Source organism: Cynocephalus volans, chromosome 2 (genome assembly GCF_027409185.1).
Source record: "Cynocephalus volans isolate mCynVol1 chromosome 2, mCynVol1.pri, whole genome shotgun sequence".
Lineage (NCBI taxonomy): Eukaryota > Metazoa > Chordata > Mammalia > Dermoptera > Cynocephalidae > Cynocephalus > Cynocephalus volans.
The window spans coordinates 109,739,202-109,883,380 of NC_084461.1; positions in this window are offsets into that span (position 1 = coordinate 109,739,202).

Below are 144,179 nucleotides of genomic sequence, written 5' to 3' on the forward strand. Positions count from 1 at the left end.
AGGCAAGCAAGTGTGTTTGGTAACATAGTGTAGATTCAGAAAAATCCTGACAAATTAGAATGAAGAGCCAGAAACTGAAGAGAAAACTGAACAAGGACAAAGCTTACAATACATAAGCTTGTGATATTTTAAAATTATGTTTAGTGATCATTTTGGGATGGGATAAGATTAAGATCTGGATTAAGAGTAGTTTGGAGGAGAAAATCTTAAGAGTTTTAGTTGCCTACAGTTCCATATGAACCAACAAATTCCATCTTGGCCTGCATCAATAAAAGCAAAGTAACCAGGTCAAGAGATACCTCTATCCTTCTCTAATTGTCATCAAATATACCAGGAGGATTGTGCACAGTATTAGAGGACACTGAGGACTACGAGATATCATGTACCTAGCTATGGCTAAGTGCAGTGAAAAGTCTGGAAGCCATACTATAGGAGGAATTTTGAAGTGACTTGGACTGCATTCAGTCATGCAGAAAGTGTTTCTTGACTCAGACATATCTCTATGTGCTGGGGACAGAGTGGGAAACCAAAGTCCTTGTTCTGTCTCACTGTTTCTAATCTAGTGGGTAAAAATGTATCATAAACAAGAAAATGAATAAAGGAAGCAGATAATTTTAATAGTGATAATTACAGTGAAGGCAATAAAACAAGATAATGAGAGAGGGACAGAGAGGGAGCAGGGCAGGAAACATTTGATCAGAGAACATGAGGGGTCAGAGAACAGCTTTCTAAGGATGGGGCATTGAAGCTAAAACTGGAAGGGCTAGAAGTTAGCAGCATCACAATCTGGAGCCAAAGCGTTCTTTGAGAAGAAACTGCACATGCAAAGGCCACAAGGCAGGAATGAGCTAAGGCCACAGAAGTACAAAGGGTGAGGGGAGCAAATCTGCCAGAGACGTGGGCAGGGGTGGGATCAATTAGGCTCTTTCAGGTCACGTTTGCGAGTTTACATTTCATTTTAAGTGAAAAGAAAAACCGATGTAAAGTACTAAGAAGGAAGTGCTAGGATCTGAGTTATGTATGAGTCGGGCTTTTATGGAGAGAATGGGTTGTTGAGGAGATGGAGGACGAGACAGTATGAGGAGGTGAGGTAGGAGGTCACAGCCATGACCCGAGGGAGGGCGGATGGTGGCCTGGACTGTGGTGGCGCTGGTTAGGACCTATAGAAACAACCACGCTCCAGGTTGTGAGCTGGTCAGCCACTCTACCAACAGAACCCGCAGACCCTACAATTACCACCATCATGGGAAAAAACGTTGGATATAAGGAAAAGGAAAGAAACCCACTTCAGGACAGTAAGGCCAATAAGCACATGGGGGGGATGACTTTATCAATGCCTTTCACTATGACAAAAAAATCTTAAACCTGGATGGGGGGAAATTATCAAGTCACATACACCTTAGAAAAACAAACAAACAAACAAAAACAACTCTCTGAAAAAGGATCTTACAAAATAAAACATCATTGCCCTGATAAGAAATCAATCCTATACTGAATCTAAAAAATGGGATTTGCTACAACCAAGTCTAAAATCTTTTCGAATGTCAACACTTTGGACTCTTTCACAGAGGGGCTTCATTGAGGTCTCAGGATCTCCTTGGCACCTCCACACCATGCCTCATCCCCCTACCAAACAAGCATCTCTTTTTTTTTTTTTTAATTTTATTTTGTCGATATACAATGTGGTTGATTATTGTGGCCCATTACCGAAACCTCCCTCCCTCCTCCCTCTCCTCCCTCCCTCCCAACAATGATCTTTCTGTTCACTTGTCGTATCAACTTCAAGGAATTGTAGTTGTTATGTCTTCTTCCCCCCCCCCCCCCCCGGTTTTTTTGTGTGTGTGTGTATGTGAATTTATTTATTTATTTTTAGCTCCCACCAATAAGTGAGAACATGTGGTATTTCTCTTTCTGTGCCTGACTTGTTTCACTTAATATAATTCTCTCTAGGTCCATCCATGTCGTTGCAAATGGCGTATTTCATTCTTTTTTATAGCTGAGTAGTATTCCATTGTGTAGATGTACCACATTTTCCGTATCCACTCATCCAATGATGGACATTTGGGCTGGTTCCAACTCTTGGCTATTGTAAAGAGTGCTGCGATGAACATTGGGGAACAGGTATACCTTTGACTTGATGATTTCCATTCTTCTGGGTATATTCCCAGCAGTGGGATAGCTGGGTCGTATGGTAGATCTATCTGCAATTGTTTGAGGAACCTCCATACCATTTTCCATAGAGGCTGCACCATTTTGCAGTCCCACCAACAATGTATGAGAGTTCCTTTTTCTCTGCAACCTCGCCAGCATTTATTGTTCACAGTCTTTTGGATTTTAGCCATCCTAACTGGGGTGAGATGGTATCTTAGTGTGCTTTTGATTTGCATTTCCCGAACAAGCATCTCTTATGCCAATTGCTTTTCTGCTTATGGGACCACTAGTGTCTTAGGCACCAGGGGTGGAGACACAGAGGTTACCCCTCACTCTTCCCTTGTCCTCATCCTAAACTGAGTGCATCAGTAACTAGTCTTTGTTCAACTTACTGTCCCCGATATTTTCTCCCACAAACCCTGTCCATTTTCTTCCTTGCAGCCATCCTGGTTATCCTTGATTTATCCCACTCCTGGTCTCCAATCTTCCTAAACATACCAGCAGGAATAGTTCCCTAAACAAATTCAGATCATGTCACTCAGCCTGTACATGATGCATCATTAAGTCCCCATTGCTGCCTGAGATGAGTATGAATGCTTCCATTGAGTATTCAGGACCTTTAGTCATGAGATTTGAATCCACCTTAGCCTACACTCTTTCCATTTCTATGCCCAAGTGATCTAACCAACAGAGCAGGGGGGGATTAGTTTCATGTTTACAATAAAGTTATATTCCATATATTATTATCATCCCTATTTCATAGAGAAAGAACGGAGTTTGTTTGCAAGATGGCTGCAATAATTCCTCTCATTACTACACTCATGCCTTTTCGCAATGTGACTTTGCCGGTCCTCTCTTCAAGAGGTACAGTTTCTATCTCCACCCTTTGAATCTGGGCTTTGCCGTGAGACTTGTTTTGGCCAGTGGGACATTAGCAAACATGATGCAAGCACAGGTTTAAAAAGTGTATGCACAGAGGTTTGCACTCTTTTACTTGTAGTTGCAACCCTGAGACCATTCATTGTGTGAACAAGCCCAAACTAGCCTGCTGGTTTTGGGGAGGAGAACAGAGGTGCTGTGGATGGACATGTGTGTGAGACCATCTTAAATCAGGCAATCCCCAGTCAAACCACTGTCTTCTGACTGTATCATGACGCCTCACCCCAAGAGAGATAAAAAAAAAAAAAAAACCCATGGAGCATAGCTCAAATCGCCGACCCACACAACTGTAAACAAATAAAATGGTATTGTTTTAAGCCTCCTAAATTTTGGGCTGCTTTGTCACACAGCAATAGATAAACAACTGCTAGAGGGAGATTCAGAGATTTGCTTACAGTGTTACAGAAAGCAAAGTGTTGGAGCTGGGATTCCAACCCGGGTCTGCTTACTGCACTATCTGCTGTCTTGTCAGGACATGCATTACTTCCCCCAAAGTGTCCACAAAGAGTCATCCACGAGGTTAAACTAAATGTGAGTGGAGAATCGTGATTGCATATTTACCAGATTTTGGGAAACACTTCTCAGAACTGGATATGTGGCAATGTTGTTTGCCTGTTAAATTGAGCAATGTCTTGTAAAGTTCTTGACCAAAAAATAGGTTTGCCCTAGATTTGGAAAAAGCTTTTGACCTACTTTTCTCTGCCTCTAGAAAACAAAATATGATTTTTGCCAGCAATCTTTCTCATTCTTTTTTGAAGCCTCCAAACAACCACATAGGCTTTGAGCTAGGAAATGGTCCTAGTCCTTTTGCTCTCAGAGCTGCTGGGCAGGGCTCCTTCTGGGTAACTAAAATGGTTTCACAGAAGAGCAGGAAGAATATTGACTTCTGTAATATGATAAGCATCTAAAAAATGACCAGTGGTTTTGCATTGATGTATTTTTAATTGTATAAGAAGAAGGGATTGGAGAAGGCAAGAAGGGCAGAGGCAAACATCTTTTCCCTATAATTTCCACTGATCCCATAGATTTTTGAGGGTGGTCATGGAAGTTCATCACTGTTCATTTCTGAAGAAAACTAGAGCCTTTCTGAGAAGCCAAGGATACTGTGTATTCAAGTTTATTTAGCATTTTGTGTGTGCAAAGTACAAGAGGGGTTCAGACAAATGGCAATCTTTATATGTGTGTGTTGAGTGTATAGTGAACTTTGACTTGGACACAGAAAGCTTGAGTTCTCAGGCTAGCCTATCTATCACGCTGGGTTTCTGGAGGGTAGCCGTTCCTAAAGATTTAAGTAAACCCAGGCAATGCAAACTAGTTTTTATATTAGCACAAACAAAACCTAATAATTATAAGGACAAATCTATTATGTCGGAAATTTTAAAGCTATTAAAAAACTAGAAATAGGCTTGTTGTTAGACCATTCTCTGGTTTGGAATACTGGATCATTACAATGGGGGGGAAAGCATGGGCTCTGAATCAGAGAGAATTGGGATGGTGTCCTAAATAAAATACCATATGATCTTGCAGCTCTGGGTCTTTGAAAGTAACATAACTGTTAGGATTGTGAACATTAAATAATGTAATGTCTGTAAAGGGCTGAGTACATTGCCTGATACCTTGTGGGTCCTAAATATGTGTTAGTTCCTGAGCATGCTCTAATAAACAAAATAGTATTTACATGTAGTTTTTTGAACAGCAGAAATTAAATATTTTGGGGGGTAGGGAGAATACACTGCAAAGTGAATCTTTATGATACAACATGGATGAAACTTGAAAAAATTATGCTAAGTGAAATAAGACACAAAAAGACAAATGTTGTATGATGCCACTTACATGAGGTACCTAGACTAGACAAATTCATAGAAATGGAAGGTAGAACAGAGGTTACCAGAAACTGGCAGGGAGGGAAAATGGGGAGTTATTGTTTATTGTTTAATGGGTACAGTTTCAATTGGGATGAACGTAAACGTTCTGGAGATGGATAAATGGTTGCATCACATTGTGAATGTACTTACTGCCCCTGAACGGTACACTTGAAAGTGGTTAAAATGGTAAATTTTATGTTATGTATATTTTACCATAATAAAAAAAATTTTAAAGTAAATCTTTATTGAATATCACATAAATGCTGAGTACTTTCCTTTGTGTTACTGAGGACGTGAAAAACGAAACACCTCCAACCTAGGAAGAGAGTGACAAGTCAGCTTGGGAGGCCAGCTCTGAATGTTAGATACTTCCTTTTAATATCTATTTTCTTTGTCTTCTCCTGCACATCAGGCTGAATGAGAATTGATGGATTAGAAAGCAGTTGGCTCCAGCTCTATGCTTAGGCCAAGCTCTCAAAGAGGATGGGCTTATCTATTCTCTCATTGACTCCTCTGGGATCCATTTTACTTTAAGCTGAAATACACATCTGGAAGAAAATGGACTAGTATAAGCACAAAAATTAGCTATAGAGGTGACTATGTCAAGATTCTTACAATTGTGACAAAAAATCATACTCAATCTGGCTTCAGTGTAAAAGGGACTTAGGGGCTCATACAAGTGAGATAATTCTGACTCAAGGAGGCTTGATCCACTGCTCCCATGATGTCACCAAGGTGCTCCCATGATGTCACCAAGGTGCTCCATCCCTGCATTCTGCCTGCCTCTCATCTGCCTTCCTCTTCAGAAGCCACACGATGGACCCCAATGACTCCAGTCTCATAGCTCTTGGTGGCACAACACACAAAGCAGTTCCTGCCTTCCAATTCTCACACCACATTATCCAGAAGAAGGTGGGCTCCTTTTGGCAGCTCTGAGGAAGAGAGAGGGAACTTCTTTTTTCCAGAAGTCCCAACAAACATTTCTTCACACCTCATTGGCTCTGACTGGATCACATGCCCATGTCTAAGCTGTGGCCAGGAAAATGGGTGTACCAACTGGCTTAAGCCAGGGTTAGGGTCACGCCAGGGCTCCACTGCAGCCTACATGTGAATGGCTCCCCCTGGGGTTGCACTGAAAACTGCCTGCACAGCCAGTCACAATAGCAACCTGAGAATTTATCTCATCCCTTGCCAAGAGTATTAACTCCTTGAGTGCAAGGACTGTGTCACCATCTTGTATCCACCCATAGAGTCTGGCACATTATAACTGCTCAGTAAGTTCTTATCAAATGAATGAGTTATTGTATGAGTGCACAGAAAAGGAGTTGGAATGCATAAACCTGCATCTGAGTTTGACATATAGTACTGATTTTTCCAATAGCTTCTTGCTACTGGATGATAACCAATTCTCAAAGCTTCAGTATTAATGAAGGTGAAACCAAACATAGATGAATTCAATTTCTGCTCTACTAGAAGGTGACAACTTTGTACCTCACATTTGTTATATTTAGATTTGCAGGAAATTCAGTCATTACAGTGTAAAACTCTATGAGCAGAAACTCAGCTCTTACCTGGGCCTTCTCTCCATATTAAAAATGGGAAAGACCACCACTACATCTGATGGCTCTTATGTGAGTAGTGGTTAGACTGCAAACACTAACTTTGTGTGCATTTTTATGATTTAATTTCCCCTTTTTATGGGAGTATAAAATGTATTTTTTAAAATAAATAAATCTTTAATAGAAGTATATGATGGTTGACATGGGAAGTATGTAAATCTGTCACATACAATATAAGCACATATTTAAGTATGCATATTATGAACATTGAAAGCTGCAATGGTTCAAGATAATGTCAGCTTCATATGTAAAACACTGCTCTCTAAATATGAGCCCACTAGCATCTTAAATACAGATCGCATTGTGTGTGTGTGTGTGTGTGTGTGTGTGTGTGTGTGTGTGTGTGTATAAAATCAGTGTAGAATATGTTTAATCTGATATTTATTCCTAAATTTTCCCTGTGTTTTAGAATTATTACCCTATGTGCCAAGTTTACTTTTTAGAGAGAAACATAAAAGTTCCTCAAAACTCTGATGTCCCTTTTCTTAATATAAAACTATCACATAAACGGAAAATAGCTTCTCTCCCATAAACTCTTCCTTAGACTCTTTTTCTGCTTTCTTGCCTTTGACATTCTCATTTTCTTCCATAACTTAGACAGTCAAATATAAATTGATGGCTCCCAAATCAATGTATTTGGTCCTACTGTCACTCATCAGTGCCTTAATAGTATGTCCAACACCCTAATAGAAATCATCACTTAAACATTTTATTACCTCACATGCCTTGGTCAATGGCATTTTCATCTGATACTCAACCCAACCAAATCCCTTGGCATCACAGATTTTTTTTCTCAATCATCCACCCTCTGCCTCCCTTCAGGAACTCGGTTGACTAGTCCTGTCACATCTGATTCCACAATGTCTCTCTCCATTCTGTAGTCAAATTGAAACTATCGTTGCTTTTCAGGACAACTGTATTCTCCTCCTCTTTGGAGATCGTGATTCTAGTTTCTTACTAATCTGCCATCCGACCTGCCCTTGCCCCAAATTATAATCAGTTTCTAAAACCATCTAATTATTCTAAAGTTCTTCACAGACTTATTATTATTGCTTTTAGAATAAAGTACATGTTCAGAGACTTTTGCAATCTGGCTCCAACTTATTGCACGATCTTGTCTCTGACGCTCCCTTCAGCTCTTCCCCAGGTGCGTTCTGCTGCATCCTCATCAGATCACTCATTCGTCTTGAACACTCCTAGGCCTTTATGTTGTTCTCTATGCCTGGATTGCTTTTCTCACATTTCTCCCCCTCTAAAGTTCACTTCAGTATTTTCTAACTTCCCTTCACAGTCAATCATCCTCTCTCCTGGACTCCCACCAAAGCCTGTTCCCATCATGCCTACCTGGAGTCCGTCTTCCTGGGTGGATCCTGCTGATCTTGGAGGAGGCAGGGAGAGAGGGAGGGCTGTGTCTCATTCATCTTTGCTTGGACAGTTCCTAGCTGGTGGCTGGTGTTTACAATGCCCTAAAACAATGTTTGGTGAATGAGTCTTCATTTTGAATGCTCAGAAAGACCTTAAATTTGACCCATAAACTCCAGGAAAAAGGAGGCCTATAGATTCATAATGGTTATATGACCATACATAGTAAAAGTGAGCAAGTTCTATCCAAGACAAACTGCAGCAGGGTAAACCCATTTTGCTACAGTCCCTTCTCTGTCTTTTAAGAAATGTCTAATTTGAGATCCCCATCATGTGCTCCCCTTCCAAGGTTTAATGTACGTGATTAATCTTGTCTTGCCTTAATACTGCTAGGAATGTGGCAATGACCTCAGCCGAACACTGGCAAAGTGATTAATGTTACGTGAACTGGATGAGGGGTTTTTTTGGTTTTGTTTTGTTTTGTTTTTAACTCTTGCTCCGGAATAAACACATTCATGCAAGATTCAGTTGCGACCTTTGCTCGATGAAAAGTGTACCATGATTTCAAAGAGTAACGTTTCAGATGCAATAAAGAACGTTAAAGGAAACATGGCCCTTGTTAAAGAAAATGCTGTTTCAGGCTAAAGTCCCAGTGATCATAAAAGATATATGATGCAATAAACAGAATGAACCACAGGCAGACAAGTCCATTCGATGACTAACCACTGATTGAATTTTCTAACACTCCTGGACTTTTTGAGAGAGAAACTATTCACAAAAGGTCCATGCTAAATATAAGGCTGTCATTTCATTTTTATGTTTCTAGTGAGGTCTAAGAACAGTAGATGATTTTCTTCCTTTTCTTTTTTTTTTTTTTTCTCTTGGTTGTTTGTGTTTTTGAATTTTTTATGATGTGGGAAGACTGGCAAACAGTTGCTATGATTGTCAAATGCCTTAAATCAAGAGGAGAAAATGCAATAAAACAGTTTCCATGGTAACACATTGTAACCTAGTACCTCTGGATTATGAGCAGCTCACATCTATGATCATTACTTGTTGACAGGCATAAATTGAGCCTAAAAGCATTAATTTTAGAGGTAAAACTGGAATGTGGAGATAAGTTATAGTAATGTTTAAATATTTCCAAGGTAGTGCCAACAAATCAATACAGGTTGTGTTACTATTTAAATAATGTTAATAATCTAAGCATAAACACTTTTAAAAAATTTACAAGCTTCTCTCTAAAGATGGTATAATAAATGTGTACACACTCTTGAGGCTGCAAGTGGTAGTTGACGTGTTTTTGATGGGGTTAAAAGAAATCCAGTGTCAGCAATTACATGAAATGATAGCCAGACATATTAATGAAGGAATAGTTCCAATATGGAAATAATTCTTTAAAATCTTGGTAGTAGAGAAGCTCGTAAAACTCCCTCAGGACAGAAATACACAATGTTTCTTAGTAGACATAGATACAATTTCCTTTTTCATTTTTTTAGAAGAGGCTCAAATAAAATGTGAGTTATCACATGCTTTTTTACACATTCACTCCCATGTTCTCATCAGAAGCACTCACACCATCATCAGACAGTTTAAGGTTAAAATTAAAAAGATTGTATTGCACGTACAGGTGCCTCCAGCTGGCTTCAGCAGTTACTCATTAACCAATACAATGGACAATTAAAAGAATATTTTTCAAGGCTATTCATGAGACTTCTAAATATATCTTTATGACAATCAAGATAACCTGATATGATATGATTTAATATGATGTAATAATAAAGAATTGGTCCATTTTCTCATCATCTAGGTTTTACCTGAGTCCACTTTATTTCCCTACTGACATGTGACCCCCCCTTTCCCTGCTAAAACTTCTGTGAGAGAGTAAGAAGAAGAGACAGATAGGTTGCTTATCCTCAAAGCTTGGCTTTTATTGTCCTGAGCCTTGGGGGGTAGAGAAAGTGACCAGCATGCCTCAGTTACCCTTCTGTACTCTTGGGATTATACCTGCCTCACAAGATTGTCATAAACCTTATTGAGATGGCCACATGTTGGGAGTTTAGAATAGCACTTGGTGCATAGTAGGCCCTCCACGAAGGCTAGCCCCTATCATCATCATCGTCACTGGACCTCCCGCAGTGCCTGGCGCTGTGCTTCCAACCTGCGTGTGCCTGGTAACTGTCTGTCAAATTGAAGAAGCCTGTTTGTTCAACTGAGTATTACAAGAGTGTTTATTGTAACTAATTTTGTTAGCATATGTAACATATTCAGGAAATCTGACTGCATTTCTTTTATTCACCTGTACTGTACCTCTCAGAGATTCACAAAACACCTCTTTAGAGAGCTCATGGAGTTGTGCAACAATCCTATCTCCCAGTATTGCCAGTTTGTAGAATTAAGCCCTGGGGAATACCGCAGGGGATCTGAACCAATCTAACACAGACTTCAGTTTAAACTATTGACCTGACAAGGACATGTATTTAAGAATCCTCCATACTTTCAAGCAGTGACTCAGAAATTTGCTAGCTAATTGTATTTTCTCAGTTATTTTTTTCAGCTAAGCTTTTTAAGAATATAACCATTTTACGGCCAAAGAAAGCAATTTTCTTTCACTCTAATTGCTATACACCCTGGGTTATGTCAACATGGCATTTAGTTTGTCTGAAAAAAAGAGATTGACCTGAGCATTTCCAGCTTTCAATACTCAATACTACTTGGCATTCTTTTCATTTATCTCTAGATATTTTCCTTTCACCTTCCCCAGTGCATACTCCCATATGTAGCCATCTTCCTCTCACTCTCTGTTTTTTTTAATATCAGCCATTGTCCTTGTCCTGTAGACACAGAGAAAATAAAGCCTGTCATATGAGATAGCCTGCTCTCTCCTAACAGTATCTGAACGTAGTAGAAAGTGCTGAGGCATATGCTAGGTACAGGCAAAGCCACCAACAAATGTTAGTCCCTTAGTTTAAAGGAAGCAGTTTCCTAGCTTCGAGCAAGGAATTTCCTAGTTTAGAGGAATGAGTGTCCCTCTTTCCTCTCTTTAGGGTGAACCCTTCAACCTCATATGCACTGAGTCACTTCTTTACTGTTTCTTCTCTGTCCTGGTTCTCATTTCTCTATTTCCAGATTGTTTCTCTCTCTCATTCTCTTTCGATTCTTCCCCATTATAATCTTTCTCAGACCTAATCTTTGTCCAGAATTCCTATCTCAATAAAAGCACCATCATTCCATTTGGAAGTACAGAGATCACCTCGCATGCATTCTTTCCCATCCCCACCCTTCCTGCCCGTGTCCAGTTCATCTTTGTCAGTCTTCCCTCAATCCACTTCTCTCCACCCCTCTGCCCACCCCACAGCCCCACCCCCAGTTCAGACTCAGTGGGATGGTGGATTGTGGTTGAAAAACGGGCAGTGCAGATGGTGATACAACTTTGCTTTCGTTTGTGTTTGTCTTAATTTAGAATATGTTCTGATTGTTTAGGGGAAAGAATGCATTCAGATTGTGTGTGTGTGTGTGTGTGTGTGGTGTGTGTGCAGGGATTCTTTCTTAATTGCATTCTCATTTTTAGGATTATTACATTTTTAGGATTATTGCATTTTTAGGATTATTAACCTTTGGACAAATGGCCCAGGAAGCATTTCCCCATTGTTGGAGCTACGTTTCATTTGTAACCATTATTTAGTGGTCATCAATGTTCCACTAAGAAAACACTATTTTCTTTATGAGAATGTGACTATCTCATAGTTCCTTTTGCTGTCCATGTGGCACAAGGTGCAGAGTGCCATTATTCAGCCTGAGAGATTTCACTACCAAACAAAGCTTCACCCCCATGGGCTGGCTTGGGGAAGCAAGAGAGTATTAGCAGTCAATTCAGAGCTGTGGTGTTTCTGAGTGACCCAGAGTGGAGTGACTTTATGTTTGGGATGCTATTGCTCACTCTAGAGCTCTCCTTCATTGCAGGGACGTATTTGACCCAAAAGGGCACCAGGCAAGAGATGATAGGATACTAAGCCTTCCCAGTCGGTCCAGCCAGGTGAGTGCTTCATGCTTCTAGTCTCCCTTTAAAAAGTTTCCTAGGTAAATCAACACAAAATAGTTTTTCTTTATCCTGTATATCCATACTCTTTTGACTATATGAAAATGTTTGTACTTGCTCTCTATAGTGCCTATGCCAATGAAATGCTGATCAGGCTGTTGTTTCCCACATTTTTCCTAAAAGGACATAGTGTTCCTCCTGTTCTGAAGACTTTTGGAAGGTTGCAGTAAAGGAAAACTGAGGGCCAGGCCAGTGGTCTAGTTTGCATGCAGTCCACTGAGGGCCCTGGGTAAACTTCTACATTCAACTAAATACAGCACAGAATAAGAAGTTACTTCTACTCCTTAACTTCAGCCTGTATTTCTAGCTATGTTCTTATTACCAGTAACACCCCACTATTCTAATCATTCATTTAAATGTTTCTTTGAGTCACAGTTTTCCAACTTTGTGTTCAGAATTTTTCTTAAAGGATAAGAACTTTGTGTTGTTTATTATTTCCATAACACCTGCACAACAGCTAATGTTCACTGAGTGACGGCTAAATTAAACTGCACTCAATTTATTAACTAACAAGCGCATACAAGCAGGCAGAATAGAGCAGCCAGTCAGCACAATGACGTTGCATTCCTTCTTTGAATGGCACTTAAAAAAGAATCTGTAGAACTCAATTTGCAATGTCCCAACCCAGCTTTGGAAAATCACCCCCCCCCCCCCGCCCCCACCCCATCACTATAGGAAAAAACATTGAGATGGTTGAAATTCGGATCCATTCAGATTAGGTGAGAAAAGGAAGAGCTGTTTTGTTTTCTTGCCCTTGTGCTGCCTCTTTTCATAATTAGTAATTCCATTCTTCTCTTATCTGATCATTCAGGAACACATGATCTCACTAGCAAATGAGCACACCATGGAAAACTCTCCAAATGCAAATGAAATTAAAGGAGCTTCCCCTACCCCCCAATGCCTGTGAATGGAGAAGTTATGGATATTCCGAATCAATTTCTGAATCAATTTCACCTCTTCTACTCATTCAAACTTTGTCAAGACAAACCTTTTATCTCATCGTTCTAACACTGTATAGAGGAGATATTTATGTGACAGTAATTATGTTTCTGTATTTAGTAGTGTGCTCTTTGTGTGTTCCTATTAACTTGCTTTTATTTAAAACCTTGGATCGGCTTTTAAAAACTTGGAAGGTATGAAAATATTTAAAACATGACATCTAGAAAGTAGTGCAATTTTGGTACATTTTGTATACCTCATACCTTTTGGGGAAAATCAGAAGAGGAATAATACCTCTAAAGTTTCTTTTTAAACACTATGCTGTGGGGAAGAAAAAATATCTTTTCCTCACCCATTGCTAGGTTCATGGAGGAGGCCTCTATAACAAAAGATGGATTAAAAAAGGAAAAGCATACCAATTTATTTAGTGTAAATTTTATGTGACATGGGAGTCTTCATAAGGAAATGAAGACCTTAAGAAACAGGTAAACCTGTGTAATGTTTTTAATGCTAGATTTGATGAAGTGAATAGTTGTGGAGAAGTATAATTGGATGAAAAAATATAATCTAATGGTAATAAACTGAGAGGAACTTAAGACCTGTTTGTTCGGGTTTTTCTCTGTGTCGCTGCATCTTCCGTGATAAGAACGCTTCTTTCCTCCAGGTACAGGGCGAACACCTTTAGAATGAGGGTCTTATGACCTGATTCAGAGGAAGATCAGAAAATCTTTCCTAGGTTTTGTAAACTGCTTCAGGGGAGAAGGGCAGGGAGAAGGTTAGAGTGACCTTCCTGTTTCTGCTGTTTTCTCAAATTCCTTCAGCTTAAAATAACCAGAATGCCAAGGTTCCATATTTTGTGGTAGCATGTCTTGGATCTCATCAATGTACTGATAGAAGGAAGTTTCTGTAAGTTTTATTGGCTTTCTCTTCTTCTCACAAACAAATGATTATTCTCAATTTATTCATATATTGTGCCAAGTTATCAGAAGCTTTTTTTTAAAAAAAAATCTTACATTGATTTATTTTCTTTATTCTTTAGCCTAAAATAATGAAAAGACAACTCTTCTGTTGGACCAAGCAATTTATTTGAAACTCTGACTTTATAGAGACTCGAGTAGCATTCTTTCATTTGTTTCTTGTTTCATTTGTTCCATTCGTTTATTTGTTTATTGTTAGTTGGTTTAACCTTTTTGACTTGTCCAAACACAGTAAATTCATTGCCTACACGGAGTTTACTAGCCATCTGTACTATGTGATTTGAAAACCACGGGGCCTTACTTCATTTTCTGGTGCCCATAGTTCCTAAAGGACTTAGTCAAGATACTATTGTCTCCCATTTTGAGTTGATGTGTTTGAGTGTGAGAGTTACCTCTGTAGGAGAAAAGAAGCATCTTTTCCAACAAAAGATCCCTTATAGCCAAAGCAGTCTTAGCCAAAAAGTACAAAGTTGGAGGCATCACACAACTTGACTTCAAAATACACTATAAAGCTATGGTAACCCGAACAGCATGGTACTGGTATAAAAACAGACATATAGATCCATGGAAAACTAAGACTAAAAGTCCAGAAATAAATCCACACATTTATAGTCAACTTTTTTGACAGAGGCTCTGAAAATATACAATGGGGAAAGGAGAGCTTCAACAAATGGTTCTGGAAAAGAAAACTGGATATCCACATGCAGAAGATTAAAACTAGACTCCTCTCTCACTGTACAGAAAAATCAACTCAAAATAGATCAAAGACCTAAATTTAAGTCCTGAAACTATGAAACTACTAGAAGGAAACATAGGGAAAATGCTATACAAAATGGGAGTGGAAGCACTTTTTTGAACATGACTACAGAGGCACAGGCAACTAAAGCAAAAATACACAAGAGGGACTACATCAAACTAAAAAGCTTCTGCACAGCAAAGGACACAATCAACAAAGTGAAGAGAAAACCTACAGAATGGGAGAAAGTGTTTGTAAACTATGCATCAGACAAGAGGTTAATATCCAGACTATATAAGGAACTCAAATAACTCAACAGCCAAAACCAACCAACCAAACAAGAACGGTTAAGAAATGGGCAAAAGACCTGAACAGATATTTCTTAAAAGAAGACATACAAATGGCCAATAAGCACATGAAAAAATGCTCAACATCATTAATCATCAGGGAAAAAATGCAAATTAAAACCACAATGAGATATCATCTCACTCCAGTTGGAATGGCTATTATCAAGACAGAAAATAAGAAATGCTGGTGAGGATGCAGAGAAAAGGGAACCCTCCTAAATTGGTGAAACCATTGTGGAAAACAGTATTCATTCCTCAGAGAACTACAGATAGAACACCTTATGACCCAGTAATTCCATGACCCAAAGGAAGTGAAATCAATATATTGAAGAGACACTGCACTCCCAGTTCATTGCAACACTATTCACAACAGCCAAGATGTAGAATCAACCTAAGGGCCTATTAATGGATAAATGGATGAAAAAATGTGGTATATAGACATAATGGAATACTATGTAGCTATTAAAAAAATGAAATCCTATCACTTACAACAACATGGATGGAACTGGAGACCATCCTATTAGGTGAAGTAAGCCAGGCACAGAAGGACAAATACTGCATGATCTCACTTATATGTGGAATCTAAAAAAAACAAAAAACCAAAAAACCCCAAAAAACAAAAAACTGTTTTCATAGAAGTAGAGAGTAGAATACAGGTTATCAGAGGCAGGATGTGGTTCTCTCTCCCCTGGGTTGGGGGCAGAAGTGGTGGACTAACTGGCATAAAACTACACTATCTACCCTAAGTGAATATATATGCACATGTAACACTGTTACAGGGAGGATAAGTTTACAGCACATGAACTTTTGGGGAATACATTTGACTCAGAGCAGCACCTCTCAAATGAGGCTTCTCTGACCTGCTCCAGGGGAGAAGAGTGAGGGGTAGGTGAGAGTGACTTTCCTGCTTGTCTTCTCAAATGCCATAGTGACATATTTGGGGGTATGTGTTCTGAACTCTATTCAAATTTTATTTCTGGAGTGATTCCATATTAATATCTTTCAGGGGAATAAAGCTTCACTAAATAGAAAGTCTAGTACACCCTGACCCTCTGCCTTCTTTCCTCCATCTGAGTTCTCAATCTCTAGAGATTCTCTCAATCATCCTAAAACCACCACAAAATTCTCCACTTTTCTTTTTTCTTTTTCTTTTTTTACATTTCATTTTAGTTGCTGAGCTAAGCCTGAACTGGCATTTTCATAAATTTCCCTTTCAAAGCTAGAAACAACTATACTTCCTTTAGTCTAGTTCATTTACAATATTGTGTTTTAAAATTAAAATAGAAAAGGCTTCAATGTAGGCTTTTAATTTATCATTTTCTTTATTTTCAATTTTTGTGTAGCATGGGAAGTATAAAAGGCAGGGGGAAAAAATCAAAAGTGTAAAATTGCAGGAATAGTATGAGAGCATTTCATACCATTATAATGGAGCTACAGTACATATACACTGACAAGTCTGTAAAAAACACGACCACATTAGGTTTCCAGTGGAGGCGGGAATCTACAAAGCAGCAGAGCTTTGGAAATAAGCTTCTTTTCACTCCTACTCTTTATGGCATGGGTTTAAAATGGTATTTTTTATTAACAAAGTAGTTTTGTTGGAGAGGCATCCTTGGCATGCCTCTGCATCAGCTGATTTCTCTCTTATTCTCTATTTCCAATCTTCCTTATCATTTTCTTTGCTATTTTTATTTCTTTAATTTCCACTTTTTCCTTTTGATCGTCTTGTGTCTTCCATATGCACATTGGTCCTTAGTCCTTGGTGAACCAAACTCTTAACAGTTTCATGACACTTAAACCATATCAAGAAAAGTCACAAAAGGCTCCTCAAAGGATCAGGAAGAGTTACTACATCTATAAAGAATTTCTAGGTCTCCTCCAAGCTCAGCTTCAACCTCAAAAAGCAGTTGAAGAGGCCTTCTAATTAGTTAGAGCATTTATTAGAATCCTTGATGCAGGTTGAAGGTAGGAATTCTATTCTGAAAGTTTCCTAGGTGGTCCCCTGTTTATACCAGGCCCCCACTGAGATCTTTTCCTAGATATCCATTGAAGAATCCAAAGCCTCAATGAATGCCATATTTCACATGAAGCTGGAGGGGAGGAAACCTTTTCCTCACCCATTGCTAGGTTCATGGCTGAGGTCCCTACAAAAAAAAGACAGATTAGCAAAAGAAAAGCATACCAATTTATTTAATATAAGTTTTGCATGACATGGGACTCTTCATAAGGAAATGAAGAGTCAAAGAAACAGATAAACGTGTATTTTTTTAATGCTTGGTTTGATAAACGGATGGTTGTGAAGAAATATAATTAAATCAGAAAATGTAATCTAATGATAATAAATGGTGGGGGGAGTGTTAGCAATATCTGTTTGTTCAGATTCTTCTCTATGTCCCCATGTTCGTAGATAAGGATGTTCTTTTCCTCTAATGTGGAGAAAGGGAACTCTTCTACACTGTTAGTGGGACTGTAAATCAGTACAGCCACTGTGGAAAACAGTATGGAGGTTTCTCAAACAACTGCAGATAGATCCACCATAAAACCCAGCAATCCCACTGCTGGGTATATACCCAAAGGAATGGAAATCATCATGTTGAAAGGACACCTGCACTCCCATGTTTATGGCAGATCTATTTACAATAGTCAAGATACAGAACCACCCTAAATGTCCATTGACAGATGATTGGAGATGGAAAATGTGGTACATATACACAATGAATACTACTCAGCTGTAAAAAAAGAATGAAATTCTGCCATTTGCAGTAACATGGATGAGTTTGGAGAAAATTGTGTTAAATGAGATAAACCTGGCACAGAGGGAAAAATACCACATGTCCTCTTTCATAAGTGGGAGCTAAAAGAGAAAGAAGGAAAGCTAGAAAGACCACAGTGGTGTGCTGAGCTAGCAGAAGGAGAGAACAAACCTAAGGTTGCCAGGGTGGGAAAGGGGAATTGAGGAGAGGTTGGGTGGGGAACACCGGGAATAGTTGCCATTTGAGGTGGTGGGCATGCTGATAGCATTGCTTTGCTCACCACATCTTGGGCACAGGTGCTGATGGTCAGCTCTGGCCCTATGAATATGTATAATCAATAATAGTAATAAAAAAAATTTTAAAAGAATGTTCCTTTCCTCCAGATAAAAGGACTCTCATGTGGGGGTCTTAAAAACTGCTTCAAGGGAAGATCAGAAAATATTTCCTAGGTTTTATGACCTGCTTTAGGGGAGAAGGGCAGGAGGTCACAGAGACCTTCCTGCTTTTGCTGTTTTCTTAAATTCTTTCAGCTTAAAATAACCAATGTGCCAAGTGTCATATTTGGGGGTATTATGTTCTGAACCCTATCAAAGCTATTTTCATTACAGAAAATAAATTGTGCTTCAGTGGGAGACTATGGGTTGTCTGCATATAGCATACCCTTCTTGTTATCTGATTCTAGCCTTTCATTTTCTTTGAGCTATTTTACAACTCTCTGTGTTGTAGGTAACTGATAGACATGCAAATTATGCCTTGTCTGGTAGAAGTTCAATTGACTTCCCTCTCCTAACCCTGGAAAAACCAGTTTTGTTCTACTTGTGTACTATTCCTGATCTTTAAATGTGTCTCTTCAGATTCTCTTGAACCAGTTATCCGCTCTTTGATTAATGACTAGAATCAAATCTTTAACCTGTGTTCATTTTTATATCTGCATGAGAGTCATGATTTTACCCTTCTTTTGAAAATTATCTTTCAACACCATTCTCCCTAACCTTTACTAATCATTCTTTTCCTACCTCTGATAGCTCTTTTTATTTTTAGATAGAGTGATTCCTGAATTCAGCATTTGATTAGCATAAATATTTTTATAGGCATGGTGGGTCACAGCATTTGGATTTGGGAAGTCTTAGAAAATCCAGGATTTGTGGTTGTATAGCAATATTTCTCATAGAATTATAGAGATGGAAAAGGGCTTAAGTTCATCTAGTCGTCTCCATTATAGGAACTAGGCCAACCAAAGCCCAGAGACAGGGAGAGTTTTTTTCAAGATTGCACAGGTTTTCAGTAGTAACAGAACTGGGTATGAATCCAAGACTGGCTAATTCCAGACTCCAAATCCTTTATTACCACAGTAAATCTACTTTTCTTAAAGTGGGCATAGCAATACAAATCTGAAAATGACGTAAATGAAAGTCTGAATCTAAAGAACCTAATACCATGCCTCACTCATAGCAGACTTATGGTGCTCTTGCTCAGTGAATAAAATGGATGATAAAGCAAATGGCACCATTTCCATGTCTGATTGGTCAGCCAGTCTCATTATTCATAGATACACTTTACATGTCATTTATGTTTCCCACATGCTTAAGCACATAGTAAATGCTCAATAAAATTTTGTTGAATAAAATTGATTGGAGAGGAATTAGCAGTTATGCAAAGGAGCCACAGCTGATTGTAAACAAAGCTTTCTTTAACTGTGCAGCTTGTAGGTGACAGCATGTTGTTCCCATCAGGAGTTGCATCTTAATCCTTACGTCAACCACAAATTCTAAAAATAATCCAACTAGGTTTGTCCTGAATAATTTATAAACTAGAACAATTGTCGTAACTAAATATCTCGACTACTTTCCACTAGAAAATCACTCTACAATCCCATTTACATAGGATTATTATCACAAACCCCTTTGAAAGTGAGACTGCCTATTTTAGGAAATAAGTAGCTGCGCTTATATTGGTTACTGCTTCCTTCCTCAGCAAAGATTCCCAGGTTGATCTTTAGTTCAGGGGGATGACGTGGAGCAGCATTAGCAAAGGCTCTCTAAAGCATAGGTGCCTGAGAGCTCTTTAGACTGTGTGCTAACAATATTTTGATATACTCTGTACCCCCCCCCCCCCCCAGCTGTTTCCTTCACTGCCTGAGCTGTTTGGTCATGTCTGAACTGCTGCTGCCAAAGCCTTTTCTGGCAGGTTGCCCGGGGAGCAGCTCTCCTGTAGATTCTGCCTCTCTCCAGGAGTTGCCTGCCTTCAGGATAATGGGCAATATTGAAAGCAGCAAGGCATTCGGTCGACAAGGTCAGAGTGCCTTTCATTCCTGCAATAATCAACCAGTGTAGCTCTTCCTCAGACCTGGGGAGAGAGAAGATAGAGGTCAAAAGAGCAATTACATTTCACATCGACTCCAGAAAAGGCTGGGATCACAAGACTGAAAAGAAAGACAGATTCTAGCCTCATTCTTATCTCTTCCTTTTCTGGTCATCTTTATTATTAACACTGCCCTGAAACCATAACAAGTTTCAGCTTGATGACGTGAAAAACACGTTTTCCGCCTGCAGATGAGATCTTTCTTTTTAGACATTTAGCACTGTCAGCATATTGCAAAAGAATGCAAATGAGCTGCAGGATCTATAACCAGAGACAGTAAGCAAAGGCCATTAATTATGTTTTTTAGAAATGTTAACCCTAGCAGACTGTATAACAAGCAATTGTGCTAATTTCAATCTGTAATCAGTCCCTACATTAGCATAACTTTATTTATTTAGCATTAAGGCAACAATTTAGAGAATATAATTTAGTTTGAAATGTCAGTAATTTTGCAGTGGCAGATTGTTGTTACAAAGCTACCTCTATTTGACCTTACGGCTGCCAGGACTAATTACTTTAATTGCATTAATTGCACTGACCATTCTGATGTTTAATGTAGTTGCTGTTACTCTTTAACCATCGAGCAAACCAGCCCCATCGAGCAAACCAGCCTGGCTAAATTCTCAGTAAAATGGGCCAATGCTCCCTTCTAAATCTTTTACGATTCTTTTCTGCATTTTGACAGCACAGATAATTCACAGATTATCCGTGTCCTCATTGAGATCATGAGTTCCGAGGAAAGCCTTCGAAGGAAAAAAAATCCGTATTTCCTAGCTGATTCTTATTGCTCATTGCTGACTCAGTCAAAGTACAGTTAGTTCACTAGCAATAAAGAAATGGTTGTGGCAGTTTTGTCAATAAATTAAAAGTCCCTCATTTCACATTTTGGAAGCCTGTCTACCTATTCTATGTTCTTGTTTTCACCTTATAGAGTAAACACACAGCTTTTCCTAGGATTGGACTGAACACAAATTGAAATACACAGCTATGTCCTAACTTAAGACCTACGGTCTTGTGAATCTATAAAATAGATATTTTCTCTTGACAAGGAAAGTCCCACAGGGTATTTAATAAATAATTTGCTATCAGGAACACATCTACTAGTGGAAATGAAGTACACTCGGAATACCCATTCTTATACACGAAATTATGGACTCTGAAAGTCAGAAAGACCAGATTCATCCAATTCATCTGCCTCCTCAAAGCGGGTCGCAGCTCCTCCTTGGTTTTTCCAAGTTAAGCATTTCAGGTCCTTTTTAAAGATAACTTAAGTTACTGTGTTCAGCAACTTGAATCTCTAAAACAATGTTTAATATAGCCATCCATGCCTATCTCTTTTATTATAACTGTTATCCACTGGATAATAATAATGGCCAACATGGACTGAGTGACTGCTGTGTTCCAGGCACTGTTTTCGGCACTTGATGTGAACTTATTCATTTAATTCTCACAACAATCCTATGCAATATGCATTATTATTTTTAATGTTATTATACGTATGAGTAGTGTAATTTATGGCAGGGCCAGGATTCAAACTCTGGTATTTGGGTCTGGAGCCTCTGAGCTTGATCTTGATGCTAGATTGCTTCAGCATTGGATTAAATTCTTCCTCTAAGGCTACATAGAATTGATTAAGCAACTCTTCTGTTATGTTGGTAACTCCTAGCTTCCTGTCTCTGGTTCTTCTCATGGCGGAACTTCAGCTTGGCAACATTTTTCCTGAAAGTGAGGTTCTGGACCTGAACACGGTCTTAACCTCCAAATGTGCGCAATGTTTCTTCAGGCTGAATTCTACTTGTCTTTCAGTTCCCGGTCCATGTCACGTCCTTGGTGAGGCCTTCCTGACCCTCAATCTACCTTAAGAAGCCTCATTATCAGCTCTGGTTGTACCACAAAGCTTTCTCTACCAGCATGAACACCCTGCAATTAAATAATTAATAACCCAGATACTCTCATTTAATAGGGAAAGGAGGGGAGACACTGTTCATTTTCCACAGTTTTACTGTTTACTAGTTAGTTCCACTGAAAACACAAAGAAATTCACAAAACTCTTGATTCCTTCAGGTTTGAGCTCTATATTCCAATTACATGGTATCTACAGAATGAGGAGGTACATGAATGACTCTTCTACTTTTTTTAAAAAATTCATCTCTAGATCCCCATTGGTTGTGGAGCCCTCTATTCTGGACTTTCTAACAGGTAGTAAATCTTTTGAACCTAGATTTTATCCCTTCCTCCATGACTGCTTTATAGCCAGCTATTTCCCTGGACGTAACCTTTGTGATTTGGGCAAGTCTGGATTCTCACTAGGTCTTAAACACACCTCAGCTTTCTGTCTCCATGACTAGGCCCATGTGGTCGCTCTCCCCTCACGTTCTCCATTCCTCCATCCTGTTTGCTTTCTGCTTCCACAGAAGATGCATGGAATCCTTCCTTTCTCCACATTCACCTCAAACAGGACATCCAAAGCTTTCACAGAGCCTTGCCATGGCTATGCTGTCAGTTCCTCTTTCTCAGCTCCTCTCCTCTGTGCCTCCTTCTCTCTGTCCCCTCCTGCACTCCTTCACCGGGTCCTTGTTGTCTCTTGTCTGGCCTGGTGCAGCAGTCGTCCAGTTTCTGGCTTCTGGTTTCCTTCACGGTGCCGGCTTTCCCCTGTGGAAAATCAGTCAGGGGCTCCCTGCCTGACAGAGAATAGCTTCTGTCGTCATCGTCAGGCACATTGCCAGGCATGTTTACATTTTCAGTCTGAAGGTCATTCTTCTGGTGGAGAAGACAGAAGCAGAATAGGAGTTCACGAGTTCTATTTTCTCTTTGTCTTGTTAACATTACACCAGAATCTTTTAGAAATACAACTAACGATTCCTGTTGTTATTGCGCTGTACGTATTGGTAAAAAGTCATTTTTTTGTTATCTTTTTTTTCCATCAAAATTGAGCTTATTTTTGACTTTATTCTTTACGACACCATTCTTCTAGGTTTGCGCTACTGCTTTGCTTTTTTTCTTGGTTGCAAGTTCTTTGATCTTTCAAACTTGCTTTTTAACATCTGAGCTCAAAGGAGAGTTGCCCAAGCAACCATATTGATTTCTTTAGTTTTTCTTTCACACCTAGCTAATTTTTATTATATAGTTAGAATTTAACTTTCTACTCCTCTGCACCTATCTACCCTTTTAGAAAACCCCCTGGCCCCAGGGACTAAACATATTTTCTTTGAACTTCTTGAAATTTGCTTTTCCATAGTCTAGGATGCATGTCAGATACTGCTCAGCATTCCTGTCTTTTACTCATTTGTATTTTAAGAGGTTCTCACTTTCTCCTAAGGTTCTCAGAACTTCTTTATTCTAAACCTGCTCTTTCTTGAAGATCAGAATCCAGTTTCGACTGTGTCTTCCAAAGTCCAAGTTGACAGACTACATCTCTTTGTTTGCTGCAGGACCTCTGTTCCTGGAGGCGAAAGGGATCCCAGACCCTACACTACTCAGTGATGGTGGGTGGTTGCACCAAGCTCTGGCTCCTGTGCACCGTCACTAGCAAAGAATACCAGAAGAGCAGGAGTGGTGGCAGTCTCAATAGAGGGACCCATTCTGGAGGGCTTATGCTGGAGCAAAGACTACCAGGTCAACCCCTCTCCCAAAGCGATCAAATACCATCACTCTTCTGTGGTCTTCTTTGCCCAGAGGTTTCCCTCTGAAGGTGTACAGTAGGAAATGGTAAAGCAGAGGAGGCAAAGGACCCAACACGGGAGAAACAGGAAACAAGGAAGGGCGGGGTAGGGAGATGGGGACTAATATCTATTGAGACTCTATTGTGTGCCAGGCACTGTGTCAGGCATTTACACACACCCATCATTTATTCCTCACAATACTATTGTAGCATATGGGGAAACTGAGCATTATTTAAGTTGGCTTCTCAAATCAGAGAGCCAGGGAATGCGGAAGCCAGGATTTAAACCTAGATTTGAGGGTGAGAGTTAGGATAACAAAACGAAACAAAACCAAAACCAGAAAATTAGTATTCATTACAACACAAGCTTCTCACTTATGTGCATTACAAAAGTAATGACCTCATAGAGGAGATCTACATATAAATCAAGGCCTACTATGACAAACTTCGAGAGAATAGCTATTTTGTTGTTCATTACTAATAACTTTGTTGTCTAGAAAAGAAAGTAGAACTTGTTCTTATCTACTTTCTGAAAAAATTTACTCTTTATTTAAATATTTCTGCTAGGCAGAGTTTTTTGTTTAGTTTTAAATTCTATTGGTGAGTTTTCTTAGCAAAATGGGGGAAAAAAAAGAAATAATACCATAGCGATAGTCACATAATTTGTGATCCTTAAAGGAACTAGTCTTCTTGGTACATTACTGTCAGCTAAACATATAAATGTGCTTTGAAAAGTCTGCTTCTAGATGTTAATGGAAACATTGATTTTTACCTCTGTCTTTTTTTTGATAACGCCTATTTACCATGCTACCTCCTCATCTCCATTTTCAGCTCTGTTCTCGTAAGTGTTAGTGTCAGAGGCAAGTGCCAAAACCAAGGTGACTAAGTGGGTGTCAGGCCAGCTGCAGAAACAGAGGGAAGACTTAAATAATGGCATAGGTCTTCTGAGTCAATGGACTCTGTCTCTCCTAATTTCATTATCAATTCACCACAGGAACCTGACAGAGTCAGTATGTTAAGTCAAATTCAAAAGCTCAAAAGCGAAAAGGGGGGAAAAAATCCAATTTCAGAGTCAGGTAAAAACATCATAATTCAGAGAAAATCTTTGTTATTGATTTATAGCTGTAGACTCTTGTCCAAAGATTTCCTCTTTAAATTAAGAATACTAATGATTTCCCACCCTGAAATTAATAATCCCAACACTGTACATATTCAGAAAAGGCACCAATAGTTGTACTTTAAACAGGAAGGGCTGGTGAGTGGCCGCCTTGCCCTTTTCCTGCAGGAGCCGAGGTTGATGATGCGCCGTGGTGTTCTTGAGAAACATGCGCTTCCTTGGGAGGCATTCCTGTGTGTGCCAAGAGGCCATAAATTTGAGACGGGATATCCTGTTTGTTGAGGCTTCTGTAACATGCAATCCAACTGCTCGCTGATAAACAGATTTGTTTGGGACAAAAATTCTTGCATAAGTAGTTTGGAGACTTAATTTTGCTTGTGGAAGAGGCAAAGCAGACCCCAAATAAAGACCAGCCAGGGCAGTCTGGGGCCCTGGTAAGGCGCTGAGCAGCTCCAGAGGAAACCAGAGCTGGCCCGGAGAGCCATAGTGACTGAAAACAAAGGTTTGAAGCCCGGAGAAAGGAAACAGTTATTTATAGGGAATAGTGAACAGTTATTAAGAGGAAATTGATACAGATAGATAGATATAGTCATTTTGTTACTTAGTATTTTTATTTATCTGTGCTGTAATATGTATTTTATATATTGTATATATTTAATTTTGTTCCTTTGGGGTTTTTTTGGTGTTGCTGGTACAGGGATCTAAACCCTTGACTGTGGTGTTATCCACACCATGCTCTCCCACGTAAGCTAACTGGCCAGCCCTTGTATATATTTTTGTAAGCCACATTAAAATATTTTTTAAATAATGTGAGGGTTTGAATAATTAAATGAAGTCTCTTTCAAACATGTTATTTTACTAGAAAGAGAGATTCAGAAACCTCCCTACAGTTCCCTTAGAGAAAAAAGATAAAGAGGTTATATTACTAGTTAGTTACTTGTCTGTTTTTAGTAAGTTAATTGTATCAAAATACTGGAATCCTTTGCAACAACTTCAGAATTTGTTTTGGGGGTAAGTCTACCATCTTGATTGGTGTATACATTAAAGAAATGTAAATTTTAAAATGCATGTCCCATAGCCTTCTGTTTGTCTTTATAGCATTTTTCTGTTTGCATTGTGATTAGTCATTGTGTGTCTTTCCCACCAAGACTGAGTTTTTGGTGTGATCACAAAGTTCCTAACACCCCCAAGGGTCCCTGGAACAGAGAAGGTGCACAGTAGTCATTATCTGGGGATTAATATTAAATTATATGCTGTAACTATTTTGCAGGATGGTTACAAGGATTGAATGAGATAATGTGTAAAAAATCTAACATGTACTTGTATCTGAATCACAATAGAAAACTCAGCACATGTTAGTTCTCTGCCCCCTTCCTTGAACTAGAGAAAAAAAAATTCTTTAATTTTTAAGGCAGTGTAGAATACGAAATATCAACTTTCACAGAACTTATTTTGATCTTAAGAATAATCTTATTTGGTATATTTACAAATTTGAGGCCCAGGTGAATTGATGGAAACAGAGAAATAGAAAATTTGGCTTCAATGCTTTGTGGGGAAATGGCTTTAAGAAAATGTTGGTCGCCTTTCTACCTTCTCTTATCAGTTCCTGGAACGAATCTGAATCCTTTGCCCATCTTGGATGAACCGCCAGGCCATAAGCCCAAGCTTAGGTGGGGCTAATTTCAGGGAGCAGTAGGAAATTTGGTGCCAATGCCTCAGCTCAATGTTTCCTCAGACTGAGTCACTTACTATACTGCATGAATTCTGTGGGGCAGACATCCTCTGAGCTCCTCCACCAGAGAATGACCAAGCATCTGAAGCTTCCATACAGACAAGCTCTTTCTCCTAAAGCAGTCTGCTGAGTGAGGAACTTCTATCCAGGTGCTGCAAGAATAGGAAGCCCTCATGGAATTCGTACAGTGTCTGTATACAGAGGGAGGGGCGATTTGCACCTAAAAAGTTTTCAGTCATTTAAGAACAAGCTATGACGTTGGGCTTATGGAGGGAATGATTTTCCATATACGGTATACACAGAGATGTGTTAGACAATTTATACACAGGTTAAAAAATATCCTATATGAAGCACAAGTAAAAAAGATAGTAACTGGGCCGGCCCCATGGCTCACTCGGGACAGTGCGGTGCTAGTGGCACCGAGGCCACGGGTTCGGATCCTATATAGGGATGGCCGGTGCGCTCACTGGCTGAGCATGGTGCAGACCACACCGTGCCGAGGGTTGCGATCCCCTTACTGGTCAGGGAAAAAAAAAAGAGAGAGAGAGAGTAATTGCTATGCCCAGAAGTGGTCTGGTCTATTCTTGTGAAAATGACCATTAGGCTACACTGTATTTCCTCTGCAGTTGATTTCCATCAGACCATAACTAGCTTCAAAAGAGTAAGCAAAGGATGTTCCTTTCTGAAAACAATGTCTACCATTTTAATGATTTCTAAGCATGTCTTTCTCCATCAACCTTCTAATCTCTTTAAATTGCTAGAGAGAAGGGCTTTAAAACATTCAGTTAGTGATTCCTGCTTCTTAGAGATGTAATTCAAAGAGGAGCAGTGCCTGTGATCACTTAGAAGAGACTTGGGAAAGTACACTTACAAAGACATCTTAACATAAACAGCGCTGTCTGACTCTGATCTCTGTCTGTCTCTGAGACGTGCGTGTTGGTGGACTGATGGCGATCAACACGGAGCTGATTCCAGTTACAAATGATCTACCGTTTCTTCTTTCAAAGGGCAGCTGGATGACTTTCTGTGGAATTCTCCTTTCTTTGTCAACAAAATGCTCTGGTCATCTAAATTTCTTCATGAGAAATGGGACACATTTGAGAATCTGTGGTCTATGCAGAAACCAGAAAAAATAAGTCCAAGGATCTGATTCAGGTTTCAGCACTGACTCATTTCCTGGCCTCAGGCTTTTCATTAAAGAGGCAACATGCTCAAATATGATTCTAAACACTTTCTGGCTCTAGAGTATCCACTCCAAAGCTTGATATTTGACCATCTAGATTAATAGTTCTCAGCCCTGCCTGTACCTCAGAAACATCAGGGACCTAAACAAAGGAAAGAAAATAGAAGGGAAGGGAAGAGAAGAATGTGTACACATGATAGAAAAAAAAATTCCAGCCATACAAAAAAGTACGCAATAAAATAATGCTCTCTCCCATCCCGACCTTCAGTTTCCAGTCTCCAATTATGTTTTTTAATTCCTCTCACCTTGGATTAAAAAATATGTAGATGCCCGAGCCTCACCTCATACCTACTTGAGCCAGTATCTTCTGGCATGTGTATTTTTTAATAAGCTCCCCAGGTGATTCTATTGCCAGGTCACTGACCTTGATAGTGTAACAAATTCCTGAAGCTTCCTACTTTAGTGAGTACACTGAATGACGCATGTGCTGACTAAGCATCATAGATTTCAGAACTGGAAAACCCTATTGTGTGCACTTGTTCGGGTGAGAAGGTTTTGTATTACTTAAGAGGCAGTATGGTAAAGTTTAGACAAAACAACGCAACAATGGCAAAACAAACATATGACCGGGGACCTAAGAAAAATGTCTAGATCCGACCTTGCAAGTATTTCACTGTATGATATTGCCCCCACGTTTGAAAAATTAGGGGGTTGAACTAAATGAAATGTGTAAAGTTTACCTCTTTGATATTCTGTAGTATGAAAGGTTGATGCCCTATTCTAGATCCATTTATACTTCTTCCTAGTAAAACCTGGTTTTGTTCAGGTACCTAAGCCCCCTGACACAGCCAAATGCTTCGGGGAAGCTGATCCCCACAGAAACTCATGGGTGAGCCTGTTCGGTTGAGGGATAAGTCCTTCTCTCTTCAAAAATGCGTATGTGACCCAATTCCAGTTAATATAAGGTGCTGACAGATTCGTGGGAGGTCTCTCAAGTATGAGAATCATTTCTCCCTCCCCCCAAATGTGAACGAGAAAACACCTGTAGCTCTGATTGCTATTGCGGCCATCCTGTGATTAACATGGAATGAGCCTTAGTACTGAGCTGACACTCTGCGTGGAAAGACTAAAAGAACCTAGGTCCATGTCGATGTATTGAACCATAGCATCCAACAATGCTGAAGCCTCACTATGGCTGGACTTTGTGATGTATGAGCCAATAAATCTATTGTTTAAGCAGTTCTGAGCTGAGTTTTCTGTTACTTGAAGCTGAAATCCACCTAAGCAATCCATCTCCTTTAAGTCTAAAGCCCTCACTCAAGGTCCTAATTCATTCTCTGCTTTCAGGTATCTTTCATTAACTTCTTGGCCATTTACCTTGTCTTTATGTTTCTGTTTTTGTTCTTTTTCACTTTTATGACCCTCAGATAACTTAGTGACTATTAATTTGCCATGTTTATCACTTCTTCTTTGTCTACTCTTGGCCCATCACAAATTGACACTTAGAAGCGTTGAAATGTATATATAATATATGTAGCCTAGCTCTTGTTCACAGTAAGGGGATATTTTACCTGGTGACAAGTGAAGAGGAAGCTTACACACACAGTCACCCATTTCTGGGGGGTGTCTGTAACAGAGATTACCAATGTCCCCTTTCTAGCCTTTACTAAGTAAAGGACCATTTGAATCTTGATGCTTAATGAACAAGAAATAGATTGTTTCATATGGAATGTAAAGGTTCTTTCTTCTTTATCTTGGGAAACTGATTTTACAGGAACTGAGGGAAAGGAAAAAGGAAGGAAAGAATCAATTTTTTTCTAGTCTTATGTCCCAGGGTGCTTTCGTACATAACTTCCATTAAGTCTTACAACAAGCCTGCAAGGTAGGTTATTTTTATCTCCACTTTACATTTGGGGCAACCGAAGCTTAAAGAAGTAACTTTTTCAAGGCTGCTCAAGTGCATGTCAGAGCCAGATTCACCCCAAGCACTGGATGACTCTAAAGCTCTCTACAACTTAAACGTTGTTAACCCTTTTTCTGTCCCCCTGGTGTGTTCTTTGGACTTTCACTGGTCTCTTTGCTGAGCAAGTGGTCAGCATGACCTGGGCAGCCTCTGGCTTTGGGTTGTTTGTGGCTTCCATTCTGGGTAGTATCCGTGCTTCTCCTCGGGCCTCAAAAGCCAGGGGTAGTGACTGGCTGCCCCTCTCCCAGGTGACTGCGGTAAACACAAGGTCACTGAACAAATGGCTGGTTCCTATCACATACTTCCCTGGCTTGATTCCCCTGCCACACTTCTGTGGTCTTGTGGTCACCACATGTGAATTATAGCCTCGATTATAGTCACCAACCTAGTTTTGCGGACTACTACAATTTATTGAATTTTGCACAAACACCCACTACCCTCTTTCTGTGCTGCATATTTTCTGTTTTCTCTGAAGTAATCTATCCCAGCTCTTAGTGAAACCTGCCACACTGCCCAGGAACACACATTTATAGTACTCTCTGACGGGTCAAGCTTAGAGTATTACGAATCACTCTGAACAGAGTGGGACTGCTCCCTTTTCAGAATTATTTCTAATCATGACATCAGGGCACTGTAATAATAGGGAGATGGAGTGGGTGGGAAGAAATGTTGGCAAGAAGGAAAGAAGGGAGGAGTCAGAGGGAAGAAGGTCTGGACTGGTTGATAGAACTGCTGATGTGATTTTTACCAATTCTATCTGCATAGAGATTGTTTTGTTTCAGTGATGTCAATATCAACACTTCTGAAAATTATACTTAAAGGTAAACAGTTTAATAAGATCCAAACATCAACCAAAGGATACTAACAGGACTTTTCTTTGGAGTTGCCATGAGCAGCTAGTTATTCTTTTTATTGAAATAACTATATCTCGATTATCTTGTTTCTCTCCCCACTCTACCACCTCCAATAGTTTCAGGGAAAAGAAAGAGGACAGAGTTCCACATTTCTTGAATATTTCTTGCATGCCAGGCATTTTCGTGTTTATGACTTAATTTGTTCATTACAAAAACTCTTCTATGAAGGTAGGTGGAAATTATCATCCCTGTTTTTTATAGTTAAGCTAGCAGAGGCACAGAGAGTTTGCACAATGTTTCCTACTAACACTAGTGAGTGACTAAGTAGAGATTTGAACTGGTCTGTGCCAGGCCCTTCACATGCATTATTTCATTTAGTCTACACAACACTTTCACAAAGTAGGTATTATTCTCTCATAGTTCTGGAAGCCAGATGTCTAAAATCAAGATGCTGACAGGGCCACACTCCCTTCAGAGGCTCTAGGGGACAATCTCTCCTTGCCTATTCCAGCCTATGGTGGCTCCTGGTGTTCCCCGGCTTGTGGCAGCATAACTCCAATCTCTGACTCTGTCTTTCCCTGGCCTCTTCCCTGTGTCTCTGTGTGTCCTTTTCTGTCTTTCTAGGGACATTTTCAATGGATTAAGGCCAACCTGAATCCAGTAGATCTCATCTTGATCATTTCCTAATTCCTTATCCACAAAGACCCTTTTTCCAAATAAGGTCACATTCTGAGGTTCGGGGTGGACTTGAATTCTTGGGAGGCACTACTCAATTCACTGCATACAGAAGGTCAGGAAATAGTATGCTTAAAATCACACAGCTATGTGGGTTAAAGATCTAATTACAAACCACGTTTATTTTTTGGAACCAAGTCTTGTTTATAGCAACTTCAGAGGCAACCTTGGGGATTCACAGAGTTAAGTGGTGAGCTTTGCATGGGGCTCTAGGACTACTAATAGCAGGTGGAAAGGAGAGTTAGAGAAAGTTTAGTATATGTGTGTGTGTGTGTGTGTGTGTGTGTGTGTGTGTGTGTGTGTGGCCAGAACGGGGATCTGAACCCTTGACCTTGGTGTTATCAGCACCAGGCTCTAATTGACAGGTTAGTACAATTAATGTGGTTCCATTTGAAGCTTCCTGCCTAACAGGTATGATAGCATAGCAGCGATAAAAGCCACACGAACATTTTTTGTGGAACAACTACAGAAGAACCATGTCTTAGAGGACTTTGTTGGGAAAAGTATTAATGTATTGGGGACAATGTCAAGACACTGATGACAGATAGCTTAATGTTGGGGCAATAAAGTGAGAGGCTCCCAAGAGTTCACAGGCCTAGAAAATAAATGAGAGCAAAAGATTTTAAATGAATCAGTGAAGACTACATTCTTGGATGTTCTTAGCATTTGAGAAGGACGTGAATAAAGATTAGGAATTACTTTTTTGGCTGTGCTTCTTTATTTGAAATAAGTTGTCTAAGTTTTGATCATGGATTTATAAGTATTATACCCAGATTATATAGAAATTAGTAAAAATTTCTAGCCATTCTGCTGGAAGTTTTCTATCTTCTTTCTAAGCAGTACCCAAATCTCAGGAAGAAAAACTATGATTTAAATATTAGAAGTAGAAGGGATCAAAGAAAGGTCAGAAATGGGAGAAGGGACAGGGTACCCAACCAATCTAGCTGATGAGAAACACAGACAAGAAATCTGATAACGTGGAAATCAGATTTACAATGGTGAAGTAAGTCTAAAATTCAAAAGTCATTTTTAGACTCTCTTATAAAACATGTTTTTATTTGGCTTTCTTATAAACTTCCTTCTGTTGATAAGCTGTAGCATTTTCACTACAGAATGGTTAAACACTACCTTTGGGATACCCATCATTGAGCAAGTCATTCAAATCTAACACAATGAACGTGTGGAGTACTATTGTCGTTCTAGTGCCCTGGGAGTCTTCAAGGGGCTCCAGAGAGGGAAAAGGAAAGACTTCTTTGTCAAATGTTTATAACCAGTCAAATCATGGTAAGAAAATCTTGGATTGTATTTATGAAGTCACAAAAAACTTTATCAAAAAGGTCCTCCAGAGGTTCCTCGAAAAACTTAAAATAGAACTATTACATGATCCAGCAATCCCATTATTTGAGTATTTATCCAAAGATATGAAATTAGTATGTAGAATAGTTATCTGCACACTCATGTTTATTGCAACATTGCTCACAATAGCCATGATATGGAAACATCCAAAGTGTCCATCAACAGATGAACGGATACAGAAAATGTGGTATGAATGAAATACTATTCACCCTTAAAAAGGGGGAAATCTTGTTACTTACGACAACATGGATGAATCTGGAGGACATTATGCTAAGTGAAATAAGCCAGCCACAGAAAGACAAATACTGCATGATGTCTGATCTCACTTATATGAGGAATGGAATAAAGTTGAACTCCTAGAAGTGGAGAGTAGAACTCTCGGGGGGCAGGAGCAAGGAGTTCTTGATCAAAGGGTACAAAGTTTCAAATAGACAGGAGAAAGAGGTTTTGAGATCTACTGCACAGGATGGTGACTATAGTCAGTAATAATATATTGTGTTTTTCAAAATAACTAAGCAACTACATTTCAAATGTCTAACCATAAAAAAATTGGTAAGTAAGATAGCGGATATGTCAACTAATTTGATTTAATCATGCCACATTGCATACATATATCAAAACATTACATTGTACCCCATAAGTGTATGCAATTATGATTTGTCAATCAAAAATAATATTAATAATACATTGAAAATGTTAAAAGTTTCTAGATACCTTTAAATGCTTCTCTTTCATTAAGAAGCATATGAGGGATTTATATAAGTGTGTCCCTATAGGCTAAAAGGGAAAATATGTTTTTCCTTAAGACTGTTGGTTCTTTAAAAAACGGAGAGAATAGAATATCCATTAAAAGTTTGATTTCATCCAAGTAGCATCATGTATGAGGATTTATTTTGTCCCTTTCACATTTATACTCTAGCCCTGATTTTGCTTGACAACTTACTGGAGAATTTTCAGTATCTTCAAAAGTCTCTATTGTTTTGAGAATGGTGCTGAATTGTTTCCCTTGCAACCGAGTTAGCAAGTGAAAAATGAAAAATGGAAGTGTTTTTTATTTTCTCATTTTCAGACATAATCTTGACAGAATGTTGAAAAGACAGGTGAACAAAATGTCAGGAACACTTACAAAAGAACACTAAAACAGAGAGGCAGGGGTGGCAGGAAGCAGAAAGGATGGAGATTGTCATACAGATGGTGGCTACTACTACCATGGCCAATGTAGTGATACTGAATTTTCTTTCATTGACACTGAACTCATTTCAGACAGCCCTGACAAGGCAAAAGTGGAAGGGTATTTCCTCTGCCACATGGGGTAGGTCACAAAGTCCTCTGTACTAAAGAGTCATCTATTTCCAGAGAGGTTATAAGTGGGAGAAGATGCGCTTAGCTTCCCAAATCACCTCGTTCACTGCAAGGCTCCATCCAAACCTAATAGAATCTGTATAGATGCTCCAAATGTGCCTGTTCTAAGCACCCACAGATGTTTTCTCTTGGCACAGATAAGGATCTAGGATTAAATGTTACCATTCAATAATTAATTATCGTTCAAACTCTCCTTCCTCTCTGTTGAGAGCTGTCACTATGGCGTAACTGCTGATGTGCTGACATCCTGGAACACCCATGTGCTGATTTCTATGCTATTGCAACATTATATTTGGGATAAAAGTACTTTAATTTCCCAAGACGTAGTAATAGCAGTTTTCATACACTGGACCATATGTTGGAATTTGTTCATTTACCTGCAGTTAGTTACATTTATGTATCAAAGCTGGTAATTGATTTCTTTCAAAGAAATTAAGAATGTGGATTCTTTAACATTCTCTTGAGAGATTTTAATGACGAAATCCTATGCCTTTATCACACTGTCGCAGGATTCTATGACAACACCTGTTTCTGAACCTGTAATTACCTTCCTCTTCTTTTAAATTGTACTCCACACCTATAAAATGTTAACATTTGAGGAATCTGAGTGAGAGGTATCCATGTAGTCTTTGTATTATTTTCTCAACTTTTCTGTAACTCTGAAATTATGTCAACATAAAACATTTTTTAAAAAATTACGCTACATATCTGAACTAGCTTGATATACTCTTTTTAAATAAGCTGAGCCTTTTGTTTTACCTACTAAAGCATTAACTGAGTAAATCTATACTTCCATATACAGAAAACACGTAGATTCAAGGTTCTACTCTGCTACCTATAGAAGCATGAAGTAACAGATATGTTTGTTGTGTAACTAACAAGGTCACAGGCTGCTCAGCTGCTGGAACAAACTCGATTAAGACCGTGATAATCTTTTGAAAGATTGTAATTTATCTCCATTTGAAGGGCATTATCTTAGTTCTTCAGCTATCACAGGGAGCAAGGTTAACAAATATTCAGTGATGAATTTTTGAAAGCTGTACTTGGATTTTGTTCTCTTAAGCCCTTTTAAAGGGCTGTCAAAAGGCAATGAAATAAAAATTGTCAAATTTCTATACAGACTTACCTAACGGCTGTTATCTGAGAAAGTGGTTTATGATTCATACAGTCACTACCTTAACTTAAGCAATTTCTCATTTGCTTTAGATTGAAGACGATCTGTTCCCATTAGTCACGTGGGAGAGATTACCACAAAAGGCTCTTGTTGACTTGAAATAAGAAGCTATGAGACACAAAATCCACTGAGAGGGGATCTGTACTTTCACAGTAGTCTGGTACATTCTCTAAGAGTCAGCATTGTTGACTATTTTCTTATCAAACCTATTTGATTTAAATGTGGATTTTGGGGTCTGTAAGTAGACTTGTATGTGTCAGGTGGGTTTTGAAACTAATTTCTAAGGTGGAGGGGAGGGAAGGAACCAAAGCAATTGAGCCTCTTCTACATGCTAGAGGCTGTGCTTGGTAAACAGATTATTCTCATTGAACTTTTCCAAGAACCCCCATGAGATATGTAGGATTTACATCTTATAGATGAGCACATCTAGCATGGGAAGATGAAGTACACTGCACCAATTCACATAGTAAAGTCATTGGGAACTGAATTCATCAAAAGGTAATACCTTTGCACTATTGTGCATGCTTGCAAGTCTTTGTGAAATGTTTTTGCAAAACTTTTGCCTGGTCATTTGCTTGGGTGATTGATTTTTTCTCCCTATGCTGGGACCAATTTCTTTGAGGTGGAATATTGCTATGATGTAGACATCCAACAGACCTAAAAAACCTCAGCAATTTGCAGTAAGTGTGGCCTCACTCACTTTCAAGGAGGGTAAAGTGGGAATGGGGGCAAGTGGAGGGGAGGAACTGATAGGCTATTTCCAGTGTCTTGTGTATTTATAACACACAGACCCACTAGCTTTCAAATATTACTTTATGTAACTTAACTTCTTGCCACAGTTATACCTGGGGATGATGATGAGAGAGGTGGGATACAGCAAGGGTAGTGAAAGAGAAATCCAGTTCAACTTTTTGTAAACAAGCTTTTTGTGCATGCTCTATTTTTCATAGAGCCTTGTAGCTGTTTTTAAGATCTACCACATAATTAGGCCAAGTCCTATCAGTGTAGGTCAGACATCAGGACTATCAAGCTGTTTTGAAAGGCCTGGTGTAATTTAAAAACTGAAGAATGGCTGAGACGGGTTTATAAACATCAAAGTATATTTAGAGACTTAACGTCAAACAAATTTAATACTTTTACTTGCAAAATATTAAGTGCAGCATATTCATGCTACTCATAAGATAATTATAGGATTAAAAATATTTTCACTTATAATGTAGTATAGGTGGTATGATCCAGTAATATAATGCAATCTTAAAGTAGTGTGATGATAGTAGTCATACAACTGCACGTATTTGACAAAATTAACTAAATTGTATACTTCAAAAGGGAGCATTTTTTAAAATATAAATTATACCTCAATAAACCTGACTTCAAAAAAAAGTTGCAATCTTGTCAGTGTATTCCTGTGACTCTACAACTTTATTTGAGGATATTTCTAGAAGCTTACATGTGAGTCCTTTCAAGAATGTTAAGTCCAAGCCTGCTCTGATTGTCTCCCTGGGCTGCAGTGAGGGGAGGAACTACATTGGGCTTATTCAGCATAGAATTCCAGTGCCTAGCAGAGTAGCAGCCACGCAGTTGGGGCTCATTTGCACTTGACAGAGTACATGAAGATCCCCATTTGTCCACTAGTGTATGGCCCCAAGTGGCCATGTTATTCCCATGTCACTTTTGAGCCAAAGGCATCCTGCAAACCTAGCAGCTTTTTAGGGCCCTAAAGATCTTTATGAATATTGGTGGAATTGTCATGTATTGGTCAGTTTCAGGAGACGGTCTACACTGGATCTTCTGGGCTTTTGAGATCTTCTTTCATCTTGAGAGTAATCATAGAGATTCTTTAGAAGCATACCTTCTTGGAGGCAGAGAACCGGGACATAACTTTCACCATACACAAGAACATTTCTGCCCTGAGCCTATTCTGGAAAAAATGAGGAGCAAAATTGATTTACCCAGAAAAGCATATCTGTTCAATCATTGTTCCTTTTGCTTGGATTTGGATAATTGCTTTTGGGATTCACTTTTGCTGTACTTGAATAGACATAATTTTACAGTAACTTATCTTTCAAAATAAAGCTCAGATTCTCAAAAAAATTTAAAAATTTTACTATACCTGAAGCCACTGTTTTGACAACTTGGTGTACACATAAATCTTCTTTGCACTAGAGAAGTATTTACAGTGTCTCTTTCTTAATTATTTCTATTCTTAATCATGAATTTATTTTATTATGTGAAATTCACTTACAAAATTGTTGTGCAGAACTAACAGAATATCACAAACATGGATTTCTTCAGCTATTTATATTTCAGTATGCAAATTTAACAATATTATAACTAAATCCTTGTACCATGTACATGAATAGGTTAAGCTATATCATCACAATTTTCCAGGGAATTGGCTGGAGTCTATTTTCATGAGTCAATTAAAATAAAGATGGACAAGTATGTGGAATACTGCTCTCTTCTGTGAAATTTAGCCAACCTTTGAAATACTTTCATAAATGTTAATTGACCACCAAATTTCTAAAATCCTCCAAAGTGTCACCTGGGTGATTTTGGTACTTATCTCTGGAAGATATGCCCTGCTCTTTTTGTGTTTCAGTGGGATATCTGTTCTGAGTTTCCTCTTCTCTTTTAGTCTAAGCTTGATGATGAGATTGGCCTGAACCAGCTCATTCACTGGTAATTTCTGAGGGAGAAATATGTAGTGCTACTACATGAAAGGAACATTCCATCCAGTAGAATGATTTGTTCTTAAGAACTGATTGTTCAATTTTTAGGATTTTGGTGAGCTGATTGTTAAACATGGTCATTCTTTAAAATTAAGTTATGTACATCTACAATTAAGTAAGTTACAGTAAAACAAAAATAATACATTGAAACTTACTACTTCCTAACTATTTCCTATTATTTATGCTCTTGAGGTTATTTACATCTATTGCATATGTATGATGGAATTATGTGTTATATAATGCTGTGCTACTTCATCTCTTCCCACTTCCAAGTTCAGTGACATTACCTTGGTAGCTTGGTATCGGCCATGATGAGAAACCAGCAACACCACAACTCAGTACTGCCTCCCATCTCCCCACCCCCAAACACCCATTCTCCCCCATCCCTAAAGGATGTTAAACATTTACTAGCATATTTAACAGCTTTCTATTTGACCCTAATTGGACCAAAAAAAAAAAAAAAAAAGTAAAAAAAAGATGGAAACTCCATGTCTTTAACCTCTCCTACCCATACCATAGGTATTATCATTACACCAACTATACTTGCAGAATTGTCCATCCATCTCTCCATTCATTCTTTCAATAAATGTTTACTTAGTATTGTTATGTACAAAGCACTGTCTAAGCATTGCTGTAATGGGGATAAAATATAGACACTACACAATTCAACAAAGAAATGTTGAATGATGTAAGAACATAAACTTTGGATTCAGAAAGATTTAGCATCAGAGCCCAACTATGTGGAATAACCAAAAGCCCTGCATCCTGGAAAACCCCTCTGCCCTGGGCAAATTGGAACTTTTGGTCACGCTACCACTATGACATTTAATAGTTTTGAAAACTTGGGGAGCTTAAAACTTTGCATCTCTGAGCTTCAGTTTTCCCATGTGTGAAGTGGGGAAAGAAAGCCCTATTTTAAGGGTTGTTGTAAAGATTAGGGTTATATGGGCACTCTATATAGTCAGTGCTTATATGTGTAAGCAGTCAGGACATTGCCTTACATATGTAATATTCTCAATGAATGAGAGCTTTTATTATTATTCACAATAAAATCCATTATAAAATGCAGAATACAATAGGTAAAGGACACTTTTGTAGGAGTAGAGATGTAACTATAATTCTAATTGGAGGTATTAGAATTGATGGAAGAGGTAGTCTTTGATTTTGACCCATTAAGTTACAAATCATTCTTGCCTCATTATCAAACTATAGCTTGCCTTCTGATGCTCCTATATCATTTTCCAGTATTTGACATCCTGATTTTCAGAAATTTGACAACCTTACTACGAAAACAAGTTGCCATTTTCCACCTCTGCTCTGACTGGCTCAGGGCCTGCTCTTCTTTAATGACCATAGCTGGGCAAAATGAAACAAGTATTTAAATCCTGGTCTCTGAAAATCTTCAGTATAATGATGTGTTCAACTTGTATATTAGTGGGATAAAATCAAAGGTAAGGAAATCAAGTTGTAATACCTACATTGCAGATTTTCCATGAGGCTTAAAAGGTATTAAAAGTTTCCAGATGTTAGTGGGAACTCAAAAAAATGCTAGTACTTATTTCTACTTCTGCTGAACTGCTTTTCAAAGTCTAAATAGCTGATAAAATACTACGCATTGAATACATTATTGATATTATGCAAATGTCAAAGTCTTTCATTTAATCATGCAATTAGGCCAGAAAATAAAGGTTTATAGTGACTTAAAGACCTTAAAAAGGAAAGCAGCATGTTTTGTCTTACAGGGATGAAAAAGTCCACCAAAAAGGTGATTAAAATGCCCACAGTCATCATCAATCAAACCCTAAAGGGAATATAAGAAAAGCATCACTGTTATTTGAAAGCCTTTTGTGTAGTAAGTAAAGATATAATTTTGAACAGATATTGAAGTCAGAAACATGCAAACATTGATCTCACTGTTAAGGAAGTGTCTTCAAAAAAGCCCTATATTGTTCACCTTCCCCTTCCTTCAGGGCAATGACTCTTATTATTCTTATTTTGTGTTTTGATTCTATAATATTGTGATAATAGATGCTCAATGATCACCACTCCTTTAGGGAAAAATGAGAGAAAACTGAATGGATACCTGGAGAAAACCTCTGGTGACAAGGTACAGATCTGGTGTCTCAGCCAGCTTCCAAGACAGCCTCCATCATCTTCACCTCCTGTTACTCACACTCTCGTGTGGTCTCCCCCACTTTGAATCAGAGCTGCTCAGTATGGCTAATAAAGTGTGGCAAAAGTGATAGTGTATGATTTCTGAATCTAGGTCATGAAGATTGGGTTACCAAATAAAATACAGTATGCCCAATTAATTTTAAATTTTAGATAATCAAGCAAAAATTTTAGTAGAAGTATGTCCCAAATATTGTATGTATCATACTTATACAAAAATTTTAGTTATTGCTTATCTGAAGTTCAAATTTAATTGGGTGTCCATCTCTATTTGCTCAATCTTGAACCCCATGGAGGGTATTTTGGCATCCACTTTCTTCTCTCTTGGATTGCTCATCACGTTGTGAGGACACTTGAGCTGCCTTGTGGATTAGCCCATGTGGAGACAAACTGTGGCTTCTTACCACTACCAGCACCAACTTGCTGCCCATATGGGAGAGCCACCTTGGAGCCATTTTTTTTTTTTGGTTCAGATATCTCCTTAGGTAACAAAATTTTCCTCATACTTCTCATTTGTTTGATTATGTTTTTTAGTGGCTACTCTAGCTTGTAGGCTCCAGTAGAACAGTCATGTGAGGTTTTGAAAAATTTTTTTAATTGACATGCAATAATTGTACATATTTATGGAGTATGGGTGATATTTCAATATATGTATATAGTATGTGATGTTCAAATCAGGGTAGTCAGCATATCCATTACTGCAAATATTTATCATTTCTTTGTGTTGAGAACATCAGAACTCCTTTCTTTTAGCCATTTGAAAATACACGATAAATTATTGCAAGTTATGGATACTAGAACTATTATAAAATGCTAGAATTTATTTTTCCTATCTCTATGTAGGTTTGTATTTGTTAACCATCCTCTCCCTATCTCCCCCTTCCCAGCCTCTTGTAACCACAATTCTACTGAGGCACCCATACTTACCCGGCTGTGTCCAACATGGCTGTGGCCATAGGACACCTGTGCTTGCCCAGCTCTGCCACACCCTGCTGTGGGCATTGCTGATCAGGGACTTTCCACACCTGGGGAAAGAAAAGCATTTCTCCCCACCCCTACTTGCTGAACACCTCACGCTTGCCATAATAAGGAGACAATCACTATCTCCACAAACCAGGAAATAGAACTGTATTAAAAAAAACAGCCCTGCTGTGTTCAGGGCTCAGCCTTTGTGACACAAGTCTGCTGAGCCAGTGCCAGCATCAATGAACTCTGCTTCCTGCCACAAGCCTTGGTGTCCTGCCTCTCCTGGCGAGTTCACTGTAACACGCTGCAGCTTTTCTTGGGGGCTCGTCTGGGATGGTGGAGATGGCAGCTTGACCCCCTCTCTTGTCTCTTGGCCTGGCCTCTAGGACACCTGATGACATGGATTGTACTTGAGCACCAACAGAGAGTTCTTTGTGAGTGGGAAAGGCCTTGCTGGGTGGACATGGAGGTCGAACCCTGAGCACAATGGAACCCAAAGAGGTGCAGGAACCAGACCAGGGGAGCTCTGCGCACTGGACAAGGTAAGGGCCCGGGCCCTGGTAGATTCCTACTCCCAGAAGTGTAGAAGGAGAGCCTGATCAATTCCCAAAGGTGGAAATGTCTTAGTACTACATTTTATGGAGGAAACCACATTCTCTGGTCAGGATTTTTGGAATTTTCAAATGGTGAATGAAAGTGTGTGAATATGTGTGGCTGAGATGTATCCTAGATACAAAGCTGACCCACAGGTCCTTGGTGAATCTCATATGGCTTATGGTGACTCTCACAAGAGAGGTCCTGATGTGGGGTTTATATCATCTCACTGAAGCTAAGAGGAGCCTGAAATATCACTCTGAGGTGAGCGGCCGGAGATGGACAGAGTGTTTGGAAATAAGTTACTTTTGCAACATTGATCACAGGTGGAAAACATGGGAGGAAAACCTAGCAAACAAACTCCCCTTGCCTGTTTGCTGAGGAATTTTAAAAAGGGCTTTTCTAGTGACTAAGGTGTCAAACTATCTCCTGATAAACTCAGGGCATTCTGTGAGGTGGATTGGCTGTCTTTCAATATAGGATGGCCCTCGCAGGTATCCTTTGACCTTTCCCTTATCCATCGAGTCAGGCGAGTTATTACTGGCCAATGTGGAAATGACCCTCAGGGCCACCATGAACAGTACCCCTATATTGATTCTTGGGAAGACTTAGTTCATTCTCCACCCTCCCGGTTAAAGGCCTGCATGGAAAAAAACTGCCAAATTCTCCTGGCCTGAGAAATGCTGGTCCCAGGACAGACTCAAGCCCAGAGGCAACTGCTACATGTGGCCTCCAAGCCAGCTATTTTGACCTCATATCTGGAGGATCTTCCACCTCCCTATTTGACGGAGCCAGCTGCTCTGCAGTCCCCCATAGCCCCCATCACTGCCTCTTACTCCAGCGATGACTCCAACATCTCCTCCTGGCCCATCAGAAGGGAACACTTTGGCTCCCAATTATTCAGAGACCCTGCCACCACCTACCCTGACCCCATATGGTCCAAGCTAGACCCAGCCTTCAACCAAGTCACCACAGGGAATAGTTCCCCAGATTCCACTCAGAGAGACTCAGGGTCCCTTATATTATGATCAGGATGGAAACCTGCAGGGAGGACACCCTACCTTCATTTATCAGCCATACACAATGACTGACCTTCTGAATTGGAAACATGATATGCCCACATATACTGAAAAGCCCCAGGCTGTGTTTGATTTGGTCCAGTCCATTGTTCAGACTCAATGGCCCACCTGGATGGACTGTAGGCAGCTTTTAACGACTCTCTTCAATACAGAAGAGAGATGTCCTATCAGCCAGGTGGCTTCAAGACCATGCCCTGGCTGGGTCAGTAAATGCTGAAGCATATGCCCAGACCCATTTCCTGGATGAGGATCCACACTGGGACCCCAACACAAATCAGGGTCTACAGATGCTGGAATGATGCCAAGAAGCTCTCCTGGGGGGCTTAAAGGCAGGAGGGAAAAAGCCAACCAACATGAGTAAGACCTCTGAAGTCCTCCCAAAGCCAGATGAAAGCCCCAGACAGTTCTGTGAAAGGCTCTGTGAGGCATTATACCTCTACACACCCTTTGATCCTGAACAGCCTGAAAACCAGAGGATGGTCAATGCCACTTTTGTGGGACAAGCACAGGGGGATATCAGTGGCAAGCTGCAAAAGCTGGAAAGGTTTGCTGGTGTGAATATTACCCAACTCCTAGAAATTGCAACCAAGGTATCATCAACCAGGACCTGGAGGCCCACCATGAGTTAGACAAGAGAATGATGTAGAAGGTGGACTTCCTAGCTGCTGCACTAGCTGAAAAGTCAGGACCTCCAAAAGGGCTCTGGGGCTGAGGCCAAAAGCCAACCAGAGGGTAGACACAGGATGCACCCAGTTCCAGACCACCTTTAAGACCCAATGAATGTGCCTACTGTCATGAAGATGGTCATTGAAAAAATGAGTGTCCTCAATGCCTGGCCATCACTAAAGGCCAATGCCAGCCACCAAGAAAGAGACAAGCCTCCCAAGGAGGCCACAACCCAGGCAAACTGGCCACCAAGGCACCCCAATAAGATTTCATCAGCTTGGCTGAAGTTAAACAATATGAAAGCAAATAGGACTGACTGGGCTCCCTTTCCCTTGCTCCTGGTGGGAGCAAACCTATAACTTCATGGTAGACACTGGAGCTAAACATCCAGTAGTCACACAGCCTCTTGGACCTTTCTCTTGGAGAAAAAACCACCATTGTCAGAGCCACAGGGAGCAACAAAAACATACCTTCTTAACTGCCCAGAAGATTCAACATAGGAAAAAGACAGATCATTCACGAGTTTCTCTACCTGCCTGACTGCCCAATACTGCTTCTTGGAAGAGATTTACTGAGATAGTTGCAGGCCCAAATAACTCTCTCAAAGACCAGAGAGATGTCCCTAACTCTGGGAGATTCAGAGGCTAAGATCCTGTCCCTCACTGTTCCCCAGGGGGAAGAATGGCAGTTGTTCAGCCTAGAGGCCACAACACCAACATTGCGGGAGCTTCCCATCTGAGTGCTCAGAGTCTGGGCTGAAGACAACCCACCAGGTCTAGCGAAGGACATTCCCCTGGTCCTAGTGGGACCGAGAACAGGGGCAACGCCAGTCCAACAAAAGAGATATTATATCCCCCAGAAGGCTCAACAGGGGACACAAAAACATCTGGACAGACTCCTCAAATATGGACTTTCAAGACCATGCCATTCTCTCTGGAGCACACCTCTACTGCCAGTTCAGAAGCCAGGGACCAACAACTTCTGACCCGTACAAAACCTCAGGACAGTCAACCAAGCAACCATCACTCTGCACCCTGCGCTTCCTAATCCATACATGCTTCTGAGCTTAATCCCTGCTGACACCACTTATTTCACTTGTCTGGACTTTAAAGATGCCTTCTTCTGCATCAGACTGGTTCCCCAGAGCCAACCCATTTTTGCTTTCCAATGGGTCAGTCCTGAGAGGACTCAAGGACAATTAACTTGGACGCAGTTGCCTCAGGGATTCAAGAACTCCCCAACCATTTTCGACATGAGCCTGGCTTCTAACCTACAGGCTTTCACAGTCAAAGTGGATGTGCTTTGCTCCAATACGTTGATGACCTGTTACTGGCTGGAAGGACCCACCAAGAATGTATGAAAGGGACTGAACTCCTCCTCAACCTGCTTTGGGAAAAGGGATACCAGGTATCCAAGACAAAGGCCCAAATATGCCATGAAAAAAGTCAAATATTTGGGGTTCTATGTCTCCCAAGGAAAACACCGACTGGGACCAGAAAACAAACAGGCTGTCTGTTCCATCCTGATCCCCAGCACCTGAAGACAGGCTCCTGAGTTCCTGGGGGCAGTGGGTTTCTGCAGGATCTGGATCCCTAACCTTACAGTACTGGCCAAGCCCCTATATGAAGCAACCAAAGGTGTGTGTGTGGGGGGGAAGAAACCCCGATCTGGGAAACAGCTCAACAATAGGCCTTTATAGACATAAAAAGCGTGCTTATGAATGCCCCAGGACTGGGACTGCCAGACTTGGAAAAGCCTTTCTTTCTATATGTCCACGAGAGACAGGGCACTGAGGTGGGAGTTCTAACTCAGCTTCTGGGGTCCTGGCATTACCTGGTGGCATATCTTTCAAAACAGCTAGACATACTGGCTTGAGGCTGGCCGCCCTGTCTCCAAGCAGTAGCAGCCACTGCACTTCTGGTTGCCGAAGCTGACAAGTTAACCCTGGGACAAGAAACCACTGTGCGGGTGCCCCATGCTGTCCTCGCTTTGTTGGATTCTAAAGGACATTACTGGCTCACTAATGCCCGAATAGCTGGGTATCAAGGGATGTAATGTGGAAATCCTCACATTCATCTGGAGATGGTTAGAACTCTCAATCCTGCTACACTGTTGCTCCTCGGGCCTCGGACCCCAGATCATGATTGCATAGAACTGCTCAATGAAGTCTTCTCCAGCTGACCGGACCTCAAAGATCAGCCCCTCCCAGACCCTGATGTTGAATACTACACGGATGGGAGTAGCTCTGTCATCAAAGGCCAATGCCAGGCAGGATATGCCGTGGTCACTCTCAACTCCACCATCGAAGCCAAAGCCTTGCCTACAGGGACCTCAGCCCAGAAAGCCAAATTAATCGCCCTGACCCATGCCTTACAGCTGGCAGCTGGATCTAAAGTCAACATTTACACAGACTCCAAGTTTGCCTTTACTACCCTCCAGGCACACGGAGCCTTATATAAAGAACGAGGCTTAATCATCTCAGCAGGCAAAAATATAAAATACCAAGAAGAGGTCTTAGAATGTCTAGAAGCAGTTGGGGCTCCCAAAAAGGTGGCAGTCATACACTGTAAAGGCCACCAAAAGGGAAATAGTCCCCAGGCCAAAGAAAAACGCAAGGAAGGCCAAGCAGCCAAGCTAGCCGCCACAGGCCTGCCTCCCATGCCAGGAGGCCAACAAAAATTAATAGCCCCCCTGCTCCCACCCTCTCCACTCAACTGGACGCCTACTTACACTCCCCAGGAGGTAACATGACTCAAAACAGAAAACGAAACACTTTTCCTGGAAGGATGGTAGAAATTCCCCAATGGACCGGTTGTTATCCCTAATACCCTGGCCCCAATGATAGTTAAACAGTTCCATGAAGATTCCCATTTAGGACAAATAGCGTCCAGAGCCATCTTGGGCTGCTACTTCCATATTCCACATCTTGACAGTTTGATCTGGACCATCTGCTTGCGATGTGCCCCGTGAGCACACAATAACCCCAAGTCCAGCTCAAGTTTCCCTCTGGAAATTCAGGCCATGGGTACAACTTCTTTTGAAAACCCTGAAGCAGACTTCACAGAGATGCCCCATTCTCAAGGTTATAAGTATCTCCTAGTTTTGGTATGCGCATATTCCGGTTGGGTTGAAACCTTTCCCACCTGAATCGAGAAGACTCATGAAGTAGCCCAAATACTCCTGCAAGAAATCATCCCAAGGTTTGGACTGCCTTTGGTCATTAAATCAGACAACAGATCAGCATTTGTAGCTGAAATTCAACTGCTAGCCCAGAATTTAAAAGTTACCTGGAAGCTGCATACTACCTATTGACCCCAAAGTTCAGGAATTGTTGAATGCATGAGAAGGACTATAAAAACTCACCTCAGAAAGCTTTGCCAAGAAACCCACCTGCACTGGAACAAAATCCTCCCCATGATTTTGTTCTGGATCTGATCTATCCCCTCCAAGTGCACGGGCTTCTCTCCCTTTGAAATCCTGTGTGAAAGGCCTCCCACTCTCATCAAGGCTATTCAAGGTGATCTGACAGAGGTTGGACACATGATCTTGCAACAACAACTCCTCGCCTTAGGAAAAACCATGAAGGCCATTCACCAGTGGGTAGGAGAACAACTCCCAGTTAGTCTTAACCCACCTGAATACCCATACAAGCCAGGTACCTCTGTTTGGGTAAAAGAATGGAATGTACAGCCCCTAAAATCCCTGTGGAGGGGACCTTTTACTGTCTTGTCATCTACCCACTGCAGTCAAAGTAGCTGAGGTCACTCTGTGGATACAACAGAGCAGACTCAAACCAGCCACGACCTCTTGGGACTGCATTCCTCTGCATTCTGTACCACTGAGCTGGTACCGGCATCAATAAACTCTGCTTCCTGCCACGAGCCTCGGTTTCCTGCCTCTCCTTATGAGTTCGCTGCAACATGCTGCAACACCACCCTCTACCTCTGTGAACACAAATTCTTTAGCTGCCACATATGAGTGAGAATGTATCTTTATTTGTCTGTGCCTGACTTATTTCACTTAATATAAGGTCTTCCAAGCTCATCCATGTTGCTGAGAATGATAGGATTTTATTCTTTTTTAAGGCTGAGTAGTATTCCATTGTGTATATATATATATATACACCACATTTTCTTTATCCATTCATCTGTTAATGGATTGATTCCTTATCTTGGCTGTTGTAAATAGTGTTGCAATAAACAGGGGGATGCAGATATCTCTTCTGTGAACTGGTTTCCTTTCCTCTGGACAAATACCTCATAGTGGGACTGCTGGATCATATGGTAGTTCTATTTTTAGTTTTTTGAGGAATCGTCACATTGTTTTCCATAATGGCTGTAATAAGTTACATTCCCACCAACAGTGTATAAGAGTTTCCTTTTATTTACATACTTGCCAGCATTTGTTATTTTCTGTCTTTTATTTGATAATAGCCTGTCTAACTGGGTTGAGATGGTATCTCATTGCAATTCTGATTTGCATTTCCCTGATGATTAGTGGTATTAAGCATCTTTTCATATACCTGTTGTATATCTTGTTTTGAGAAATATCTATTCAGGTCATTTGCCCATTTTTTAATGACAGTATTTGGGGTTATATTTTGCTGTTGAGTTGTTTGAGTTCCTTGTATTTTCTGGATATTAATCCCTTGTTGGATGAACAGTTTTAATTATTTTCTCCCAACCTGCATGTTGCCTCTTCACTCTGTTGATTGTTTCCTTTGGTTATGTGAGTTTTTGCTCCCTGCTGTGCCCAAGTGCCCAATACCGCACAGTGCCAGACACTTGACTCGTTTCAGTTTTGTTAAATGATGTAAAATATGCTCTGAGACTCACTTTCTTCATCTGTCAAATGGAGTAAAAATGGTATCCATTTTATAGTGTTGGTGTGAAGATTAAATGAGTTAATAGACTCAGAAATGCTCCTGGCATACAGGAAGTGCTCACTACACATTGGAAGAATCTTCCTTATCTCAATAATTAGCTCACATCAGAATCACCTGGAGAGCTGGTTAAAACTGATTACTGGGTCTCACCTCCCCTGCCCCAAGTTTCCGATTAAGTAGGTCTAGGTGAGGACAGGTGATGTCAATGCTCTCAATTTTTGGTCTGAAACTCTGCTTTAGCCTAATCCTTTCAATGACTGTGACCATGCTGGGAGAGTGTCTTCTCATTTCTGTTTATAAATGATTAGTGTTGGCTGGGCATACACCTCAGTCCAGGCAGAGCTGTCAAGAGTGTGAAGTCTGATTTCTCTTAACTCAAGCAGGCATAGAAGTCTCTGATTTATTTCTGGCTATAATCAATACCGCTAGGCCAAGGATGCTTTTAGCCAGCAGGAAGTCTAAAACAGTAGAAAGATAGCAGCCTCTGTTCTAAATACAGAGATGTGTTCTGTTCAACTTCTGCCATTTTGTCTGGCTCCTGGACCTTGATCTCAGCCTGCTTGAAAAGTTAAATACATTCATTTAGCTGAAGTCCTTATTGTACTCCAGTGTGGGGGAAATTTCATAGTAAATAGTAAATAATACTGTAGTGGATCAGAAACAAAAAAAAATTTGTTTCCTAATTGGCACAGGTTTAAAGTATTAAACAAACAATACCCGAAAGTATTCCCTGTCATTAAACCTCTTTCCAAATCAGCAGTTCATCCTTCAAAGCAGTGTAGGAAAGGAAAAATTCTTCCTCCTCTTTCTTAGGTTATTTCCTTGAGACCTGTGAATTAAACTGATAAAAGATAAATTTAAAAAGAAAAGGTATACAAATTTTATTCACATTTATACATGCATGGGCCCTTCACAGAAAAAAAGTGAAAACTCAAAGAGGTGGGTAGACTGGAGAGAGGGGGTCTTATATAGTGTTTTAACAAAGGGTGATAAATTGTGGAGTAATGACTAGATAAAGGAAAAGAGGTTCGGGCTCCTAGGAGTGGTAAATTGTGGGAAGATGACGAAGAAATACATGAGAGCTAAGGGTTGTTTAGTAAAGCTTGTTATGCAGACTCAAGTCGGCTCTGATAATAAGAATCATTTCTAGAGTTGTTCTCTTCCTGGTAGAGAGAATGGAAAATCTTTACAGAAAGAAATTTATGCTCTGCTTTTAGGTAGAAAGTGGAAGGGCAGAGAGCTCTTGCTGTTTCTGCTGTTTCTCTATTGCCTTCACCAAAAAATAATTCTTATCCCAAAGTGGCATATTTTGGGCTAGCATATTCTGCTCCCCTTCAGCAGTATTTCTCATATTTTAATGTTCATACAAATCACCTGGAGGTTTTGTTAAAGTGCAGACTCCGATTCGAGATGTCTGGACTGAGGACCTGGCATTCTGCATTTCTAGCGAGCTCCCAGATGGGATCACCTACGGGAAGCTTTTGAGCCTCATACCAGAGCAACGGAGGATCTAGGGGGAGTTGAATGCAGGCTCCAGGCACCATGCGTTAGAGCCTGCTGCACAGTGAAGATCAAGAACCACCGATCTATATGCAGACTCTTGGTGCCAGGGCTTATTTTTGCAAGGATATGCTTTCACCATCCACATAGCCTAGCCTGTCCCATCTTTTTTATTCTTACAGGACCCAGGACAAATGGAACCTTTGCCTACTTAGTTCCTACAGGCACTCATTTTAAATTCAAGCAAACACCAGTCTCAAGGGAGCCAAACACTACACAGACTCTATTTTTGGAAAGACACTGGTGTGTCTATTGCTTATGCCCTTAAAGGAAAAATAGGACAGACTACTTGAAATCAAAAGATACAGAAAACTCTCAGATACACAGTGCCCACACTGTTTTTCCTGTGATTTATCAGGGATTCTTTGAGTGGTGTTTACACAGCTCCATCTCTGGGTGGGGATTGCCTATGGCTGTTCTATATTTCAGTTTGACCCTGACTCAACTTTATCTTTTTTTTTCTATACATTCAAATCCCTTCAAATAGTGCCCACTCTAGGTTAATACCTCAGGCCTCTCAGGCATATAATAAAGGTTTTAAAAAGAACCACCATCATATACAGGAAACTAGGAAGTTTTCCAAAAATTTCCCCTTATATTTAAAATATCTAAGATCTCACATTTAAATGTTGTCACCCACATTGAGGGTGGGAAGTCTCAATTCACAATTATTTTCGAGAGGGAAACTGTTCAGCCATAAGCCAACCTTGAAAAGGGGGCATCTAAACATCTCACATTTCTCTGGCATCCTTGTCCCTCTTCCATGGCTAGACTGAGACTTCTTCCTTTATGTCCAAAATACATTTTCTCATTTGGAAAACTGTCAAGCAGAGCCAAAGTAGTGCTTCCATTTCAGCTGCTGTGACTAGTTCCTTAGCTAAGTATGTGCCGCTCGTAGAGAGTTTGTTGTTGTTGTCTGTCTGTTTGTTTTCAAAATACTGGTGACCAGGCTCAAACCCAGACAAATGAAGTCAGATTCTCTACAGATAAGACATGCACTTTCTCCTCCTCCTCTTCCTGTTCTTCTTTCATAGGAGTTTTCTTAGAAGGTTTTGGTTATTCTAATATGCACTCGTACATATTCCAGCAAAATGCTATCGCAAATTGGGGGACACAGTGGAGGAAGGGAAATTTCATACTGTGCGAAGTAGAAAATTAACCTCCATGCTGAGCTCCTCCTAATACCAAGTGAATCTATACAACTGGAAATCTTGTGCCATTAAGAGTAAATATTTTAATTTGTTTTATATTTTATTTTAAAAATCATTTAATAAATTACAGTAAACAAGAGGAAGAAATAAAAATCACTTAGAAACTCACCGTCAAAAGACAGCCATTGCTTACATTTTGGCATTTGTTTTCCAGACTTTACTTTATATCTACCTATAGCTATACATATATATGTATGAGTGCTCTTCAAAAAGACCATGGATTCAGCTTTCAATTTTATTGGAAATTTTCTATATGAAATTTTTAAAAATTAATTAATTAATTTTTTATTTTATTTTTTTGTTTTAAGTTTATTTATTTATTTTTTAAAAAATTTTATTTTGTCGTTATACATTGTGGTTGATTATTGTTGCCCCTTACCAAAACCTCCCTCCCTCCTTCCTCTCTTCCCTCCCCCCCAACAATGTCCTTTCTGTTTGCTTGTCGTATCACCTTCAAGTAATTGTGGTTGTTATATCTTCTCCCACCACCCCCGGGTTTTTTTTTTTGTGTGTGTGTGTGTGTGAATTTATATATTAATTTTTAGCTCCCACCAATAAGTGAGAACATGTGGTATTTCTCTTTCTGTGCCTGACTCGTTTCACGTAATATAATTCTCTCAAGGTCCATCCATGTTGTTGCAAATGGCAGTATTTCATTCGTTTTTATAGCTGAGGAGTATTCCATTGTGTAGATGTATCACATTTTCCGTATCCACTCATCTGATGACGGACATTTGGGCTGGTTCCAACTCTTGGCTATTGTAAAGAGTGCTGCGATGAACATTGGGGAACAGGTATACCTTCGACTTGATGATTTCCATTCCTCTGGGTATATTCCCAGCAGTGGGATAGCTGGGTCATATGGTAGATCTATCTGCAATTGTTTGAGGAACCTCCATACCATTTTCCATAGAGGCTGCACCATTTTGCAGTCCGAGCAACAATGTATGAGAGTCCCTTTTTCTCCACAACCTCTCCAGCATTTATCGTTCAGACTCTTTTGGATTTTAGCCATCCTAACTGGGGTTAGATGGTATCACAGTGTGGTTTTAATTTGCATTTCCCGGATGCTGAGTGATGTTGAGCATTTTTTCATATGTCTGTTGGCCATTTGTATATCTTCCTTAGAGAAATGCCTACTTAGCTCTTTTGCCCAATTTTTAATTGAGTTGCTTGTTTTTTTCTTGTAAAGTTGTTTGAGTTCCTTATATATTCTGGATATTAATCCTTTGTCAGATGTATATTTTGCAAATATTTTCTCCCACTCTGTTGGTTGTCTTTTAACTCTGTTAATTGTTTCTTTTGCTGTGCAGAAGCTTTTTAGTTTGATATAATCCCATTTGTTTATTTTTCCTTTGGTTGCCTTTTGGTGGCAATTGTAAATGGGCAGGCTTTCTTGATTTCTCGTTCTGCATGTTCACTATTGGAGAAAAGAAATGCTACTGATTTTTGTGTGTTGATTTTGTATCCTGCTACTGTGCTGAAATCATTTATCAATTCCAAGTGTTTTTTTGTAGAGGTTTTAGGCTGTTCGATATATAGGATCATGTCATCTGCAAACAGGGACAGTTTGACTTCATCTTTTCCAATCTGGATGCCCTTTATTTCCTTCTCTTCTCTGATTGCTCTGGCTAGTACTTCCAACACTATGTTGAATAGGAGTGGTGAGAGTGGGCATCCTTGTCTAGTTCCTGTTCTTAAAGGAAAAGCTTTCGGCTTTTCCCCATTCAGGATGATACTGGCAGTGGGTTTGGCATACATGGCTTTAATTATGTTGAGATACTTTCCCTCTATACCTAACTTATAGAGGGTTTTTGTCATGAATGAGTGCTGAATTTTATCAAATGCTTTTTCAACCTCTATAGAGATGATCATATGGTCCTTGTGTTTGACTTTATTAATATGGTGTATCACATTTATTGATTTGCTTATGTTGAACCAACCTTGCATCCCTGGGATGAATCCCACTTGATCGTGATGAATAATTTTATGTATGTGTTGCTGTATTCTGTTTGCTAGTATTTTAGTGAGGATTTTTGCATCTATATTCATCAAGGATATCGGCCTGTAGTTTTCTTTTTTGGTTATATGTTTACCTGGTTTTGGTATCAGGATGATGTTTGCTTCATAGAATGAGTTTGGGAGATTTGCATCTGTTTCAATCTTTTGGAATAGTTTGTAAAGAATCGGTGTCAATTCCTCTTTGAGTGTTTGGTAAAATTCTGCTGTGAATCCATCTGGTGCTGGGCTTTTCTTTGTTGGGAGCCTTCTGATAACAGCTTCAATCTCCGGCCACCAGCAGCGGTCCTCCCTTAAGAGACAGCAAGAGGAAGGTCCACAAGTTTCCCGGCTGCCTAAGGCCCAGTGGCCACCTTTTCCACCTCAGCTACTCCGCGCCAACTGCCGCAGCCACCGCCATCTTAGGGTCCGCTATATGAAAATTTTGAAGTGCCCTTGTATATGTGTGTGTACACACACACACACACACACACACACACACACACACACACACACGCAATGCTGAGGATTCAATGTCCCCACAAATGTATTGAAAGTTGACCCCCACTGTAATAATGTTAAGAGGGTGGGAAATCAAATTACATTATTTGAAAGGTCGAGCTTTAAGAGGTGATTGGATTCTGAGGACTGTGTCTTCATGAATGGATTAATCCACTTGTGGAGTAGTGAACTAATAGTTTAGTGGGTTGTCATGGGAGTAGCACTCTTGGCTTTATAAGGAGATCAAATGAACAGTTAAAGAGCTCTTCTCACCATGTGATATCCTGGTCACCACAGGATTCTGTAAAAAGTTCCCACCCAGAAGAAGGCCTTCGCCGGATATGCCCCCTGGACCATGGACTTCTCAACCTCCAAAACTGTAAGAAATAAATTTCTTTTTAAATAAATTACTGTTTCAGGTATTCTGTTATAAGCAATAGATAACAGACCAATACATATATATATATATATGAATATGAGAGAGAAAACATTTTTCCAAAAATGAGATCATACAGAAAATTTTAATTTAAATGCATTGTGAATAGCCATCTTCCAATTATTAATGTTAGAGCCTTTTCAGTTGCATTAATATGGCCAACATCTCAAAATTTTCTTATTTTATCCTTGGTTATTTGTACATCCATTTGTCATTCATTCAAATAGCATTCCTGAAGTGATTTTTCTATGCCAAGGATTACACACATAATGATTATTTAATAATACTCATTTAATTTAAATTACAATGGGCTTTATTAAACACTTTTCATGAACTCTAGCTTTAATATTTTGTGTTTCTTTGCTTTAAAAACGTACGTTGAATTTTTAATGTACCAAATAATGTAAATTTCATTTCATTTCCATCATATCTTCAAGAAATAAGGGTTAAAAACCAAAAATCTTTGTTCTTAGCAATGACTTACTGCTTGAAAGAAAACATTTAGGATCTTATACATGGGAAACCAAAAATGCATCTGATGAAAGTAAAGAGAAATATAAGTTATGATTTACTGCTTATGAAAATGACTTTGTTTATGAAATGAAGTTTGGCAATCTCTCTCAATGAATACAGTAATTAAAGCAAATTTTGCATTAAGAATGAATCACAATAAGAATTTTCTGCTGTGACATCGTAAGATTTTAATGGTCATTTGTTTTAAAGCAAGTCTCTGAAAAGAATTGGTCAAGTGCCAGAAGCTCATTGTAGTGACAAATTCCTCACAATGAATTGCTTCAAAAGAGAGTGCTACTTTTTGTTTTTGAATTTGTTACAAATTTGTGTAAGTGCTAGACATATTCCAGTATCTGTAAGTGGTATTATGTGACTATCAACTTAAAATGCCCAATTTTATCTTTTCTAATGTGTGCCTTTCAGATCTTTCTAAATCTTCCACCTATGTTCTTTGTGGCAGCAGAATTGAGTAATGTGTTGTTATTGCTAGTGAAACATCACTCCTTCACATGTCCTTATTATGCAAACATGCAATGCTTTGTTGATTGGTTAAACTTTGTAGTTCTTCAAACTGGTCATAAAAATATGAGGTTTTTCTTCCCTTTGTTCCTCCGTTTAAAGTTGCAGAATTGTCCAAAAGTTTCTTATAGGTCATCCTCAGAGTTTTATTATAATTCCCAAAATAAATGAAAGACCTTTTTCTTGAATAAGATCTACATTGATTTACAAAGATAACTGCTGTTAAAATTGTAATTGCCTATATTTCAAGTGATGTTATTTATAACATAAATCATATAAAATCAATGAGAATACAAATTAATATTGTCCATTTTCACAAATGAGTAAGATGGTTGCTAATTTCCAAATAGCAAAGCATGTGTCTTCATTTGATTAAATAGTTCCAGAATTACATTTATGGATTAAAAGTAGAACTGGTAGAAGGGTGATCCTTTATTTTTGAGGCCCTGATTCTTCCTCTTGATTTGGTTGCCTTACTAATCTTAGACCTATAAACATGAGTGATCTCCGGGGCCAGACCCAGGTCATGTAGGGTATGATGCTTATACAGTTTTAGAGGCCCTCTTGGAAAATAAATAAATAAATAAACAAACAAACAAACAAACAAACAAACAAATAAATAAATAAATAAAAGAGCTTAAAAAATATTTTACTTTTGCAAAATTTACAAAAATAGATGACTGCATGAACTCAATGTTAGGGCTTCTCACTGAGCCATAGAAGGGGCCTATTGCATGATGCAAATAATGAGCCTGAAGATTAAATTTCATTACTTTCATAGTAAATCCATTTCTGGACTTATATGCATAGCAAAACTGGAACATGAAGCTGTAGTAACCTACCCATCAGAAGCACCATGTGAATGTAAAGTGATTTGTATATGGCTTATGGAAATTCATTCTATTACTTAGTCATGATATGTAGAAAAAGTACTGGGGAAAAAAATCATATATCCATGTTGATGGTTCAGTAAAAGATCTTTGGTTGCATATGGTAGAGCACTTTGTGGGATCACGACATGGCCAGTTTGATTCTACCAGGACCACTGATACAATGTGTATACTGCTTGGTGACTGACCATTACCATGATTATTAAAAACAACAACAAAAAATAAAAAAATAAAAAAGCAGATAATTTTGCTTTGTTATATAAACCTAAACTAAGATCTTCAAATGGACTGGTTGTATCACACTGCAAACTACCTTATTTGGTTACATTTATGGATAGGTAAGTAATAATACAAGATAGCTTTTACCATGGACAAATAAACAGCAGAGAAGAACCAGTGCTACTATAATCAGAGATGGAAGAAATCCAGAAATCCTGTGGGACCTGGAAAAGATTTCATGGAAGTGGTGGAATTGAGTTTTATCATGAGGGTAGGCATATGTCTTAAGCAGCAGGAACAACTTCCATACAAGTGACAGCATTCATTCTTTATTCTGAGAATAAAGAATAGAAGAGTTTCATTACAATGGCAGGTTTCTGTGAAGGGGATTCATGGATATCTGTTTGAAGAAGTGGATAAAGGCCATATTACTAAAAGAAAAGGCCTTGAGAATAAAACTTAAAGTCAGAATTCTAACGTCAATAGTTCCCCAAGTATAGCCTCTAGACCAGCACCTTCAGCCTCACCTGGGAACTTGTTATATATGTGGACGATAAGGCCCCACCCCAGTCCTACTGGAGCTAAAACTCCAGGGCGGGGCCCCAGCAATCTGTCTTAATAAGTCCTCCAGGAGACTTTGATGCTCACTGAAGAACTAATGCTCTAAATTGCAGTAAGCCACAGATGATTTCCGAAAGGAATGTAAAATAATGTTTCTGAAAGATTAAGGTGGCAACTGTGGGCTAGATAGATTGGCTACAGAAGAGATTGGAGGCAGGAAAGTCTATTTTTTAATGTAATGTCTTAATCAGCATCGTATGTATAAATTATAATACCTGCTGCTGAATTCCAAAGCTGTTCTTTGTCAGGATTTTAGCATCTTCATTTTATGCTTCAACATATTAAATCGTGGCAATGTACCTCAGTGAGCCTGCTTTAAATTATTTAACAATCAACTAAATGCTTTCATTTTATTATAGTGAAAGCTAACTTAATGACTTTTAGCTAGTAACTAGTAGGAGGAAACTCTATCTTCTGCACAAAATACAGTAAAACTTTAGCAACCTTATAAATACACATCAGATAGATAGGAGGACCATTTTTATGTAATGAATTTGGGTTTTTTAAGGGAGCGTTAAAAGACACTCTCCTTCCCTAGACATAATAATTTCAAATAAACGTGAGCTAGCAATGCTACGGGTTAAGAGAGAGGAAGGAGATAAGGAGGACAGAGAGAATGGTTATCAGGGAAAGTGAATGAAAGAGTGAGGCAGCAGAAAAGTGACCTATGGAGAAGAAGAAAGAAGAAAAATGCAGCAAGAAAATATAAAATAATGTGCCTTAAAAGTCAGTCTCAGTGAATTAGCAGAGTAGGTCAGCTATCCCGCTGGAAGCGCTTGGTAATGGATACCACCTAGGACAGTCCAGTGGGTAAGAACTTACACTCCTATGCCTCAGAGCAAGGCATGACTGTAATGTGGCTGGATGGCTGCCCTCTAAAGTGTTTTCTTAAGTTTCAAATCTTGGCACGTTTTATATACCCATCCATAGGAAACCTGCTGTGTGAGAAACACGTAGCAAATGTACTTATGGAACCCCATGTGTGAAGCGATATTGTTTACATAAGGCTTACACAATTTGAGAGTAACGCAGTTTGACAGAAGAGACAGGTTGATGAAATGTCTGTGGTGTCTTTTTCTTTTTTTTTTCTGGCATTATGTTGAGTGGTTAGAACATAACCATGGGAAAGCTGAGCGCTGGCCCTGATTCCTGGCTCTGTTACTGATGTCTGTATGATTCAGGGGAAATGACATGCCTTCAGCCTCTCGCTCATTCTAGAGCAGGGCGTGGGGGGAGAGGGGAGCGAGCGTTTGTACAGGGCTGCAGCATTCTCATTTTTCATAAGATTATGATGGTTATCCAGCAGACAGCGTCCAAGCCAGTGCTACTGCCAGTCTCCCCTCAGGTCAGGCTGTAAAAAGAGAGCTTTTCTTCAAGACCAAACCTTGAATATTGTTGACGTTGGAATCGCGTGGGGCAGCTGGTCATGGAGCAGGGTAGAGGCCTGGGAGAGTGTTATAAAGAAGGTGGGAGCTTGGTGTGGAAGTTGGTCGGACTCTGGAATGGCAGGCTGCAAGGACCTGGGGCCAGAGAAAAGGCCCAGAATCAGAGCACACTCGTGGGACTGTAAAGCCCAGGCAGTGGGACAAACCCTGGAGGTAGTTGGGGGCCAGGAGAGTATGGTAAGGGAATAATAATAATCATTAACATTGCACATGGAGCTCACCAAATACCAGGTACTTCTATAGTACCTGGGCTATATTAATTCATTAAATCCTCCCCAAACCCTCATGGGGTGATACTATAGTCATTCCCATTTTATAGATGAAGAAACAGAGGCACACAGAGGTTAAGACGACACCAGTAGGCAGTGGTTCAAAGGCTGGGCATGCAGGCTAGCTATGGCATTTCACAGGAACGGAAGAGGTAGAATCACGCGCCTAGATCAGTAAGAAGGTTCCCAGCACACAGGTTAACTATGCTCCCATCAGAATGCTTCTTACATGCCTCTGTGAGGGTGCTGCTGTCACAGGATGAGAAAGGCTGACAGTAGAGCAATTTGCCACATCCCTCAACCCTGAGAAAAGCAGCCGCATGAATCTGCTTTACCATTCTGGGCTGATTCTGCAACTCCTTAGCTCTTCCAGACCCCGGCGGCAGGGGATCGGTGGCCTCTGTGCCAGGATGGGAGAGTGGGCTCCCTAGTATTACAAAACCACAGACTTACACAACCACTGTGTTTACTCAACAGAAAACGAAGTGGAAAGTTTGCAATTATGTAGCTTATTTGAACCACATAGTCATCCAAACTGGGTAATTCGACTCTCAGACATGAACCAGTAACTGTGGGGAGAAGTTGAAGATGTTCACTGCACAATTTAGGGGCACATATTTTCTCTCTCTCTCTCTCTTATACCCCTCCCCACCCCCACACATTCAAACCTTGAGCAAAATGTAATTTGAAAAACCTCACTTTGATAACATGCTTGTTGAGACCCATTTAGTTAAACTGTATTTTAAGGAGAGCAAGGCAGTGTGCAATTTTGAAAAATAACACTTTATGAAATATTGCCAACTCTCACAACACTTAACAGTGATATTGCAGATGAATATGTTTCCCTTTTCAGGAAGAATATGACCTGCAATGATTATGCCTTGGTACACTCATTTTTCTGTTAACTATTTCTTTTGAAAAATGCAAGTTGCTTTTCAAACAAATGTGTTATTAGTTTCCCCTTCCCTACAATTGGGAAAAGAAACTTCAGAATTTAAAAAGTAAACTTTTTTGAAAAAGTCCCTTAAACTCTGGATCTGGATCTGGCCCTGAACCATCACGAACCATCAGGTAAGACTTAATAATCACATTATTAGAAGTTTTTACTTTACAGATGAGGAAATGAGCACAAATGACTCTTCTAAGGTCAAAAAGCTGGGAATTGACAGAGATGGGTCTATTCTTTCTACTGTCGTGTGCTCTTGCTCTGCTAGATACTACTGATTTTTTTTCCCAAATATTTTTGAAGTGTTTTTTCCCCCCACACATGAAATGAACAGCAGTAGTTTTACTATTTTTTAAAATAGTGGCTTCACCAATAGCTACTAGCGAAGTGTGGAAGGACCCTGTGTCCTGCCCCTGGTAGGAGGTGGGACTCTTGTACAATGCCTGACCCAGCCAAGGGATGCTCCCTCCCCAACTGAGGACTCTATGAACTTGGTCCTCAGAGAGCCTAAACTAGCACTGTGCAATGGAAACTTCTGCAATATTGGTAATGTTCTAGAATCCTGCACCTACAATATCGTAGTCACTATTAACATGTGACTGTTGCACACGGAGAAACTGAATGTTCAAATTTCAGTAATCACATGCAGCTAGTCAGATTCCCAAGGGAGTCTGAGATTCCAAAATGATTAAAGAAATAAACTGAAACAGGTAAAAATTTTAAAAAATAAGTAAAACTACACGAGAAACAAAAGAATCGAAAGCAGGGACTTGAGATATTTGTACACCCATGTTTATAGCAACATTATTCACAATAGACAAAGGTGGAAGCAAACCCTAGTATCCATAGACGGATAATGGGTAAACAAAGTATGGTATATACATATGGTGGAATATTATTCAATCTTAAAAAGGAAAGTCTAACACATGCTACAAAGTAGATGAACTTCAGGATAGCCAGTCACAAAGTGATAAATACTGTATGATTCCACTTCTCTGAGGTACCTAGAATAGTCAAATTCATAGAGATGAAATAGAATCATGGTTGCCAGGTATTGGGGAGAAGGGGAAACGGGTTTCAGCTAGGGAAGATAAAAAAGTTCTGGAGATGGATGGTGGCAGTGGTTGCACCTAATGTAAATGTACTTAATGCTACTGAACTGTGCAGTTAAAAATGGTTAATATGGTAAATCTAATGTTATGTGTATTTTACCACAATTTTTTAAAAAAGTGCATGCGAGGGGCCAGCCCGTGGTTCACTTGGGAGACCGTGGTGCTGACAACACCAAGTCAAGGGTTAAAATCCCCTTACCAGTCATCTATAAAAAAAAAAAAAAAAAAAAAAAAAGGAAAAGAAAAAAAGTGCATGGGAAAAAGTTATCTTTGATCTACGTGAAAAGATTGTCAAAGCTCTTATAGATATGCCTTGTTTTATTCTTTAAAATAATTATCTTTGATATGCTTTTCACATGTTTTTATGAAAGTGATGCTTTTAGTGTATCAGACTGACCTATACAAAAATTTGAATATGTACTTGATCAGTGTAAGTAGTTTATATTGTAGATTTAATATATCTATTTGATAAAAGGGAAAAGGTTAGGAGTGTATTTATTTTAGTGGGCAGACAACATAGAAGTTTAAGAACATAAGGCACTGAGCTCGTCTTTCCAGAGCTGTATGTGTTTGCTCTAATTGCATTTGTGTATTTTGGACAAACATCGTTAGCATTCAAGGAAAACAGAGTATATCCTGAGTTGTTCCACTAGCAAATCGGGCAGTTAGAAATTCTAACATGAAAGCTGGAGGCTAAGTTCTAGTTCTTAGATCTATGCTCTCATGATATGAAAACAATCTATTACTATGTGTTGCTTAACCTGGTAAAATATAGCATGGGACCCACAGCCTGAGATGACTCATTTTTCTACAAAAAAGTGATAAAAGTATATAACTTTTACTGATCATTTTCAACCACTATCTCAATTTATTTTAAAAATTGGATAATTTTTGTCTAGGCTTATTTCAGGGATCATTGTTAAGTATTAGCAATTATTTTTTATTTTGGATGTGAAAATACTACATAAAGACAAAGTATTTCTGTCATTCATTTCTGTACGTCACCTGGAATGGAGTTTTTCTAATGATTAATAATAATTTTAAAAATATCTTATTAAGGCAGCATTTAAATTTGGCTTTTCACAATTTGCTAATATTGGGTTAAGCTCTGTTAATTCTTTCTTGAGATGTTTAGAACTTATGACATATCTGAAAGGCGAGTTTGGCATTAAACCAACACTTTGCTATTGTCAGCTCTGTGGAGTCAGTATATCATATTCCCAGAAGAGTAGGTTGTGCCTCAATCATTAACAAAACTGACAGCAAAGTGCTAATTCTGGAATTGTTCCACTTGTTGTTGATGTGTGAAGCAGAAAGGACTGAGCCTGACTGTCAGATGTCAAGCTGGGTTTCCATCACTGACAAGTAAAAAACCTGCACAGTCTGACTTGTAAAGAAGGGCCCAACTGATTAGAATGTGGTAGGTCAGGAAAAAATATAAGAAAAACATGATTGTGGCACCTTTTGTTTAAGCCATAAAAAGGAATTAAAGAAAACAGAAGTTTAAATAAAAACAACAAGGATGCTTTAGGGACAAATAAAAAACAAAGCAAGGTTTAATATAGTAAGAATTACCTTTTGGTCCTCTTTCATCTTTTACTAAAAGAAAAACAGCGTTCCCCCATTCATTACATTGCTAAGGGCAGTTGGACTGTTTTTTAGCTTCTCCTCTGCTAGGTCTGTAGGCACTTCCATACAGATATGGATTTTAATTCTTTGCTCCAGCTCCAAAGCAAGGCAGGCATGTATCTATCTTTGTTATGGATTGTTTTCCATGTAGGGTCTTCATGACTTCTATTGGAGAATTCAAACAGATTTTTTTTTTTTTTAAATAAAAGAGGCTTCTAGAATTCTTCAATTACAATCTTCCTTTACTCTTCCAAGTACCAGTAGACAAAAGAAAATGCTGGTTGCTTACCCAATATCAACGTCCTCCTACCTTCTTTACAAATATAACCCTAATTTTGTTTGAGGAAGAATTTTGCCTGCTAAAAAACTATTTCTCACCACCTTCTCTTCCCACCTTCCTACCTCCTCCTCATCACTGTCACCACTCCTCACTGCCCCCACCACACTTTGCACCTAGAGGTGACCATGTGACAGTTTGGGTCAGTGACGTGTAAGTGGAAATAGCTGAGTAGAACTGCTAGGCAAGCTCTTCAGAAAGGAAACTCAATTGGTGGCTCCTTCTGTCCTTTGTCTTCCTCTTTGCCCTGCTCAAAATGGGGTTATGAAGTTGGAGTGGAGCAGTGAGGTGAGCTCACCCTAAGGACATGCTGAACAGAAATATCAAACAGCCTGGATCCCTCCCAGCTGCGTGGAGCCACAGATCAGCTCTGGGCAGCTTCCTTCCAGACTTCTGGTTACGTTAAAATAATAGTAATACCCCAAATTTGCTTCAGTTCCCTCTTTTCAGCTTCCTCTTACTTACAGACAAATTCACTTCCTATTCATATGAATATTTCAGAGTTGAAATTTAGAAACAAAATACACTAGAGCCTTTGATGAATGGTATTTCCCTAGGCTTACTTGCTTAATTATCAGGATGTTTAGTTAATATACAAATTATGAAGCTTGAAATAATTGGCTCTGATCAGCATCCTCATTATTATCATTAAAGAGATTTGTATTCAGAACTCATTTGCATGAGGAAGCTTGCTCGACTCTTTACCTGGTGAATGGTGGCCTTTCCCAGGCTTGGAAAGTCCTCATAAATGAGAGACTTTCTCAGAGCTGTTGCAGTGTGTTGAAGCTGTTTTCCTGAGGGTTGTTACAAATAATCTTTAAGCAAGACTAGTTATTTAAGAACATTTGATATGATTTAATATCTTTATATATTAAAGTAAATTTAAAGTTGTCCCATCATTACACTGTTTATAATAATGTCATTCTCACTCCAATTCCTACATGCTTTCTTGAATGGGATAGAAAATGATGGAGTTAGAGTTCACAGGCTGGGAATTTCTTCTCACTCTGGGCATGCCCATGGGTGTTTCACATTGTGAATATCATCTGCTCTGTTTCTTGAAGCAGAAAAAGCAAAAATTGAGAACTGCTTTATATACCCAGAGCAAAACTCCTTAATGAGTACCTTCAGCAGCACCAAGGCAACTGATGGGAGCTCTGTTCAAGTTATTCTCAATGGACATGGCGGGGGATACCAATCCTTCAGGGATGTATCATTAGCTCAAGGGCGAGGGCTTGGAGCTTTCTATGTTTACCAGAAGTGGCGTGGAATAAGTAAGAGTAGAGAAACATTGCCATAGAGCCTTTGTGTAACATGTCTCTCTTGACTTATGTCCTGTCCAAAGAATTGGTAGTGTTGGCCTGAATCTTCACTGGACTGAGAAGTGTTACGAGGCTGTGTTCGGACCCACTAGGGGGTGAGTACAGTGATTGTCTTCCTGACCTTTGGGCTTGGTACTCCTTGTCCCAGTGGCCTCCTCCTTACCCTGTTGCTTCCTCAAGTATGGGTACCTGTTGAAGTCATTTCCTTAGACTGTGTGAAGAACCTTGGCCGATTCCTCGGCACCACCAGTACTTCTCGGTCGTTACATAAATCTGCACTTACTTCTCATCTGTATTAGTTGGGGTTAGCTTCAGCTGCAAATAACAGTGAACCCTCAAATGATAGAGCCTTTAAACAATATAAAAGTTTAATTTTCTTTTAAGTAAGGTAAATCTGGAAGTAGTGAGTCAAGGACTGGAGTGGTTCCTTCTAGGTTTCTGCTCCACTTTCCCTGGAAGGGGTCTGCATTTTCGTGTTCTGTACAGCAGGATAAGGTGAGAGAAGGAAACTTTCTGTAAATACTGTGTGACACTTGAGTTTTACATCCTTGGGCAGAACTTCACATGGCCACATCTAACTTCAAGAAAGGCTGAAAAATAGAGTCCTATGTCTGGATTCATGGATGTCCTCAAATGAAAAAAGTCAGGATTCTGCTAGTAGGTAAGGGGAGAGCGATTACTGGGAAACAATTAGCCGTCACTGCTGCCATTTGCAAATAACTGTAATTGAGGGTGTGGCTATTTGTAAATGCTCTGATTTTGACATATGGGCTGTGATTCTTGACCTATTTAGTGCCTGAAATGCTTTCTCCACTCACAAGGGATTTATGGAAGCCAGATGGTGGCCAGTTACCAGCCATAGGGGTTTATGTTTTCACCACGGCTTTCGTTTGTCTTGATTCTACAGATGAAAGGCCTCTAATCTATCTTTTTTTGCTCCCAGGATGATTGCATTTAGTGAAATTGCTTTTCAGATGGGGTGCACATCTCCTTCCCCTGTCATGTTGGATACTTGCTTATTTCTGAAGATTATCAGGGTGCTCTGCAAGTGTAGGTCCCTCTGTAGGGCACATTTCAGTGGCCTGGTCATGCTATATATCAAAGAACTCAGGTTTCCATTTGAAGAAGGAATGAAAAATGCCATACCAGTGAAAGCGGTAAAAAAAAGTTCTTCTAAAACCTCCCAGTTGCATAAAGAATGCCACATTAGAGATTATTAGTGGCAATTACTTGGCTCAGGAGGTGCTTTTGTTTCAAAGGGAGTAATGACATCCTTTTGCTACTCTCCCAAAGAGTCAGAATCTTAAAGCATCTCCCTGTTTGGTGACCCCCAGCCACCCATCAATGAGAAGTCATAGTATAGAGTTAACAATTGGACTATTTTATCTCAGATTTTCTGAATTCTCCTGACAGTAGATTTCAATATTTAAAATATTTATTAGGTATAGTTCTAGTCTTGGAAGATATATGATTTCAGGATTAGATTAAGGTATGAGGGAATACTAATTCTGAGAATAAAGATGATATATATACATATATATATATACACATACACACCTATGAAGAAAATAAAGGAGAAATTATTTTTCTCTAATTCATTCAACTATTGAGAGAGTTGTGGTGGTGTAATTTATTTACTTTTGGACATTTGGATAAAACAGTACATTATTCAGGACTTTAGGAGATTTTGCTATCTTAAAGGATTGTAAGCCTTTAAATGTTACTGTTAAGTACATGAGACTGAAGTCACCACATTGCCACAAGAGTAGAGATATGTTTTAACAACTGCTCAGCAATTCCCTTATGACTCTCTTAATTCAGCTCAATTCAGTTTACTGCAATAAATCAATGGGATTCAATTTAATTAAACACTGATTAATTCTATGGAGGAAGTACAAAAAGAGACTATTCTTATATAGGGGCCACATCTACATGCACACAAGAGAAAAATATAAGACAGGCTATGTCTAAATGCCAAGGGGTTTGCAGCAGGGCATCACTGTATCTGCACCAGTGTTTTCTTTACTCCTAACTGAATTTATGGAGGGAAATTCCTGAAACACCATCAGGAGACGATGCCTGGTAGCTGCTTTGGATATATTGTGCTCGTTTGCAAAGAAGAAGCTCTGAGTAGATAATAATTTACAGAGAAAGAAGTCAGAATTTTGTCATCAAAATTTTATTTATGCATGGAGAATATTATATATAAATTAATGTTAATGGTGGTTGTCAGTGGGGAGGAGGATTTCAGTGCTTTTCTTTTATCTTTTATGCTTTTCTGTATTGTTGGAATTATTTACAATAAATATGTATTATTTTTCTATTACAAAACCTTAAATGCCGCAGATGACATTTTCATCATTGTTAAAGAAATCTGAGTATTAAATTAATAATGTCTTAGAAGTTGGTCATGACCACCATTTAATATTTTGCTTTGTTCATCTTTTTTTTTTTTTTATTCTACCCAGTTCTCTAAAAATATCCGGAGAAGTCCTATTAAAAAAGGCATAATGCAAGTAATCAAATTTGGGTTCCACTCTTAGATGGGGAAGAGATGTGGTCATTGTAACTTCTAGGTAGAGTGTCCATCAGTCATGCCATGGTCCAGTTGGTTGGTCAAGATCACTGAAATTGTGGGGCCTGAGACTGACTCAGTGTTTGGGGTTCTAGCACAGTGCTGGACGCTCAATGAATCCTGACAGACTTTACAAGTTTTTAGGTCTTATTCATTCTAGTAGTAGCTTCAGGTGGAAAGAGTGATTAAAGAAAAGCTTTCTATGCTAATAGTAGAAAAATGAGGAAGGCTTATGTATTAGTCTATTTTTGTTGCTTATAACAGAATACCTGGAACTGGGTAATTTGTAAGAAAATGAAATTTAGTGCTTACAGTTTCTGAGGCTGGGAAGTCCAAAGTCCAGGGAACACATCTGGTGAAAGTCTTCCTTGGAGGTGGCTTCAGTGACATAGGGTATCAGATTGTGAGATGGCAGAAGCAGAGAGAGAGAAAAACTCTCATGTGCTCTCCTTTTAAAGCCCTCAGAACCACACCCATGACCACCATTATTAATCCATTCATTAGGGTCTGGTCCTCAGAATCTAATCACCTTTTCAAGGCCCCACCTTTCAATTACCATAATAGGATTACCCACCCTCCACAGTTACAATGGGGATCAAGCTTCTAATACATTAAACATGGGGGACACAATTCAATCCATATCAGTTTGTCAGAGTCCCACAGCTGAAAGACTGGTCTGGGGCTTCTGACTGTGGGTAATGAGGAAGGACAAGGAGGCAAAGTGGTACCAACTTTCACTCAGAGTCAAACCATGGCTTTGCCAGTTGGTAAGTGACTCTCTCAGCCTCAGTTAAATTATCTGTAAAACAGTGTCAATGATATTATATCTGCCTCACAGAAATGTTGTGAGGATTGAGATAATGTTTGCAAAATATTTTGCATAATGCTGTGCACAAAGCAAGTAGTCAATGAACGTCAGCTAGTAACAATGATGGTGGTAATTATTTGTACAATAACAGTACAGACCTTTTATGGTCAATAATGTCTTTTTTTCTTTTAATTTATTTTTCATTACTCTTGCTGAATCTTTTGTAAACCTCTGCACATAATAAATAAAAGACATACGTGGTGAATTGACTGAGATGTAAGATACTCTTGATAAGATTATTAGCATGTTTCTGGTGCTTAGGTGCTATCAAGGAGAGGCATCCATAGAGGACATGGTTGATTTATTGCTGCATGCTACTCTACAGCCAGTACCCTTCTTCTCCCACCAGTTAAGTTCTATGCTTCATGAAGCTGGTTACATATGTTCCTGAACTTGTTTATGCAAGCTGTAATTGCTATTGTCATTATAAAATTTAATTAAAATTTATATGAACAGATAAAATATAAAATTGAAAAGAAAGTTTCTATTTCTATGAAAACTAAGTTGAAAGAGCAGAAATACTTTAAACCATGGAGTTGCTATAAAGAAAATGCATTTGGTTAGGTGTGGTGTAGATAACCATAAATATTGGGAGGAAGGGATCTTAGAAATCTAGAAGTATTTTGCATTCAGATTGTTTCATAAATGTGTTTAAGTTTCTCCTTCAGAAAAAATTAGTAATGTATTTTGGGTATGACTTATGTAAGAAAACCAATGTGGAGGTCCATGGTCACCTAATTCAAAGACTCCTTCTGTAGGAACTCTTGTTTTCTGGTGCCTCTGAAGCTTTGCTCCTTGGCTCCCTCCACCTGAAAGAGTCTTCCCCTGATTTTTCACCTTAGTGATACTTGCTCTTACTTAAGACTTGCGAAGTATTACAGATTCACCTAGGTTTGATTCTCCTCCCGTATCAGGTTTTACCAGGTCAGTTTACCTGTCACAGCCCTTCTCACCAGTTCTGTAGGCTTTGCTATCTTACCTGACTCTGGTAGATCAGGATGTCCTTTGAAATCAGGGCCCATGTGTTCCCAGAATCTTAACCCAGGGCCTGGCATTTAGTAGATAATAGTATTTGTTCAATAAACAGTGCATCCAGAGAATAATTATTAAATGAAAGGATTATAATTCCTTTGTTAACTTTTTTCACGAATAATGACATCTTAAGCTTGACAAGTGCCTGACAATAGCAAAGACTAGGAGAGATGTTGAGAATTTAGACTGCTGTTTGATGCGAAAACTAATTTACTTCTCTCCTAACCAACTTTCTCTCACTGAATTTTCTAAAGGCAGATGTTTTTCATTTGATCTCATCAGGAAAAGTACAAACAATAATCATGAAATTTAACGAGAATGAATTTCTTAAAACATGGCTTTTTTTGTGCCTTGCGGAGCACTGGAAATCGATTTCTCTCTTTTTCTCAGTCCCCTCCTTTCCTCTGGATATCTGGACTCTGTTTTGCGCAGAGGGGACTCATTTTCCTAATGGTATTTTCATTCTTTTGTTCCACCCCTTGCATCAGTTTTCAGAGTTGGGGGGCACCTGTGGTTCCAGATAAATCATAAAGCCACATGCTGCCAATTGCTCAGCACAGCAAGCTATCTCCTGTCTCAGGATTTCCGACACACTGTTCCCTCTGCTTGGTTTTTCCTCATAGCATTAGCCAGTTAGCTCCCTGTTTTCATGAGCTTGGACATTAGTGGGGAAAAACAGACTCTGAGTAAATAAGCCACAATATTTAGTACAATAGGAAATAATAAACACTATAAAGAAAAACAGCAGAGTGAGGACACGAGAGTACTGGTGAGAAGTTGCTTGTTTATACAGATTGGCAGGAGAGGTGGACTTGATAAAGTGACATTTGGTAGGGACTGCATTAAGAGAGGGGGAACACTCTGCAGACATCTGGGAGAAGAGATTTCTAGGAGAATGGACCACAACTTGGAAGGCAGGGTCAGCCTTGGTCTTTTGTGGAACAGCAAGGAGGCCAGTGTGGCTGAAACACAGTGGTAGCTGATGGGGGCATAGAGGTAGCTGAGAGCCAGATCTTCCAGGGCCTTGAAGGCCATGAAAGGACTTTGGTCTTTTTTTTACATTTTATTTTAGATTTATGTTTATTTTTTTAGGGCAGTTGACCAGTATAGGGATCAAACCCCAGACCTTGGTGTTATGGGGACCATGCTCTAACCAACTGAGCTAACCTGCCAGCCATGGACTTTGGTCTTTACACTACAGGGTTTTGAAAAGAGGAGGGAAATTACCTGCCTTACATTTTAGGAGGCTCCCTCTGGCTGCTGTATGGAGATGAGCTAGTGGGGTAGGAGGATATGAATCAGGACTTCTCCTTAGGAGGTTCTTGCCACAGTCCTGGCAACAGAGCAAAAGGCCATGGCTGAAGTGCTTGCAGAGAAGGTGGAGGGAGGTGGTCAGCTATGGTTCTGTTTCCCAGGATGGTCTTCCCTGAGCAAAGGCTTTCCTCTCACACACTCATTCATAATGCCTCTTCTGCTTTTGTTCTGTCCCCCCATAATAGTGGTTCCTATTTGTAAGTATATTTTTGTGTGACACTTGGTTGATGTCTCTTACTCTTCCACTACAGGTAAATATCAGCAACACGAGGAAATGTTTAGGTGATAGATATGGTAACTGTTCTGATTAGATCATTATACAGTATATCCATGTATTGAAACAACAAACTGTACCCCATAAACATATATAATAAAAAAATAAATGAAAACAAAAACAAAAACAAAATACATGGGCAAGGATCATGTTTGTTTTGTTAATCATTTTATCTTCACCCCCTAGCCAATGCCTAGCACATAGGAAGTACTTAATAAATCTTTGTGAATAACAGGAAACAGTCAGACTGTGATCACGTGGGGTTGAGTCTGAGTATTAAGAGAATGAATACAGCAAGCCACTGGATTGAGAAAGAGAAGTTGAAACTACTCTAGAGCTGCAGCACTAGCTCACCAGCCACTGAGACCCTAACTTCATTGACAGGCTCCTGGTGAATTTCAGGCCTACATGAGGCCCCAAACTCAGGTGACAGTTTAAATCAGAACAAATTTTGATAGTTTTCTAGATATTTGTAAAAATGCCATACTTAATGGAAATTCTCAATGTCTGGGCTCATGTAAACATGGTCTGTTCCAGTGTTCTGGCGTGGTTTAACCCCGGACTTCCCTAATTTCAACACTGCGAGCTCTTGGGGAAGGGAGCAGAAATGTTAATGGAAGGGCTATTTGGCACAGGAAATGGATGGAGTGGCCCTGGAACTGATTGTTGCATGGGCCATTTTGCTATCAACACAGATACCACGAAAACTTTTATTTCTGGTGATTTCTCACCTGATAAGAACAAAATAAAATGTTGCTCACAGTGCCACTTCTCCTCATTGCCTCAAAATGTCCCAGGTTTCTCTTATAAATTTTTTGTGTGGGCTGGCTATAAAATTTGAGGAATGGAACAGAGAACCCCTGCAAGCGCTTCTTGATTGGTCTCATGTGGTGTGCATGGCTGGGTCTCTGTTTGCCGCTGCCACCGACACTGTTCCATCAGCTCTGTTTTCCTAAGGGTGTCTAAGTCACAGTGCTGGAGATGTCACTCCTGTCACCTCTGCTGAGATGGCGTGGTTTTGTAAGTGATGCGTATGGTAGCAATTTACATCATGCTGTGCTATCCGAAACTTCTCTAATGTGCACTTTTTACAGCATCTTGCTCTAAAGTCCAGCAGCCCCAGCACTGATGTTTTAGACTGGTGTCGTGGAAGTCCGATCTCACAGAAAGAAGGTATACTAATGGGTTGAAAATCACAGATTGATGTTGGCTCCAGCTCTTTATTTGGAAAGGATTTGGTATATTGGCTAATAAGAACACAAAAATAAAAACGAAACCCAGTACTGTTCACATCCACTATATTCACAAAGGTCCTCTTGCCTGACACAATGAATATGGATCAGAATAGTAAGTCGGGGGCAATGCCAATAAATTTGGGGCTCAGGCCTCTTTATGTCACTCAGTCCTGAAAAATCTCTGATGGCTTTTACAAAATGATGACTTTAATACATTTTAGGAATATGAATTTGTGGGGCTTTCCCTTTTGAAACATATCCCAGCTTCCCTATTCACAGATTGAAAGGCTTAGCAAAGGGCTTTTTTTTTTTTTTTTTTTTTTTTGCCAGCTGGCTGGTATGGGGATCTGAACCCATGGCTTAGTGTATCAGGCTGTGCTCTAACCAGCTAAGCTAATAGGTGAGCCAACAAAGGGCTTTTTAACAAAATATCTCAGTAATGGTAGATTTTCAATGGTATAAACTACGTGGTTTGACTAAAAATTGATGAAGCTATGTTTTTTAAGTTACATGTGAGATCAGCCACTTTACGTCATCTGCCATACAGCCATGCTTGGTAAGAATATGAGAAAGATTCAAGATAGTCACGATGGTGCAGATGATGATGAAGACTTTAGTGATGTTGGGCAAGATTCAAATGATTAACTGGAATTGGATAAAATTTCAGAATTTTGAAGACAATACTGAAATGGAGTAAATGGGAGGCTCACTGGAAATATTTTTAAGAAACAGAATTTGCTGCCTTCTGGTTAATGATTTGAAACTTTCCTGTGTCCCTGAGGTCATCAGCACCATCCCATCATTGTAATTATCTGAATCTCTCTCAAACTCACACTGAGCATGGAGGGATAGTAGGTGCTTTGGTGCCTTCTATTGTTATAAATCCTGGCTTATTTAGAGCTTGTTAATGGTGTCATTTGGGTTTTAATTGGTCAGCTGTCAAAAACTTGGAAAACACTGAATCATCTCCCTGTGCAAAATTGGTGCTTCTTGGCTTCAGACTTGAGCCTGCAGTGGGAATAAGAGCCGGGCACGTCTGACTGGGTAGCAGTGGGGCTGGGACAAGTCAAAGGGCTTCCTCAATCCACTTACAGTTCTTCATCTCATCAGGGTGATTGGCCTGTCACTGTCCATATGGTGCCCGAGGCAAAGGGTTAGTGCTGCTGATGGTGACATACCCTACAGCAGCGGCTGCAGCAATTACCTGGGAGTCACATTATATTTGCAGTTTGTTTCTACGGATGGATGAAAGAGACTGCAGGTCAACAGCAAGTTTTTGGGTCAGACTTGGCAAATATAGGAATAAAAATATGACCGCAATGGTCGTTTACATATCGACTATTATAATCTTCTGTCTATGCACCCTTGAATAATGTCCTTCTGTTTCTGAAGTTCTTGTTCTATAGAACTACTTCATGTGATTGTATTCCATGTGAGCCTTACTTTCCTAGGTGAAGCAGCCTTTATTCAAGCATTATCAGAGATGGGGAGAGGGAAAGAAGGTATTGCAAAGGAAATACAATAAAAGCCATTGGGGAAATGATTAATGAAATCAAATAATTGTGTAAAAGTAAAAGTAGGGAGAAGAGCAAAATACAGTGGTGCACAGAAAGCAGCAACACACGCAAGAAAATATAAAGAAAAACAGAATGATAGCAGCAAAGCCAGCAGAAGGTCTTAAAATATGATAGAAAAGAAAAGGGAGCAAAAGGATGACAACCAAATGTATTGCATTGTACCAAATGACCCAACAACTCCATTCCAAGGTATGTACCCAGGAGAAGTGAAAATGTGTCCAAACAAAAACCTGTACTGGAAATAACCCAAATGTCCATCAGCTGATGAACCGATTAACAAAATGTGGTAAATTCATACAATGGAATATTATTCAACGATAAAATGGAATGAAGTACTCATACATGCAACAAGATAGATGGACCTTGAAAACATTATGCCAAGTGAAAGAAGCCAGTCACATATTGTATTTATTGTAAGTTGTACATACTATATTTATATAAAATGTCCAGAATAGGCTACTCCTTAGAGACAGAAAGTAAATTTGCAGTTGTCAGGCATCAGGGAGAGAAGAGAATGGGGAATGAGTTAATGGGTATGGGATTTCTTTTTTTTTTTCTGTTAGAAGGAAACATTATATACTTTCTGTCATTTAAAAGTGACAATTTCCCTGCAGAGATTTTTAAATATACAGGGAAAAGAATGACATCTTAAATATAGCACTTCCATGTACTGTATTTCTCCGTAATGACTATATGTATTTTATCACTTTGGTAATTTCTCAGGAGCTCATTTAACTAGTCTACACACAATGACAATTTGTACCACAAGAATCCGCAAAGCACTACAGACAGCAACTAGACATAGGTAGTCACTTATGATTCCTGGGTCACTGGCTTTTGTTACAGTAAGCAAATTAAAACTCGGTGACTAACTATTTAGCATTCACTTCTCAATGGCACAGGCAACAAAAATATTGCTTTATTAATTCAGACAATGATTTGCAATTGCCAGTCACTGCTGAGACAGTGACAAGCAGGTTTTAGAGGAAAAACAATTCTTTTTTCTGCCACTTCTGCTCCTATTTAACTTCAAGGGTTATGCTGGAGTCAGAACCCAAATATTGATTTATCTCACTGCACACATCCACTAGTTATATTTCTGTGTTTCCTTTCTTTCCAAACATGAAACGTAGAATAAGATTCTAGAAGTTATTCAAAAACAAAGGAACAAGAGGGAAAACTATGAAACTTGTTCCTAGTTCTTGTCATGGTTACCAGATTTCTTTTTGGGATGATGAAAATGTTCTAAAATTAGACAGTTGCTATGACCATACAACTTTGTGAATATACTAAAAACCACTGAATTATATACTTTAAAATTCTGAATATTATGGTATGTAAATTATATCTCAATAATACTGCTATTTTAAAAAACGAAAACAAAACACTCTATTATTTCTCTTCAATTTTTTAGGGTCTTCTTTAGGGATGGGTCCTAGCAGTATGTCTGAGGCATAGGTGGAGAGTGCGGAGAAGGTGGGGAGAGGGATAGGAAAAGAGAACAAAAGAAAGAAGGGGCTTAGACGGATAACAAGAGGCATTGGAAGGAAGTAGATGTAGAAAAAAAGCAGTAGAAGAGAGAGTTTCAATCAGGCTTCTTAAACTGCAAAGAACAGAGACCCATTCCAATGAACTCAATGAAAGGGTCCATTGGTCAGGAAACACATGGACAGGTCTTGAAGTGGCCAGCTTTGGGAACAAGGGCAGCTCTGCCAACTTCCTCATGGGCTGTATGGTTTCACACGATGTGTCTGCTTCTCTTTGTGTATCTAATCTGTTTCTTCCTCTAAAATCTGACTTTCTCTTTTCCCTCATAAATTCAGCTTGAGTGTAACTCTGGCTTACAATGATCCTTCCACACCTGACTACCTCTTAGCACTCTTAATACTATCTTCAGTGGGTGTGATTCATTTTCTCTTTCCTGATTCTCATTTCCTGAGATAGGAGCCCAATTAGTTCTGCTCATGTTTGCAATCTATAGCCTGGATCACAGGCCCTGGTCAACTAGTCAGTCTGCGGTATCATGTGCCTATCCTTAGAAAACTTAGCATTAGCTGAGAGCAGAACAGTGGGATTATCTGATTCATGTAGGGCACAGTGGGTTGTAGGGAGGAAAAAAGGGAGAGGGGCAGTCTGCCAAATGACACTATGCATGGACAGTAGAAAATATTCCCAGCATAGGAAGAAAAATGACATACAGGAGGCTGGAGATAAAACCCATGTCAACTGTCCCTGCCAAATGAACAGCATTCTTAAAGTGAAGTTCTTGCTCCATCCATCACTCAGAAGAAGATATCATTACCCAAGTTAGTGCTTTAGTGTGAACCTAGTCTCTATTTTTGCTAGAAGAAAATTCTGAAGAGGACAGATTCAGTTTCTTCTCCCATTTTCTACAGTTTCAAAATCTTCCTACAAACATTCAAATAATTGGATGAAAATAACAAAAAAGATCTTAGAATGGAATCCAAGCATGATAATATCCAATATTTGTGCATTAGTCCATTTATGTTGCTTATAACAAAATACCTGAAATTGAGTGATTTGTAAGACAATGAAATTTATTGCTTACAGTTTTGGAGGTTGGGAATTCCAAAGTCCAGGGAACACAGCTGGTGAAAGCCTTGTTGGTGGTGACAGTGACACAGGGATCTCACATGGAAAAATGGCAGAGCAGAGAGAGAGAACTTCTCATGTGCTCTTCTTTTAAAGCCCTCAGAACCACATGCATGACCACCATTAAAGTGTTCACTATGGTAGATCCTCATAATTTAATCATTCCTTCAAGGCTTCACCTTTCAATTACCACAGTAGGATTTCCTGCCCTCAACAATTACAGTGGGGATTAAATTTGGGAGGAACATTCAATCCAAGACATCCAGCCTCTCAAAACCCATGTCTTTTTTTCACATACAAGTATATTCATTTCATCCCCAAAGTCTTAACTAGTTTTAACTCAAAAGTCTTGAAGTCTCAAGGTCCCATCTGTGAAATCAAAACAAGTTATCTACTGCCAAGATACAATGGTAGGACAGACATAGGGTACATATTCCCATGCAAAAAGGTGGAAATAGGCCAAAAGAAAGGGGTAACAGGTCCTAAGCAAGTCCAAAACCCAGCTGGCAAATCATGTACTTCGACTCCATGTTTGACGTCCTCTCCACACTGGTGTGGGGGTGGGTCCCAAGGTCCTTGGTCAGCTCTGCTTCTATGGCTTTCCTGGTCTCAGGCCATGCTTCAGCACTTGCAGGCTGGTGTTCCATGCTGGTAGCTCTATAGATTTGGGGTCTCCATGGCAGTCCCACTCTCATGGCTCCACAAGACATGATGCTGTTGGAGTGTCTCTGCTGCCACTCTGACCCCACCTTTCCAGTTAGCATTGCTCTAGCAAAGGCTGTCTACGGTGACTCCACCCCTGTGGCAGATCTCTTTCTGAACCCCCAGGCTTTTCCATACATCTTTTGAAATCAGGGTGGAGGCTCCTAAGCCTCCACAGCTCTGGCATTCTGCAAGCCTGCAGACCTAACACCATATGGATGCCATCAAGGCTTCCAGCTTGTATTTTCTAAAGCTGTGGGTCCAGTCACACCTGGGGCTAATTTAGCCACAGCTGAAGCAATCAAAGTAGCTGGGGTGAGAGGCAGCTTCCTGATGTATCCCTGAGCAGTGAGTCTGTGGAGGGTGCCTCAGGCCCGTTCCCCAAGACCATTCTGTCTCCCCAGGCCTCTGGGCCTCTGATGGAAGGGTTGGCCCCAGAGACTTCTGCAATGCCTTTAGGATCTTTTCCCCATTCTCTTGATAGTCCTTTTCTTCTGTATTAATCTCCTTAGCAAACAGTTGCTGGGTGGCACCATTGCTTTTGTGTCCAGGCTGAAAGTTCTCCAATTTTTTGTCTCACATTTTCTTTTGAATTATAAATTCTGGCTTTAGCTAATGCCTTTTCTGCTATAACTTAGCATAGGCTAGCCATGCAGCTTCCTGAATGCTTTGCTACTTAGAAATTTGTTCTGCCAAATACCTTGGGTCAGCACCTTGAAGTTCCATATTCCATGAAATTTGGCGCCTTAAACAGAATGCAGCCAAGTTCTTTGCCAGTTCATAGCAAGGGTGATCTTTGCCCCAGTTTCCAATAAACTCCAATTGTATTCTATTTTTTACCTCACATGTAATAACACAGGAATGTTGGCCTGGATAACACAATTATTTTACATAAAAACTATATATTTTATAATTTCACTTCTAGGTATATATCCAAAAGAGTTGAAAGTAGAGACTCAAACATTTGTAGACTAATGTTCATAATAGCACTATTCATAATAGCCAAAAGGTGGAAATGACCCAAATGTCCATTAACAGGTGAATGGATAAACAAAATGTGGTGTACACATATAATAGAATACTATTCAGCCTTAAAAAGAGGAATGCAGTTCTGACACATGCCACAACATGGATGAATCTTGAAAACACTATGCTAAGTGAAATCAGCCAGACACAAAAGGACAAATACTATACGTTTTCACTCCTGTGAGATACCTAGAATGGCAAATTCATAGACACAGAAAGTAGAATAGAGGTTTCCAGGAGCTAGAGGAAGAAGCAAAGGGGTTATTACTCAATGGATGCAGTCTCTGTTTGGGATAATGAAAAATTTCTGGAGGTGGATAGTGGCAATGGTTGTGGAACATGGTGAATGCAGGGAGTGTCTTCAAAAAGTTCACGGAAATATTCACATTATCTTTTAAATCCATTTTTCCACAAACTTTTTGAAGTACCTTCATGCTTAGTGCCTCTTGAAATGTGCTTAATGTACACTTGAAAATGATTAAAATGGTATATTTTATGTTATGTATATTTTACCACGTACACACAGTCCAGGAAGAACAAAAACTACATACTTTGCATTAGTTCTTGTTGGTGAAAATGACTTAATTTTTTGTGAAATCATTGGGAAGTTGTCGTCTCCACTAGATCTTCTTACAGAGGTGTTGCTGTAGAAATAAGCTGTTTGGTCCCCACTGGCATTTACTCTGCTGCAGAGTGAACATGAGGCCAAGCTGCACAGAGACCTTTTTTATACACGCCCAGTAACACAAGACACAGTGTCAGTCTGATCAAAAGATCAGGCTCTGTAGGTGTCTTGAAAATTATAGTTAAAACATCCGAGCCATTGTGTACATGTACATTGTGTAGCATGTTTCATTTAGAAAAAAATACATTGCATGTTCCATCTTTACTTATGTTTTTGTTTTCACATATAATAATGCTTGGTTGGCGAATGTGGAATTGTACAAGTTACTAAAACAGCCATGAGATCAGGCAGAAGCAGGATCTCCTGCCCGCCCAGCACCAGCCACTATTCTCTGCCATTACTTTTCCTTTGAAAGACAAGGTTTTCTTGAAATAAAAATGAACTGTAACTCTCGTAGACCTGCTTTTTAAGATATGGTTTCTAGCTTAAAACTAAAGAAGGTGTTTATGGCCAAGAAGTAGTAGCCGCTTTGAAATTTTGAAGGAAAGAAGGGTGGATGTTGAAGCTTTTCCGTAGGCAGTTTGTTGAGTACCCTACCTTGAGCGCTGACACACAGGTGGTATCATGTCTGAGTGTACAAACATGCACCTTCTTTGAGAATTGGCAGTTCAGCAAGGATCTAATGCTTCCAGCTGCATTAGAGCTTAAATACTTTATATTTGTTTTTGATTTTAATGGTGACTATCTTATTATCTTGCCCTTGCATTTTTGTTTTGTTGCTTTTATTGTTGTTTCAGTGTGGAAATCTTTGAAGTGAAATGAAGTTTCGGTAATCCAACACCCTTTAATCTTTTTCTTTCTTTCTCTCTAGCTCATTCCTCTTGCTTTCCTTTTCTTTCCATCGTGCCTGAAGCTGGATAACACTTTCCTGCTGTGAAATTTTTAAAGTCACCACACAGCTCCGGCAAAGGAGGGCTGTCATAGTTTTTGGATGAGAAAATCTACTGCAGCTCACACACATCTAGGAGCTGATAGTGGTTAATTGACAGCCGGAAGGACTTGGTCTCCTGGCAGAGTTAGCGGGAGGGTGAGCCCTGTGGGTTTCATTTGGGCAGAGATAAAACAGGTTTTTATTCAGTACTCATGGAGAGAGCATAATTAACCTTTTAGAAGTTTAAGGATGATCAAATTGTTATTCATTTTGCAAATGAGAAGAGAGAGCTTCCCTTCCTGCCAGCAAAATGCCAGTGCAGATTTCAAGGTCACTGGATGATCTCTTTGAGGGAAAAGAAAGCAGTAAACACACACGTAAGCATGCACACACACACACGGATTGAGAAATGTCACCATGAAAACATTCAGAAATGAAAAGGAACAAATGTTCTTTTCTGTCATGCTCCACAATAAAAATCAGAGCTAATGTTTGCCGCACATTCACATGGGCCTATTGGATTATAATGGCACTACCCTTGTCAGAGAAAACAGAATATATGACTCCAGCTGGTAACTCCGATGCTTTGGTATGTTCTGTGATTTTTAGAGGATGGGGGAAGGGCTTTTTGAGGTCTAAGAATGTTTTAAAGATGGCGTGCATAACATTGCTACCACATGAGAACTCTGTGGTGTGCATAATAAACTCCAGTGCTCCAAAATAAATCTTAAAAGGATTTAGCCAAGTCTGTGCATGAAAGGAAGTGGTTTTCACTAGGCATCATGCTTTAAAGATGACTACGCTTGTTATGTGAATGACCTTATTTTGCAGCTATTTTCTTTGCCACATCACAAACAATACTTACAATACTTCTCCACTATTGCTTAGGAAAAGAATACTCTGTGGCCACTCTCTTTAAAAAAAAAACAAACAACTTAAAATTAGTGATAATTTCAAAGATACAGAAAAATTCCAGTAATAGTACAAAGAATTACTGTAAACCCTTCACCGACATTAACCAGTTTTTAACATTTTTGCCTAATTTGCTTTCATATTCTATTCCACCAATCCATTCCATGGGTGTTTACTCTGCTGCATAGTAAACATGGGATATATATATGTGTGTGTGTGTGTGTGTGTATAATTATATAATTATATTTTTCTGAACCATGTGAGAGTAAGTTGTAGGCACAGTTTCTCTCTACCCCTAAATACTTCGGTGTGTATTTCCTAAGAATATAAATAACAATCCACATAACAATAGTACGATGATCAAAAAGAGGAAGTGGAACCTGAATACAATCCATTTTTTAATCTACAGACCTTTGTTCAAATTTTGTGAACCATGCTAATAACATCCTTTATAGTAATTTTTTCCCTGAGTCAGAGTCCAGTCCATGATCTTGCATTATGTTTAGTTTTTATGACTCTTTTCTCTCCTTTAATCTGGAATGTTCCCTTAACCTTTATTTGTCTTTTATGATATTGTCTTGAAGAACATAGGCCATTTGTAGACTACCCCTCAGTTTGGGTTTATCTTATATCTCATTTTAGTTAGATTCAGGATATATATACTTTTTATTTCAGGAATACAAGGTAAGTAGTATTGTGTCCTTTCACATTATCACACAAGCAGTTACAAGGTGCCTGTTCATCCCACTGGTGCTGATGCTAAGCTGAGTAAAGAGGTACCTGCCAGAGTTCTCCACTGTTAAACTGCTATATTCTCCTTTAGAATTAATAAATAAACCATGAGGAGCATCTCCTTCGCTTTATTGGCTTTGGTCTGAGATAAGCACAGCCAAACAACAAGCTGCTGGAGGCTGTTCTCACGTATTTTAAGAGGAAGCTAGATAAGATTTCTTAAACGGTTTACAAAATCATCTTGACTAAACATATTTGGATTTTATTTTTTCCTTGCACTGTGGTGTACAACCCTCTGCAGAATCAACCAAAGCCTTTTCCTTCGCTACCTTATCTGGAAATCAAAGTCTGTTATTCATAGACAAAATAATCAAGGAACTATCCCAACACACACCATTTTTGTGAGGGAAGGTGACAAGTATGTAAAGGGGAATAGGAATGAAATTACAATGAGAAGAACACAGATCCTAAGAGGACAACAACGATAGTTTACAAAGTCTTTTGAAATAAATTGGTTTGCATCAATTCTAGTTTATCCTTCTCACCTATACAGGTCCTAAGTCATTCATGTCTCCCCTTACAGTTATTCCTACCTCCTTTTATTGTTTTCCATTTTAGTGGGAACAATGATATCTTCCTGCAGGAAATATGCTTAACTAATTTGACATGAAATTTATTATCAGTTTCCTCAAATTGTCTTAGTTGTATTCATTGTTGAGAACACTCAAAAAAAGTAAATATTTTTGTGTAGATGTTGGAAGATGAAAAAAATAAAGTGAAGCCAGGTTCACTTGCAAAAGGAGGACATGTCTGAATGTATGATTTCCATTGTTTATAAGATCAAACCCAGTGTTGAGGAGAAACACAACTCTTCCCGGCACTGAGACCTGAGAGAAGTTTCTCTAGCACATAGAAGACACTTTGTAATGAAGTAAATGTGCTTGACAACATCCTTACAAGAAAGCAGCAAATAAGTTACAGGGTTGTTTCTTATGAGGTCTCTCAATGTGGCCGATTGCCCAAAGCCAACCCTAGAGGAATGAAAGAAATTTGCCAGTGAGTGACAGTGTTCTCTGAGAGTCTGGCTGATTCCAAGATTAACTTGTAAAGTACCTGATGCGATATTTCCAAATGTGCTTTTAGTCTCCCTCCGATATGTCATCAAATCTGTCAGATAAGAGTGACAAAGTTTCCTCACTGGTTGCAGTGAGGGTTGAAAGAGGTAAGTCAATGGGAACCATGCAACACAGAGCCAGTAATGTTGTAAGAAGAAATTAACAAATTGAGGTTATTATTATTATTGTTTTTCAGAAAAAAAAAAAAAAGGAATGGATAATTGAAGCCTCTAATAGGGCATGTCCATGATAATTTAGCTGGGAAAATTTTCAGGCAGTTTTACCAGTCCGTGACCCATGCCATTAGAAATCATTTTTGTAAATCATCTGGCGAATGTCTAGTTTTGTGTTATTTGTCTTTCTAGTAAACTAGGAAAAGCAAGTAAACCATAAAATATGTCCTTAGGTCACTTAGTGAGTTTGCTACTTAGGGTTGTTGGCTATAACCCAGTTAAATCGTCGACTTTGGTGCTGGTTTCCGTGGTTCTCAAAGTATGGAAAAGGCAGCATCAGTACCATCTGGGAACTTGTTAGAAATGCAGATTTTCAATCCTATCCTAGATCTACTGAATCAGAAGCTCTGGGGATGGGACCCAGCAATCTGTGTTTTAGCAAACCCTGCAGGTGATTCTAATACTTGCCAAAGTTTGAGAACCGCTGCTTTTGGGTCATAATTAAATAACTGGGCTAATCATCTATTCAGGCCCCTCCCAGTATGCAAGGAAAAATAAATCCCATTTTCCTATAGAAGGATGCTTATTTTTTCCTTCCCTACAGAGAAGGGAGAGGCAAAGTATCCAGTTTACCAAGTCAAAGTGATATCATATTTTAAAGGTATAAGTTGAGATAAAAGAGGATCAGACTACATAGGTCCCTAATTTATCCCAATGGAAAATACTGGATTTGGCCAATGCCGTCCCTCCTGACTCTGCCTCGAATACCGATGGTAATGACTATGTGTACCTGGTGGCTCAGCAGGTGCATACTTTAAAGACAAATCTTTAATCATAATCTCATGCAATATGGGAAGAAATAGGGAGCTTTGTAAATATAATTTCATTTCAGTTTAGGTTAAACATTCAATAGTAAATTTTAGAAAAAAAACAGATTACGTTTAATTCTAAATTTGGCTCATTTGGTTAAATATCATCCATTTCAAAAAGGAAGAATGAATGAGTTGATATCTTCAAACTTGCAGCAGGCTTTCAGGTTTTCATTTTTAAAAACTTATTTAGTTTTTACAATATGAAAATTATAGACAGAGTGACATTTAAACCTTTGCTTTTCATAGCATTTCACACTTACACCATTTTAAAAGACAGCTATTAACATTTACAAAAATCTTTCAGAAACCAAATGTTCTAACATGCAGAATTCCAATTATACTGTGTAAGAGGGTTATCAACCATCCTTCTACAAGAATACTTTGAAGTGTCTGGTATTAAACCAAGAACTAAAATGTCAGTTGCACATAGACAATAAATTAGGGTTTATAAAATCTTGTAAGATTTATTTAATATTACAATTTTGACCTTTAGGCTGTCTTCACCATAGCTTACTTAAGTTTCTCTCTCTCTCTCTCCCTCTCTCCCTCTCTCTCTCTTTACCCCTGTAATCTTACTTGAATGTTAAACAAAGGCTATGTTGCAAGTTATACGAAGTTATGTAACTCATTCATGCTCTGGGTGAATTCTGCTCAGAGCATCCCCAGTTCCTCCTGTTTAGGATGCTGGAATTCCATAAGGCATTGCCCATTTCCCTATGGAGCAAACTAGTGGAATCACAATGGAAGGATAACACTTGACAGCCTGTTCCTGGAACAGGAGGTCTACCTGTTTTAGGACTATCTCTTGAACGTGAGCCTGAAGCTGTAAGGACCTCTCTCAGACTTCTCAACTACTTAGTAAGGGAAATAAAAGATGATGCTATCCATATTTATTACACTTGTAATTTGGGATGAGATTTGCTAAAATTAACAGAAAAAATTATCAAAGAAAGTTTGATCATTCCCATTGAGCTGAGGAAGAATCGGGGAATTTCCTTTGAAGAATGGGCTCCAGACCAGGTCCCATCCTTCTCTCATCTCAGGGGAGGCTCCTGCAAACAAATATTTTCATTATTGGGCACTTTTCCCAGAAATGTAGGAAATGTGGAAGGCAGAGAGGAAATACTAGAATAAAGTGAATAATCAGTCATCTTGGTCTTCTCCAGCTGCTGGCAATGTTGAGGTCTGCTCCCTCTCTTCCACAGGCTAGAAAGTAGCCAGAGCCATTGCAATTTGTAGGAATGCTTTTTCAACCAATAAATAGATCTTAATAATGTGAGCAAACACTTATATAGCATTTCTATGGACCAGACTTCATTCTAGGCCCTTTATATATTCACTCCTCATAAGGATTCTGGGATTTACTGGTAAGTAAGCAAGACATGGGGAGATTTCAGTAAATTGCTAATGACCAAACAGCTAGAAAGTGGTGGAGCCATAATTTGCACCTAGGCAGTCTGGCTCCAAAGTTCCTTGATCTATGAATGGTGTGGTGCCTTCTGAAAAGGAACCACACCATTCCATTCAGGTGGGCTAAGAAAACTATGCAAGCCTATTAATCCTCTTTGCAAAACATTTTTTTTTACCAACAATCTGTGAAGTTACAAATGACCTGAAATAAGGTCATATACTTGAGCCTTCGTAGAATTCATTTTGTCACCTGCTTTTGAAAGCAGCTTTGTGCTGAAGCCAAGAGCAACAAGCAAAATCTAATAGTGAGGAATGGCTTAAGTAAGTGGTTCTCTTCAGCCAACTGCCAAGTCAGAAGCCTGTGAAGAACTTGCAGCTGATGCATTAGTGACATTCCTCATTTGTGGCAGATACATGTTTTTCTATATTTTTGTTAAACAACATACTGTGACATATCATGTGAGCACATTTCTGAATGTTAGCTTCTAATATATATCTACGTAAAAAATAGATCATTATTCATGAACCCACAGAAGGGCATCTTGTACTGCTAGACTAAATTTTGTGATTGTGGTACAAATCAAATTCTATTTCAATGAAATAGCTATAGGACTCAAAGATTTCTTACCTTCAGCTGATGGCCCACTTATTTTAAACAACACTTCATATAACAAAATTCTAATATAACCACAGACTTGTGCCACTTCCTTGGCGTCCACTGAAAGATTTAGCATGTAGCCAGAAGATAGGCATTATAAACATAATCCCTATCCATCTGTTTATATAGATTGAGATCTACTTAGAACTCTATTAGATATGCAGTTATTTTAATCCTTTATATAATTCTATGTGAACCTCCCATTCATTTAGGACACTGGGTAAAAAATACTTTACATATTAGTGAACTAGCTTTGTGAAACTCACCCAGCCTGTGGTACTTTGTTATGGCAGCTGCAGGGGATCAGAATATGCCACCCTAAAATATGTCACTTTGGCATAAGGATTATTTTGAGATGAAGGCAATTAAGAAAGAGCAAACACAGAGGGAGCTCTCTGCCCTCCCCACTTCTGCCTAAAAGCAGGGCATAAATTTCCCTTATGTAAAGGAAATTTTCATTTGTAAAGAGGCCCTCCTCTCCCATACCAGGAAGAGGAAAACAACCCAAGAGACAGCCCTTGTCACTTGAGATGATTAAGTCTACATAACAAGCCTTACTAAGTAACTGTTTTTACCATGCATTTCCTAGTCACCTTTCTCCATCTTACCCTCCACAGAAGCCAGTCTCCCCCTCTTTTTTGTCTAGTCTTTTCTCCATTTTATCATTTTATCACCCTTTGTTAAAATGGTATAGAATTCTCTGCGTTTAACCATCTCTTCGCAGTTTTCGCTTTTTTTCTGTTAGTCTTCCACTTCCCCATGTGGGTATGAAATCAACATTTTCTCCTGTTAATATACTTTTGTCAATTTAATTTGCAGTCTCTGGTTACTAAAACTAAGAGGGGAGAGGGAAAGTTTTCCCTCCCTCTTTAAAGTATCTTCCATCACACAGTGGAAACTTATCTCTAGTGCCAAACAATAATCTATTGATAACAGAATAACAGTCATTTATGTACATTTTGGGGCTTTAGTTTCTAGACGCTATTTACAAAGAAAGAAATGAAGACTTAAAATTTCCAAAAACAAGAGATAATCATATCTCACACAGATATAAATATGAACAAAAGTTAAAGATTTCATTTAATTCATTAATGAGAAAACTGGTGAAGTATTTCAATGAGTTCAAGGGAGGTTTTTGTTTGTTTCTTTGTTGTTTTTTAATGTTACATTTACTTAAAGAAATATTGAAAGCAACATGCGAATGGAGGCAAAACTGTCCTCTTCCGTATGGGGAAGATAGTCTGAACATCCATGAGGAATAATTTGCATGTCTATAGATAAGAATTATTTTGCATTGCTATCAGTTGCCTACAACTTACAGAGTTGTAAAATAGCTCAAAGACAAGGAAACAATAGAATTAGACAACCTGCAAAGGTGTGATTTAAATAGTGCATTTTCAGTTGAAGCACAATTTCTCCCTTACTAGACCAAAGTCCCTGGGGAAAGCTAAAAAAGGAATTAAAGAGAGACCTAACATCTGAGTAGTTACTAATCTCCTAGCTCAGTATTCATTACTTCTCACCTGTATAGGTGCAAAAGCTTCCTACCTGGTCTCTCTTCTTCCAGAGTCATCTTCTTCCAGTTCATGCTACATATCACTGCCAATTTGATCTTCTTAGAGCACCTTTGTGATTGTCACAAAACCCTTAAAAATCATTAATGGTTCCCTGATACCTGTAGAGAATGTTTGAAAGTTCTGACCTAGTCCCCCAGGATTTAGCTCTATATCAGTCAGGGTTCCAAGTTGCAAGTTACAGAAAGTGACTCTGGCTGATTTAAGCAAAAAAAAGGAATTTTTTAAAAAGGTTATTGCACAGATCATAGACTTGCTGAGAGGGCTAGAGAAACAGGCTCAGAAGTTTATGCTGCCAGAACTAATTCTCAAAATCATGCCGTGGAACTGGTTGGATGAGGACACCACTGCTGCTGTCACTGAATGCTAGCAGATGCAGTTCCCATCCCGGATGTGGTTGCCATGGGAGGTCTTCAGCTGTAGCCATCACGCTACAGCTGCCTCCAGCACTCAATTCCACAACTGTCACCAATGCCACAGTGGATTTTTTTCTGTTTACTTTTTGCATCACAAGTTCCCTATTCAAAATCAGGGAGTGGGTGTGTCTGATTGTTGGAACTTAGGTGACATGCCCAGGCCTCAGCTGTAAGAGGGGTTGGGAAAGAGCAGATGGCAGATTGGCCATCTTTATTGATAGGTAGGCTGTGTCTCCTTCCATGACTCAAAAGTGGTGAATCCCACAAAGGAACTGGGAATTCCTCAAAGGAAAAGGGGGCTGATTTAGATGCTGGGCAAAGGATAAATATTCAATATAGGCTTGCTCTGTCTTCCTGATCTAATGCCCTGCTACTCACACTCTATATCTATGTACCAGCAAAAGCCAACCACAGTCCATCCGATTACTGTCAAGCATTTAATAATACATACCTACTAAGTACCATACTAGGTAATGTAAATAGAGAAATGACAGATACTTTAAGAAGAGTATAGTCTAGGCCGGGGCACATACAAGTAAGCAGGCAATTACAAGCCTGTGCTGTGACAGGGGGAAACTCGAAATGCTTTGGGAATGACCCCAAAGGGTATTTACCTAGTGGTGGGGATGATTTCTTCCCTCAATCTAGACCAGGTAGGAACAGGCAGTACTGCTGGTGCCTTCCCCCTTCTTTTGAACATCGTGGAGGCATTCTACCTACTCTTCTATGCCCCATAGCATTATTTAGGTCCTGACACCAGCATGTTCACCAGGATCCTCAGCTTGTACCTTGTAGGTAGAGCTACTTTTAGGCTTTGCCAGTAGCATCGTCCTGTAGGATGGAAGGGCTTCAGTCCACCCTTTTCTCGTGACTCTGTGGAGGTGGACATTTTCCTACTCACAGTCCTCTCCACTCTCTGTGCCTCTACTTTCCTACAGCTCAGTAGCTGAATGCTGGCCTGGAAATACTAGCATTTTTTTTTTTTTTTTCACCAGTCCTGAACTTTGCTGCCAGTGGAAGATCCAAAAAAAATATCAATGGGTTGTTTAAGTTGTGTTATTGTGAAATTTGTATGGTATGACACCTAACACTGCTGCCCTGTATTAGCCTTCTGTGTCTATCTCCTTTCTAGATTGGAGGACCCCAGACTACAGGGCCTCTGACTTATTTTGGTCAGATTTAAAATTTCCATCAAACTGCTTTGAACTCAAGACACAGAAGTCAAATACATGAAAATTGAATAAATGGTCTTCTTACTAATGAAGAAGTTGGCAGCTTAGATTTCACAGGATCATTTGACGTACTTAATTTTTTTCAAATAACCTGAAGTGTCTCTAAAACCTATAATTGGTCTGACTTGTGTCCAGGGGCCTAGAGTGGATGCCAGTTCCTGGGCCCTGGCCCAGGAGTTTGCTGGCTTATTGGCTTTCTGAACAGGTGAGGAGTGAAATGTGCTGATGATGAAAAGCACATCGTATCCCATTCTTTCGTTGGTTTGTTTTCATGACACTAGATTACCTCTTAGGAAATCAAAAAAAGAAAATGACTTGATAGCTGCTAGTGCTTGAAACTATGTTATTTTTTTGTATAGATCTTTATAAAGATATTATTTCTCTATTTGCCAAACACCTAAATATGAAATATTTAGTACCTTTCACATATTCATGTGCATAGAGCAAGCACATTAGTTCAGATAGAAAATCTGCTTATACTCACTGACAGCCGCAGTAGTGGCTGGCTTGGTGTGGAATGCCAGGTATGCATGTTTGGAAGACTTCGGAAGTCTACCCAGCAGCAACAGTTGCTATCTTGGCACACTCCTACTCCCCAGTCAGAACTCAGCTTGGACTTGAGCACAACCCAGTATATGGCACAGAGAGGAGCACAACCGGAGCATGCCAACGCACACCAATTGTGCTGGCGGGATTTCCTGCTGATACAACCTCAGCAAAGCTTCCCTTGACACTTCTGTCTGGCCTTTGCTTAGCATGGCAGTTTTCTGCTTCCTCCCGAGTGGACTCTTGTGCCTTATACATATCTCTAAGACCACTGTTGGCTTGCTTGTCTGAAACTTTGATTAGCCTTCAGTGAATCCTTAGTGCCAATACTAACTAGAACATAGAAAACAGTCAGTAAACATTTACTAAATCAATCGGTTAATTAATTGGTGCCATAATAAATTCAGAAGTTCAAACGGTTCCTCAGTTCTGTAACCCATTTTTCTGTCTGGCCCTAGACACTTCCTTCCCCCTTACTTCACACTAGTTATTTTGAAACTTCTCTTTTTTGCACCCTCTCTCAGCAACTCTCCCCTCCTTCGCAGCAGGCAAACCCACTGTTTAGGTTAGAAATTCTTTCAGCTTCTTGCCCACCCTCCCTTCCTCTCACACTCACACGTAGAAGCTGGTCTCCTCCCTACACAGGACCTGGAGCCCGTTGCATCTTATCTTCCAGGAACACAGCTTCCTGGATTATCCCTTCTGCAGTATCTGTAGTCCCCAGCAAACCCACATGCCCCATTAGCTACAGAACCTTCTGTTTCCTTCCTTTCACTATCTCATTTCTTGCTGCTACAGTTTCCCAACCTGTGTTTACTTGTTGACCCTCTGCACTGTGGCCTGAATCTGCTCTTCCTATCCCTCTGAATCTTTCAGTCTCAGTGTGTCCCACATCTGTCCACATCTTCTCTTTCCACATGACACACTCTCCCAGGGCTATCACAGTCACTCCAGTGAGTTCATCTACACTGAAACACATTCTAATGACTCTCAAGTCAATGTGTCTAGCCGAGGCCTCTCTTCTGAGCACCAAGACTGCATGCTTGTCTGTTCCACCAGGCTGTCAGGCTCTTCACATGTGTGCCTTATCCAAAACCAAACTCGCTGTTTCTCTTCCAGAACTGCCTCTCTGCCTGCATTATCTGCTTCCATGAATAAGACAACCACCTCTTAGTCACTAAAGCTGGAGTCATTCTAGAAGCCTCCCTCTCCTTCATGGCCCACGTCCAATCAATGACACAACCCTATCAATTCCACTTAAAAAATGTCTCTTAAGGGCTGTCAGGTTAGCTCACTTGGTTAAAGCATGGTGCTAATAACACCGAGGACAATGGTTCGGATCACCTTATCAGCCAGCTGCCATAAACAAACAAACAAAGAAACAAAACCTCAAACTCTTAAATGTGTTCCCTTCCCTTCAGCCACACAATAACAACTTTTGTATATACCTTGACTATTTTTCACCTAGATTGCTTCTAGATTACTACTCTCTGGTCTCCAAACTTTTTCTCTAACCTGCCTTGCACACAGCCTCTCGAGAGTGCTTTGTGAAATGCCAAGTCTATGCTGTCTATGACTACCATGTTCAATACATGCAGAATAAAACACAGCCTCCTTAAATTGGAACACAGGACACTTCTGGCCTCTATTTTGCTAACCTTTCAATCTCATCTTTTGCCATACCCACCTAAACCTGTGCTGGTCTGCTAATGGAGCTGTTTCTATAAGCTCTGGATTTTTGAGCAAAACATTCTCTCTGCTTGAAAAACCCCCCACTGATCATTTTCTTAACTTTATTTTTCCTGACTTAGTTAAAGGGCCCTTTCTTTTTGGCATAGCCCCTCACTAAAGTGACAACCCATCCTCAAGCCTCCAGTCGAGCAGATGCTCCTTTCTTTTCCTCAGGAGTGTACGTATTGCATGGAATTGTGACATTCTGCTTACTTATCTCTCCCACATAGCCTGGGAGCTCCTGGCTTTCATCTGTTCCTACCCTAAATTCCTTGCAAAGTGTCCAGCATATAGCAGGTACTTAAATGTTTGAAAGAATGAAGATGTCATCAAACCTCTACTTGAACTATTTTGGAGGTAGACACCAAGTTCTGTCAATTCAACTTCTGTGCTGTTGACTTGGGCATCTGGCCTTTCTTTACCATCCTGCTGCCTCTATCCTAGCGGAAGCTTTCTTAGTTCTCATGGAGACCTGCACTATCATTCCAGCTCTTCACCCATCTGTATACTCATCCTACCATTCATCAGATACCTAAGTTAAATGCCACTGTGTACAGCTTATGAGGCATAAAGTTCTGTTTTTCTGTTTATACACTCTATTGTTCAAAAATCCTTCTGTGATGAATACAATGTGAATGAAGCCCTCAGAGAAGTGCAGGGCCTCATCTGCACAACCAGAATGGTAGTGTGGTCATCAGACTCTAAGATGGCTCCAGCGATCCCCATCCCCTCGGGTCCGCACCCTAGCGTGGCCCTTCCCACGTTGTAGGAGGGTTGGTCCGTGTGCCCAGTAGAACATGGCAGACGTGATGGCATGTCATTTCCAAGATAAGGCTGTACAAACAGCACAGCTTATGTTCTGCTCTCTCCCTCCCTCCTTTCTGGCTCTTGGGGAAGCCAGCTGCCACAGAGAAGCCACAAGCCACGTGGAAGCGAGCTGAGGCCTCTGGCGTTTAGAAGTGGATCCTCCCAGGGCTGGCTGGTTAGCTCAGCTGGTTAGAGCACAGCTTGTAACATCAAGGTCAAGGGTTCAGATCCCATACCAGCCAGCAACCAAAAAAAAAGTGGATCCTCCCTGTCCCGGACAAGCCTCAGATGACTGCAGCCCAGACCCATAGATGCCTTGATTGTAGCCTTGTGAGAGGCCCCAGGACCCAGCTAAGCTGCATCAGGATTCTTGACCCTCAGAAACTGTGAAATAATAATCCCTTATTGACTAAAGCTGTTAAGTTTCGGGTGATTTGTTATGTAGCAATAAGTAGCAAATACAATAGTCCTGATACCAACACCCCTTTTCTCATGTCCTTAACATCCTTTATGTGAGCTCTAGCCAATGTGAACTGGTCCTCCTTCCCCAAATAGGACTGGAGGGCATGGACTTCTGCTTCCACACCTTTTCCTCAGATGCCCTTCCATTCAAACTACCCTCTTCTCTGTGCACGTTGGTTATACCAACCGAGTCATTCTTGTCATGCCCAAACTAAATTGGAGTCAAGGGGCCAAGGGGGAAAAGTACTCGGGGCACATAGCACCTCCTCCAAAAAGAATTTTCTATAAACCCAGATGTTGAAACAGCCTGTTCTAACCCTAAGACTAGTTTTTACCTAGTAGCTGCTGAAACAACCTGTCATGACTGTAAGATTAATTGTGTCTACCGCCATCACTCACCAGTCAAAGCCTTCCAACTCCAAAAAGTTGGCTAGTGCCAATGAGCTTTCTTTCAAAACAGCACATAACATTCCTCTCTCTAATATAACTCCCAGCCTTTTCTTTACTCTTCAGACATACTAGAGACCACCCTGGTCTGTGTGTGTGTGTCCTGATTGCAATCCTGTTTTCCCAAATAAAACGTTCTTTTAGAGACTGGTTTCTCTCTCTTTTTTTGACTCCCATCTCCACTTGCTAACTCCTCACCCTCTTTAAGGCCCATCTCGTGTTGCATCACCTCCTTAAAGCCTACCTGATCACATCTCCTAAATGAGAAGTACTCTCCCCTTCTAAGAACTCTTACAAAATCACTTTTGTTCGTCTCATGTCGTTTAGTTCTTAGTATCTTTTTTGTATTCTTCTGAATATGTTTTCCTTGCTGTGAGACCTGATTTGCACAAGATAGAGAATGTAAAAATCTTCACCAAATGAGCAAATTACTCTTAGAACCTGAAATACAAACTCTTCTGGCAGTCTGGCTTAAGTGATTTTTACTTAAATCGTGACTTCTTTGGCAGAACATGCAAGACATCTGGGCTCCTCTACCATGCTCAGGTTGCCTTTTCCATCTGTTTCAGAGACATGTCTTGGGTGATGAGGGCTTTCAAAGACAACATTGTTTCCTGGGCAATAATGGTTTCCACAGCTCTTTGATTTCCTGGAACACCCTAAATGAGCAGGAGATCTTATAACTCCATATGTGTGATCATTTCTGCAGACATGCCTGGAAAACCCAGCGCTTTGACACCAAACAGGACTTACGCTTTAATTTTTCAAACTATTTGAAAACTTAAGTAAATATCCCCATGCATTCCCCCTTTCCACCAACTTCCTTGAATCACTTGTTAATATATAAGGTGCTAATACCTGAAAATGACTGTACAAATGAGCGAGTGAACCTGCTTTGCTTCTAGCTCTAGAATTGTATTCTATGTAAAAGCAACCACATCCAATTCTTTTTCCCCTTGATTGTGAAATTAAGGTACACATTTTATGTTATAGCTCAGCAGGGAATAGGGGAACTATTGAAGCAAATGGGAAACTAGTCCAGGAAAATGAAATTAACAAAAAGAACGTAAGGTGAATAAAAGTGAGGAGATTTCCTCTGTGTTTACATCAGACATCCAAGGCTCAAAGGGTATGATGTAATAGGCCCGTTCTTATATAGGAAATCTAGTTATCCAGACTTTTAGAGAAGTGAGTGTAAAATCACTCTAGTCAATCTAAAGAATTAATTTTGGGAGACTGGATGGAAACTGGGACTAACAAGACTTCAATCAATATGTAAGGGAGAAAATGAGAGTTTACAATAAAAATTTTTTAATTTTCCAGTTTGTGTATCACTTCAGCAAACCACTTACCTTAATCTTAAAAAATCAAGGAGCACATGGAGAATGAGAAGACAAGGTACAGAGCTGGAGGAAATATTTGCAAAAGACATATCTGATAAAGGACTGATATCCAAAATATACGAAGAACTCTTAAAATTCAACAGTAAGAAAACAACCCAATTAAAAAATGGGCAAAATCTCTGAAAAGACACATCATCAGAGCAGACATACAGATGGCAAATAAGCATATGAACAGATACAAAACATCATATGTCCTTAGAGAATTGCAAGTTAAAAAAACAATGAGGTACTGCTACTCACCTATTAGAATGGCCACCATCCAACCCTGACAACACCAAATGCTGGCGAGAATGTGGAGCAGCAGGAACTCTGCTGGAGAAAGTGCAAAGTGGTAAACTACGTTAGAAGGCAGTTTGATAATTTCTTACAAAACTAAACATTACTCTTACCATATGATCCAGCAATCATGGTCTTTGGTATTTACCATAATAAACTGAAAACTTAATTCCATGAAAAAGTCTGCATAAGAACCTGCACAGGGATGTTTATAGCAGCTTTATTCATAATTGCCAAAACTTGGAAGCTACCAAGATGTCCTTTAGTAGTTGAATAGATAAATAAACTGTGATACATCCACATAATGGAATATTATTCAGCACTAAAAAGAAATGAATTATCAATCCACAAAAGACACAGAGGAAACTTAATGTATATTAAGTAAAAGCAGCCAATCTGAAAAGGCTATATACTGTGTGATTCCAACTATACAACATGAATGTACTACTAAAACCGAACACTACAGCCAAGTTCTTTGTTTAGAGAATATTGCAGAGCTGTTGTTGAAATACCACCTTGGCTTGGTTAAGTCTCAACAATTGTTAAAAGCCTTTTCTTTGATGTAGGATAAAAACTAAAGAAAAAATAATGTTTGAAGCAGAAAATTGGTAGTATTACCAGTATCACCTCTCAGATAGAAATTTGGTTAAAAATGAATGAGTCAGCACTCATATGCACCAGAATGCAGAGGGTCTTAGATTTACACTTTATCCAATAGGATGTGTGATATAAGGAGAGATGGAAGAAATGAGTGGTGTGAATGTCTTGACTATTACTATAGCCAAGGTCAATCTACTTAATTTTCTTGGGACTCTAAAGCTCCTCATTCAGCATCCCTTAAGAAAGAGGCAAGAGTTAGTGCAGTGCAGCAGAGTGGTTAAGAGTATAGCCTCTATGCTAATATCCCCTGGGCTCAAGTCTTAATTCCATTGCTTATTAGCTCCATAAGTTTTGTGACCAAGTCCATCACCTTTAATATGGGGATAAGTGATAATATCCATTTAATAGAGTTGTTTGTATACTTCACTTATAAAGTGCCTAGAATAGTGACTAACACTATATTTTTGTGTGAAATAAAGTAAGTAAAATCCAATAAAAACTTTTAATTAAGTTTGAGTCATGCCATTACCAAATACTCAATTTGTCTAACTTCATCTACCTTTTGCATTGTCTCCCCTCAGTCTCATTGGTCACCACGTAATAACCATGGCTCTACCATTCCTACCCAGAGAAGTCCCAATCAGATAGTTACTGAAAAATTGCCAGATTAATGGCATGTATTTATTTTGCAGAAAACCCACTATGTGCAAGAGAAATTCATAAACAACCCAGACTTAAATGTGTTTCAGTCTGCTGCCATCTGCTTTGGAAACAAAAGAGTTCCTTGCTTTTGTTTCAATTTATAGACCCAGTGGTGGATCAGCTCATTTAATGAGCTATGGCTGAGAGCAAATACTCAGGGAACATCAAGTGCTAAAAGTTCGGAGGATTTGATTTTTTTCAGTCCAGTAACCAAAAGCATTTGATCTTTTATTGACTGAATATGGTTGCTGTAAAAAGAAATGAAATGTCCTAAGTATTCAGGGTTGAATAACTACAAATGCTTTCTATTTTCACTGTTCAAACACTCTTAACTTTATGCTGTGTATAATAATATATTAGCATGTTCAGGCTTCATAAAAAAAATATGCTTTTTTTCCCTTCCAGTATTAAAATGGCCTCCTTAAAGTACATATTTCAAAGGAGTGAAATTCTCTCAGTGTTGTAGTTCTTTTTATTAACAATTATTTTCCCAGATTAGTGTTCTGTTTTACTTAGGTAAAACAAGTAAAATGAAAGTAGTACACAGGGATGTTTCTTATTTGAAAGAGTAGAAAATGTGGTTTTCTTCCAAATTGTGATTTCCTTTGATAAATGTGCTGTAACTAGATACTGGAGGCCATGCAAAGTGCACTGGGAGCAGAGCACAGCCAGGCCTGGCAAACCTTCCTTGGAGGCCTTGGAAACAGTCCCACTGGGCTAGAATAACAGCTCCATTATTCAGCAGGGCAAGTCTATCACCCTTCTTATTAGCATAGTTTGGAGGTTAAACAATGGTGTCTACTCCTACTTATTCATTATCAAATTACTTCACGATGTTTATTTAGACTACTATCACTGAATCAAGGGCGCCAACTTATGAAAACATGACTTTCTCAGAAGTAAGACTCCATTAAAGAGAACACTCGAAGAGAAAAGTTCTCTGGATAGGAACATAGGAAAGTATTTCTTTACATTCAAGAAAATCAATTCTAATTTGTTTCAAATATCTTCAAATTACTATCTGAGAGACATAAGTTACTTTTATATAAAAATTAATGCTTATAATACTATCAATTAAATAATGTAATTACTGACACATCACAGTTCATTGAAAATATCACGGACTTGTAAGTAATAAGTTAATAATAATTGGAAAAATACATTTAATTGTCAATATGTACAAGTAAAATGCATGTTTTGCATATGGCATGCTAGAAATATAAAAGCAAACCAAGGTATGTTTGTTGGTTATTAGTGGGTAAGGCTGGGTTGGTCTCATTTAAATTTACATTGGGAAATAATGTTTGTTTGATTTTTTTAAAAACCTATGTGAATAATTTAGAGGAGGAAGAAAGGCTTTGGGATAAGTGTCAGTGTTTAGAACAGAGAATCTGCTTTTCACTTACAGTCACTGAGAAACTGATCATAGCTTGGTTAATCTTTTACTAGGAAAACACCCACTGATTAGGTAACTTGGAAACATGTTTTTTATTTCTTAGCTACTAGGTCTGCCAGGTTAATTCACATGTTAAGTCTGGGAAGTGGAAACTGTTAACCCTGGATATGGATCTACCCAAAATTCTTTGGTGTAGGGCCCTCCTTCCTTGGCTTCCAGAATTGTTTCCATAGAGGAAGCAGCATTTTAGGGTACACAGAATGCGAAATGACAGCACTCTTTAATAATGAAGTGAGTACTAGGGCACGCTCAGATTCTGAGCAAATTCTGTTTGAAAGGCTAGCAGCTACGTAATCATTTATCTAGTCTATCTAATCTAGAAAATAGCTTATTTTACACGATTTTTTCAAAAACAAGTTTGAAGTCCTGGTTGTAATGTGACACATTCTCCATCCTCAAAGTGGAGTGGAGAAGGAAAAATGTAATATAGGAGTCAGCTTTCCCCTCATCCTTCACTTCCTTTGGGTATTTTCATTTTGCAGTTGGTTGTTTGTGCTAAACTGGATTACAAGACTTTCCACAACTTTATGGAAGACAAGATTTTGTGCTAATTGCAGATTAAACTCACCAACGTTTAGAGCTGCCAATTATTCACAGTGAAACAGAACCTCAATTTTTTTTTAGACCTTTGATTTTACAGTCTTCCAAAAACCCACCTTCTCCAGGGATGAATTCTAAGGCAATTTCAAATTTATAAAGATGACAGTCAATTCCTGAAGTTAGGAAGGAAATCATCTCTTTATATGCTTACTTTGCATTTCAAGTTGGCCAGAAAAGAAGCTCTAGCACATTGGAAAATATCTTGGGAGTTACGCAAACATATGCAAGGCATCTCAGATTTATCTTTGGCATCTCTGCCATTTATTTAGAAGCTGCACACAAACAGAATCTGTCTTGTACCATGCAGCTCTTCCATCGCACTAGGAATACATTATTGTGCTTCTGTTTAACATGCAGGCTTAGTGGGAGTACAAATTTGATACAGTCATACTTTTATAACCTCCAGTTTACAGTTGAGCACTATGCCTTTTTAGTGCTGACTAGGAAATGAGATTGGATGAATCTGGGAATACAGCTTCACAATGTGCATAATCCTAGCTCCACAACTGAGGAAAATCAATGAGGGGAAGCATTGATCTCCTTGCAGAGTGCAAATGCAGTTAGCTCAGAAACACTCTGCCGGGGATTTTGTTATTCAGGTCATTCAGTTGCACAACATGTTTTCAAACCAAGCTCTTATGCAGCAGCTCTCTAGATTCAGCTTAGCTCTTCTTACACATGCATAAAAACCATGTCTTCTAGAAAGAAAAAGAACTCTGCATATACATAGTTCAGCCTATATGTTTGCTCAAGGCTAAGTGAAATAGCCTTCACTTCAGTGACATTTCACTATTTCACTGGGTGGAGAAAACTCCTGCAGAAAGGTGAGATTATGAATCACTTCAGGAAAATATTGTCTTCGGCTATGATGAATTTGATGTGCGTCTGGGCTGCTTGGCCAATTTGTTTTCCTTTTTTTATTAAACAAGTAAATGTGGCCAAAAAATTACCTGGGGAGCCCACTGTAGAGATGCACATGTGTACAGATATACACAAAAATGAAATATATTACATAGGCAAATAAAGTACATATAAAAATATATTGCAATATTTCATACTTGTTAGTGAAAATATTTTTACAACATAGTGCCTCCCAAGTGCAGGCAATAAATCATGCCTTTTAAAAGAGATTGCAGATGATTCATTTAGTGCTGTCATAATATAGTGTTTTCTTTAATGAAAATTTATATCATTTTTCCTGGACTCAGTGGAATAAATTTATGCTGAAAGATGGAAGGGACTGATATATTTAGTATTAAACACACCAAATACTTGACAATAAACAGGTGCTTGACCAAGTGAGGTATGGACTGACATCACTTGCATGCACCTTTTCTAAGATTTTCCACATTAAAACCATCATAAATGTAGTAGAAATGAAACTGGTGGCATTTGGTGATGAGACATAGCACTTTTCAGATCATCCTTATGCTGATATCACAGTAAACTGCCACCAGACTGATTCAGATTCAGATGATGGATTTGTGTTTAACTTACAACTGCAAATTTCTGCAGTAAGAAGGAAATAAAAGTAGTAGCTCTAGCACTTTAGAGCATTTTAAAGTGTAGACAGATGTGAAAAATGTTACCAGGAAAGGATGACGAGTATAAAATCATCAAGAAAGGAGAGCAAATGAGATTCGTGGGTGTGTGTATATAAAATATATATGTGTGTGTATATATATATGTATGAATATGTGTGTGTGTATGATTTTATAGTCCTAGAATATGAAGAAAGGACTCATGATAAACAAAAGAGGGGGGCACACATTAGGACTGAAGAGAAAAGAATTCTTTCTGGCATAGTGCAGATAATCACAGAAATGAATGTAGTTCAGGAGAAAACCCTCTTTTTAATTTTTAATGATTTTAAAAAATGCAATGTTGGGGAATGGGGAGATTTAATGTGGGGGTGCATGGGTAGGGGCAAAAGTGAGATAAACAATCAGGACTGTGGTAATGACTGAGTCCCGTGGGATCCCCTTCACCGTCAGCCATCCAAGACATGAGAAGCCAGCTTAGTCGGGGAAAACTCTGACCCACGTTGGTCTGAGTGTTCACTGCTATAAGATTGCCAGTCACATCCACCACATAGAACTTAAAGGAAAGCCTTTTTATTTTGGAAGATGTCGACCAAGAGACAGAAGGTAAAGTCCCAACTGCCTCCCCTCTGAAGTGGGGGCTGGGGTTTACATAGGTAAATATGTTGGGGGAGACAGGATGTAGGGTTTTCCAGCATGATGACCAGCTGCTTTCTCGCATTATCTATGGTGCCAGGGTCTCATCTGGTTTCCGTTCTGTGATGCTATCTTTGAGTTCTGGATAGCTTCATCTTATTTCATGCTGAGGGGGGAGTGCACGATTCTGCTTGTTTTACAATCTTAGTTAATCATTAAGGGCTAGCTCCAAAGGGAAAACAAAGTTGTTTCTACAGTGTACACATGAATGTGGGATTTTTTCTATGTTTACAACTGGGGTCTCATCTCAGTGTTTTTGGAGTATCAGTGTATCAACACTGTGAACTGTGGTTCACCAGGAATTGTGCTGCAGAGTATAGGTAATAAGACAGGCAAAGAACCTGTGGTCCCACATTAACATTCTTGAGGATTACAAGTACAGGGAGAGCATGGCTTTGATTACCTTTGAAGTAAAAGTGATGATAAAATATGATTCTTGCTTTTACAGCAATCTAACTTGGAACATTAAACAAAACCTTAACAGAGGTTATTCAGTACTGTATCAGTCATGGTCCAACCAGGAAAGAGAATCAACACAGTAAACAAGGAAAGTTTAGAATTTTAATCATAAAAGGGATAGGACTAACAAGGTATTACCTAGTAGCAAGTAAAGAGAACTCTAAAGAAAGTACAAATGGCAGATATGACAGCATATAACATAATATAATATCAATATAATATAATATTTAATATTATAATATATATAATATAATATAATATAATATAATATAATATAATATAATATAATATAATATAATATAATATAATATAATATAATATAATATAATATAATATAATATAATATAATATAATATAATATAATATAATATAATATAATATAATATAAATCACTACCCCTATGGCTGAGATAGAGAAACTGAGTGAGAGCCTCCAGGGCTGAGATCTTGATCTTGTTGCAGAGGGGCATGGCTGTGGCTTACTAAATGCAGAAAAGTTGCCATCTAACAAGTTGTCGAGTGGAACTTGCTAGAAATCCACTCTCTAGGATGCCAGGGAAAGCTGCTCATGGAAAGGTGTCTCACTGGAGTTACTCTAATACAAAATCTCCTAAGGTGCATACTGGGAGAGGTTGCAGGGACCATGTACTGGAGCATCTGGGAGTGCTTTAGGAGTCTGGTACAGAGAAACCACCCAAGCTGCAATTGCTGGATGCTGGAGAAAATGCCCATACTCAGGACCATGAGGAGCAAGGAAAACTGAGCCAGGATCCAAACCCTTTTCCTCCTGCAACGTCTCTCCAGTGCCCTCTCTTGACAAAGCTTAACATCATCCCTGTTGGCAAAGGGAAAATATTTAAAGGGCCCAGATCCATTTTCAGAGAACAGGCAAAAAGGTTGATTTTGGAGTTGAGAGGCAATAAAGCAACAACTGGCACAATTATACATTTAGAATCATCATAATTCTTAAGTTGAAAATCTGAACACGTTGAGGGTTTTTGCATAGTGAGATGGTTCTTACACTGTGAGTTTTTGTTGGTTTGTTTGTTGTTATCTGTTATATCTTCATGGGTTGCCTACTAAATGGAACAGTTCAAAGGGTAGCTGTGTAAGCAGGACAAATCATCTGACTTACAAAAGTTTAAATCAGTCCTCCCATACCATTTACATCATGTTCTGGCAATGATGTTATACCACAGACGATGAGAAACAGAGCATTATCAATGCTTTTTTTTAAGGTTCTAAGACTTGAACATATGAATTTGGGGAGACGAGGGACACAATTCAATCCATAACAGATTGCTAACTGTGCAAGTAGTTAACTGCTGTACGCCTGGGTTCAAATTCCAGATTAGCTAGTTTGATATATTTGTTGTGTAACCAGGAAATGAACTTACCCACCTTGGACCTCAATTTCCTCTTCTACTTTGTAAGGTTGTTGTGAAGATTAAATAAGCTCATATAGGCAAAACCCAGAGCTAATAAGCTAATATAGCCAAAGATCCAGAATATAGCTATAGTTTCTAGAGTGTTCTAAGAGCAGTAAATGTTAGCTATTAATAATGATATTATCTTTTATCATCATTTATGTATTTACTTATAAACACATAATTGCTACTTTCAGATGACATGATAACTTTCCTTATTATATGGTAGAGAATGTGCCCAAACCAGTAATTATCAAGTAAACTTTGTGCTTCCCACCGGACCTTTGTACTTATTGTTTGTTATACCTGGGCTCTGCATTGCTGGCTTCTTTAGGCCTCTGCCCAGATGGTAACTGCTCAGAAAGGCCTTCCTTAACTACTCTATGTAAACTAAATCCTCATTTTTGCTCTTTTCCCCCTGTTGCCTTATTTTACTTTTTACATAGTCATCGGTGCATTCTGGAATTTTCATTTATATTCTGGCTTGTTCTCTGTTTCCTCCACCATAATATAAACTATCTCACTCATTGCCACTTCTTAAGTTCCTAGCATACCAAGCCTGTCACATGGAAGGCATTCAATAATAAATGTTGTTTAAATAAATAAAATACAAAAAACTGTGCAACATGCTATGGTGAGGTAAGTCCAGGGTACATGAAAATACGTAGCCATGTGCTCAAGAGCATAAATAGAAGATTACAAAAAGGAGAAAGGGATATATTAAATACATTTTGAAGTAATTATATTTTTATAATTTTGTGATACAATTTGATTGTTTTTATCACTGGAAAACCTTTGTGTTTCCTTTCAGGACATTAGCACCCATGTTGCTACAATAATAAATTGGTATCTTAAAACAATAACTTTCAAATCTGTGAATAGAGAGACAACTCTCTCAACAATCATTGCAATCCACTGAAAATGGTATAAAAATGTGAGCACTTAATGAGCTCTCTTCTTTCTTGCTGAACTCACTCCGATGCATCTGATCTGATCCCAGGGTAACCACAGATTTCAAAAGAGGTTAGGGTCAGCTCTGCAGGACTCAGAGGAAGGAGAGGAAAAGTCCCAGGAGACACAAAGGCCGTCAAGTCTGAATACACATTTCTTTGACTGAGTCCACAAAGCATGAATATTGCGACAATGATTAGTTTTGGCTTAGGATTGTTTTATCAGGCTTATCCAGTCAGGCAGGCCATTGAAATGGCCATGTTTTATTTTGCTAGCACCAAACAGTACGATCAAGTCAAATATATTGTATGTGTGCACCTTTTTCCATGAAAGTGTGAGTACGATTCTTGTTCAAAATTCTGGGTAAATTATCACATGGTTTGGACCAGGAAACATTAAATTTATGGAACCTTGTCTGCTGTGAACATCTTGTCTATTGTATCTTTATTGTTACTATTTTAATCACAGTGATGGAAATTTAAACCTGTTCAAATTTGAGACTACCTCTTTGCAGTTCTTTTCAAACAGAAACTGAGGTAATCAGAGTCTGTTAATAGAGTCAATGAAGACTCTGACTCTTAAAAATAAACTTTAAATCGAAGAAAGAAAATAACAATTCTCCATAGTCGGTATGTCAATGCTAGTAAAAAGCTCACAGTCTAGCAGGGATCAGTGTGGGGCATGAGTCAGTAGGTGACCCATCAGGGATCAGTGGGCAACTAATAAACAGGATGATTTTATTTCTTAACAGTACCTGAATAAAGCTTTCACCATTTCACAAGTAAAGTACTGAAATTAACACTAAAACCACATGGTGTGGACTAAGATAAACGTTAACTACATTTAGTTCATTTCACATTATGGATTTAATTCTTCCTAACTCTTCAGTTTTGCTGCCCTTTAAAAGATGTTTGCAAAGGACAACTTTATAGATATATAAAGGGAGTGGGTTGTACTCAGATGATTACTGCAATCATGATTCTGGTGTACAGAAAGATAAGTGCAATTTATTAGTCCCTTGGCAAAAAGTAGAGTCTTTGCTGCTGGAGACTCAGAAAGAGTAGAGACTATTAATGTGGGTAAGGGGTAGCAAAGTTAAATGAGACCATTTGCTTTGCCTGACATATAATAATGTCTAAAAGGAAGGTGCCATATACAAGCCTTTCTGCTATTATGCAATACCTGTGTTCCTAAAAAACTTCATGTTTTTGAAACTTCATGTTCTGAAAAATTGTGCACTGAAAATATTAGGGCCTATTGGCAAAGTAAAGTTGGGTCAGATCATTCAAACTTATGCACCTTTGAAACCAGACCTCCAAGGACACAATCACATTCCTAATAAAAATACTATCAGAGTTAAAGAGACACTCTAAATTCCTGATAAATACCTTAGTAACTGTAGGATTTTATTTTTTCTTCAAAAAGGTGAGAGATCTCAATGGATGGGGGCTATAGGGAAAGACTGAGGTTGCTAAGTTATAGAGATAAGGGCAAAAGGCACAAAGATTGGGGAAGAACCAGGCCCAAAGCACATCTGTGAAAATCCTGTTTAAACTGAGCCCAAAGAAAGAACATACAGCAAATTGGCATTATGTCGAGAACTCTGTTCTTTGGTGGTTTGCTGCATTCGGCTCTTGTTACCTGGTGACTTAAAACATTAACGCTTTAGGAAAAAATCCCTTGAGAACTAACAGGGCTTCCATGTTATATTAGCATCATTTTTTAATTTACACTGCCTATGAGCTGATTCTCATCAGAGAAACATGTGGTACCAGAACAGACTATGTTTCACTTCTAAGTATGTGCACTTATGTATACAACAATTTATTGACTGGAATCATTGCCTTCCAAATAAGTTTTACCAAATTTAGCTAAGAATTCCACACTCCCTTTATTAGATATTGAGATCACTGGTATCCCCCAGTTTCCCTTTTTATTTCTTGGCTAGAGTTTTCTCTCAACTTCTCTAGTTTGCTCAAGGCTGTGGTTTTGAGTTGAAATCTCTCTTGTTCTTTTTCCTTTTTATCATTATTTTGCCTTTTTTGTCTTATTCTATGTTAATCATCCTTGTTCTTAATGTATTTATATTTTTGTTTTCAATTTTTTAAATTCACATATAAAATTGTATGTATTTTTTATGTACAATACGATGTTTTGAAGTATATATACATTGTGTAATGGTTAAATCTGGCTAACAAATGCGTTACTTCACATAGTTATTTTTGTGGTGAGTACATTTAAAATCCACTCTCAGCACTTTTCAAGAATACAATATATCATCATCAACTACAGACACCATGCTGTGCAATAGATCTCTTGAATTTATGTATATGTACTTTGATAGTAAGATGTCTCAAATAGCTATTTTTAAGTAAGCAGTGCAAAAACAAGCAATAATACACATTTAAAGAAGTTGATGCTTGTAGACACTCCTCATGCAGTATATGACCAATCCATATTTTCAACTAGTTTGTTCGCTCCTCTGTGCATGCCAAGATAACACTCTCAGTTGTCTGTATTAGTTTTCTGGGGCTGCCGTAGCAAATTCCCACAAACCAGGCAACTTAAAACAACAGAAATTTGTTCTTTCACAGTTCTGGAGGCCAGAAGTCTGAAATGAAGTTGTTGGAAGTGTTGATTCCTTCTGGAGGTTCTGAGGGAGAATCTATTCCGTGCCTGTCTCCAAGCTTCTGGCGGCTGCTGGCAAATTTTGGCATTCCTTGGCCCATAGACACATCACTCCAATACCTGCGTTAGACATCTATCTCCTTTATGTGTGTGTCTTCTCTCCTCTTCTTTCAGGACACTTGACATTTGATTTAGGGCTTACCCTAATCCAGGTTAATCACATCTCAGGATACATAATTTAGGTACATCTGCAAAAACCCTTATTCCAAATAAGGCCATATTCACACGTTCCAGATATATAACTTTCAAATATTTTACATATTTTTTATTGAAGTAAAAATACTTAACATGAAATCTACCCTCTTTATAAAGTTTTAAGTGTGCAATACAGTATCATTAACTAATAGGCACAGTGTACAGCAGATATCTAGAACTTTTTCATCTGGTACAACTGAAACTTTATGCCCATTGAAAAGCTATTCCCCATTTTCCCCTTCCCTTCAGGGACATAACTTTTTGAGGGCACAACCCACTATAGTATGGTTCAAGCAATTTTTGTTGTTTTTCATGGCATGATGATGATGGATTTTAGTTAATTGTTGATATTCTCTTGTTAAATAAATGGCTTGGTTGGGACTGTAGTCAGGGGCTGGATAAACTTTGCTCTGTTTGTAAGGTGATCTTGGAATACAAGGCTATTACTTTTCTTTTCACTGATCTTTCTCTCCAGAACTAAGCAACATGAATTCCAGTTATTTTATCCACTGAAAAAGGAGAAGTTTAAATCAGTGCCTTTAAGTACAGGGCTACATGAGGCTTTTTCATCATTAGATGAAACTAAATGTGTTGCGTAAAAAACTGAGCTTACAGATACTGTCAGAATTTTACTTCTATCATTTCTATTAGCTTCTGTGTTTTAAAAAAAATTGGCTGGCTGGTTACTCAGTTGGTTAGTGCACAACCTTGTAACTCCAAAGTCATGGGTTCGGATCCCCCTACTGGCCAGCTGCCAAAACAAAAACAAAAACAAAAAACCCACCAGGGCTTCTGGTTAAGTACAGATGACCTTTAGGAGACCTGAGTCAATGTCCAATATCTAGTTTGCTATGAAGCTTCTTGTGTGGTCACTTACAATTGTTGTTCAAAGACCTACAGGGCAGGCTTCCAGGACCAAAATGTATGCATTTTACAGTTGGACTCTTCAAGGTGCTATAAAAACATAAGTACACTTCTTTGGAGAAAACTCTCTGCTACAGCGTGGTCCCTTGAAACCATCCAATTTGATCTGTGATTCCTGCTGAGATATGCATTACATCATGTTCTATTTTCAGCTTGTTACATTAATCAAAATCTATCCCATTTATTAAACAGCTTCCTGCAGCTCAGGCATTTGAAATGCAGAGTGCCAGCAAGCAGCTGCCAAACATCATGAAGGAAAGAGGTGGGCTAGATTTGAGTAATGTACAAATTTAATTTCAAGTGACTGAGCAGACACCTTATCTCTTGGTGACACAACCAGGGACTATAGCAGTGTTCTGAAGGAAATGAAACCCAGAGCCGTGGTTCAATCATGGGGTGGTTACCATGGCCCTGCCCAGCAGTCTTTCCGGAACTGCTGATGAGTGTGACCTTTGCAAAAATGCACAAAGCCTTGATTTCTGCACGGTTAACCTTTACAAGCTGGAACCCCTCTGTGAAACCTACGCGCAGCAGAGGGAAGCTTCAGAATCAAAACAGACACGTACACATTTCATGAAAGAGTAACTACAAATACACACATGCACACACATATTCTCAGAGGATGAAGACATTGAACCCATTTTCAATTATTCTCTTGACTGTGCTTTTTCAAGCATTTACGTTTGTCTTCCTCTGGAGCGGGTAAGTGCCAGTACTCACTTCAGTGTCAACCCTGTACTTAAATTCATTTGCTACACTTCAGAATAGCCTTGATCGAAATTGGTGGTGGGAATGGAAATTACATACGCTCAGGATTTGCTAAGAGTCACTGAGACCATTTGCTCACTGTTAAATAATGACCAAGTGCACATGTTGAGGATAAGTGGTGGGTATTAACTTCATAGTCTTGATTTCTACTACTGATCAAACCAGGAAAACCATTTTGATTTGCTAGCACCCCAAATGTGTTCTTTATTCTAAATGTATTGAATATTCACTGTAAGGGTTGGGAGCTCAGAGTATGATGATGGTGACTATAGCAATATTCTTAATGCATTATGACAATAAATTAAACTAACTTTCTATGGCTTCTTCCTGTTTTTAATAGCATTCTGTTTTTAAGCAAATCTAATTTTTCTCATTATAAATATGAGCATTAATTGTTAAGAAAAAGTAAGTTACATTAGTTAATCTAGCTTTCTTTTAATATCTACTTCTAGTAGTAGCAATATATTTTATATAGGACTTTCTCTTGACTAAGTTCTTTACCTTATCTCATGTGATTTGCCTAACAAGCCTATGAAGTAATTAGACTAGGTTAAATTATTATTATTGATGACAAAACTAAAGTCCAAAGAGGCTAAAGAGCATGTCAAAAGTCAACATAGCAAATCACTAGTGATCCTGGAATGTTAACCTCTCTTTTCTGTGATTTCTGTGAACAAAGAGGGATATGGCAGTAGGAATATGCGGAAGCCCATGACTTCAAAAGACACTGTGACTCAACTCTGTAGAGTCTCTATCTGCCACTTCCTGTTTATTATATTCACTTTAGAATCCTTGTCAAAGTGCAGGAAACCCCTGATATTCAAACACCCAGCTTAGAAATGATCCAGCCACCCAAACATCTGCCTCCTTGGCTGTCTTTTTACTGTCAGCTGATCAACTGTGGGGAAATGGGGGGAAGGGGTATGGCAAACTTCTGGAATCACTTTAGAAGGGAGAAGGGAAAAAAAGTGGGAGGCGGATACACTACAGGAGAATAAGGAAAGAGCAGACGACCTCCCAAGTCATTCACTCACCCACTATGGGTTAGGCAGAAAAATTGCCACCAGAGAGAGTTGGTGAAATTCACAAACCCCTTTTTAAGTCCTTGTGTTTGAGGTACTGCACTAAATACTGGGAATACAAGTCCAAGATCTGGTTACAAATAACACTAAGCAAAGATTGGGTGTGAGCAGTGATGAGAAATGAACAAGGCCAGTTAGATCTCAGAATTTGGAAGGTTCATTTCTGGCCGAGGTAACCAGGAAGGCTTTGTGTCCAGTGATGGGGCTGTAATGGATGTGCTGGACTCCATAAAAATTCCAGTTTTCAGAAGTCAGGCCAATGTATTCTCACCCTCTTAATTCCAATTTTAGGCCCAAAATATTTTTGTGGGTGTTCTAGGATTCTAGTCACTTTTATAAAATGAAGAAAAATATACATAGCAATGGACATAGCGTATAACAAATTCATACTAGTATGTCCTAAGTCCTTCTATATACCAGGTTTATATTTTTATGACTATTCTACAAAATAGATATTATATTATCATTTTACAGATAAGGAAACCGAGGTTCAGAAAGACGATGTCATGTGCCTTCATTAGTAAGAGGGAAATTAATGCAGTTATCTTCGAGCAAGCAAAGTGCCACACAAACAAATACTCAGACAAGTCACAATGTGTGTAGATAACCTAAGCCTACTGTTATTTAGGTAGGCACAGTGTGTAGAATCTTCCACAAAAACAATTTTTGAGAAGGTGATCTACTATCAGTGTATTTGACCTTCTTTTAAAGCTTTTGTATGTAATGCGAACCTTTCCAAAATACATTTTCTTTTCTATATAGAAAAGACAATGTCCCTTTTATTTTGGCTAAGTGTAGTTTCTCTCCCTCCTCTCTGTTCAATATGGGGGCAGCTGCCCCAAAGACAGGATTTAGCTTAAGTTCAAAATAGGAAGGAGGAAAAGAGTGTATGTAAATGTGAAGACTGATCCTTCTCGAATGAGAGGTAATTTTCCTAGGGTAAAGTAAGCAATTCTTACCTTTTTTGCCTTACTCTGTCCTGTCTTCAGAGGCACCCATGTCCTCAATGTATTAATTGTTAAGACTTTTGATTCCAAAAGATTACTTCTTAAAGGTTGACCAATTGCTTGGGCTGTGCTGTTTGAAATTTGGGTCTCTAAGAAATCAGTATGAGCAACTTTCTTTGAGTCTTCAAAGTAAAGCCAAATGCTTCGTCCTCAGCGGGAAAGTGACTTTAATTAATTCTAGACGACCTTTCCATTGAAAAGCAAAACACTGCCCGGAGGCTTTTTAGAAAGGTTAGGTTGTACCTTTTCCCTCTTATTGTTATGAGGCAGATAGAAGTGTTTTTCACATAAGTCTCTGCCTACTGTGTTCTTGTGGATGAGTGCACTTTTTAATAAAGGAAAAACAAAATAAAACAAACAAGCAAGCAAAAATTTGTTTGTAGCCAATTAACTTCTTGATTCTAACAAGAGCTAAAGCGGAGTCTAAAATCTTCCATCACATTAAAATTTGACTAAAGACCTCATCAATACTCATTTAGCAAATGCTTTGTACTGGACCTTCTCTTTTTAGTTCTTAGGGATTCCATTATTTCTTATTTCAGTGAACATGTTAGAAAAAAAAAAATTAAGTGAAATGGGATTAGGTTTGCCATTTGTCATTTACTCAGAGTAGAATTCCAGTCTGATATGTGGGCACTCATACCCAAGGCTTAATGCTTTTAGTAATTATAAAGATCATCTAGAGTATGTTGATTGGTGGGGGGAAAAATCTTTATTAACTGCTCAGAAATAGTTAATTCTTCATTAGTCAGAGCACTGCACTAGAGGCTGCTGCCTGTGAACCATGGATTAGAGTTTATGATAGTAATAACCTCCCTGAAAAAACATTTGTTACTATACTTAATGACCAGATTTTAGTGCATTAACCTTCCTTGGGAGGTCAACTAACAAAATGGATGTTAACTGCTTGTAACAACCAATTCCTCTGAAATTAATATTTAGATGCCTTTGGTGTCAAAAAACCTTCCTTCCATATCAGGGCATTAAAAACACTTCTAAATTATTAATAGCAGGCAGAATTCAATGCCTGAAAGCTTTCCATTCCAATGCTTTTTATCCTCAGCCTCTTCCTATTTTCTCTAACAGAGTTCTCTTCTGCAGGAACAAGGAAGGCATTCAGGGAAATTAGGTCTCAAAAATGCATGTGGGTCAACAATGCACTGCAGTTTTGAAAAGGTCACTCTTTAAGTTCAACAGAAATAAACATAATAGGAGCGTGAAAGGCAGTGCTGAGAGCGCACTGGGAAGCTGACAGGGACAAACTCCCCACCAGGCCTGGGCTTCACAGCCACAGCCCTATCACCACCTGTCGGGATCTCCTTAATGGCATTTTCACATCCCTTCTGCAAATGACCTTCTGGCTTGTCTCTCCAGCCCCTCCCCATCCCCTTCAAGTTGGAAACAAACCACATTTATGTCAAAAACAACTTCTAAACTATTTCCTTCCCGAACAATCCCAGAATATAAAACATGTTCTGAAAAGCTGCACCATTCCCTGGAGAAATTTTATGATTTGGTCACTGCAGCGCAGCATGCATTACTCCTTGGCTGGGGTAGCCTTGAGTTGGTGCCAAACAATGAAGCAATTCTATTATTAGCCTTTCCATTCAACTGCACAAAACAGTCGTGTTTCTATTTTCAGACTGTTCTCTTCTCGTGCTATAGATATGTGGAAACCTAAACCTCAGGGCCAGCAGTGAACCAGTAGGGCAAAGTAGCCATCTATTCCCAAAACATGCACAGTGGCACGAAAGTGAAAGTTTTAATGGTAGTATTTTAGGCAGAGGTAAAATACAGACAGATGCACTCCCTGCTGAAACCTCTGGTAGTTTTAACTGTTGGGGTTGGGATAGCAACCCCTAAGATCTCAACCACAAAGCTGCCTTGTTTAATAATTTTCTCAAATTACAACGATGTAGTAACATTGTGACTCAGTCATCTAAATTAGCCCATGTGCAGGCATAAAAATGACAGACCAGTATTGCACAGGGTAGTGACTTGGGTGATAAGGGTGACAATGTAAAATGCATGTATGACAGGTTCTCTTCCTCACCGAATGGTCAGATACAAGCTTACCTATGATGTTTCCAGAGGAGGTAGACAACTTGTGGGCATTCTTGATTGTTATTTTCTGATGGATACTTTCATAACATTGCAAATTTTCTGTAGACAGAGGCCCATTAAAGTTTTGGGCCTATTTTCATTTGTAAATAAGATCTGCTCTCTGACCATTCAACCAGGGCAAATTCTGTATAATACTTTTAATTTAATAGCCAGATTCTTCATTGCTTTGGGAATACTTGTTAATTGAAAGGTCATATGCCATTACATATATATTATTTTTCCTTCCTATTTTAGCTGCTTTTCTCCTTGTTTATATTGTTTTAGGAAGGAAGCATTTGCAAGCAGGAAACAAGCAATTTTTCTTTTAAACTGCGACGGTTTTGTAGATTTAATTGTTAAAATTTCAGATAATGGTATCTCTCTCTGTTAAGATTTAGTGTTTTATTTTTGTATATCAAAATAAAAATAAGACAATTAGGCTAAATTTATAAATTAAAGGAAAAAATGGCATGATATCTTAGTTTCTCAAATCTCTTTTGCTAGAATTTTTTTTAATAGAGGCCTTTAGAGAAAGATCTCTTCTCAAATTAAAACTGAAATATGAACTGTTGACATTCCACCCACCCTTTCCACCCTCTCCAACCCATTTTCTACAGAAATATCAATTATAGGCTGCTGGGAGCCAGAATTTAGATATAGTGTTTTCAATGGTAGAAATGATTCAAATACAGTTATTGCCTTGGTCTGCTTTATCTCTAATCTGATAAGATTTCTGAAAGCTATTTAACTGTCATGTGAATCATTAACTTCATTATGTTTACAGAGAATATGTTATCTCCCTTGCTTTTTGGAACATGGATCCTTCACCAGTGACCTGGAATTGTTGCTGAGTGTGATACAGGTATAATTTACCGGTGCAGTTTATTAGTGGCAGGTAGAGTTTTAAATCAGGATGTTGATTGTAGTGTAGTTCACTTAATGAACTTCCATGCACTGCTTCCTGAAAACCCTTTTATAGTTTCTGTTGGCTCCATATGGCATTCTGATGAGCTTACACTTCTCCTTAAGTGCTTCTGTATCAGAAAACAAGAGCAAAGCTGAAACAAAGTGAGTCATCTGGTTTTGTCTTTGCTTTCACTGCATGAGATAATGTGGAGGTGTTAATTACAAGACTACACTGAGTCTTGACTAATAACAGTGTGCAAACAAATGTATGTCAGGCTCAGCCATAGAAAAGCTTCTACTAATAAGGCAAAACTAGCAATTAGAGCTGACAATGAAGTAATACTTTCCGTTGAATATTCATTAATGAAGTTCTTGTTTGGGAGAAGGGAGGCTTCTGATTGTCCAGATGGAAACCTAGAATAGGAACCTTGGTCATTCCTTTTAAGTGAATTAAACACCGTTTGGTGAACGGCACACTGGATTAATTCCCTTTTGTCCTAACGCACTGACCCTTTGCTTCAGAGGCAGAGCCTTGATGGCCACTAAGATTCCTCAATCTGTGACCTTGGCATAATGAGGACAAATTGAATTCCCAGAAGGAGAAAAATGATAGTGACCGTCTAACATCACGAACAGTGTGCTGGAAACACTACATGTTTTATTTAAATTCTTCTTTACAGCTCCTAGGGTTTCAAGAAGAACGAGTGTGATTAGCTCGCCTAACCTAAGTCCTATCACTTGAACTACTGTCCCTCTTACCTTTCTCTCCGTTTCTCTCCCTTCCCCTCCTCTCCTTTGTTTTTTTCCAGAAAGCAATTTGACAAATGTGCTATAAAATGAAATGTGTTTGGTCTTTGTCTCTGGTTCCTATCTTAGAGCTCCTAATACCCCTGGAATTTCCTGAGTAATAGGAGTCTTTTGTTATTCATAATGTTTGGATTTTGTTACTCAAGCTCTATAAAAAACTTTTTTTATTTTTAATATAAAAACTCCTGAGCAGCAAAATGTGATGAGCTTTTGGGCTGCTGAACACACAGAGATGCTGGGTGTTCCCAGAGAAGGCACAGCATGAGGTGGTGCACCCAGAGAAGGCACGGCAGCTCCACGCCCCTCGCTCCCACCACGCCTCACCATGCTATCCATCTCTTCATCTGGCTGTCCATCTGTGTCCATTATAGTATCCCTTATAAAAACTGGCAATGTAAGTAAGTGTTTTCTTGAATTCTGTGAGCCATCCTAGCAAATTCATGAAACCCAAGGAGGCGGTTGTGTGTAACCAGTAGATCAAAAGTGTGAGTGGCCCGGACTTGCAGTTAGTGTCTGAAGTGGGAGCAGTCTATTGGGACAGATCTCCTAACTTGTTGGGTCCGACACTATCTCCAGGCAAATAGTGTCAGAATTGAATTGAATTACAGGATTCCCAGTTGATGTCTACTGGAGGACTGCCTGGTGTGGGAAATCCCCCCTCCCCACCACCACCACCACCACCATCTGGTTACAGGAGTGTTCTTTGTTGAGTGTGAGAGCAGAGTAGGGAAAAAAAATGGTTTATTTTTTCCTTTTACAACATGCTGCTTTGAACACGTGATATCCTCTGCTTTCAGACTGAAAAGAAGCCTCCCGGGAAGGGAAACATTGGGCATCTATGGCTTTTTTTGTACATGACATTATTATTTCTGAAATATGGTCACAATTTATGCTACTTGGGTAATGTATGCCTTTTTAGCATTTCTTAGTAAAGATGCCCAAATGAGGGACTCTATTGATAAAAGCATTTAATTTAGATAGCCTTTAATAGCTCTATATGTATGTAGCAAAATACAAAGGGGATGTGTTTTGGATTGGAGAATACAAAACCTTCCATTGGAATAAACCCTTAAGATTTCAAAATTTTAGAATGAATCATGACTTGTGTAAAATAAAATAATCTTCTGTTTTGACTTTTTTGATGGCCAAAATCCTGATTTGGTGGAAGTGGCTCTGTGCCCAGTTTAAAAAGCCACATTCCCAGACTTCCTTGCAGTGAGAGATGGCCACATAACACACATCTGGTCAATGGTATATGAAAGGAAGTTACTTAGAGCTACTTAAAATAGGACAGAAGCAGCTAGAGGCACACATTTTGTTCTTGCATAGTCTCCTTTAGTAGCTGGAATCAACTAGCCGTTGTGCAAGGGACCCTGAGAGAAAGGTGAAGAGAACCATAGAGCGGTACTGATGGCCCTCTGGACTTCCCTTTAAGTGAGGCCTCCCCCCACCCCCACTGGCACGTGTGCACGCGCACGCGCGCACACACACACACACACACACACACGTTGTTCAAGCTACTAAATTTCAGGTCTCTGTTTGCACAGCCAAATGTAATTCCTAAGTGAGATAAAATATGGTATCAGAACTGGTAGGGGTCATTGGGGGAGAGTTTTTCAAGTAACAGAATGTAAAATGTCTAATTTGCTTAATGGTAAAAGTGGTATAGTGAAGGCAGATATTGTAATCAGGTAAAGGTAGGTGATCTATATTAAATGGGGCAAAATATTTTTGAAGTGTTTAGGCTCAGAAAACAATACCCCAAAGTATGCTGCTTTGGACTTCAAACTGAGATTACCTGGCAAACAGTAAATGCAGGGAAGGGTTTTCTCTGAAGTTCCCCTATCTACCTTAAAGGCCAGATCCTCCACAAGATGCTCAGTTGTAAATCCCTCCCCCAGATATCTCATCAAGTAAGGGAAATTGATGTATATTTCTGTCATGAGTAGAAGCAGCCTAAGGCCTGCGCCAGATGCAGCTGTCCCAGAATCATAAGCCAAATAAACCTCTGTTCCTTATAAATTACCCAGTCTCGGGTATTCTGTTATAGCAACACAAAAACAGACGAATACACCATTCTTGAGTTTCCTTTGGCTTCACATTAAAAAAAAATCATAATGTAACCTTAATAAGATAATTAAACATTATATTTGTAGTTTGCTTTTCTATTAGGGAAAAGGGTGGTAGTGTTGGAATGTTCTTTGGCAATTCCAATCAGGAAAAGTAACCAAACCTAAAAAATCCTTTGACGAAATCTAGAATAGTGGGAACCTCTCAAGTTTAGTTCCAATTAGCTTCTAAAATTCTTTTCCTGGAGATTCTATTGAACTGACTGAGCTCAGACCAGGCACCCTGAGACATTTCCTTCTGTCTTGAATGAGGTGCATTACTCTCTAATCAATGAGTGAATACTACATTTGTCAAACAGTGTAATTGCCATTAAATAAATATTTAACTAATAGTTAATTGTTAAAAAATAATTTACTGTGACTTGACTAGATTTTAATTAGAATTCTTGGATAGAAGCACCCTACTAAATGGTGGAAAAATCTTTTTTAAATCTGCACTTTGAGAAAAACATGTGAAATGTCCATTTTTAAAGTCACACATTGTATGAATCAGTTGGTTCAGATATTATGAGAACAAATATAATTCTGCAAGTATGTTCATTGAGGCATTATTTACAATTCCAAAAAACTGGTTAAATACAAGATGGCATAGTATGTCTGAAAAAATACTAATTGCATGGTATTAAGAATTATATGTATACAGTGCATGGTAGTTTCAGGGAGGATATACAAGAAGCTATTAATAATGTTTAGAACTAAATGGTGGCATTGATTGTACTGGTCTGAGGAATGAAGGACTCACCTTTTACTTTGCAATATTTGGTGCTTTTTGGACTTTTAATCTTAAATTTGCACTAGTTTTAAATAGAAAAGAATTACTAAAATCTGTAAAAATAATTTTGTTCCAATGCATACTATGTTTAAACGTGCATGGAGTACACAGCGTAGGGGGGGAGAGGGGGGTGATCTCTTTCCTCCCTGTCATAAGGGTCATGGCCAACATTCATATTGCAAAAGACAGGTTAGCAAGAGAAAAGCACAACACATTTATTTGATCATAGTTTCACGAGACATGGGAAACTTCAGATTGAAGACCCAAAGATATAGGGAAAACTATCTATTTTTATGCTTACGTTCAATGAAGAATGGACGGCCATGTAGACTGCAGTTGGACAAGAAGGGTATGGTCTAATGGTAACAGACTGAGTGGGGAAACCCAGCAAGGCCTGTCTCTTCAGATTCTTCTTGGCCTCTCTGTGCAGCATTCATTCCTCCCAGGTATGGTGTAGCTCTGGAATGAGGGTCTTAATTTCTTTATGGCCGGATGTTACATAGAAAGGTGGGGGGAAGGTTAGAAAATATTTCAGGCTTTTATGGCTGGCTTTGGGAAAAAGAGGTTCTGGTTTCCATGACCCATCTTGGGAAAAAGGGATTCTAGTTTCTATGGCTTGCATCAGGGGAGAATGAGGGAGTGAGAGACAGAAAGACAGGAGAAAGAGAGAAACTTTGCTTTTGAGGCTGCTTCCGAGGCTTTCATTTTGGGGTATTGCTTTCTGGGCCCCAACAATAGCATAAGGAATTATTGAAGGATTGTCTTTCTGCTTCCTTTTGCTTTTTATTGATTAAGGGCCTATTGTAAAACAATACACTGTATTTTCTTAATTGCTTAGATTAACACGTAATCTAATACTAATTTGTGTAATTTATACTCTTGCCCTGGAAGAAAAGCTATTGCAAAGGAGCATCATAAGATCTCTTACTAAAGCATTTAATAACTTACAAATTATTTTCCAGGAAGGATTTCAAACTTAGTGAGTGACCTTTGTCCTGCTCAGCAGTTCTATAACACACTGGAGAAAAACAAGAAGTGCTCTTTTTCTCAAATCAAGTCTAATACTATTCCTTGTGATGGTACAAACTCGACCAGAACCTGGAGAAATCATCAGTAATTCCCTACTTTATCTGCAAGGTGAGGAGAGATTAAGGGACCTGATACTCATTTCAGCAACCCAGGAATTTATTTTTTTAAATGTCCCATTTCATCAAAGGAAAAGTGCTCAATCAACTGGATTTCAAATTTGAAATGAGTCTGTGGTGAATATGATTTCTGCTAATTTAAGAAAGAAGTATAATCCTCTTATAAGAACATGTAGCTGAAGTCTGGAAAAGCATGAATTTGAATTTGACTGTTGAATAAAATCAAGAAGGCCCAGTTTCTCTAGCCTCTGCATGCTTCAGAGTAACATAGGGCACAACAGAGAAGTGTTTATTTCATGAGAGGTTACATGATAACCACACAGTGATTATGGTAAAAAACGAATTAATTACTGAGCATCTACCATGTCCTAGGCCCACTGCAGGAAAGGGAGAAGACATAAACTCTGTTGTTTGAGAATTTATAATCTAGGTGGAGAGACAGGCCTTTTCTATGGAAATCATTCATAATGAAGAAGGTTTATATTGATATAATACCCCATCATTCATTTTTGTCCTTCAGAAATTGAGAGCTGGCTGTGTTATTAAAGACCCCTCCATGCTAATGTGATAAAATGATTCTTTAAATCTAATTTGCAAACAGGGAAGAGCAAGAATTGCTGAATAATAGCAATGCTTGTCATTGATTCAGAACCCACTATGAGTTCCTCACTTTACAGACACTCTCTCTAAACCTCATATGGACCCTGCACTAATGGATACTATAATTTTCATTTTGCAGAAGAAGAAACTGAGGCTGTATAAAGTTAGTGAGTGAGTCAGGAATCAAACCCATGTCTGCCAGACCCCAAGCACAAGTCTTTTGAATCTCTGAGCTATAGGGCTTTGTAATCCTAATGAAGGGAAATGGAGGTGGGGAGGGGTGGGGAAAATCTTCAAATTCTTCTTTTTTCCCCCTGCAACACTTTAAAAAGAGAGACGGGACAAAAGAAGAATGTGTGTTCTATATGCACATTTCTTTGCAGCCCTCTGACAAAGTACCTCAAAAGCTAAGCTCCCATCAATCCTGGAGAGATAGGATCAGCAGAGCATAGTAGCGGAATGAATGGTTTAAAAGGAATAGCAGCAACCAAAGAACTTTTTATGCAGAGAAACCCCAAATCTGGGGCAAAGCCCTCCTGTTCATTTTATCTCACAGAAGGTAGGTAGTACTGCCTGTCAAGGTAATGCATTACTACACTATTTGGAAAAACTACAGTTCTAATTAGATGAGCAAATAAATGTTCATTTCAATTTATTAATATAGCTGTAGGCCTTGTTACAATTTATCTCTCGGTTCTGAGACCAATCCATCTCGAGCTGGGAATCATTGTGGTGAAGTAACGGGTTTTAATAATAGATACAGGCGGTGAATTATTCAGGCAGGAGGGAGCAAGCCTTGCCGCCTTCACTCACTTCTTTAATTAACTGTGAGATGCTGACGAGTCTGGGCTGTCTCAAGGCTTTCTAAGTTTGTCTCCATCAGAGCTATGAATTTTTCTTGGGCCGGGGTATGTTGTGTTCAGGACTGTGCTTATCTGAGAAAACATGACGCCGGCTATCACATTCTCATTTGTCTTCTTATATTCTGGATTCTGTGTTTGCTTAAATATTATCTTCATGCAATTTCTTGAGCAATGAACTTTTTTTTTTTTTTTTTTGATAAAATCAACACCTTTGTTCTACTGCACTCTGTATAAGACTTCAACCCCCCCAAATCCAAAATATTTCAATCCTAATTTAAATTTGGGAACTAATCAATCAACAAAATCTAGTTCTGCTTACTTCAGCCCACTTGGCTTGGCTTAAAGCCATTTATTTTAGGGGCTTAGAAATAAATGAAGTACCAGAAAAGAATTTTTAGTCTCCATTTGACAAAGCATCAAACAAACAAATAAACAAACTTAAACCTCTTACCAAGTACAGATTCCACTATATGTGAGGAACGGAGAGCTCCATGGAGCTTTGCAGTATGCCCAAGTGGTTCCTGTAAATAAAAGCCTCTCAGGGATTGGCACTAAACAAATGATAGAACATGACCATATCTGGGGAATTTTCTCCTTTTGCCTAATCTTCTGAGTGAGAAATGCATGGAGCTCACAGACTTTGCCCCAGCGTAAATCAATAGTTTTGCTGTGAACACATTAATAACATGCTTAGATAATTGATTACTCTTATCTGGATGATCTACTTTGCTCTTACCTGTTACCATGAAAGTCCAAAAAAAAAAAAAAAAAGTGCATCTAAACTGTTATACAGCAGTTTACTTATTCGGTGACAGGAGAGGTCCTCTTTCAATTTTGTCACATCAGAAAGTAAGTAAGAATCTGGGGGAGGTCTGAGCTCACCACTTCTTGGTAGAAATTGAATCACTATTTCTATAAATCAAAAGTCATGTTAGAAGCTCTAAGAAGTAAACAATGATGTATATGAATTAGCCGTACAACTGTAGTCAATACATATCAAAGTGGCTTTATGAAGGTATTGATGTTTTCAGCTCCTCCTAAGGTTGAATGCATTTAAGTGTTTGTTCCCCAGGGCATTGTTGAGCCAAATGAATCTATTCACTTTGAAACCAGACCATACTTGAGGCTAGAGACAAAACTACACACGCTGACCCAAATATGGCTTGTCCTCAAAATGAGTGGCCCCAGCTGTGGCCAGAGTGCTCACAGTAAACTGAAATGACGTGAATGGCACCCGAGGCAAGACACTTGTATTATAAAGAGGCTACATTTCTATTTGGTTTTCTTCTGTATTGATCTTTCAAAGTTTGGAATCTCTCAGAATACAATATAAATACTTTTTCTAAGAATTTGTCCCAACAGCACTTATCTGTGTGTGATAACCTGTTTTTCTGTATCATGATTTAACTTAAACTACTCTTTTAAGTGACTGATTCTGTATCTTCAAGCTGTATTAATACATCCTGTTACTGGCTATTGACTAATTTAGTAGGTGCCATAGACGTATCTTGCTTGCCTGAAAAGAAAGTTTATTTTGCAACGGGATGCCATATTTTAAAAATCAGATAATGCAGGCAGCCTGTTAGGATTAACTAGATTAGCTAAAGCATGCAAAACATCAGATTATAATTAGATGACTACAGAGAAAAAACACAGGATGTATATTATCACAAAATACCTGGCCTCCTCTTACATAATCAAAGTAAAGGAAAGCCATCTATTTTGGCCTTTCTGTTGTTCAGAGAAGGGTTCTTTGGATACACCCTGGAATTCATCTTCCTTTTCTTCTTAGAATATTAGAGTATCTAACTATGTCATCAAAAGGACCAGCCTCAAATGATCTGGCCAATGGCACTTTTATAAAAAGACCAGCACTTATTAGAAAGAACACTGAGAAATGAAACATAAACTGATAAGTGGGTGGAAGTCATTCATCTTTTAAAACCCATAAAAAGAGAGAATTGTAAATTAAAATGTCTACAATAGGTTCAACACCTCTCTCTCAGCTGCCCCCCCCCTTTGTCATGGTACAGCATTCAAGTGTGGGAATGTTTCTCTTAAACGTGTAAATCACACATTTAGTCATGCTGTATTCAGGAGCGCCATACCACGAGGACCAGGGGGAGGGAGGCCAAGGATATTAAATACTGGTCCAGCAGTTTGTTAATGAAACATTTACACAAACAGTTTATATGGTTGCAATAAAAAGGGGGGGGGGCCTCTTTCATCACACCTTTTCATTACTTAGCACAGTCTTTAAGAGGATTAATGTAGAGAGGGGGGGAAAAGAATGTGCTTATCAGTTGAGTCTCAGGATTGGTAATGCTGAGTTCTTTATAGATTGCCTCTGGATTTAGGATTACTGCGGTGCAAATTCTTCCAGGCTTTCAATAGAATAGAAGGCAGTTTGTTTTCCCCCCTTCAAGGAGAAGGGCTATTGACTTGGTGATGAAATGACCTGGGAACTCAGAGTTTATTCATACCACTCCCTCCTGCTCCTGTCACTTCAAACAGAGAGATTTATTTATTTGTTTGGGCTATTGGTAGCCAGAGCATCAAAATATGCACCCATTCCACCACGGCTAGGATGAGGAAGCAGCTAATGATGCAAGTTTAACAGCAACCAACTGATTTTTATGATGTTGATACTAAAGATCCTGTCCATCAGGAGGAAACGAGAGAAGGCAGATCTACTTTTTAGAAGCTGTGCATCCTCTGCACCTCATTTTCTGAAAGGTTTCCTAACAGCTCAGATAAACTACATATTTTGGAGGACACAGAAGTGAATAAGTAGCCCTTGTATTTTTGCAGGGAGTTAGAGGCAGCTTTTGTTGGCAGTCTTGCAAAAGAGTGCAGTACTGATGGATCATGCTGCTTGAGGTCCCAGGACTTCACACTATTTTTAGCACAAGGAAGATGTTAGTTGTAACAGTGTACAATGGGCTAATCAGTCATAATAGAACTCACACTGGTTTTTACTTCGCCTTGCACTTTTCATGTGCCTTGAATGTAAACAGCTCTTTGCGTCTGACAAAGATGGCAGTTTGCCATGGTGGGATTCAGCTTTCTCTAAAGCTCAGCAAACATCAAATAGAAACAAGCCTGAAGACTCTGAAAAAGCAGTTGTTTGAATTTATGTCACTTGCAGCCTTAGACAAAATTATTTTTTGTTACTTCCATCCATTGCTCATATTAGCAAGCATTCACATATGCCAGTTATCTGCGTGTGAAAAATTATTTCTATTATTTCTCCACCCACATTTAAAGAATTAATAAATCACATTCCATATAAAGTCTTGAACGATGATATCCCTGTACATTTTATACCCACTGTGAAATATGTGGAACTTAATATAATAATATAAAGCTTGATCATATAAATAGATTGAAGTCACTTTAAAGCATGATAAAAGATACTCTATTTAAAATTAAACCCAACACCAAAAAGAAGTTTATTGTTTTGTACCATCTGTATGTACCATTAGAGATTCAATAGTTTGCTCTCAAAACAGATTTAGAGCAATTTACTATAAAGCAAATTGTTGTTGGCTAGGCTTCCAGCATTGTTATCATCCTGTGATTTTCCAGCCATGGTGGCTTATTTAAGAGTATTTTGAATTTTTAATACAGTAATATGATAAAAACAATCAAATAGCATACGGGGTTTATGAAGAAAAACACTCCTCTCCACACTCAGGCCTGTTTCTAGCAGCAACTTTCAACCTTTCTGTTTTTCAGTTCTTCTGGGGATTACCTTCTAATCTCTAAAACTGGATTTACAGTAGTATTTCTTGATTGATTTACTCATTGCTTTAATGAATATTTGAGTACGTTTTTTTTGCTATACACTGTTCTAAGGCTGAGATACAACAGTAAACAAAACAGACAAATGTCCCTGCCTTCTGGAGCCTACATTCTACTGGGGTGATGATGAGGAGAGGCAGACATGAACAAGATCAATGAACAATTTATATGGTATATTAAAAAGTGAAAACTGGTATGGAATAAAAAATGGCAAAGGTGGGCAAAGGGAGTACTAAGGATGGAGAGCTGGTTTGCAGTTTAAAATACGGTGGTTAGGGATGGCCTAACTAAGAATGTGATATTTGAGCAACGATATGAAGGCAGCAATCTAGGAATCCATGAGAATATCTCCAGGGAAACTGGTCCTGGCAGAAGGAAGAGTAGGTCCAGAGGCCTGGAGACCGGGGCATGCCTGGTTCACGTAAGGCACAGTAAGGAGGCTGAGATAGGGTGAGCAAGGGAGCGCCAGTGTGAGATGGGGTATGCAAGGCCACGGCCTTAGGAGATTGATCATGTGGGGCCCTTTTTGGATTTTACTCAGTATGAGGTGGTAGTGATGGGAAGTATTTGAGCAGAGAATTCATTAATCATATTTAAGGTTTTGCTTTATTTATTGAGAAAAGGATGTACAAGGGCAAGAATGGAAGCAGGAAATCATTATTTTTATTTTTGTTATTTTTATTTGTACATATTAACGGGGTACAGAGTTGACTGTCAGTATTTGTGTACAGTATGTGATGATCAAATTAATATTATTAGCATGTTCATCATTATAAATCATAATTACTTTTTGTGTTTCTTGCGTAGTTACTCCCTATCCTCCCTGAAAATCATTTTGATGTCTCTGTGGTGATCCAAGTGAGAGAAGAAACTCAAAACAGGCTGCTGGCTGTGGAGGTGATAAGTAGTGGTTAGATTCTGGGGATATACTGAAGCTTGTATGATTTTCTGATAGACTGTATTTTACAGTATGTGACAGAAAGAAAGATTTTGCTTGAGCTACTGTAAGGATGGGGTGGCCCTTAATGGAGATGAGAGAGACTGTGGGTTGAGTGGTTTTTGGAAGGAAGATTTGGTTATGGACATATTCAGTCTGAGATGCCTTTTAGACATGAAAGTGATAGGACCAAGTAGACAAGTGGACATAAGAGGCTGGAGTTCTGGGAAGAGATCTAGACCCCACAGTTACATTTTTTGTCATTAGCATATACATGGTATTTAAGGTCACATGATTGAATGAATTCACTCAGGAAATGAAACTAAAAAGAGAAGTCAAAAGAGTGTGTCCTGGGACATTCCCACATCAAAAAATTGGATAAATGAGGAGAAACCTGAAAAAGAAACTAAAAAGAAGTGAGGTAGGAGAATACTGGAATAAAGAGAGGTAGAAATGTAGGCAAATAAGTAGATAGCAGTCTGATATGATTCACAGTAATATATCCATGCAAGAGAAAGAATTATGATGATAATAGAGATTCTGCAGCAAAACGAAAGATAGAACTAAAAATATACAAACAATGAAACATTAGAAGCATTTTCTTTAGAGTTTAGAATCGATATTCAAAAGGGTCTAGAATAAAAGAAGATATATCTATAAAATAGTGAAACTCAACATCAACAGAAACTACATATACCAATGAATAACCTTAACAAAAAATGTGATAGATATAAACAATAGCACAATTTTATTCTGAGAGAAATAAAAGTTTAAAAGATTGAATGGAGATACATATTTGTTCACGGACAGAAAGACTGGATATTGTAAAAATGTTGATTTTTCCCAAATGTGTGGGTTTATTATAACTCAAACCAGAATTCAGGTGAGCAAATTTTTGGTACGTTAATGATCATAGATAGCAGCACTGTTTGTAACAGCCAACAAATAGAAACTATCCAAATGTCCATAAATGAGTAAATAAATCATACATTCATTCAATAGTATTACATACAGCAATAAGAACGATTGAACTACAGCAACGATGTGGATAGATCTCACAAATATAATAATAAAAAAAGAAGGCAGACCCTAAAGAGTATATACTTTTTTATTTCGTTTATATAAAGTTTCAAAACATAAAAAAATAATTTAAGATGCCTGAAGGGGTGCAAGGGAGTCTTTTGTTCCGGTAATTTTCATTTCTTGATTTGGGTGTTGGTTATATGTATGTCCATTTTGTTAATATTGGTAGACATTACGTTTATGATTTGTGTACTTTTCTATATGAATGTTTTACTTTGATAAAAAATTAATTAAAAATACCAATAGTTAAAAGAAATTGGACATTCTGATTTAATCATTTATCTGCAAACACTGACAATAAAAAATTAGTTTAGAGATTGTTTCAAAAAAAGTAATGATGAAAACTGTCTCTATTATGTATAGAACGTATAAAAAGCAGGATGAATGAAATATTCTGGCAATAGCTGAGATCAATGGACAAAATATAACATGATAGAGAGAAAAGAACAATTCAGTGGAGGGAAGGACTAAATATGCAATAAATGGTGTTGCATTTTCAAACCTCCCATGCAGCTGGGCCATGCAACCATGTGGCCAAATTTTGGCTAATGAGATGTCAGGGAAATTGATACATGCCACTCCCAAATCTTGTTCCTTAAAGGATTAGGCTTTTGTTCTTTCTGGTCCCTCTCCCCTGTCCTTCTAGTTTGGAAAAGGTGATATTTAAAACAACTGCCTGGGACCCAGAGATGGGAGTCACTTGTCAAAGATGGCAGAACCACCTTGCCAGGCCTGGACTGTTAACTGTGAGAGAAGTCAACTTTCAGCTTGTTTAAGCAAGTAAGCAAACAGACAAAAATAAATAAATAAATAAAATTGTAAGTGGTGGTTGCTTTTGGGGGGGATGTTTAAGTTATCTATTGTTGCATAGCTAATTACTCTAAAATGTTGTAGCTGAGAACTGCAAACATGTATCATTAGCTCATTGTTTTTTTGAGTCAGGAATTTGGGGAACAGCTTAATTGCATACCTTTCACTCAAGATTGCTCGTGAAGATGTGGTCAACCTGCCAGCTGGAGCTGCAGTCATCTTTGGGACTTAACTGGGGCTGAGGGATATGCTTCCAAGATCAGGCATGTGGTTGTTGGCAGGCTTGAGTCCCGTGCAGGCTGCTGGCTTGAGAGTGCTAGTTCCTCTTGTGCTGTTGGACTGAGGGCCTTCGCTCCTCGCCACATCATGTGGGTCTATCCATAGTGCTGCTAACGTTATGGCTGCTTGCTTCCCTCAGTGCAAGTGATCCAAGAGAAAGGGAGAGATACAGAGAGCCCAAGATGGAATCTGCAGTTATTTATAACCTAATATTGAATTGATAAGTCTAATGCACACTCAAGGGGAGGGGATTACACAAGGGCATAAAGTTCAGGAGGCAGTTATTCCAGGCTGCCTACCATAGGAGAAAAATTGAGTTAGATCCTCACTTAAAACCATACCAAAATAATTTGCAGATGAATAAAAAAATTAAAATATAAAAAGTCAAGTAATTCCTAAAAATAGAATACAGTATATGTGAGTGTTTGTTTAGCAGCAGAATGGAAAGAATGTCATAAGCTTAAAACGATGGAAGTTCTCTTCACAGACTAGGTTCTCTAGGATGCAGACACTGAAGCAGAAAAAGCATTAGAATGTGAAGGGCTTATTGCTGAGTAAGACCCGTGAAAGGAAAAGGGGAGGAACCAGGATTAGGTAGGGAAACGTGGATCTGAAAGAAGTCAGTTAGCCCAAGGGGTAGCTCCAGAACAAAGATTTCCCAGTAGAGGAGTCTCAGCTTGGGTAGAAAAGCTGTGTCCTTCAACCAGTTTCCTGCTGAATAAGTGGCTAAGGGCTGCCCTGAGAATTAGAGCAGCCTCAGGTTGAAAGCTGAGGAGGACCCTGAAGGAACTAATAGATGAAGATTGTCTTCTAACCACACTCTTTAGCTGGGCAGCAAGGCCATTTATGAAGGTGGATCTGAGCAGAGTGTTTCCTTCTCTGCCACATTCTACCCCTCGCACAAGTGGATCCACTTTTCTGCACACATGTAGGGAGCAGCTTCTCCAGCGGTCTGGTAGGTGCTTCCTCCTGAGGAGAAACCTAGAAATGAGAAGGTAGTGGGAGGAACTCCATCCCCATCACTGCAGCTGCTCTTCGAGATGCAACCAGTGCTCATCCTGTCTCCTCCATTATCCATTCTAAAATCCTTCTCCCTCAGATACTACCTCGGCTGGTCTCGGTGGCTCACCTGAGGTGGGATTCAAACCCTTATCTGAAGGTTCGGAGCCCCTGGTAACCATACTCTTTAGGCTGGGTCTCAATACCTGCCTCTTTAGACACGGAAGTACCGACAGGCACCTCAATGGATTGCCTGAGTTCCATACATTGTGTAACAGCAGCCGGACCTTCAGATAATCACAGATGACAGGCAGGTAATGCTCTTCTTGCCTGTCGTTCCTTGGACAAAAGAAACCCAAAGTGCCTGAGTGATAACCGTAGCTATTAGCTCAGTGGGATCCTGTTTTCCCTGGTAAGAGTGTACCTCATTTGGAGGTCAGGACCTCTAACTCTCTGGACCTCAGAGTTGTGGGGTCAGGAAGCAAAGATTTTTTATAGAGGGTCATTGGTAGTAATGGTCAGCAGAGCCATTCCGGCTTCTACCCCTTGGTTTTCAGCTCCATGTATTCTTCCTGCTGGGGACGTAGAATTACATAAATGTCTCTGGGTCAATGCACATGCCATGTCTTGGAGGATGGCATTTCATCCTCACAGAGCATTGCCTCGGAGCTGGCCTTCAGCAGGCCATTCCAGTGCTCTGTGAGGCTGGCAGCATCTGGGTGGTGTGTGATCATTGATTTAATCTGTGGATCCTATGGACATGGGCTCATTCCCACACCTCTTCTGCTATAAAATGGGTTCCCTGGTTGGATGATATTTGTGTGGGATTCCCTGTGGATTAAGCACTTCATAACCCCCAGGATAATGGTGCTAGATGAGGCCTTCTGGTAGGAAAAGGCAAACGCATATTCAGAATAAGTACCTATTCTTGTGAGAACACACTGTTGGCCCTTCTGGGATGGAATGGGCCCATTACAGTCAAATTGCCATCAAATTGCCAGTTGGTCTGGTCAAGCAATAGTGCCATGTTGGGGGCTCAGCATTGGTCTCTGTTGTTGGCAGATTGGACAACCTCCTTCAGAGGTTGAAGGAGCTAGACAGGCCTTGGTAAGTGGGAGTACATGCTGTTTGGAACATGTAGAACCCCACTCTCTGTCACCATGGCCACTTCATTTATGTGCCCATTGTGCCACTTCTAGGGTGGCTGCACAAAGGTTAGCTAACATCAACAGGCTGAATCATTTTGTCTTCATGGTTGTTTGGTGCTCTTGCACAGTGCATGCTTTCTGGTGGGCGCTGATCTTCACGCTTTGTGTTTGCTTTGTGTCCATGCAGATGCCCCTACTCCAAACTTCTCATTCGTGATCTTTCAATCTTTTTCCTTATAGGTCTCTGATGAGCTAGCTAGGCCATTCCTCCTTGTCTTATTTTTCCACCTTAAGCTCATCATGTGGGACCACCTTATGGCTGTAGGTGTGAGCTGACAGAGGGGTGCTGGTACATTTGTCAAGGATAACAGGAATCCAGGCTACTCACTCATATGATTGCTCTTGCCCTTGTGTCTTGTTCATGTTGGTCCTGGATGTTGGTGGTATCATCTTTTCCACCTATGATGAATTGCTGCTGGGCCTGTCCACCTTTATGAATTGCTGGGACCAAGAAGATCAGCTTATGATCTTATATTCACTTGGTATTCTTATAGTCACTTGGTATTCTATAGGCAGGTGCTTAGACCCAGCCTAAAGAGTATGGTTACCAGGTCAAGAATTTTGTCTCTCCTAGGACCCAGTAGCATGCCAGAAACGGTTTTTTCCTGAAGCTGGGTTATTTTTAGCAGCAGATATCATGGGCTTGTTCCAGAACTCCGGGGACTTGTCTTATGATTTTACCATTGAGGCTTGCCATAAAGTCTACACTACATCTTTTTCCATTACTGACACTGCCAATACCCAAGGTCTGCCAGATTGTAAGGCTCAAGTGACAGGGCTATTGTACCACATCCTGGAACTGCTGAACAGGCCTTTCTTGCTTTGGGCCACAACTCAAAGCTGGAAGTCTTCCATGCTACCTGCTATATGGGCTAGAACCATATTTTAAGGTGCTGTTCAAAATAATGATCAGTATGATGTCATCAATGCAGTGGGTCAATTTTCTGTTCTTTGGAATGTCCATACAATTCATATCTCTTCAGGCTGTATTATGAGAGAGGGCAGAAGACATAGCATAGCTTTTGGCAGTAATGTAAATGTATATTTTCCTTTCCATGTGAATGTAAACTGTTTTTGATCCTCTATCTTCATTGGGATCAAAAGTAATGCATTCTCCATATCAATGACCATATACACATCTGAGGGATCTTCAAAAAGTTCATGGAAAGATTTGTATTTATTTTAATTCCATTTTTTCATAAACTTTTTTGGAGTACCCTCTTGCTATACTAATCTTTAGCAATGATACCACACATGGCATAGTAGTTGTGACTGGGTGGGTAACAGCTTGGTTGAATTTATTGTATTCTCAATTATTCTCCAAAACTCATTCAGTTTCTACAGGAATAAGACTGGTGAACTAAATAGAGATATGATAGGACCACCATTCCTGGGTCCTTTATTTCTTTAAGAATGACACTAATTTCTGATATGCACTCCCTTTTCTGGGATGGGATGATGTTTTTGATTTGCTATGTTTACTGGACGATGGTTGTGGGTAATTTCAGAGCCTCTCATTTGGCAGTCCACACTGTGATAGCTCTTACCCTATAAGCTAACAAGTCATTGTGGGTGGTTTTCTAAATGCCAAGTGTGTTAAGTCTAATTATACTTTCAGGGACTGGGGAATTAACTACCTGGTGGATTGTGAACCCAGAGGACCTATTATTAAGCTGTGCTTTGGACAGACCCCATTATTTCTTGATTCCTATATGACTCCACTCTAACAAGGGGGCCATGATGATGGTCCATGTCTCCAAGTGTCAATGACCACTGGGGCTCTTTGCCCAATAGTGCTCAAAATGTCTGGTTATTCCTCTTACCACATGGAACGATTGGCCCTTGAACAACATGGGTTTGAACTGTATGGGTACACTAATGGGCAGATTTTTTTCAATAAGTATATTGGAAAATTTTTTGAGATTTGTGATAATTTAAAGAAACTTACTGATGATCTGCATAGCCTTCCAGATTTCTAATATCCAAAAAATTAAGAAAAAGTTAAGTATGTCATGAATACACAAAAAATGTATATAGTAGTCTATCTTATCATTTAATGCTATGAAACATATACAAATCTATTGTAAAAAGTTAAAATTTATTAAAACTTACACACACAAACACTTGCAGACCATATGTGGCACCATTTGCAGAGGAGAGAAATATAAACAAACATAAAGATGCAGTATCAAGTCATAGCTGCATAAAATTAACTGTAGTACATACTGTACTACTGTAATAATTTCATAGCCATCTTCTGTTGCTGTATGCAGAGCTCAAGTGTTCCATGGATCCACTTAAAACTCTGTATGACGCTAATCATCTCTGCATGACAAGTTCATCTCTCCAGTAAATTGTGTATTGCACTAAAAAGGAATCTCCCACGATTTGCTCCTCCTTATGATTTTTTTAATAACCTTTTCCTTTCTTTCTTACTTTATTGTAAGAGTGCAGTACATGATACATGTAACGTACAAAATATGGGTTGTTGATATTATCAGTAAGGATTCTGGTCAACAGTAGGCTATTTTAGTAGTTATGCTTCGGAGAATCAAAAGTTAGATGTGAATTTTTGACTGTTAAGCACCTCAACCATCACGTTGTTCAAGGCTCAACTGTATATTCACTTGAGTAAATGACCATAGATCCCTTTGGGGGAGATAATGCTGTGTCTATTTGCCATAGTGTTGCAGGGTCCTTCCTCCTGGGGACCCAGCCACTTCTTCGTTCAATGGGTGTTGGGTCTGCAATGTCTTAGGTTCAAAAACTGGGTAAATGATCATGTTGGGTAAATGATCATGGCATTTTTATTGGGGCAACTGCCCTCAGTCTCCAGCACTAGGCAACAAAAACACGTTAGAGGGGTACTGTGTTGGATGGAAATGGCTAGGCCCTTCCACTACTGCTTTGTTCAGTCATGGCTGAGGACCACCCCAAAACAATGTGCCTTCAGCTCAAAAGCTAAGGCAAAACCTGAAGGCACTAACAGCTAGGGGCCATTGGCTGAGCACACTCCTAGACACTGTAGCCCTCTTTGGAGGGACAGTCTGAGCAGTCCTCCTCAATGTCTGTTGCACAATCACAAATGAAAATCTCGAAAACATGTTTTATTTCATAAAAATAAAACCCTCAAAACTCAAAAATTTAAAATGTAAAGTTAGAAAAAAACAAATATGAAGGTTAACTTCCTAACTCACGAAGGGTTAACACTTTCCCAGGAATTAGCAATGCACTGACATTTTAGTCTTTCTATAATTTAATCTATCATCGAGAAGAACAGTAACACAACAGCAACAACCACAAAGAAGTTTTTGCTTTTATCATCTGTCTTTTGCCATGGTGATATCTATCTATAGAAATGTGTTAGCTAATTTTGAATTAATTAAGAAATTAATAGAAAGTGTATTACATTTATGCAAAGAAAGGCAACAAATAGACATGTGAGATTGGCAGTTGCATGGCTGTGTTTATGAGTGTCTAAATCATCAATATTAAGTAAGTTACAGAATGTGCTGGTATTTTCATTTTTGAAAATACTAAAGATGGCCTGAGTATTGGCTTTTAGAAAGTCAATATGGTATTTGGTGAACCTGACCAATTAATTGATTGTATTTATGCTTACTCTTTTATTCTGTGATCTAATTGCTTCTGGTAGGTGTTATGATGATTTCTTAGGACTGAATATTTAACCTAGCTCTTTAAGTCTTTGATAATTTCTCTTTCATGATTTACTTGAGTAAAACCAAGGCTTTAAAAAAAAATTTCTTTTAGCATATTCATTGTTACGAATCATATTTACTCTTTATGCCCCTTATCCAATTGCTCCCCTCCCCTCTCCCCCTCCTCCTCTGTCACAGTTTTTTTTTTTAACTTCATAGGATTATGTGTTAAAACTTCAGTCACTCAAAATAAGTCAACTTTTTCTTGAGATTTTACACACACACATACACACACACATACACACACACACACGCACACGCACACACACACGAGGGGTCTTCAAAAAGTTCATGGGAATATTTGTATTATCTTTTAATTCTATTTTTCTGTGACTGTTTTGAAGTACCCTAGTATACATACCAATTTTAAATAAATGGAGAATTGCTTGTGTTTATTGAATTTTTGTGGTCTCCTGATCCTGTCCTAGCATGAGGGTCTCCTGTGACTATACTCACAGTAATTCCTAGGTATTGTCAAAAGCCCAATACATACTTAAATTTTCCTATTAAAATCAAGATTTGTTTTATTTTATTTAAAGCTGGAAAAAATAGCAGCATGTTTGTATGTAGCAGGATGATGTAGTTGAGAAGGAAAAGCTGATGATTCAGGACTGAGCATTTGCAGGAGGGATGTCCTTGAGTAGGGACCTGCACCTCACCTAGTATAAAGATGGTCTCCCAGGGAGAGCACCACATGGTCTATGTGAATGCTTAGTGAGTAGTGTGTCAGGGGGTCTAGGTGTGGCCTTGTGAGTAGTGTGTCAGGGGGTGGGGGCTGTCTGCACAGGCTAAAGGGGATGAGATTGAAGGAATTAGGAGCCCACCAAAGTGGGATGAAGATTGATTTAAACTGAAAACATCTGAACAGACAGCAGCTGCAGAATAAAACATTATCTAAACCTAAGTAGAACATCCCCCAGATACAGCTGCCATTGACCCCTGTTTGAAGGAGTTTCCGTTTGAAATAAGATTGACCCTTAGTACCAGGAAATGCAAGTTCAGCTGCCATAACCCCCACCCCTCCATAAGGGAAATTTCCAACCAGGAAAGAGATAGACTGCCCATTTCCATTAGTATTGAAAAGCTTGGTAGAACCTTCCATACCCATTGAAACTCCCCGCTCTCTTAACCTTTTGTGAAGTTGGTATGTAAACCTTAATCTCTGGCTATTCAGTGAGTTATTCATTATTCTGTGTGCACATAAAAATAAACCTCGTCTTTTTTCCGGCTAATCTGTCTACTGTCAGTTAATTTGCAGGTCCCTGATTATTTAGACCTAAGTTGGTAGAGAAAAACTTTTCCTCCAGCAGGACTCTGGGTACAAGTGGAGAGTTGGCCTTCAGAGCATAGAGCCATCATCCTTAGCAACAGGATAGAAGGCACAGGGCGTTGTGCATATTCAATATCTCGCTCACTCTCAGACTTTTTGGAAGTGTTGTCTACTCTCACTGACTCATGACCTGACTTCTCATTCAATACTGTACTTACTCCAATGTGGCTTCCAGGCTTAACACACGTTCATTCAATCATTCACTCATTGAATGTTTCTTTAATCCGACTATATGGTCTAGGCCCTGAGGATTATATCATTGAACAAAATCCAGAAGTCTTTGCATTCATGGAGCTGGCTTTTTAGTGGGAGAAGACATACATAAAAACAAATAAATAAAATATGAAGTGTGTTCAGTGGTGATGAGTGTAATGTAGAAAACACATGCACACATACATAAAGTAGGAAAGGGAGTGTCTTAGTTTGTTCAGGCTGCTATAACAAAATACTTTAGACTGGGTAATATATAAATAACAGAAACTTATTGCTCACAGTTCTGGAGGCTGGGAAGTCCAAGATCACGGTGCCAGCAGATTCAATGTTTGTTGAGGACCTCATTTCTCATAGATGATGCCATCTATGTGTCCTCTCATGGTAGAAGGGGCAAACAGGCTCCCTCAAGCCTCTTTTATAAGGACACTAATTCCATTCATGAGGATGGAGCCCTCATGAGCTAATCATCTCCTAAAGGCCCCACCCCCTAATACCATCACCTTGAAGATTAAGTTTCAACACATGAATTTTGGGGGGACACAAACATTCAGACCACAGCACAGAACTAGGGAATGTTGACTGCCTCACAGAGAAGGAGAGATTTGAATAAAGATCTGAGAAGGGAGAGGCAAACCCTATGAAGACAGTGGGAAGTCTGTTCCAGAAAGAGGGAACAGATAAGCAGAGGAAGTGCATCAGCAAAGATATCAGTAGGGAATGAGCAAGTGGGGGAGGCATACATAGTAGCTGATAAAACTGGTGAAGTCATATGGGACCAGATTGTGCGGGAGTTTGTAGTTGTCAACTTAAAAACAATAGAGACAGGCTCTCCAAAGAAAGAGTTTATTAGGAATAGCAGGGTATTGCAATCTGGAATATGCAAGCTGTGGTGAATCATAAGCCTATCCAAAGAGGCTGAGGCTAGAGAAAGATTTTAAAGACGAAAAAGGAGAAGTTTGCATAAGCTCTTTTGAAATAAGGGCCAGTGATTACAAGGGCTTATTGTAGAAGTTGGCATGAACTCATTGGTAGAGACAGGCATTGTTGGGCAAGGGTCCTTGCACAAGCAGCTTATCTAGAATGCTACAAGTAACTTTTCTGGAATACTGCATTTTTGAGGAGTTCTTTGCATCATTTGTCATAGGCATATGTACAGCAATTTCTTGTGATAAGTCCTGTTCCAGGCATATGTGTATGGGGAGCTTCTTCATGGGCTTCTGGCTCCATTTTTTTAGAGGATGAATAAGTGACTCTGTTTTGATATTGATACCTTTCACAAAGTCACAGTCGTATTGCCAAATATTTTGACTTTACTCTGAGTAATACGAGGTCACATTGGAGAGATTTGAACAGACAAATGATGTGCTGAAAATGTACTGTGGGGGAGCAAGGATGGAAGCAGGGAGAGCAGTAGCAATGTCAATGTGATAATCCCACCAAAAGATAATGGGCACTGCTTTGGAAGAGAGTCTGGCAGTTTCTCAAAAGGTTAAACATGGGGCCGAGCCCATGGCGCACTTCGGAGAGTGTGGCGCTGGGAGCGCGGTGACCCTCCCGCCGTGGGTTCAGATCCTATATAGGAATGGTTGGTGCACTCACTGGCTGAGTGCCGGTCACGAAAAAGACCAAAAAAAAAAAAAAAAAAAAAAAGGTTAAACATGGAGTTACCATATGACCCAGGAATTACACTCCCAGGTACATACCCAAGAGAAATAAAAACATATGACCAAACAAAACATGAATATTCATAGCATCAGTATTCATAAAAGCCAAAAGGAAACAACCCAAATATCTATTGACTCATGAGTGAATACACAATGCATATTGTGGTGTATCTGTATAATAAAATATCATTCAGTCATAAAAATGAATGAAGTACAGATAACATGCCACAACATGGATAACCTTGAAACTGTTATGCTGCATCAAAGAGGCCAGTCAAAAAGGACCATACAGTGTATGACTCCATTTATATGAAAAATCCAGAATAGGCAACTACGCAGAGACAGAAAATAGATTAGTGGTTAGACAGAAAGTAGATCAGGTGCCAGGGAGATGAAGGAATGAGGAATGACTGCTAATTCTTTCTGGGGTGATGAAAACATTCTAAAACTAACTGTGATGATGGTGGCAGAGCTCTGTGACTATACTCAAAACTATTGAATTACACACTTCAAATGGATGCATTGTATAATATATCAAATGTATTTCAAAAGAGCTATTAGTACACATAAAAAGACACAGTAGTGCTTGGCACAGGAAGATTGGGGTGGAGATGGTGAGAAGTAGTCAGAGGTTGGAATACTTTAAAGGTAGAACTAATAGAATTTGCTGAAAACTGGGCAAGGGGAATGAGAGAAAGCAAGGAATCAGGTTAATGCTAAATATTTTTGATCTAAGTAACTTAAGATTAAATAAGATGAAGAAGACTGCTGGAAGAAGAAGTTTAGGGAAGAAAATCAGGGGCTCTCTTTTGAACATGTTAAGCTTGAGATGCCTAGTAGACATTCAGTGTGCAGCTGGAGATGTGAATCTGCTATTCTGAAAAGGGCTAGGCTGGAGTTCTACATTTAGGCGTCATCAGCATAGGAACGGTATCTAAGTGGCTAAAGTTATCAATGACCTTCATGTAACCAAATCTTCACCTTACTTGATTTCTCCATACCATTGGACACTGTTGACCACAGTCTATCTAAAACTGTCCCTTCTCTTACTTTAAATAGAGAATTCTTGCTGTTTTCCTCCTTTCTTTATGGCTTCTTTTAATCGTTATCATTTGCAGGCTTGTACTCTTCACATCTAATCTTTAATTCAGAGTTCGCCAAGGTTTGTTTGTAGACCTCTTCACTCATCTTACTCCGTACTCTTCCTCTAAGAGATATTATCCACACCCATAATTTCAATTACCCCCTATACACAAAGACTCACGAGTGATCTTCAGATCCTTTATAAAACCACTGTTGGATGTATCATAAGCATTTCACATTCACCCGGTACAATATTGAATTCATGACCTCTCCCTCCACTGTCACCCCAAGCCTGTTTCTCTTCCAATATCCCTTATTTCAGTGAATAAGTTACTTATTTGTGCAAACTACAAACCAGAAGCCCTTCTCATTATATCTCCAAGATAGCTAAACCATCATCAAATTCTGAGAATTTTATCTCCTAAAATATCCTCTAAATGTCTCTACATCTCTCTGTTTACTGATGAGCAACACAAATATATTTCCATTGTATAATTTTTCATACAACAATCTATACTCATGATCATCATTTCTACCATTCTCATGACATGAAGGTAAAATAATCACTGAGTGTTTTGGATTTTTTTAAAAAAAGGGTGGGGGAGATGCGTTCCCTACACAAGTTGAGGACTTCCCCTCCAAAATATTCTCTATAGCCTTTTCTTTTTTGTTTTTCTACCTTTTGTCTCTCTTAAATTCGAATTATCCTACCAGTTATCACTCGACTAATTTTCTTAATATGTAGTTTAGTTCATTTCCCCAGCTGAGAAATCTTCAAAAACTGCATTTTACCTAAGAAGTTAGGAGCAAATTCCTAATCTTAGCACTGCAGGTCCATTCTGACAAAGTCCAAACACTCTTCTCTGTGTTCCAGCATTATAGGTTCAACAGTGTCCCCTGAAAATTTATCTCCTTCCCAGAACCTCAGAATGTGACCTAATTTGAAAAAAAAAGTCTTTGCAGATGTAACATAATTAAGGTGAGGTTATCAGGGCGGGCCCTAATCCAATATACCTGATGTCCTTATAGGAAAAGGGAATTTTGGAAACAGACACATGGGGAGAACGCCATGTGGAGACAGAGGCAGAGATTGTAGTGGTACAGCTGCAAGCCAAGGAATGCCAAGGACTGATGGCCTCCACTGGAAGCTATAAAGAAGTAAGAAAGGATTCTCCTCTCCAAGTTTCAGAAGCAGCATGGACCTGCCAATACCTTGATTGTGGGCTTCTGTCCTCCAGAATTGTGAGACAATACATTTCTGCCATGGTTGTTCACCTAACACCACTATTTCATTTTAGAACATTTTCTTCACTCCTAAAATAAATCCCGCTCCTGTTAGAAATAGATTCCCAAACAAACAAATAGATCCCGCCAGTCCTTGGCAACCACAAATCTATTTTGTGGATTTGCCTGTTCTGGACTGCATTATTACTGCTTGTTTGTTTCCATGCCTTTCTCATGTCCTCTCCCTGCTGTCTGCATTTGTGTTTTACGATCACTTATGTTGGGCCGAGCCCATGGCGCACTCGGGAGAGTGCGGCGCTGGGAACGCGGCGACGCTCCCGCCGCGGGTTCAGATCCTATATAGGACTGGCCGGTGCACTCACTGGCTGAGTGCCGGTCACGAAAAAGACAAAACAAACAAACAAACAACAACAACAAAAAAATACCCGATCACTTATGTTGATCACTCCCCCACCAAACTGGTTTTACCTGAGGGAATAGAATACACCTTAGGTGTAGCCCTGTCCCTAGTACAGTACCTGGTACATATTAGACATTCATAACATGCTTCCCGAGAGAAACTATGAATCGAAGAATGCTTATCTTAAAGACCTTCCTCTTTCTATCATCTGTGTTCTGTCATCTGGGTCAGATCTGTTTCTAACTCATGTGGTTCTCCTGGAACAGGATTGATTTTTGACATGTAAGACATAAATAGACACAATAATATGTGCTATAATATTCAGTGGACAAAATTTATTAAAGAAACTATTCTGTACTGAGCATGGAAAAAAACTCTTATTAATAATTATAATGAAGAAATAGACATAAATGAAAAGTTTTTTTTTTTTTTTAAGGCCATCTGCACCACTTACTTTAAAGATGTAATAGGCTGAATGAGGCTGTCCAAGACTACAAATGACATAAAATACAAGAGGTCAGCACATGGATTGTTGGTCCACGCATGAGTTGCTGATAGAAGACAAATGATGCTGCTTGAAACTGTGACTTGAAAAGCCAGTAAACCATGAATCATTCCAATGTATTATAAGCTTGAAATCAGAACAATGGAGAACTGATATGTGAATAGTTGTCATTTACTCTGTTCTTGGCAAAACATTGACCAATTCATGGCTATGCATGTTAAGTGTTGTAACATGAACTATGGAACAGTGGACACTTCTGTTTCCAATTTAATTAATTTTTTTTGCCATATATTTAGAAAAAAAGAGATAACCTAAATTAGCCAAAGTTAGGAAAGTACATTGTATTACTCTGTAGAAAGTCACCGTATTAACAGTGACAGGTATTATATAGTACTTTGAGATGTACAAACTACATTCTCATCTTTTAAAAATATTTAAAACATTATTATGAATTACTTATTATCATTGTTCCACATTTATAAATGAGGAATTGTCCTTGGTAAGATGAAATGATTTGTTGTGGATATGCCTCCTGTGGCAGGGAGCCAGTAATCAAACCGAAGTCTTCACCTTCAAACTTCAAACTCTCTACGTTCACAATTCAAGTGTTAGTCATAATGCAAGTAAGTAGAGCTGCCCTATTTAATAATGATGATAGTGTAATAAAAAAGAGTAACAATAGTAAATCTATTTGTCCCTATTAGAATGTAAGCTCTATGAGGACAGATATTTTGTTTCGTTCACTGCTTTTCCTCAGTGCCTAGAACAGTGTCAGACACGTAATTGGCTCTCAATTAAGACTTCTTTATAAATCAAAGAATAATACATCACATTTTCAAAAACATTTCACAAATATTATTTCATTAATTGTCATAGCAGTTTCCAAGTTTTCCAACTCAGACTCCATTGTTCTTTTCATTACTCCACATTGCTAGGTGTAATATTCTTGGCTGGCAGCTTTTTTCTTTAAATACTTTGAATATGTTATCCCACTCTCTCCTGGCCTGTAAGGTTTCTGTTGAGAAGTCTGCTGTTGGTCTGATGGGCATTCTCTTACAGAAGACTTGATGCTTTTCACTTGCTGTTTTTAGAATTCTTTCTTTGTTTCTGACTTTTGACAATTTGACAATAATGTGTCTCAGGGAGGACCTTTTTGGGTTGAATCTGTTTGGGGATCTTGGAGCCCACTGAGTCTGGGAGACTATCTCTCCCAGCACTTGGGAAGTTTTCAGCTATTATTTCATTATAAATAGGCTTTCAATGCCTTTTTCTTTTTCTTCCCCTTCTGGTACACCCATAATACAGATGTCTGTATGCTTAAGGTTATCTAATAGATCTCATTTTTTAGAAATTATTTTTTCTCCTTTTGCTCCAACTGGGTTAATTGAAAAAGCCTGCCTTCAAGTTCATAAATTCTTTCTTCCGCTTATTCTAGCCTATGGCTTGAGGTGATGGTTGTATTTTTATTTTGTTGGATGATTTCTTCAGTTCCAGGATTTCTGCTTGGTTCTTTTTTAGATCAATCTCTTTGTTGTATTTTTCCACCTGCTCCTGGATTTGTTTTCTGAGTTCGTTGTGATTTTTATCTATATTTTCTTGCATCATGTTGAGTTTCCTTAAGATAACCATTTGGAATTCTTCCTTGGGCATTTCACAGGTTTTTTTGTTGTGTTAGGTCTGGTACTGGAGAATTACTGTCTTTCTTTGGGGTTGTCATGTTTCCCTATTTTTTCATGCTTATCTCTGCATTGATGTCTGGCATCTGGTGGTGCAGTCACTTCTGCAAATTTCTGGAGTAGTTTTTGAACGGAGATACTCTTACATATAGAAGTGTTCTATATTAATAGTCAAGCTGGATGTTTTAGGTTTGGTTCTGGGTGAGCATGTTTGTGTAGTCTTTGTGTGACTTCTTTGACTGTGTTCAATCTTGGAGTTTTCTGTGGGTGCCTTTGTTGCCTAGGTGTTAGAACCCTTGGCAGTTTCTTTTTGGAGTGGTTGACACTGGGTGGGGTTTTTGTGGCTGTGAGCAGGGTCTCCAGTACTTTGGGGATATGCTGGTGTGCTCAGTGCTTCCTAAACTAAGGTGAGCAACCTTTGTGAGGTCACTGGGGTGGCCACTGGGCCTTCGTTTCTGGGGTAGGAGTTGTGGCAATGGGCTGTTCCTGCACTAATGTGGGTGGGTTTGCTGGGGTCCTGAGCAGGTGGCACACCCCTGAGAGAAGCACTGCGACACTTCTCTGAGTCCCTGGGTGAGGTGGCCAGGCTCTCTGAAGCTTTCCTGCTGGAGTACGTTTATCTAGGCAAGTTTACTAAGACATGGGAATGCATGAACCCAGGAGGAGCCAGCTTACTCACCACACATTTTCTGCCAGGGTGAGAGGCTCTGATAGGCTCACCAGAACTGGGGAGGTCTCCATATCCTGGCTGCTATCCCAAAATGGTGATTTCCAGTAGCAGCCTGGACCAGGGGGGTGGGAAGATTCACTGTGCACTTCCCCTCTAGAAAAACATGGTTGTGTGGGATCCCAGCAGCCCCACACTGGGCATGGTTACCTTGCAACTTGAATTGCAGACATCTGTGGTGGGAGCCCCAACCACAGAATCCCCCACCTACCATGACCCAGCAGTGTGGGGTCTCTGCAGTCTCCACGCTGGTCTTGGTCAGTTTTTTCTCATGTGTTTTTGTGTTGCCATCTCAAGCTTCCAGATATTGGGGGGGCCGTCCTCACTATTTTGCTAGATTCCATCATTTTTCTTCTAGACAGTCTATTCTACATGTGTCTACTTGTTGCTTTGGACTTTCTTTGCATTAGAGGCAATGACTGACCACCTCTAGTCAGCCATCTTGCCCAGAAAAAAAAAATGGATATTTAAAAAATATTTAAAACACTCTTTGAGGGCTGGCGCATGGCTCACTTGGGAGAGCGTGGTGCTGACAACACCAAGTCAAGGGTTAAGATCCCCATACCGGTCGTCTTTTAAAAACAAACGAACGAACAAACAAACAAACAAACAAACAAACAAAACACTCTTTGGGTTAAGTATTATCATTATTCCATTATTTACAAATAGGGAATTAAGTTATGTTTAAAAGATTAAATTATGTTTAATATCACTATTTACAAAAAGAGGGACGTATGTGGTATTTTAAAGAAATATTTGAAAAACCTTGGTAGAATAATGGGAAAAGCCTCAGTTAAATGGAAAAATCTGACTATATGGAACAATGAATCAATAAGTGATGTTTAACAAAAGATTCTTAGATGCAACCATATGTTTAAAGGAAGAAACAGTTGTAGAAAATCAATAAAATGTCCAAGATAGTTTTATTTCACAAAATATAGATGATAGTATGGGTTATTGCTATCTTTTCTTTGAAATCTATTTTAAATTATTTTGAATAAATGCTTTTATAACTATTGTACTGAAAGTAATCCTAAAAATTAATGGCATTATCTACTAGTTTGCAAAGAAAAAAATGTAAATTGTTATGCCTTAAAACTAAACAGTTAGTGAACTGAGGCTTTTCAGTCACCTATTGTATTAAAGTGCTTTATTATCATTAATATTACTTGTGATATTAATTCACCTAAAAAGTTGTAATCTTGGTAGTTGATAAGGAAACCCGGATGCCACTGCTCTCTTTTTTTGGGCAGCCAGAGAGATGGCAGACCTTCAGACTGAGTGAGCTCACCAAAAGCAGCCAACCATCTTTCAGAACAAGAAGAGGGTCCTTCTAGGAGCAACTGGCACAGAGAAACTCCCAAGATACTACATCAGTCTGGGCTTCAAGACTACCAGAGAAACCACTGAGGGCACCTAAACTGGTAAGAAATGTCCCTTCACTGGTAAAGTCTCCATGAGAGGGTGGATCCTGTCTGACATGGTGACCAAGATGAAGATACAGAGGGCCATTGTCATCCACTGCGACTATCTCCACTACATCTGTCAGTACAGTTGCTTTGACAAGTGCCACAAGAACATGTCTGTGCACCTGTCCCCCTGCTTCAGGGACGTCCAGATTGGCGATATCATCACAGTGGGTGAGTGTTGGCCCCTGAGCAAGACCGTTTGCTTCAACGTGCTTAGTTTCACCAAGGCAGGTGGTACCAAGAAGCAATTCTGGAAGTTCTGAGGCTGGATGCCTGTCCACTCCCCCAAATGAAATAAAGTTATCTTCCCACTCAAAAAAAAAAAAAAAAAGAAAAAAAGAAAGTTGTAATCTCAGTTTATCAGAGAAATAATTTATCTGATAACACGAGTGAACAGAACTAGTACACACACACACACACACACACACACACACACACACACACACACAGTGACACCATCCAAAACCCACAGCAACTGAGATGCCAGCCCCAAGTAGCAATACCTAATGAGCAACAGAAATAGAAAAATGTTCTTTTGAGGAAATACTTTCTTTGTCCCCCTCTGTATTAGTCCGTTTCTGTTGCTTATAACAAAATACTTGGGACTGGGTGATTTACAAGAAAACAGAATTTATTGCTTACAGTTTCTGAGACTGGGAAGTCCAAAGTCCATTTGGCAGTGGCGACAATGACCAAGGGGTCTCACATTGCAAGGTGGTAGAAGCAGAGAGAGCAAAAAGAGAGAGAGAGAGACAGACTCTCCTCTTCTTTTAAAGCCCTCAGAACCAAGCCCCGACCACCATTTTAATGCATTCACTACTGCAGGGTCCTACAATCCAATCATCTCTTCAAGTGTCCCCCTTTCAATTACCATAATAGGATTTCCCACCCTCTTAACAGTCACAGTGGGGGCTTTTCTAATATGTAAAACTTGGGGGACACAATTCAAGCTTCTGGGAGTTTGAGGGGGACATAATCCAATCCACTACACCATCCTACCTTTGTTTTTTAAGAAATCACCTCTTCCATATCAAAAATGAAATTAAACAAGGTATCCTTGAAAAATTCAAGCCTTGGTACACTCACAAGTTCCTTTAAGTGACATTTCATTTCTTAGCAGCTAGTTAGATTAATGCTTGCTTCTTGCAGCTCACATATTACTAGTCCTAGCACTCCAGAAATGAAAAATCGTGTACTCAATTCATTCTTCAGTGCATAAATGTTATACAAAGAGAATGGAAATTTGCATTTGGGTCTTCATTCCTGTTAAAATATTTTGTTCTTGATAACAGGTAAAGAAATATGATAGTGCTACTGCCCTTTCATATTTAGCCTCTGTAAAACAGTTTAATGGATTGTATGTATGAGAGGAGAAATGAAAGAATAGAATTATGTTAAATTGTGTCACTTCTAAATAGATTACAAAAACTTTATCACCTTTTCAGGGCATGACTAAAGAGACTCACCTGTAAATCTACTTAACAGACAAATCACAGGGAACTAGAGATATCTTGAAATTATCAGCAACACAACTCAATCAAAAGGCCACTGAGGTGCAAAATTCAAAAGAAAGGCAGTCTAAAGGAATGTGCAGTGAAAGGACTGAGCGATTACTGAGCAGAATGGTTGAAAGCGAAACTAAGAGTCACATCTGGTCTCTCCTCGTCTAGACAAGAGAAAACAATTTTCAGCCATGCAAGTCAACGAAGCAAATTTGGATTCTCATTTGTGAAGATGAACAATTTCTGCTTTTTAAAATGTTCCTGACCCATGAGGTTTAGGCCTAACTTCTAGGCTTCGACTTTGATTAAGCCGAAGCTTCTGTTCTTCAGTTTTTGCCTTAATTAGAACACAAGGCTTTGAGTTGGGATAGGGTGGGAGTGGGAGAAGACTGGAGTGGAGAGAAGGTGAAGGATAGACCTTACGCCTCTGCTGCTTTCCTGAAATTGTGGAGGTTCCTTTCCTGAGGCTACCTCCAAGTAATCCTAAGTACTTTGTGGAAACATTGCAGGTGGAATAAAAACCATTTTCCTCTGCTCCCACACCACAACCAACATAGGAGACTTTGTGACCAGATATGGGGATTTTTCCCCACTAGCCAAGCAAACCAAGAATTCTGCAGCAGACACCAGCAGGGTGTCACCTAATCCAATTCAATTCTGATGCTGTTTACCTGGAGATAGTGTCAGATCCCACAGGTTGAGGGCTCCATCTCACAAGACTGCCTCCACTTCAGACACCAGTTGCAAGTCCAGGCCTCTGGAACCTCTGATGAACCTGTTTCAAGTTGGAGTTTCCACAACCCTCCTCTTTAGGCTTGACTAATTTGCTAGAGCAGCTCACAAAACTCAGGGAAACATGTTTACCACTTTATTATAAAGGATATTTTAAAGGTTACAAATAAACAGCCAATGAAGAGATACACAGGGTGAGGCCCAGAAGAATCATGAGCACAGGGGTATCTGCTCCCGTGGAGCTGGGGTGCGCTACCCTCCGCCCAGCTCGTCTATGCATTCTCATTCACCTTCCTGCAGGCCGCTGCTGGGGCTCAGAAAGTGACGCGAGGGAAAGCCTCACATGCAACCTCAAAGCAAAGCTTTTCTCTGCCTTTCTCCTGCTCTTCTGTCTTCCAGCCCCATTCTTCCCTGAGGCAAGCCATAGAAACTGGAATCCCTCTTCCCTAAGGTGAACTGTAGATAGATTCTGACTCTAATCTCTCCCCCCCTGCCCCCCACCTCTCTGTCTTGGAGCTGGCCATCAAGAAATTCTCTGACCTACCTTGTCTGATTGTAGTCACAGGCCCTCACTCCAGAAGGGGTCCTGCCCTGTACCCTGGAGGAATGAATGCTACACAGAGAGGCCCAGAAGAATCCAAATAGACCTGCCTTGCTGGGATTCCTTTCTCAAGTCTATAAGCATTAGATCATACGTTTCTTGTCCAATCACATTTCTACATGGCTGTCCCTACTTCATGCAACCTAAGCATAAATATGGACAATTGCCCTACATCTTTGTGTCTTCATTCTGAAGGCTCCCATGTCACATAAAACTATGATCAAATAAAGTTTGTTATGCCTTTTCTTCAAATTGATCTGTATTTATGAGGTGATTTTTCAAAGCAAATTCAAGGGGTTGAAGGGGATGTCTTCCCTTGGCCCCTACA